At 47.2% G+C, this 144,179-nt stretch overlaps 2 protein-coding genes across 2 annotated transcripts; both read right to left on the reverse strand.

Moving 5' to 3' along the window:
• Positions 1-24,307: 24,307 nt before the first annotated feature.
• Positions 24,308-83,414, reverse strand: LOC115082203. Its single transcript, XM_029586453.1, has 5 exons — positions 82,751-83,414; positions 71,407-71,571; positions 66,121-66,246; positions 37,765-37,848; positions 24,308-26,421 (listed from the first exon to the last, which is right to left on the reverse strand). The coding sequence occupies exons 1-5, from the start codon at positions 83,097-83,099 to the stop codon at positions 26,231-26,233; spliced, it is 915 nt and encodes a 304-aa protein (XP_029442313.1). The 5' UTR covers positions 83,100-83,414; the 3' UTR covers positions 24,308-26,230.
• Positions 83,415-99,079: 15,665 nt separating this feature from the next.
• Positions 99,080-133,161, reverse strand: LOC115082204 (myosin tail region-interacting protein MTI1-like; the record flags this gene model as incomplete). The annotated part of the gene is made up of 3 exons (XM_029586454.1): positions 99,080-101,979; positions 127,922-128,035; positions 133,035-133,161. Coding segments are annotated over 3 exons (1,260 nt in total), but the record flags the coding sequence as incomplete, so codon positions are not given.
• Between the last annotated feature and the right edge of the window lie 11,018 nt (positions 133,162-144,179).

The raw sequence follows: 144,179 nt of genomic DNA on the forward strand, positions 1-144,179 counted from the left end.
TTTTATCTCCCTGCGCCTCAGTACTGCCATCAGCTCCGTCTATCACAGATTCTATGGGACCTTGTGATAAATCTTTTTATCTCCCTGCGCCTCAGTACTGCCATCAGCTCCGTCTATCACAGATTCTATGGGACCTTGTGATAAATCTTTTTATCTCCCTGCGCCTCAGTACTGCCATCAGCTCCGTCTATCACAGATTCTATGGGACCTTGTGATAAATCTTTTTATCTCCCTGCGCCTCAGTACTGCCATCAGCTCCGTCTATCACAGATTCTATGGGACCTTGTGATAAATCTTTTTATCTCCCTGCGCCTCAGTACTGCCATCAGCTCCGTCTATCACAGATTCTATGGGACCTTGTGATAAATCTTTTTATCTCCCTGCGCCTCAGTACTGCCATCAGCTCCGTCTATCACAGATTCTATGGGACCTTGTGATAAATCTTTTTATCTCCCTGCGCCTCAGTACTGCCATCAGCTCCGTCTATCACAGATTCTATGGGACCTTGTGATAAATCTTTTTATCTCCCTGCGCCTCAGTACTGCCATCAGCTCCGTCTATCACAGATTCTATGGGACCTTGTGATAAATCTTTTTATCTCCCTGCACCTCAGTACTGCCATCAGCTCCGTCTATCACAGATTCTATGGGACCTTGTGATAAATCTTTTTATCTCCCTGCGCCTCAGTACTGCCATCAGCTCCGTCTATCACAGATTCTATGGGACCTTGTGATAAATCTTTTTATCTCCCTGCACCTCAGTACTGCCATCAGCTCCGTCTATCACAGATTCTATGGGACCTTGTGATAAATCTTTTTATCTCCCTGCGCCTCAGTACTGCCATCAGCTCCATCTATCACAGATTCTATGGGACCGTGTGATAAATCTTTTTATCTCCCTGCGCCTCAGTACTGCCATCAGCTCCATCTATCACAGATTCTATGGGACCTTGTGATAAATCTTTTTATCTCCCTGCACCTCAGTACTGCCATCAGCTCCGTCTATCACAGATTCTATGGGACCTTGTGATAAATCTTTTTATCTCCCTGCGCCTCAGTACTGCCATCAGCTCCGTCTATCACAGATTCTATGGGACCTTGTGATAAATCTTTTTATCTCCCTGCGCCTCAGTACTGCCATCAGCTCCGTCTATCACAGATTCTATGGGACCTTGTGATAAATCTTTTTATCTCCCTGCGCCTCAGTACTGCCATCAGCTCCGTCTATCACAGATTCTATGGGACCTTGTGATAAATCTTTTTATCTCCCTGCGCCTCAGTACTGCCATCAGCTCCGTCTATCACAGATTCTATGGGACCTTGTGATAAATCTTTTTATCTCCCTGCGCCTCAGTACTGCCATCAGCTCCGTCTATCACAGATTCTATGGGACCTTGTGATAAATCTTTTTATCTCCCTGCGCCTCAGTACTGCCATCAGCTCCGTCTATCACAGATTCTATGGGACCTTGTGATAAATCTTTTTATCTCCCTGCGCCTCAGTACTGCCATCAGCTCCGTCTATCACAGATTCTATGGGACCTTGTGATAAATCTTTTTATCTCCCTGCGCCTCAGTACTGCCATCAGCTCCGTCTATCACAGATTCTATGGGACCTTGTGATAAATCTTTTTATCTCCCTGTGCCTCAGTACTGCCATCAGCTCCATCTATCACAGATTCTATGGGACCTTGTGATAAATCTTTTTATCTCCCTGCGCCTCAGTACTGCCATCAGCTCCGTCTATCACAGATTCTATGGGACCTTGTGATAAATCTTTTTATCTCCCTGCGCCTCAGTACTGCCATCAGCTCCGTCTATCACAGATTCTATGGGACCTTGTGATAAATCTTTTTATCTCCCTGCGCCTCAGTACTGCCATCAGCTCCGTCTATCACAGATTCTATGGGACCTTGTGATAAATCTTTTTATCTCCCTGCACCTCAGTACTGCCATCAGCTCCGTCTATCACAGATTCTATGGGACCTTGTGATAAATCTTTTTATCTCCCTGCGCCTCAGTACTGCCATCAGCTCCGTCTATCACAGATTCTATGGGACCTTGTGATAAATCTTTTTATCTCCCTGTGCCTCAGTACTGCCATCAGCTCCGTCTATCACAGATTCTATGGGACCTTGTGATAAATCTTTTTATCTCCCTGCACCTCAGTACTGCCATCAGCTCCGTCTATCACAGATTCTATGGGACCTTGTGATAAATCTTTTTATCTCCCTGCGCCTCAGTACTGCCATCAGCTCCGTCTATCACAGATTCTATGGGACCTTGTGATAAATCTTTTTATCTCCCTGCACCTCAGTACTGCCATCAGCTCCGTCTATCACAGATTCTATGGGACCTTGTGATAAATCTTTTTATCTCCCTGTGCCTCAGTATTTCCATATTCAAAATTACTTTTTAAGTACTTTCTTGACTCGAAAGAGCTGTCCAAAAGGAGTTCACAATAGTAAACATACATAATTGTCACATGGGGCTGGTGCAAGCTTATTTGGTCCTCTAAGTGAAAGTTACAGGCACTGCATTAAGCATTAAAAGTAGTTCAAGAGAATTCTGAAGACTCGTAAATCTGGGACTGAGTTCCAATTAAATACTGGAGTTGAGCTAAAGGAATTCAGTGTAAATAAAGAGCAGACTTTGCTATGGTACTGAGTCCCAAGTTTATTAAATCTTTCTGCTGCCTTATTTATTTGAATCAAGAAGAGAACTGAAGTGTAAATGGCATTCCATCTTCTAATCAACTCTCAGCAGAGAAGTTGGAAACCATCATACTTCCCAGTGGAGAAGGGCTGATCTTGCAAAGAGCAGGGTATACGAACTCTTGTTCATCCCCATCCTAGAATCTTGGGACTCAGACTAGAGCTAACTGGTGAGATGAAGAAGTGACAGATACAGAGAGAGCAGGGTGTGTAGAAACATAAGAACATAAGAAATTGCCATACTCGGTCAGACCAAGGGTCCATCAAGCCCAGCATCCTGCTTCCAACAGAGGCCAAACCAGGCCACAAGAACCTGGCAATTACCCAAACACTAAGAAGATCCCATGCTACTGATGCCAGTAGTGGCAGAGGCCATTCAGAGTCAACTTGATTAATAGTAGTTAATGGACTTCTTCTCCAAGAACTTATCCAAACCTTTTTTAAATCCAGCTACACTAACTACATCCTCCATCAACAAATTCCAGAGCTTAATTGTGCGTTGAGTGAAAAAGAATTTTCTCCGATTAGTTTTAAATGTGCTACTTGCTAACTTCATGGAGTGCCCCCTAGTCCTTCTATTATCCAAAAGTGTAAATAACCGATTTACATCTACCCATTCTTGTCTGCATATTCCTATTTCTAATTTGTGAGCTCTATTCTGTATACGGTGAGGGTTTGTCTGTCTTCTGTATATGCGATGGAGGTGAAGTATTTCTGCTAGCATGTAGATTCTGTGTAGGGATATGTATTATCCAGCTTGTTCTGTTTTCCCACTAGAAGGTGTATTGGTGTTTTAGGCCCAGGTGGAATATTTGCCTTTTCATGCAGGGTTGTTGCTGTTTGAGTTCTCAGAGTTAATGCTGTTCTGGAATATCAGGTTTGCTATACAAGTTCAGAAAAGGGGTCTGTCCCACCCAGAGGTCATATACACACACACACATATATACATATACACACACATCCAATATACCAGACAGTACAATCCAATAGAAGTGCTTGATCAATACAAATATTACCAACCCAGTCAACTTTCAATGAATTTTTTATTGAATATTTCAGTGCAGAAATTAAAACCACATGTAGAGAGCTAGTCATATACAATACATAAGCCCTCTACCATTTATCAAAATATTCCTAAATGCTGATACATAGAAATTTAAATACATACAGTGAAAAAAAACCCAATGCCTACCACACCATATGTAAAGCAACCTTAAATGCCAGCAAAAAACCATATATAACCCATGTTTACAATCATACTACCAAATAATCAGCACAGTTTTATTTGCATATATAGAAGATAGACAATGGAAAATGAAATACAAACAGAATTGCAGACACAGGGGACTGTATACAGCTGCAGGAATATACATGAAATAATATAACACGGTGTAGCTTAATTTATTCACTCAAGTAGACCCCTACAAGGATCCTGTTTCGCCACTTGGCTTCTTCAGGGGGGAGTCTCTCGCAAACAACTAACTTCAAAGCTCCCAGCTGGTGAAGTCCTCCTGTCGCGCCATGCTGTCATGGATTTTGAAGAGAGAATTCAAAGGCTAAGATTGCAGCCTGTTTCCAGCCTTCTGATTACTAGCAAGCCATATCCTCAGGACTACTTCCAATGACTAACACATCGTTCAGACGTCTTCCTCCCACAAGCGTTTGCAGAGAGCTGCGCTCATTGTGTATCCCGCGGAACTCTCCGGAAAATATTCAGGTCCTAACCGTTTGTTCAGAAAGGCCTAATAATTCCTTTCCATTCTGAGATCCAGCAGATAGGTGCCGCTACGGAAAGAGCCTCTCTCACCACAGGACCCTCGTCATCTCCTTAAAAGATGGCTCGTTTGTAAATGTCATTGGTCCCGGCCCCACCGAGGCATGACGATTCAAGACGAGAATCTTACATTGCCTTCACACTTTAATTGGGAGTTAATGTAATGCATATGTAACCCTTTTTGGGAGATATGTCTGATTCCAAAGGGCCGTACAAGAGTTTCTTTAACGGGGCTAGCCCCTCTGTCATTTCCCCAACTCTTCTGTCTCCAAGGAGTGCAAGGCTAACCTTCTGGGCCCAGCCACTGGAAACCTACTCTGTGTGCATGTTACCATAGCTCTTTGGGACAGGTACCTTAACAGAACAGCCTGAACTTTCTGCATGGGTTTTCAAATTACAGTTTAATGTGCTCCATGCACTTCAGTCTTTCACCCATCACATACAGCGCTTTTGTATTACTACACACCCCAGATGCATAACTGCATTTCTTGGCATTGAATCCCAGCTGCCAAATATTCAACCACTCTTCAAGCTTTCTTAAATCACTTTTCATTCTCTGTAATCCTCCAGGCATGTCCATTCTGTGGCAGATGTTAGTATCATCCGCAAATAGACAAACTATCTTCCGTTCCTTCCGCAGTGTTGCTCGCAAAGATATTGAACTGAACTGGTCCCAATCCCGATCCCTGTGGCACTCCACTTAACACCACTCTCTCTTCAGAGCAGGTCCCATTCAGCATTACGCGCCGTCTCCTGAAAATCAACCAGTTTGTAATCCACTCCACCACCTTGGCGCCCACTCCCGAGCTTCTCATTTTATTCACAAGCCTCCTATACAGGACCGTATCAAAGCTTTGTTGAAATCCAAGTAAATCACATTGAGCACTCTTAGACATTAACATCTAAGCAACCCGGAAAAGTGTACAGAAAAGCAGAAAATACTGCTTTTCTGTACACCCTCTGACTTAATATCCTAGCGATATTAAGTAGGAGGAAACAAAAATTTAAAAAAAAAAATAAATCTGCCCGCCCTTCAGCGGGTAAGATAAGGAGACGCTCAATTTTGCCGGCGTCTGTTTTCCTAACCCATGGCTGTCAGCGGATTCGAAAACAGACGCCGGTAAAATTGAGCGTGGGTTGTTGGACCCGCTGACAGCCATCCCTACCGCTAATGAGGCGCTAGAGATGCGCTATTGTCCCCAGCACCTCCTTATTAGCGCGACACCTAATTTACATAGAGAATCGCGCGCCCAGGAGAGGTGCCTGGGCGCACGTCGGGAGAGCGGGCGCTCAACACGGAGCGCCGGCTCTCCCCGCACTTCTTACAGAATCGGCCTGAAAGTAAGCCAGCACTTGTGTTTGGTGCGTGCTTTTTTGATTAAAGGTCTCTTGTGAATTTAGACGCCGCCAAGTCATTTTATCTCCCTGTGCCTCAGTTTTCAGGGCTGTAAGTGGGTTGTTTCCTCCTCTTTCACTGCTTTGGAAGCTTGCAGTGTCTGGCAGACCACAGAGGTGGCTGCATGGATCAATCTGAAGCGCTATGGCACCCTGTAAGAACGAAAAGTGCAGGTTTTAGGAACTATTAAGCCCCTGAAGTTATATTTCTGACTTCAGTATTAATCCCTGGTGGCCGGGGCAGTGTTAATGCTCCATCTGCAGGGCTCTGAGGCTGGTTCATGACCCACACATACCGTGCATTTCCAGGGGATTGCTGTCCTGCCAAATCCCAGCACGGACAACCCCAGGGAGCCTTTTCTGAGTTTCACAGGCCTGGGCTCAGCCTGATTTCCTGGAAATGCAGGAGATTTCCTTTCAGGAGGTGACACTGCACATTCACTCTGCTCCCCTTTCGGTTTCACTTTCCCGGCAGCCAGCCTGGGTTCCAGGAAACCGAGAGCACAGCTCTGCAGGGGGATTCAGCTGCCTGTTCACCCACCCGTTACATCCTCAGATGCCTGCACAGAGCAGCAAAAGCTGGCCGAGGGGCATCTGCTCAGCATTGCACACAATTAATCACGCACTTCTGTTAGAGAGACGGCCCCCAAGTTAGCTAATGGTTTACATCTTTACTATCACAGCTGTCTTCACTTCCTACTTGTACTTAACATTTCTATAGCACCACACAAGATACAAACATACAAAAACCCGACAGCCCCTGGGGTCCCGCGACGATCCCTAATCTCTGCTGTCTTATGCACTATTTTCCTGCTTCCGGTTGTCATTTGTTAACAGGGGGTTCCTCACACTTTTCAAGTCTGGGGTAAACCTGAATTGATAGAAACGTAGTGGCACAGCATCCTCCAGGGTTCAGGCAGCGCTGATAGGGAGAGAACTTAGATGGCCAAAGGAAAGGCCAGGGAAGCACTAACATCTCCCCCAGTCTCCCTTCCAAATGTTAAAACAAAGGGAGCGATGGGGCAGAGATCCCCAAACTCCTCACAAGACTGCCAGAGCTCCTCCAGTGCCGCTGCTCCCACCACTCAGGCAGGGCCAGGCAGTCATCTGGGCAACGAGAAGCTTTGTGCTGGACTGCAGAGCACATTTTTACCACCCAGATTACAAACAAACAAACAAATTTAACGCCCAAGGCAGCAAGCTCATACTATGCAAATGCATTGGGAGTTTAAAAAAAAAAAAAGAAGTGTGTTGATTGTAAAACATGTGATCATCACATGCCAAATGCACATTTTAACTCTGGGTTCCCATCAGCTACCAGCACACCCACTGATCCGGAGAAGTGGCACTGGTAAACCCAATAAGTCCAGGCCTTTTTTCTTTTTTAAACTTTTTGTCCATTTTAAAGAGTTTTAAGCAGCACTGGAAAACACCATCTCTGAGCCTGGGGTTAAGGGTCCAGGGCTTTGAAAGAGCACCGTTTAATGCCCTCAGTTGCATGGGATTGCATCAGCAGTAAGGGTCATGCTCCCAAAAGGGGGCCTCACTGGAATGTGGGTAAAGCTGTGCGTTGCTGGCACGAACGCGCCTTTCTGTTTCAGCTTTGGAATGAGTCAGATCCAGGGCTCAGTGCACAAACCCCCCTCTCTTACTCAGTCTGGGGATAGGACAAAGGCTCAAGGCCTCAGGAGGGCGGAGGTCCCTGTGTGCAATGAGCGAGCTGCACACAGTGGGACGCAGCTATCCATGCGTGCCTGCTGCCCATTAATTTACCACACTCGGGGACTCGCCCAGTGGCAAGCAATGCGAGGCGCACTTAACTACCCCTGTGCTCAGAAAGGAGTTCCTATACCATCGCTGGTATCCCTTGTTGCTATGAGGGATGGAGGACAGATCCAGGGTACGTATCTGGCTTTGAGTGACTCTTTCATGGCACACCGGTGCTGGTCGGTCTTCTCTGCCGGTGCCTCAGGCAGATGGTATCATGGAGAGCAGAATCCACACTGAACAACTGGGCCATCTCAGAGCCATTCAGCAATGTGATCTCACAAATGGTTGCACTTCAAAGCAGAGACAGCTAGAAGGTCTCATTGCACTAGCAATCCCCCAGGCAGATGATTATCCAGAGGAGTCTCTAGCATTATAGGTCGTTTGCTCCTCTGAGGGGTAAGCTCTGTGTGGCAGGTGACGGGCATTGCTCTTTCAGGCAGAAACTTCAAAGCTGCTTGGATGCATATAACACACCGACGAAGCCCATTCATTTGGAAAAGACTCTCCCTTCCCCAAAAGGTTCCCCAGTTCCTTACAAAACTGAATCCCTCTTCCTTGCACCATCGTCTCATCCACGCATTGAGACTCCGGAGCTCTGCCCGTCTCTGGGGACCTGCGCGTGGAACAGGGAGCATTTCAGACAATGCCACCCTGGAGGTTCTGGATTTCAGCTTCCAGAACCTCCCTCCCACATTTTCCTATATCATTGGTGCCCACATGTACCATGACAGCCAGCGCCTCCCCAGCACTGTCTAAAATCCTAACTAGGTGACGACGCGTGAGGTCCGCCACCTTCACACCAGGTAGGCATGTTACCAGGCGAACCTCACGCCCACCAGTCACCCAGCTATCTACATTCCTAAAAACTAAAACGGTGAAGGAGCTATTCTTCTCAGAACATCTATTTATTTATTTGTCGGTATTTATATACCCTTGTTTGGAACAGGCTTTCGCAACGGTTTACAGAAATAACTGATTACATAAAACATAGCAAAACTGATTAAACTGATTACACTATGACTGATTAAATAAACTGATTACATTATGACAAAAACATGATAGCTGTGGTTAGCAATGTCACTAAGACTTCTGACAAGTCCATACCTATGATGAAACATGTTATTTCTATAAGCACAAGTAAGCATGCAGGTATATGTGCTTAGGCTGCATGTTCAGCTAGGCACCCAATACACCAAGGCGACTAAGCAGGATGCATAAATGGTGTGCAGGTGCACACAGAGCGGAACCACAGCACAAAAATGCACAAAAGCATCTCGCAACCCACCACAACACAAAAAGGGAGAAACCCGAGTCCGGGGCGCTGCTCAACCTGCTGTGCCTTAACTGGCCCTCACCTCACAGAATGCTCCAGAGACTGGAGCAGGATAGCCGACCTTTTTAAATAAGAAAAATGTTCACCTGAGCTCAGCCCTCCGTGGCTGAGTGTGGGAACGGGTCCTGGCTCTTGGAGAGAGAGCTAAGCCTTCACCGCCGAGCCTCTTCCGGCCTGCAACCCCCAAACGCACTGTAGGTCCAGGCCATTCAAGGCCACTGGACTGAAGTACTCCATTGAAAGAGGGACCACAAGGTGCTATATAGATGATTCTTCCCAAAAAGGACATCAAAGTGACAGGAGCACACTGACAGATCGAAGGCGAAAAAGGCATGAAATCACCTTGCAACCTCTTACGCACCAAAGGGGAGAAGGCTGGAAGTGGGGCCTAGCCAAACGGCTGCTCAGCCTGCCGGGCCTGCAGTACCTTCTCACCTCACTGAACTCCACAAAGACATTTTTTTATTTTATTTATTTATTTAGAGTTTTTATATACCGACCTTCTCGATATACATAATCGAGACATGAGCGGGACAGGCGAACACCGAAGTAACAGACTCCCTCGTTGCTGTACTTTTTTCTTCTTTATAAAAGCAAAAGCCTTTTACCTGAGCTGTACTTTTTTCTTCTTTATAAAAGCTGTACTTTTTTCTTCTTTATAAAAGCAAAAGCCTTTTACCTGAGCTCAGCCCTCCCCGGCTGAGAGCAGAAATGTGTCCCGGCTATGGGGGAGAGAGGGCTAAAGCCTTCACTGCTGAGCCTCCCTTGGCTGCAACCACTATTGGAGTTTCTGGCCCATGGCAGTCAAGGCTGCCACAGACAATCCCCTGAAGGGAAATGCATGTCCACCATGTGTTGGAGATGGAAAATACTGGCGGGCTTTGTCAGGGCAGGACTATATGACTGTGTTGTCAGCTTTTGCTCTGTCTCCTTCTGCTGGCAGAAGTGCATAACCCACTCATTGTGGCAGACCTACCAGAATGCTGAGGAAAGGCAACTGCAAGCAGTGCAAACAATTAACAAACCAAAACAACAAATATAAAAATAAACACAGTTATCAAGCAGAGCAGCTGGCAAAAAGAACACATATTAAATAAGCAATGACCTTAGTGGTGGAAAATCCAGCAATATAGAACACCAGTGTGACTAGACCCCACTCTCCGTCACTGTAAGCCCTAGTTCCATTTCCATTACTAAAGCAACTTTAGAGCTGTCCATCCCCTGTTGCCCTCCTCCCACATAGGAGAGCCGGGATTGGTTGCTCATGCCATATTTAACTAGCCATTTTGTGATAATTGGTGTGGCTAGAATCTTGCAGAGCAGACACCAAACAGGCAGGATGTAGATTTTTTTCCTTCCTTGGTGAGGATTCTGTGCCTCCCCAGTCTCCCTTTTTGGAAGAGGGGTTGCTGAACACAACCTGCCAGTGGACTCTAGGTATTTAGTTGCAGTAAAGAACTATTTTTGGCCTGAATCCTTTGAAACTTGCACTGCTTGACTGAAGACCAATGAGGCCATTCACACCCTGTATTTTGCGAGCACCTGTAACAGGCTTGGCTGTGTGAGGTGCGTAAAGGCTGGAAGAACTCTACCACCGAAGGGTAGACTGTATTTCACTCTGTTCCTTTGATGGACATCCTCGCTAGCAGAGGCTGAAGACCAGTGAGCTCATTCTCCCCATGAAGGTTTTGTAGAAGAAAAGTTTAACTAGTTGTGAGCATGCTTTTTGGCCACTCCTCACTGGGAGCCTGGCTGGGTCAGCTGGTTCCTACCCTCAGACTTTTCAACCCGAGAAGTAACCTTTCAGAAGATCTAAAGGAATCAAATAAGATCAAGGAGACCTCATCCAGATCTCCAGCGATATGGGATCAGGATACAAGGCTAGGTGTTCAAGAAGATGCTGGACTGTAAGAAAGGATTTTTGTCATGCTCGAAGGGGACCCCTGACATAAGAATCTCAGTTAAGCTGCTAGAAGAGCTTTGAGAGCACAATTTACATCACCATGGGAAGCTCAACCAGTTTGCATTATAATTTAACATCCAGTACCTGGTCCTGCTTGTTTATTCAGAGCATCTCCCTACTGGGGATGCCACATCAACAAACACAGGATCACATACCACTGTCTGGGCCATAGATGAGTCTCCCCCCCTAGAAAATATCTCCCCCAGGGATCAGGAGTCGAGCTTGGGATGAAGCCAGCGAGCTGGAGCAGCCCCAAAGGTTATAAATTAGATGTGCTGTGCTTTACGGATTCCCAGGGCAGCTTGGAGTATGGGTGGAAGGCAGCTCGGCTGGGCGGTTGGCCCGCTTTTCTGAGGCAGGAATCTGGATAGCAGTGATCAGTGGGTCCTCATTTTCATTGGAGACGGCTATGTCATTGAATTTTCTTGGGAGGTCTGTGGGGCCTACATAAGCCCTCCATGTGCTGCCCCGCCAAGTTAGAGGTGGTTCGCTCAACTACCTGGAGGAATGGAGTAGAGGACGGTATTCCATCTAATTTGAGGCCCGAAGGCAGAAGACTCTTTCTGTGTCTGAGGAGGTGCAGGTGGCGGTGTGAGTGCCACATTTCCAGATGGAATCTCTCTGATTGGTTGTTGCAGCCGTCTACAAAGGAGAGCGTTTCTGGCTATTCTGGTTCTCACAGAAGCATATATACCTTTTCCCTTCAGGAAAATGCATCAGAGATTGCTTTGCTTCGCTGTGAAAGCATGTTCAGTTTCTCGTGCTCCTATTTGGGTTAGGCCAGCACCGTAGACATTCACCAAGGTGAAGGGAATCCTGACCACAGCGCAATGAAAGGAAGGCCTTTTAATGCATCCTTATATGGACACTTGACTAATTCAGGCGATGTCAAAGGTACTAGGTCAGCAGGCTGTTCCTCTTGTCATGTTGGGATTATGGACCCTGGCTTGTGGAGAAAATCTGGTATGAGCAACTAGACTCCGGCCCAGTTGCTGGTGTGCCTAGCAGCCCACTTTGATGCAAGGCTAGCCAAAGTGTTTCTCAGAAATTAGAGGACCTCTGTTGGGAGTTGGTTCAGAAAGTACTGATACGGTTGATGGCTCTGGGCTGGGTGGTGCATCGAGCGAGGAGCCATCTCGTTTCCTCTCAGATACTGGAATTTCTGGGAGCTCAGTTCAACATGCTGGAGGGGAGAGTATTTCTCTTGGAAGTGAAGCTGCTGAAGTGGCAAGGACAAGTTTTACACCCGTTAACTTTTTTTTAATACCTAAGGTCTGGGACTACTTATGTCCTAGGTTTGATGGCATAGACATTGGAGCAAGTGCATTAGGCATTCACGCATATAGGGCCTCTTCAGAGATCTCATCTCTCCCGCTGGAGTCCGTTTTCATAGGAATTCCATCTCTCCCTTCCTCACGAGGGGGAAAGACAGCAACCGTCATTCGTGATGGCTTATTCAGACCAATCTGGATCGTGGTAGGGAATTGGAAGTTCCGGATTGGGTGACACTCCCCACGATGCCAATTTTTCCATTTGAGGAGCAGCATGTCAGAATCAGTCAGCCACAAGGTCATTGGTCAAAGCAAGAGGCTTTGCGGTCTATCAATTGGTTAGAGACTAGAGTGGTGCATGATACTTTGCTTGCCTCTCTGCCTTGGTTATGCGGCTATCCCATGTGGTTCCCTATCGGATAATGAAAAGGACAATGGCCTATATCAACAGGAAGGGAGAAACAAAAAAAAGAGTCAGGCGGTGGTTCAAGAGGCCCAGGAGTTGATTCTTTGGGCAGAAAAACACTTGGAGTAGATAACTGCATCTCACATCACCGGGATGGAAAATGCTTAGCTGGATTTTCTCAGTCAAAGAAAATTAGACCCCAGGGGGAGCTGTCAGTGGTGGCAATGCATCTCATCCACAGAACATGGGATAGACTTGATGGCATCCAGGCAGAACGCCAAGGCATCTCATTTTTACGCCATCGCAGAAGACATGGGGCAGAAGGCCTCGATGCTCTAGTTCTGCCATGACCTTGAGACATTCTTCTGTATAAATAAGTATCCAGGCAACATGATTTGGTGGCTCCGAAGTGGCCGTATTGTCCAAGGTTCGCAGATCTGATCAGCATGGTCATAGATGTAACTGCTGGGTAGCCCATATGTCGAATCTTGTTCAGGGCTCAATATTTTTGGATCAGGTGGCTTACTTCTGTTTTGCACCCTGGCTTTTGAGAGGACATGACTGCAGTGGGATATTCTGAAGCAGTTATCACTTTATTGCAGGCCAGACAACCTTCCATGTCCTTGGTGTAAATGAAGATTTGGGGGAGTCTTCAAGGCCTGCTGTGCAGTCAATGGAGTACAGCCTACTTTGGCTATGGTGTTGTATATTTCGGATTTTCTGCAGGAGAGTTTGGTTAAGGGTCTGGGCTATAACTCGTTGAGAGTCCAGGTACCAGCCTTGGGCTGTCTCCGGGATAAGGTACAGGGATATCCTCTGCCCGCACATCCAGATGTTATGATTTCTTGGGGGGGGGGCTACAAATTTGTGTTCCCCAGTGCAAAAGATGTCCATCTTGGAATCTTAATCTGGTGTTTACAGGGATGTGTGTGGCTCCGTTTGAACCACTAATGGGAGCAACTTTGAAGGACTTGACTTTCAAAGTTGTTTTTCTAGTGGCAGTTTATTCAGTCAGGAGAATTTCAAAGCTCCAGGCTATCATACCAAGATCTCTTTTTTTGCAGATTTCGCATTTAGGGGTGTTATTATACATGGTACCTTCCTTTCTACCAGAGGTGGTTTTGTTGTTATATCTTAGTCAGACTGTGGCGCTTCCAACCTTTCCGCATTTGGATACCTCCACACCTCACGCAAGAGAATTTAATCTCTTGGTTGTAAGGCATGCTTTCTTGGTGTATCTGAAAATCACTAAATGATTGTTGTAGAACCAATCACCTTTTTGTTCTATGGAGTGGTCCAAAGAAGGACCACTCCACTGTGTACGATGCTTAAGGAGAATATGCGGTTGATTTATATATTTCAGGGTTATCCTATGCCTGAGGGCTTAAGGGCTCACTCAATGCATTCTCAGGTGATCTCTTGGGCCCGAACAACAACTGGTTTCTCTGCAGGAGATTTGCACAGTGGCTCCTTGGAAGTCACTATACACTTTACAGGCATTATTTCTTGGATGTCAGGGCTCTAGCTTCCATGTGCTTTGGGAAGAGCTCTTGCAAGCAGATGCTCCAGGTCCCATCCAGTTTAGGGGAGCTTGGATACATCCCAGGAAAATTGGTTCTTACCACAGATTAATACAGAGCCCCATCTGAGGGAGGAGTCCACTTATATGTAACACAATGCAGAGTTGTTGGGGGCTTTCAAAACTGTTTCTCTACATGGTTTCTGAGTTTCCATTAGGCTGCAGCTTCACCTTCATTCTCCACCCCCCCACCCCCCCTCAGTTTGCATTTAGGATTTTTAGTGTTAAGGTCATCTTGACTTGGGTACAGGTCAATACTGAAGGACTGCAAGTAGCACATTGGGTTATATAGTGTCAGTGAAACTTTCTCTGTCTCCATCTGCTGGCAGGGATGCAAAACCCAGGAGTGTGGACTGATCTATGGTACTACAGGAATGAAAATTAGCGGTAAGAACCAATCTTTCTTTTTGTGAGTACCATAGAGTTGCATTAGTCCACTTTTAGTGAATCTCAGGATAACTGAGCAATTGCCAATTTCAGATGATTAAATGCCCCAGAAATGTATTTTCCATCTTATGATACAATTCAATGACATCCTGAACTGATGGTGCAACATTTACCTTCTTGCTGGAGGGATGCAAAGTATCATGTTAAATGTGTATAAGCAAAGAAGACCGGTGCATTTAACTAGCATATTTACCGTGTTGCATTTAGATCTTGTAAAGGCATAGAGTGCAGTGAAGCTGGTAAGGAAGGAACACCGAAGGTCTAAGAAAGTCAGGGTGGTGCAGATTGCAAAAATGGCATCCCAAACCTGAGGCTTAGGATGTGAAATTAAATACCTCCTGCATTAGTGACTTTTGGTGCAAATGTGGCAGGTTAAAATGTAAGAGGGCCAGAGGGTCTGTTGCCGTAATATTCGCAGTGTAAAGAAGGTGGTTTACAGAGTCCACGCGAACTGGAAGAACTCTAAATGTCAGTGTGTGAAAGAGTTAAATGTGTCAGGTCTAAAGGTTAGAAAGGTGAATGAAGAAAAATGTTAGGAGCTGCCATACTCATGATTTTTTTTCTGTTCCTTACTGAGCACTGCTTTGCAGCCTCTTGGGAAAGGTGGCAGATAGAAAACCAAAGCACTTGATTTTTATATTTAATTCTTTAGTTATACAAATTTAAATTTACAAGTCAAGGAAAAATTTCTTGACATAAAACAAAAACAAACAGAAAGAAAAAGCTTTATGAAATTTAAATAACATTAGACCCCCAAAGTTGGGGGGGACTCTTACAAAAATTAAACAGAAATGAACTCAACAATTACATTTTACCAACGCTATACACATAGACTTAGAGCTTAACAGCTGGTGGCAATACTTTAAGAGGAAACCTTCTATCCCAATGGGATCAAAGAACACGTATTTGTTGCCTTTCCATTTAACTTGGCACTTACAAGGAAATCACAGAGCAAAAACAGCACCAGAGCTAACATTCTCTGTCACAAATTAAAGAACATTTTGCATCTGAGTCAAGTGGCCCTGGCAACATCAAGAAAAATGGATATTTTAGATACTTGAAAAAGGCACAATTTAGCACAAAAATACATTTTTTTTTAAAGTCCATTCTTTGTTTGACTCTAAGATGAAAACTAAGAGTTGTACAAGTTTTAACCTCCAGCTGAGAGTTCTGTATGTAGAGTGGTAGTTAAATCTATTATCAGCTCCTTTGTCTTCAATTTTATCTGGAAGATAAAATACCCTAGAAACAGGAGGAAAAGATTCAACAAGTATTTAAAACATATCCAAATAAAATATTTAACATTTCAAGAGAAGACATCAAATCCACTTCATGAAATCTGAGGAATCTTAAGTTAAATCTCCTTCAATGACTCTCCAAATTTTCAAACTGATGACAAGACCATTCCTTGTCCCTAATCAGAGACACTCGACACTGCTGCACTTCCTCATATTGGTCAGACAGAAGCTTAAGTTACTCATCGTGGTCCTTAAATTTTTTTTTCCTGAATTACAAATTGATTACAGTATAGAGAGCATCAAACTTGGATAATATGGAGTCTATTTTCTCTGTGAACGAGCTGCCCGTTCCCATAATTGTGGACCACAGTGAGTCCATGGCAATTGTCATAGCCTTCATGAGATTAAGGTCAGAACACATGGCCGTAGACAAAGGTGTAGAAGTGGAAATTCTACCAAAATTGCCCGGCCCAGTGTGACCAAACCCAGGATCTTTTTTATCATTGGGAGTACAGGTAAGAACCTCTTCAGGTAACAAACTCCCTCTCCCAACCTGGGAGATGGGAGTCTTTAGTAGCAGTGGCATCAGAAGTGCCAAACTAAGAAGCCACAAATTATTGTACATTCTTTGGAATCAAAAATTTAGAGACGGCTGGATGGGATGCTGAGGGAGGAATACTAGCCCCAGATGGGAACGGCCTAAGAGTTCCTTTTCTCTTTCTTTCCCATAAATGGCCACCAAGGAAATCAAACGAAGAGAGAGGAACTTACTCACTGGGAGAGCGATCAAGCAAACAACACAAAAACAATTTCACAATGGGAATGCCCCTTTAGTGCACAACTTCAGCGATTTGCTCTAGGACCAGACATTTTATGGACTGGTCAGGTGCAGCTCTCTGACGGCACCAGAAGCAGCTCAGGAGGAAGGAAAGGAACAAAACTCCTCTCAAGGTACATATTCATAGCCATTATAGTGATCCATCTAAAATGGCTTACCTAGCTATATTTAGCCCCTTACCTGGCTAAATTATAGCCAGATAACTAGTAATTCAGGAACTGGTTACCCAGCTAGAATTTAACCGGATAAGGAGGCGTTCCGTGGTCAGGCAAGAGGTGTGCCAACGAGGAGTGGAGATAGCCGCGTAAGTTAAGCAGCTAACTTGTGCGGCCAACTCTGGTCTGGCCATAAGGCTGTCAAAGTTAGCTGGTTAGACATAATCAGCTAACTTTAAGATAGTCGCAACTGCGCCACTGAACGTACCCTGCTAGGTAGCCAGATATACTTATCCGGCTAACTGCGACTGAAAATGGACCCCAATATGTCTGTCTCCTGGGTTTTCTTTCTAGAATTATTCTTGTTCTTGAGATGCTTGTTGTGGCTACAAAGCTTAGGTGCATGCAAGAATGCAATTGAAAATCTCGACCTGTGAGTTATACTGTGTATTGGTCAAGTTATATTGTGTATTGGTCAACCAATTTGGCAGTGCAATAATAATGGGAGATTTCAATTACCCCATTATTGACTGGGTAAATGTAACATCAGGACTTGCTAGAGATATAAAGTTCCTGGATGTAATAAATAATTGTTTCATGGAGCAATTGGTTCAGGAACCAACAAGAGAGGGAGCTATTTTAGATTTAATTCTTAGTGGAACACAGGATTTGGTGAGAGAGGTAACGGTGGTGGGGCCACTTGGCAACAGTGATCATAACATGATCAAATTTAAACTAATAACTGGAAGGGAGACAATAAGTAAATCTGCAGCTCTAACACTAAACTTTCAAAAGGGAAACTTTGATAAATTGAGGAAAATAGAAAAAAACTGAAAGGTGCAGCTGCAAAGGTTAAAAGTGTTCAACAGGCTTGGACATTGTTTAAAAATACAATCCTAGAGGCACAGTCCATATGTATTCCACGCATTAAGAAAGGTGGAAAGAAGGCAAAACGATTACAGTCATGGTTAAAAGGTGAGGTGAAAGAGGCTATTTTAGCCAAAAAATCATCCTTCAAAAATTGGATCCATAGGATAAAGCATAAGCATTGTCAAGTTAAGTGTAAAACATTGATAAAACAAGCAACGAGAGAATTTGAAAAGAAGTTGGCCATAGAGGCAAAAACTCATAATAAAAGCTTTTTTAAATATATCCAAAGCAAGAAACCTGTGAGGGAGTCGGTTGGACCATTAGATGACAGAGGGGTTTAAAGGGGCTCTTAGGGAAGATAAGGCCATTGCAGAAAGACTAAATGAATTCTTTGCTTCCGTGTTTACTAATGAGGATGTTGGGGAGATACCAGTTCTGGAATTGGTTTTCAGGGGTGATGAGTCAGACGAAATGAATGAAATCACTCTCAACCTGGAAGATGTAGTAGGCCAGATTGACAAACTAAAGAGTAGCAAGTCACCTGGACCGGATGGCATGCATCCTAGGGTACTAAAGGAACTCAAAAATGAAATTTCTGACCTATTAGTTAAAATTTGTAACCTATCATTAAAATCATCCATTGTACCTGAAGACTGGAGGGTGGCCAATGTAGCCCCAATATTTAAAAAAGGCTCCAGGGGTGATCCGGGTAACTATAGACCAGTGAGCCTAACTTCAGTGCTGGGAAAAATAGTGGAAACTATCATCAAGATCAAAATTGTAGAGCATATAGAAAGACATAATTTAATGGAACACAGTCAACATGGATTTACCCAAGGGAAGTCTTGCCTAACAAACCTGCTTCATTTTTTGAAGGGGTTAATAAACATGTGGATAAAGGTGAACCGGTAGATGTAGTATATTTGGATTTTCAGAAGGCGTTTGACAAAGTCCCTCATGAGAGGCTTCTACGAAAACTAAAAAGTAATGGGATAGGAGGCGATGTCCTTTCGTGGATTACAAACTGGTTAAAAGACAGGAAACAGAGAGTAGGACTAAATGGTCAATTTTCTCAGTGGAAAAGGGTAAACCGTGGAGTGCCTCAGGGATCTGTACTTGGACCGGTGCTTTTCAATATATATATCAATGATCTGGAAAGGAATACGACGAGTGACGTTATCAAATTTGCGGATACAAAATTATTCAGAGTAGTTAAATCACAAGCAGACTGTGATACATTACAGGAGGACCTTGCAAGACTGGAAGATTGGGCATCCAAATGGCAGATGAAATTTAATGTGGACAAGTACAAGGTGTTGCATATAGGGAAAAATAACCCTTGCTGTAGTTACACGCTGTTAGGTTCCATATTAGGAGCTACCACCCAAGAAAGAGATCTAGGCATCATAGTAGATAATACATTGAAATTGTCGGCTCAGTGTGCTGCACTGAGTCAAAAAAGCAAATAGAATGTTAGGAATTATTAGGAAGGGAATGGTTAATAAAACGGAAAATGTCATAATGCCTCTATAATCGCTTCATGGTGAGACCATACCTTGAATACTGTGTACAATTCTGGTCGCCGTATCTCAAAAAAGATATAGTTGCAATGGAGAAGGTACAGAGAAGGGCAACCAAAATGATAAAGGGGATGGAACAGCTCCCCTATGAGGAAAGGCTGAAGAGGTTAGGGCTTTTCAGCTTGGAGAAGAGACGGCTGAGGGGGGATATAATAGAGGTCTTGAACGAGTAGATGTGACTCGATTATTTACACTTTCGAATAATAGAAGGACTAGGGGGCATTCCATGAAGTTAGCAAGTAGCACATTTAAGACATGGGAGAAATTCTTTTTCACTCAACGCACAATAAAGCTCTGGAATTTGTTGCCAGAGGATGTGGTTAGTGCAGTTAGTGTAGCTGGGTTCAAAAAAGGCTTGGATAAGTTCTTGGAAGAGAAGTCCATTAACTGCTATTAATCAAGTTTACTTAGGGAATAGCCACTGTTATTAATTGCATCAGTAGCATGGGATCTTCTAGGTATTTGGGTAATTGCCAGGTTCTTGTGGCCTGGTTTGGCCTCTGTTGGAAACAGGATGCTGGGCTTGATGGACCCTTGGTCTGACCCACCATGGCAATTTCTTATGTTCTTATTATACAGACCTGACCACTTAAGACTGAAAAGAGATCTCGGATGAACTGGAAGCACTATACTGCATGTGGGGGAATCAGACACAGGGCAAGAAAGAGGTCTGAATGATGTATAAGGGGGAGGGGGGATAGTAAGCATGCCAAAAAAAAGAAGCCTTAATTAAGGAAGAATAAATCATCACAGCCATAGTGCAGAAAACATTTCTTACATGTTTTGAAGCATGAAAAATTATGGAGAGGGCTATAACAGGATAAAATGCTGAGTGGGGATGTTAAAGTATTTCAATTAACTGACCTTCATGTTTCCAAGTATGCAATATACTCTAGGTAAAATCTATAACTTACAAAGAATGACAAGGTACAAGCAGTAAGGGAGGAGAAATAGCCTAGTGGTTAGAGCAGTGGACTATGACCCAGGAGACCAAGGTTAGAGTCCTGCTGTCATTCCTTGTGACCTTGGGCAAGTCACAAGATAGACAGATTCTAAAAGCTTTTCTTTCTAGACAGGAGCTCCTGGACTCATGGAGGGTTGGAAATCCTACCTCAAAGAGCTACACCTTCTATTCCCAGGCACACCAATCCTACTTTAGAATTGATTTACTATTCGTAGACAAGGGATGTATAAATTCTGTAGCTGACCCCATCATAGAACCTATTACATGGTCAGCCCATGCGCCCATTGGTATCACTTTAAAAATCTCGCAATATGACTAGGGACAGCAATTTTGGAGATTAAATGAAAGTCTACTTGAGGATGAAGAATTTCATTCTAAATTTAGGCAAGATATCACAGATTACCTAATAATCAATGATACAGGGGAGGTCACACCCATGATTTTATGGGATTGCATGAAAGCCGTTCTTCGTGGCAAATTAATTGCCAGAGCAGTTCATGTGAAAGAAAAAGAGGGAGGGGGATAGAAAAGAACTGATTGAACAGATCAGGAGACTGGGAGACTTACATCAACATACAGGCTCCAGGAAAGTCCTTATACAATTAGATCAATGCAGGAAGAAATTGGAGGAGATTGAATCCGCCCTGATTGCCCATAGATTAGAGCTCTTAAGACAAACTCATTATGATGGAGGCAACAAGGCAGGGAAACTATTGGCGCACAAATTGAAAGCTAAGCAAACCCATAATAATATAGTTAAAATTAAGGATGAATCCGGACGGATATTGATAACTAAAATGGAAATCAAAAATCGCTTTTTGCGTTTCTATTCAGAGTTATACAGGTTGGAGACCAATATTGACATGGAGAAGATAGAAGCGTATACACAAAGTGCTCATTTACCTCAGATAACCAGTTCCCAACAAGACACTTTAGATAAAGAAATTAGTGGAGCAGAGATCTTATGGGCCATTAAAAACTTAAAAACTGGCAAATCGCCTGGTCTGGATGGATTTTCAGCTAGCTTTTCTAAAAAAAAAAAAAAATAAGAACAACTAATCCCAATATTGGTAAAACTAACTCATTGAGGGATGCGGGCACATTATCTTCACTAGCAAATATGGCTGGCATAATAATATTGGCAAAACCGGGCAGGGACCTTACGGTCTGTGGCTCATATCGGCCAATATCTTTAATTAACATTGATATGAAGCTAATGGCGAAAATACTGGCTAACAGATTGAACAGCGTTCTCCAAGAGCTGATACACCCGATCAGTTGGGCTTCATACCTGGGCGAATGGCGTCAAAGTCCGCAAAACAGCAGACTCAATCTGGTGGTCTCGTGTTCAAAAGTTTTCTTTTCTGCTCGAGGTAGATGCGGAAAAAGCGATCAATTATGTACACTGGCCTTTCTTGTTTCAAACATTGCAAGCTATGCACTTTGGGAAAGATTTTATTCTCTGGATAGAGAAATTGTACCAGGCCCCGTCAGCTTGTCTGAAGGTGAATGGGGTTTATTCCAAAACATTTCCAGTGGGTAGAGGAACACGGCAGGACTGCCCATTATCACCCTTACTGTTCGCATTGGGGTAGATTTTATAAATGTACGCGCGAGCGAACAAAAGTACGCTGGATTTTATAAGATACGCACATAGCCGCGCGTATCTTATAAAATCTGGGGTCGGCATGCACGCAAGGGGGTGCACATTTGTGCAACCTGCGCGCACCGAGCCAGGCGCGCGCTGCCTGTTCCCTCCAAGGCCGCTCCGAAATCAGAGCGGCCTCGGAGGGAACTTTCCTTCCACCTCCCCTCACCTTCCCCTCCCTAACCGACCCCCCCTCCTGGCCCTATCTAAACCCCACCCCTACCTTTGTTGGCAGATTTATGCCTGCCGAAAGCAGGCGTAAATCTGCGTGCGCCAGCGGGCTTGCTGGCGTGCCATCACCCAACTCGGGGGCTAGTCCGGAGGTCTCGACCACGCCCCCGGGCCGGCACCACGCCCCGGGTCTCGCCCCGAACCGCCCCTTTTATGAAGCCCCGGGACTATATGCATGCCGGCGGCCTATGCAAAATAGGCACACGAGTGCCCTGCTCGTGTAAATCCGGCTGGATTTACGTGCGCAGGGCTTTTAAAATCTGGCCCATTATTTTTAGAGCCCTTCACACATAAAATCAGAGGTAATGATACAATACAGGGGATCAAGGTGAGTGATTTCTCCTCCAAACTTTCACTTTTCGTGGATGAAGGTTTATTTACCATAACAAATCCAGTCACCTCCATTCCAGCCATTAGTTCAGAGATATCAGCTTTTAGTCAAGTTTCCGGATTCAAAATAAACTGAGAAAAGTCTGAACTGTTGAATATCACAGTTCCTGAGGAAATGGTGGAGCAGAGGGTTCATCCTTTTAAATGGGCCAAAATCAAGATTAAGTATTTGGGGATATATATAGGAAATCACAATGATATATTCCAGTTAAACTACCCTCCCATTGATGGCAAGGATTTATAAAGATTTAGAGGAATGGGACCGGTACCATATTTCATGGGTAGGCTGTATGGCAGTTATAAAAATGAATATTTTGCCTCGGATTTTATATCTCCTCCAAACTATTCCTATAGAGATTCCTTCGAAAACTCTTGAAAAATGGCAACAGCCATTTAAAATTCATTTGGAGAGGGAAACATCCTTGGGTGGCAAAAAATATATTGTTTTTATCAAAGCCCAGAGGGGGGATGGGAGTACCAACAGCTGCCCAGTTAAAAGCAGTTATTGAACGGCATGGACAGAGGACACAGAAACCATGGGTGGCATTAGAACAGGCCATCTTTGGTCCTATGCCCTTAAAATGCCTTGACATGGCAACCAAAACACACATGGGACAGGATAATAAACACGCCTGAGACAGTTCAGCATTCTCTCGATACCTGGACACGTTGGAAAAGATTGTTAGTGGGTCAGAGGGTTTACTATTGCAGTTCCCATCTATTTTATAATAAGCTGTTTAAACCATGTGAACACAAATTGATGTTTCAGAATTGGAACGATAAAGGTATTTTAAAAATGGAACATGTGGGGGAACCTAGCGGTAGGATCTCCTTTGCCACTTTACAAGCCAGATACCATTTTCAGGAAATGGAGATGTTTGCTTACCAGCAAATTCGTCACTTTCTGGAACGACATGCGGTCCTTGCTGAATTTGGAGAGGGAAACATCCTTGGGTGGCAAAAATATATTGTTTTTAAACAGCGCCCCTAAACTACAACATACACATATTAAAGTGTGAGAGCGAGGCTTGAGGGGGGAAATGAACGAAGCTATATGGCGACGTATCTATATATCCAAAGGGAAAGGGTTAATTTCTGCAGGACATATAGAGAATGGGTATAAAATGTTATACAGATGGTACATGACCCCAGAGAAATTGCACCATATGTTCCCTACAATGTCCAATACTTGTTGGAAATTATGTGGGGGGGTTGGGAACTTTTCTCCATCTATGGTGGGAATGTCCTAAAATACAAGTATGGTCACGGGTCTCAGAATGGATCAGTACTATTATACAGGTTCAAATTTACCTGTCTGCAACACAGGCACTGCTGAATGTAGATGTTGTGGGGGGTCAATAAAACTCATAATAAATTCATTCAGTATGTGGTTATCGCAACCAGGGGCGCCATAGCTGGCTACGGGAAGGACACTTGTTCCGAATCTGTCTGCCATACAGTCTCAGGCACATAGCATGTATACATTGGGGAAAATTACAGCATACAAACGCAAAACCATGATACATTTTCATGACTTGGTCCGGGTATGTAAACTGGATGTCCACTGCGATATCGTGAAATATAACAATAGGGGCTTAATGAGAGGTAGTCCCATGGGTAGAGGTTGACCCCATTTATCATTGCACTCTTTAATAGCAGAGGGGAGGGGTGGGGGGAGGTTTTGGGCCATGGAGAAACCATGCAAAATAAAATTATTGGAGAGTTAACGGAGTCACATCCAGATGCTGTAAAGTTGTAACTATTAGTTTATTATTGACCATGTAAAATTAGAAAGTTTACAGTGACAAGTCAACTTTATGTTTAGCTTTAAAATTATATAATTTGTATTCCTGTATAAGGACTGATTACATCATGTACATGGAATTTTTGCATATTGTTCTGGAACTTGGTGTCTATTTCCAATAAAACTATAAAATTAAAAAAAAAAAAATCAGCTGGAATGGGATGGCCTCCACCATCACCCTGACAAATCCTGCGAAGGTTAAGTCCTCAGGTGAGGACTTCCTCTGCTCCTCTGGAGAAGGGTCTGATGGGAGACCATCTGAATCCTCGGAGGACTCCGCCTGATCATCCCCCCAGGGCTCATAGGGATTCTCAACCTCACTGTTATCCACAGGGGACGGGGCCCTAGGTTCTCAGCGAATGTCTAGAGAGGCAGGCACCAATGGAACTGGACAGGAGACCACTGGCCTTGATGTCGCCGCTGGCCTCGACAGAGCTTCCTCCTTGGAGGAGGAACAGACGACAAGCACCATATTGGTTGAGGGAGGCCTTGATGCCATCCCAGGAACCGATGCCAGATGGGTCGGTAAGACACCTATGAGCACATTGAGCTTCTCCAGAAGCAGTACACGCACAGGCAGCATCAGCTCCGGTGCCGTGGGACTGATGCCCTGTAGCACTTGCTCCACTGCTAGCTGAACTTGACACTAGCTCCTCCTCAAATGTTGCCGATGCAAACACCAACTGGGAGGCAGGAGGGGTGGCTAGATCTTCCTCAGACACACAAGGTGGATCGGCGACTTGCACCAGGACCGGTGGAGACCAGCGTGGACCCCAGGCATAGATGGGGGCTTGGCATTCTTGGCCATGGGGCTGCTTTGGAGGCATCAGGGCAAAAGCCAGTATGTCCCCTTGCCCTACACCCATGCATCGACTGTCTATGCTGGTTATCCTTCCCATGATGCTCAGCCCAGTCTCTCCCAGGTGCCAAGGTCGAGGACAATGAACCCGATGTCCTCAGCTCAGAGAAGATAGACAAAGATGGTCTTCGGCGCTCCTATCCACTGACAACTTTGACGGAACCGATAGCGTGATGTCCATCGGTGCGGCTTAGAGGTCCTCCGATGGCGATGGCCTGGACGACTTCAACCCAAAGAGTTTGTCCATCTTGTCGAGTCGAAGTAGATGCCCCTTTGAGATCATCTTGGCGCACAAGCAGCAACCCCGGACATCATGCGATGCCCTCAGGCAGAGGATAGACGACATGCGGATCGTGATCGCATGGTCCTCAGCCACTGGGGGCATCGGCAAAAGCCGGACGTGGCCATGATGGGGCAAAACAACTGGGAGAAATGATACATGGAGGCAGCTGCAACCGGGGGTAGGGGGATGACAGTGAAAGAAAAGTTACCCAAAAATGCCGAAAACCCTGACTTGGAACACTACGGGGAGGAATCAAGGGGGACCCAGCAAGGGCTAAAGAGAGACAATGAAAAAACCCACAAAAAAAACAGTTTTCCAAGGCAAAAAGCCCAAGTTTTTAAGAGCTCAATCTGACTGTGAGGCTGATAGTTCCTTGGGGAAAAAAAATACTGAAGAAGGACCCCGTGTGGACGCATGGTGAGCATGTTCAGTGTGTCCAGGCAAAGTTTCTAGAAATTGACAAAAGTTTTCCATGTCTGGCTCCATTTGATGAGGTCACCCATATTTGAGGACTACCATCCTGCTTGTCCTTGGAGAACGTACACTCTCAGGAGAAGCTCGTGCAGCATCTCTCCCACCTGCACTGGGTTTTCAGATATGAGGTACGAATGGGAGAAGGGATTGCATTATTCTTGTTCATGCTATTGAGAGCATTTTTTGCAGGATCTATCCATCTGCAGCAGGTTGTTGGAGGTGAGGTGTAAATGGGAAAAGTGTTTGCTAAATGTGTCGATTCAAATTGTTCGTGCTGTGTGCTATCAAGATCATATTCTGCGTTTCTTCCATATTCTGCAGCGTTTTTTCCATATTCAGCAGTCTGCTGGAGATAGACTGCAGTTGAGAGATGTTTGCTGTGGTGAAGCGCTCCATGGTTTGCTGCATGCTCTGCAGAACAGACAGCACAGACTCACCTGAAAAAGTCACATGGGAGAGTGTTACGTAGAAACCTGAACTCTGCAGTTACAAAAACTGTAACACAATTGGCTGGTCAGAGGGATTATTCATGTTGGAAAATCTGATATGAAATGAGAGCTTTTAATTATAAAGAACTAACCTGCCTCAACAAAGGTAAATATGGGAAATCTTACTCAAATAATCACAGAAACAGACAGACAACACACAAAACCAAGAAAACCACATCTAGTAATATCATACAAGTAAAAAAGACCAACACCACCGCAAACACTATTCCAAGTAATTTAGTAATGATAACCTTCCTTTTAGTCAATGCACAATGTATCACTAAAAAATTCCCAATAATCTCAGACTTACTTTACAACACAAAACCAAGCTTCAAGCGATTACAGAATCATGGCTAAAGAAATCAGACATTGTATTAAAGAACCAAATAGCACACACAAACTATGATGTCTTCTCAATCCCCAGAATAAACAAAAGAGGGGGTGGATTACTCCTAATAATTGAAAAAAGTTTAAATGTAAACTAATCCCGATAACACCCCCTAGAAACCACGAAATTGCACTATTTGAAACCATTAACCTACAAATCTGCTTATTATACTGCCCCCCAAGCCTTCTAGAATTAAACATCTCCCCACTAATTGAATTCCTAACAACACATTTAAAAACATCAAAACCCACCATCGTACTAGGCGATTTCAACCTACATATGGACTCTAATCCATTATCAAATAACTGCCAAACACTATTAGACATTATGACAGCACTAGGTTTCACACCAACTACTAATGAGCCAACCCACGAAGCCGGACACTCACTTAACTTATTTATTAACCAAAGCTACTTAGAACACATTAAAACAGACTACACACAGATCCCATGGTCAGATCACTTTCTCATATAATCCACCGTCAAATTCACAGAACAAGCAGCAACAATAAAAAGAGAACCCTATGAATTCAAATATCGCCCACCTTTTAACATAGAAGCCCTGAAAGACAAATTAGAAGTAGAACTAACTAAAATGGATTACACCAACTGCCACTCCGCAATTACATCATGGATGCAAACCACTAAGAAACTAGCTGATGAGATAAACCCAATAAAAAACATCAAAATAGAAGAACCCAAAAAAACAAAACAATGGCATAATGAAAAGATAAATAATCCTCAACGAAAAAATACAATACTACAGTACTAAAATAGAAAAATTTGCAAATAACCCAAGAACACTTTTCAGCATTGTAACAAATCTCACCAATGATAAAACTAATACTCCCCAAAACTTACCAGAAAATAGATATAATGAAATAGCCACATCTTCAATGAAATATTTATGAACCTAAAAAACAAGATTCCTAACACAACCAAACAAAATATTAAAATGCAAAAAAGAGATGTTAATCAATGGACAGAATTCAATGAAATTTCAGAAATAGAAGTCGAAACCATGCTAAAAAGAATAAACCCCGCCCCACATGCAGAAGACACTATACCAACCATGGACATAAAAAAAGTAGCCAACACAGTATCCCCGATACTAACAAAGATTATCAACCTATCCTTAACAGAAGGAACCATGCCAGACTCACTAAAAGGAGCAATTGTTAAACCAATTTTAAAGAAAAAAAACAGTGATCCGAGCATTCTGAACAATTATAGGCCAGTATCTAACTTACCACTAATCGCAAAGTTAATAGAAAAATCCATACAAAAACAGCTTGCTGAACACTTAGAGAATAATATCCTATATCCATCACAACATGGCTTTCGTAAAAACTATAGTACAGAAACACTACTACTTGCCCTTACAGATAACATCATGAGAGGCTTTGACAGCAGTAAGCGGTACATCCTAATGATGCTTGACCTATCAGCAGCATTTGATACTGTAAATCATAGCATCCTACTAAACAGATTAGAAGAAATAGGATTAAGTAACAAAACAATCAAATGGTTCCAATCATACCTAGACAACAGATACTACCAAGTCCAGATAAAAGACGTTATGTCAAATAAAATAAACCTTCAAAAACAGGAGTCCCTCAGGGGTCAGCCTTATCGGCCACCCTATTTAACATATACTTACTACCATTATGTCACCTACTAGCTGGTCTAAGCATCTCACACTACATTTATGCTGATGATATTCAAATAATCCTACCCATTGAAGACACAATTGAAAAGCCACTGAACATAGCAAACATGTATCTGGATATCAAACAATTACTAAACCAGATGGAATTAGTGATTAACATAGAAAAAACAGAATTCCTACTCTTGGAACGCAAAAGCATTGAAAACATCCAAAACCCTATCATACTCAAAAACAAACAAAAATTTGAGCTTACAGAGAAAGTAAGAAACCTCGGAGTGATTATTGACACAGAACTTAACCTAAAACAACACATATCGCTAAAAGTAAGGGAAGGATACGCCAAACTCATGACCCTCAGAAGACTAAAACCTCTACTGCCAACAAATAACTTCCGTTCAGTATTACAAGCTCTAATTTTCGCTAGTACTGATTACTGTAATGCACTCCTACTTGGATTACCATACACAACGATTAGACCACTCCAAATAATGCAGAACACGGCTGCTAGATTCCTGACTGGTAAAAGTAAAAGAGACCACATCACTGAAACCCTAATGGAATTACACTGGTTACCCATCGAGCAAAGAATACACTATAAAAAGCTATGTACCATACATAAATTAATACATAATGAAAAAGCTGAATGGCTGAATACAGCCCTCCGCGTACACGTCCCTAACAGAAACCTGAGATCAGTAAATAAGGCTTTACTGACCATCCCCTCAATTAAAGCAGCTAAACTAACCCAAGTAAGGGAAAGAGCACTTTCCTTAGCAGGTCCTATGCTATGGAACTCCATGCCTACAGAGATCTGCTTACAAACAGACATCAAAACCTTCAGAAAACATTTAAAAACATGGTTATTCAAACAAGCATACAACAAAGAGAAAGGAGAGTAGAACACAGGGAAAAAGAAAACGCAATCTGCAGAACACCCTAGCACACTACCCCAATCTACACGGGTATATATTCTATTTTTATTCTTAAATATTTTTGATCACCAAAGATTAAGCTATCTATTTTAAACCTGTTACAAAAATGGACATGATATAACACAACCATTTAGGAATAATTATAACGATCCATGTTACCGTAATATTTTGGCACATGTTTAGTGATAGAATTTATTATCTGTTTCCAATATTGATATTTGTGCCTTAGTGTAAACCGTTATGATGGTACCTAACTTAATGACGGTATGGAAAATTTTTTTAAATAAATAAATAAATAAAAATAACCAATATTAACCAACTAGCATATTAACCAATGTTAGAAATATTTTCTGACATGGGTTCTGAGATGTCCTCCCTGGAGTTTCATTTCATGACCCTTAATTCTATTGATTTCTTTCCAATAGAAAAGATTTGATGTTTGTACATCATTAAAACTTTTCAGGAATATGATACAGACCTTCGGATACCTGAAAGGTCTTAACTGGGTGCGGTTCTGGTCGCCCCATGTCAGAAAAGACAGAGCAGACCTAGAGGAGATACAGACAAGAGCGTCTTTTGGTGAAAGGCTAAACAGATTAGGGCTCTTTAGATTGGAGAAGAGACGCTAGAGGGGTTATGATTGAGGTTTCTAAAATCATGAATGGGGTGGAAATGGTACATAGGGAATGGTTATTTAGGGGGACACTCCATGAAACTAGCAACTGGCAGATGGAAAAAAAATTGTAGGAAGAACACTATCAAGCTATGGAAACTGTTGCCAAGGCAACCAACCTAGTGGGGTTCAAAAGAGGATTGGGCAAGCTCCTGAAGGAAAAGTCCATAAACAGTTATTAGCCAATTAAGAGTCTGGAAAGCCAGCGCTATCCCTGGGAGTGAGATACAAGAAACAGATCAATGTTGGGGGATCTGCCAGGTACTTGCAACCTGGAATGGCATTGTCTGAGGCCTTGGTCTCATCCACCATGGCACTTATGTTCTCTCCTTGTGTGACCCAAGGTTTTGCCACTCGCTCTGCTCCTTCCAACTTCCAAAGTTACTCCAGGTAAGTCACTATCACTCTGTGCTCAAACTCTGTCAGAGCTCTGTTTTTATGGGCTTTGTCAAAGACATACAATGGGTAACTTTTTTTTTTTTTTTTTTAAAGACAAGGACTTTTACATTTTAATCTCTTTGGAGTTGGACCTAGCATCCTTCATGTGCAAAACAGCACTTTTTTAATAATCTCTGCTCTTGTTGATGGAGCTTTATAAATAAAAATTACTTTGGTTGTACAGCATTGTGAAAACTGCTGGAACCGTATAAATCACTGCGCTGTGACCATAAATTGTTATGTACATCGATGAGCTTTATAAATACATTTTACTGTTTCCTGACAGTGAGGGCTGTGCACACCGACACTGATTTACAAATAACTGCTCTGTAACTGTACAGGATTATGTATGTTGATTGAGCTTTACTATCTTCCTATGTACACCAAGGAGAAATTCTTACCTCTAATTTTCTTCCAGAAATCCTGCTATACCAGCCAAGTCCAAATAAGTGGGTTATGCTCCCCTACCAGCAGATGGAGACAGAGCACAAAGATTTTCTCCATGACCTCACCACAATGTATAGGTCATGGAGTACAGAGAAACCTCGGTATACCCCTGACAAAGCAAAGAAACTGCGAGCCTGATATTCAAAATGACTCTTAGCCACTAGGTGGTGGTGCTGAATATCTGGCTACAGTCAGCGGGCACCACTTAGCCAGATAAGTGGCTTAGCCAGCTAAGTTTTCAGCCTGCTAAGACAGGGTGGGGAATGGGAGGAGGCGAGTTGGCCAGAAAAACTATCCAGCCAACTCATTCAGAGTTAGCCAGCTGATTTAACTGGCTAACTGGTCGGGCCAAAGGGCTGTCCTAAAGTTAGCCGGTTATACATAAACAGCTAACTTTAAGTTATAGCCAGTGCAGCTGCACCACTGAACATACAACACTAGTTAGCCAATTAAATATAACCAGCTAACTAGCAGAGCCATGCAGTGGCTCAATATTGAGCTCTGCATTAATAAAACTCGATATAAAAATACTACAACCTTCAACATTCACCATCCTATTCAAGAACTGCAGAAGAAAAAAAAACAGAATGGAAGAACAATAGGTAAGAGGAAGACCTGCTCATCAGCAATAAATACACACAGAAAAAGCAATTATGGACTTAACTCAAACATGCCCAACTTCCCAGGAGGGTCCTGGACTGCTAAAGCAAGATTCATGGAAAGAAAATTAACAGGTAAGAAAATCTCGCCTTCCATTTCATCCTTCTACACCAGTCTAGCACGGTCCAAATAGGTGGGAAGTAAGCAAGCCCCATTAAAGGAGGTGGGGGTGGGAGGGGCGCTTTGAGAATACCAGCTCTTTGGGTTGGGTAAATCTTGGATCTTTAATTGTGAGCTTGCTGCATGATTTGTAACTTTGTAATTTTGAGTATATGTTTCCTAGGAGATTAGGGATATTTACCTATACATGTTACTATTTGGAAGTCTTTTCTTCTTCTTATATTGAAAATGTTACAAAATACATGTATTTCCTTTCAAATTAATACTGTTTTCTTCAAGGACTCAGAGTTCAAGGAATTATTCTCCAGCACTGGCATGTGTTAACTTTGCATGAGTGTTTACATCATAGACCCCTTTTTGCGCGTTCTAGAGGTTGGAATTTACGAGATTTGCTGGTACATTCAGATGTGCAGGAAAATCGTGTTGAAGGTATGCATGGACAGTATACATGCAAGGGTTGCTCTGTGTGTAAACATGTGTTGGTCCCACAGATATTCCAACATCCGACATTGCCTTGTAAACAGATTTTAAAAGGGCACTTTGATTGTAGTACAGCTAGGGTTATCTACGTTATAATGTGTCCCTATTCTAAATTATATATGTCACACTAAGTTGCCTATACGAACCCGGATAATATAGCATAGGAGCTGTATACATACTGGAAAGGTAGACTCTCCGTTGGTCAAACACTGGCAAGATCAAGGACACACAGTTGATCAATTAAGATTTTGTATTATCCAACAGCTTCAAAATCGAAGGGGAGGATCCATCTCTCAGAGTTTGCGCCAAACTGAACAAAGATTCATTTATTTTTGGCAGACATTAATCCCTAATGGTTTAAATACAATGATCAAATGGGAAGCATTCATGTAAACCAGCATGGTTACTGTGAGTAGATAAGGAGTTGTGTGGGACGTGAGGTAAAAGTATGGAGTTTTTTTTTTAGACACCTGCGAATTAAGCCATACTGAATGGTGAGGGGAAGTAAGTATCCTGGGTATTGTGGATACAGTGAGATAGTGATAAAGGAGTGGTTCACTATGGAGTAAATCTAGGTAATGTGTGATTGGGTGTTTAATAGGAGACAGCTTGTGATTGGATGTTGGTGAAGTGAGGGGAGCTGTATAAACATGGAAGTCTTTACGGAGAAAGCCTTGTTGTGAACAAAACCTTTTGAGACCGGTAAACGCCGAGAAGGTGGCGGTAGGGGTAAGTTTTAATTTTCATGAAGGAAGTCCTGTGATTTACAAGAGGACAAGGGAGAGCTAGTCCCCCTATTTTTCTTTGCTGAGAGTTCATATAAAGGTGGTGATGGTCGATTTTTAATTTATTATAGTATGTATGAAAGAACAAGCATCTTGATGGTCGACCAGGATCACTGATGGAAAGAGTATGAGTCGAAAATACTAAGCCTTAGTTGACCGGGATGGCTGATGAACAGAGTGTTAGTTGCAAACATTAAGCCTTGGTACTTTTCAATTGTTTGGAATTTCTTTTGCCCAGCACTGAGGTATGTAAACGGTTATTGAAGAAATCAAAGGGTGAGGTTCTTTAGAGGTAGGTAGGAATAAATATTTTGTGTTTGAGGCTCATGGTATAATATCTTTACAGGTTATCTTCAAACTTATTGTCCATGCGTGGTCTACAGCTCAGTTGGAAAATTCTTGTGGTATTAGGAGTTTTTATTGGTAATTCAACACAGCTAAAGAGTGGTCATGTCAGTAAGTAGTAATAAGGGTAGAGTTCAATTAGTCGGTAGCTGCATTGAAGTGTTTTTTGTGATAGTTGATTTAAATAGTAGTAATGAAGGTGGTTGGTTATAGAGGGATGATGAGATCTTCCTTATAATTAATTTTCTAGGTCAACACATGGGTTCGGGAAATGTGCTTATAATAGAAGTAGAAGGATTTAGCCGTGAGGCAACATTGAACCCTGTGATTTTTCTGACTCACTCCTTGATGACAAGGTAGGAGAGAGTTCAGGTAAATATATATACATATTTTTCCATGATTGAAAGTTCATAGTGAGATATTTGATAGTGCTTAAAATGAATTTTATAGCAAAGATTAGATCTTTTAATTTAATAAAAGATATCTTTATGTGAACTTAGAATGGGGTATTTTATTGTTATAGAGAAAGATAATGAAGTTCTGAGTAAACATATTGATAAAGAAGAGTAAATGATACATCAAATTTTTTTTTCTTTTGATTAATTTTAACTTTATTTATTATTAGAATCGAGTGGTTGTAATTTACTCACTGTTGATCGTTCCACTTTGAAATATTCCCCTGAAGAAGCCGGGAAGGTGAAACAAGGGCCTTTTTGGCAAAGGATATAATGTAATCAGGAGCACTACAGATAGATGTGTTACATTTCAAATATTCACATGCTATATTATAGATTATAAAATGAGGGTTAAAATGTAAAAAAACTTTTTTCAATGAATGTTGAATAGGCAGAGTTTTTCCATAGCCCTTGCCACCCGAAGGGTCGCCTCAGGAGATTCCCATTCCCAGGTTACAAGCTGCATGAGCATCGGGTGAAAGGGAAAGGTTTTGGGAGGGGCTCGCAGCCCCGAAAGGACTGGATCCCCCCCCTTGCTTGGCACCGCACTAGGCTGCAGGATCTCAATGTCCAGTTCAGCCAGGGCATGAGGGATCAAAGGATCCAGCTCCTCCCGCTTAAATAAGCGGAAAACACAGGGATCATCCCCTTCTACCGGGGTGGACTCATCAACATTCCTGCCCGGATTTGGGAGGAGCGGGTTCAGGAAAGAACCCAAGGGACCAAGATCTGGAACCACCACAGGGGTCGAAGGGGCATCCGGAGCTGCAGCACGTTTAGCCACCTCAGTATCCTGCAGCTGGGCCTCCGCCTCCAAAAAGGCTTTGTGCATTAATATAAATTTTGAAGAAAAAGGCACATGTTCCTTTAAGAGCTCTGCCGGGGGGGGGGGGGGGGGGGGGGAATAGAGTTTGAAGGGGAGGCAGGCCTCGGACCGCAAGGCAGAACCAGGCTCAAGCTGGGTGGAGAAAGCGGAGAAGAAGGGAACTCCCCTCCCCCTGCAGGAGAGCATGGGACTGACAAAATGGCCACCGTTCGCGCTAGCCGGGAACAGGGCCACCCACGATCAGGATCCTTGGCTGGACCCCCGTGCCAAAATTGCCCCTGTACCCTCCCCTGACGGGCCTTCCCCTTTCGGGGAGGCAGCGGGTGCACACACCATCGCGCGAAAAACGCTGCCCCGATTCCCCACCTGCTGAGCATGAAAATCCCGGCAGCGTCAACAAGTAAGAGATAAATAAATAAATAAAATTTGAAGTATTTAAAATCTTTTCTATACCATCGTTAAGCGGGTGCCATCACAACGGTTCACAATAGGGCACATAACTATATGTTGTATAGTGTGTCTAGAATTCTAACAATTAAATAGGTGCCATCAAAATACTGTAACAGTTTCATAATTATTATTTGGTGGGTGTTATAGTCATGTGACTATAACACATGATTATAACATCATATATATATATATATATATATATATATATCCCCATGACGTCACTAACATCGGACAGTTAAGACAGCCTCAACACCAGGCATCGCGCGCCTTTGGCGCGCAACAAAGGGGCTCTCCCCTTTATGCACCCCTTCTTGCAAACCTTTGTGTATATGTAAAAATTTATTTTTATGTTTCCTTTGTTAACTAAGCTGTTTCATTGTACTCGACTAAGGAATTTTTTCCTGCTTTTTCTGTTTCACTGTAAACCGGCATGATTTGCATTTAATGCAAGAATGTCGGTATATAAAAGTTAAAAATAAATAAATAAATGTCCAGTTTTCTCTGTCTCAGCTACAAGATAAAGTACTATTTAACTAATTCTTTGTTGTTTAAAAATAGAAAGAGAATTAGAATATAAAAATGAGAAACACACGCACAGGACGTGGCACCCGAGGAATGCAACATCTCGGGGTGCAGGGGGGGAGGGACCAGCCTGCTGGTTACTCTCCCACTCACCAGAGTGGGCCGTGCCTCCGGGGATTAGGCTATCGGGGCATCCAGCCCCAGGCAAACCTCTACCAAGGCTGCAGCCACCTTGGGAGGAATAACACTGATCTCACCACTTCCTGACTAAAAGTAAAAAAACGTTTTGTTTAAACAAACTTGATGTAGCCAAAGTTGTTTATAAAAAGAGAAGAGAGTTTAACAACTCTGGGAACTACCAGAGAAGAAATAATGTGATAGGATCAGGACCGCAGGTTCTGCCGACCTCCTCTGCTGGAGTCAGAGAAATACTCCAAGGTACACCAAGTTAAGAGGGGGTGCCTTCTCCGACTCCATCTGCTGGAAGGGAGACACAACCCAGCAGTCTGTACTGATCCTGGTACATACAAGGAAACACTAAAGCTGAGTCAGAAGTATTAAGTCTTGTTTCATACAGAACACTGAATAGTAACTGACATTGCAGTCACTCTCAGACCAGAATCTGAGTTTAATACTTGTGCTGTAGAACTTCAAAAGCCCATTAACTCTCAGAGTCTATCAATTTATGCATCAAAAGTTCACAGTGTGGTCAGTCTGAAAAGTTTATTTACACTTTTCAGTTAACAAATAAAAAGAATATTAACACAATGTGTTTATCCACCTCAGTTTCTCATACTCGGTAAATTTCTCACTACAACAGTAACTGAAATAAGCCAATAAAAATCTCTGGGTCTTGGCTGCAATTATAAGTAACTGACTGTTACTATTCTTACCTGGGTAGCTCTAATATGAACAACATTTTTACTTCCTTTCAGACACACACACTCTACTTTGTGAGTATTAACAACAATTCCCTCTGGATTTCAACCTTTCAGAACACCGCAAGGGGCCTTATAAAAGGAGCAAAAGCAGAAGCAGTCGGCACTTTTCTCTCCGTGTCCCCTCTCTCCACATCGTGGGGGCTGGTCATTAGCATATCTCTCAGCAAGGAGTTCCCATAAGCCTTTGCTTTGGCAGGACTGACCCGGCGAGCTGACCATCGGAATCTTCAGTCTTGCTCTTCCTGCCGAGGTCATTTTACTTCAGTCCCACCCACCCCTTGTAACCTCTCCAGATCGTGGGGGCTGGTCATTAGCATATCTCTCAGCATGGAGTTCCCATAAGCCTTTGCTTTGGCAGGACTGACCCGGCGAGCTGACCATCGGAATCTTCAGTCTTGCTCTTCCTGCAGAGGTCATTTTACTTCAGTCCCACCCACCTCTTGTAAAGGGACATGAAGGCAGGAAAAAAACAAAACCTCACAACTGATTCTCCCCAGCTTCCTCGGAGGCTTCTAAGTCACCGGAGGTGTCATTTTCCTGCCAGCACTGATAACAAAATGACATGTTTGTTTTGTTATTCCCTGAAGCCTGTCTCTTAGAGAATCTTGTCACACAGCTTCAGGTTCTTCACTTTGAGCCACAGCAGCACCCCTCCCCCCAGGGAAAAAACCCCAAATGTATTTACCCTCTTATGGTATTTTAAACCCCTGGTTACAACATGAAATCCCCCCCCCTCCCCCAAGTGTTCTACCAGGGAACCTCAGCACTGGGCTTGCTCTCTTAGATGAACAAGGGGCTTGGCCTGGCCCTCGGCGATGTCAGTGCTGTCTGGAAATCCTGCAGCACCACCAGTGAATCCATCTGCTGGAGACAGAGTATACTGGAGTTGCTCTGTGCTGTGCCACCTATACCTAGTGGCAATGATGTCATGGAGAGTCTTTGTTCTCTTCCTCCACCTGTGGGTAGCAGGATATAATACACCTGTTTGGACTGGATTGGTACAGGAAGATGAAACAGAACAGTTTTATATAATTATTTTGGCCATACACTGCTGTGTACAGTGATGAGTTTTATAATAGTAATTACTCTTTCATGGCAGTGCAGTGCTGTGTACACTAACAGCACTCTGTAGTTAAGCCTGTGCCAGTGGAAGGTGGTTTACCTTGCAGGTCTGCAGCTGCGGCCTGGTCCTCCAGCATGTTTCCGGCTTCTGCTGCAGGCGAGGCTCCAAGCTCCGGTGGTGCTTCTGCAACATGGTACAGGAAAAGCAACTGTTAGCATGGTAAGCAAACTCAGAATGTGTAGCAGACGAAGTAGCAACGTCCCCCAAGCAGGTAGTGAGCAGGGGGAGAGTGATGGCTGGCTTTGTAGGGGGCTCATCAATGTCGGTGTCCTGATACTAAAACTGATCTCCCATGTAAACAACACTGGACGGAGTACAAATATAAAAGATAAATACACACACCCACACACACAATCAAAACAAATCATGTGTTCAACAATACAAAATGTAATGTGGGTACAAAATCACAACAAATAGTGATGTTATGCTTAAACTAAATTAAAAAGTAAAGATAAATATCAAAACACAAATTCCTTGTATGTACCAGGATCAGTCCAGACTGCTGGGTTATGCCTCCCTTCCAGCAGATGGAGTCAGAGAAAAGCTGAAAAGCACCCCCTAGATAACCCGTGTGCCACCTGCGATCCTTCAGTATTTCTCGGACTCCAGCAGATGAAGGATAGCATAACCTGCGGTCCTGATCCTTGTCAAATTTCCTGATTGATTATTAACTTTGGAAAGGTTTGGTATTTGGGAGGAATTAGACCTTTGACTAGATCAACCTATAGTTTAAAAAAAAAAAAAAAAGAAGTGACCCTACAGGTCTGACAGAAAGGGCAAAGTGTACTGACAGCTTTCCTAAAGGGCAGGCAAGGCAGTGCCCTAAGGCTGTTATACCCGGAGACTTGTACCATAACCTGGTGAGCTGGGGGGAGTATTTACCGGTGGGCCGGTCCCTCTCCCCCCTTCAATACAAGACCAGAGACGACGAAATTCCTCTGGTGGGTGCTAGCATTCATTAAGTACTCAGGGACGGTACTTCCCCTGCTTGGTGGCTAATTAAAAAAAAAAAAGGGCATATTTAAATTGCAGTCAAACCTTTTTGTCAGCCCTCGGAAGGGGTGGATTGTTTCACCCAGCTGCTTTTGCCTTCTTTTCGCGCCTTTCCATGATGCGTGGGTCGAATTCTGAGGCTTGTGGAGAGCTGGCAGCACGGCTCTCCAGTGAAGGCCTCTGCTCCCGTTGTATCCCCGGGGTGAGGGGCCTTCGCAGCTGCCAATTTCGGGACGGAGTCTGTCCTGCCGCGACTGCGCGGTTCGAGGGGCGATCAGGCAGCTCGGAGGCAGAGGCCTGCCCCGTCCCCGCTTGCTGCGGGAACGGCGGCCATCTTGCCTGCTTCAGGTCCCGATGCTGCACAAGGCTCAGAGGCAGGAGATCTCTCTCTCCGCTTTCCCCATCATTGAGCCCTCAACGACCCTGTGATTTGCAGCCAGGCTCAGCTCCTCCCTCGGCCTTGCCTCTGGGTGGTCTCTTAAAGAGGTAGCACCCATTTTCCTCGCAGTTTGTCTTACTGCTCCATAAAGCATATATAGAAGCTGAGGCTGACTGGGAAACGCAGTCTCCTACTCCAGTTCCGGACAAGGGGTTTCTAATACCCTCCACACCTTCGGATCCAATGCCTCAGGACCCCTCCACACTAGATGTGAGCGATAATGTGGACAGTGCCGCTCCGGTGGAGGGGGGATGATCCGCAGGTGCTCCAGTTGTTCCGCAAGGAGGAACTAGATCCGTTAATTCCACATGTGCTACAGGAACTGGAGATTCCAGCTCCGCAAACAGTGACGGATTCTTCTCCTGGAGATTCGGTTTTATCGGGGCTTCGAGCTCCCCTCAAACTTTTCCTTTTCACCCGAAGCTTTTCCAGATTGTGTCCTGGGAATGGGACGCACCTGAAGCCTCCTTGCGGGTTAGCAGAGCTATGGAAAAGCTTTACCCGCTGCCGAGTGAGTCCTTGGACCTTCTTAAGGTTCCTAAGGTGGGCTCGGCCGTCACGGCCATAGCTAAACACACGATTCCAGTGACGGGAGGGGCAGCTCTCAAGGATCTTCAGGATAGAAAGCTGGAAATTTTCGATCCGCGCTGGGAGTGAGTGCCGCCGTCTGTAGCAGCCTGATGCAGAGAGCTACCCTTCGCTGGGTTCAGCAGTTGCTCACATCCCAGGAGCTTCCTCCAGGGGAGGCTGAACAGGCGGATCGCATGGAATTGGCAGTTGCCTATACGGCGGATGCGTTATACGATCTTCTCCGTGCTTCTGTGGCTCCGTAACTGGTTGGCTGATGCCTCTTCTTAACTGGGTTCTTTTCCTTTCAAGGGAAAGCTGCTGTTTGGAGACGAGCTGGAATATCTTATTAAAGCCTTGGGAGACAACAAGGTTTACAAGCTCCCTGATGACAAGCCCAGACCGTCTCGCCCCTTCTGCGCGTTCCGGGGTCGTTTTCGGGGTCAGCGCCGTTTCCGTTCAGGTAGAGGCTCTTCCTTTGCTCCTCGGCAAACATCGGCAAGGTCGCAGGCGGCCTCAGCACACCAGAACCTCTCACAGTTTCGCCTCCAAAGCTCTACAATGAAGGTGCGCCGGCCCATTCCTCCGTTCCGGAGATCAGGGGGGGGGGGGGGGCTCTCCCTGTTTCGCGAGGAATGGGTCAAGGTCAATCAGACCAGTGGGTTCTAAATATTACAAATCGTAGTTACGCTTTGGATTTTGCTCGCCTGCTTTGGGATCTGTTTCTAGTGTCTCCCTGTGTGTCTCAAGCAAAGCAACAAATGATTCTTCAAACTCTGTCTCGGTTAAAGGCCCTGGGAGCGATTGTCTCGGTTCCACCACCCGAGCATCGGACTGGTTGTTACTCCATTTACTTCAAAGTCCCCAAGAAGGAGTGCTCCTTCCAGCCGATCTTGGATTTGAAGAAGGTCAACAAAGCGTTGCGAGTCCCTTGGTTTCGGATGGAGATGTTGAGATCCATCATTGCGGCCGTCCACAAAGGCGAGTTTTTGGCCTCTTTGGATCTGATGGAAGCTTTACCTTCACATAGGAATCCAAGAACACCATCAGAGGTTCCTGCGGTTCATGGTTTTGGGAGAGCATTACCAGTTTCGTGCCCTACCATTTGGGCTGGCGACGGCTCCACGAATCTTCACCAAGGTGATGGTGATAGTGGCAGCGTGCCTTCAGCGAGAAGGGATATTAGTTCATCCCTACCTGGGCGACTGGCTCATTCGAGCGAAATCAGAAGAGCTTTGCAAGATGGCGGTGCAGTCTGTTTTGCACCGTCTGCATTCACTAGGATGGGTCGTCAATTACGCCAAGAGCAGCTGGTTCCATCCCAGGTGTTTGAATTCCTGGGGGCACGTTTCGACACAAGTGTGAGCAAGGTTTCCCTGCCTTTGGTGAGGATGGACAAGTTAATTTCTCAGGTTTGACGTCTGTTGGCCCTTCCTTTGCCCAAGGTGTGGGACTATTTACAAGTTCTTGGTTCTATGGCATCTACCCTGGAGTTGGTCCCTTGGGCCTTTGCTCATATGAAACCTTTGTAGAGGGCGTTGCTTTCCCGTTGGTACCCCAAGTCGGAGGAGTTCCACTTGCCCTTGTCGTTGCTGGAACTGCCCAGGGCCAGCCTAGATTGGTGGTTGATCCCGGATCACTTGCTTCAGGGCATGGATCTAGAAAATCCACGATGGATAATCGTGACGACGGATGCCAGCCTGACCAGTTGGGGGGCAGTCTGTCAGTCACGATCAGCACAGGGTCAATGGACACCTCAGCAAGCCAAATGGTCTATAAATTGGTTAGAAACCAGGGCAGTTCTCCTAGCACTGCGCCAATTTCTTCCGCTTGTCCGACACCGGGCGGTAAGGATCCTATCCGACAATGCGACCACCGTGGCTTACATAAACCATCAATGAGGTACAAAGAGTCGGCCAGTAGCCTCCGAGGCGGACAAGTTGATGGCCTGGGCGGAACGCAATCTGACCAGCATAGCGGCATCTCATATAGCCGGAGTGGACAATGTTCAGGCGGATTTTTTCAGCAGACAACGGCTGGAACCCAGCGAATGGGAATTATCCGAGGAGGCAATGCGGCTAGTGACGCACCGGTGGGGGATCCCCGGCTTGACTTGATGGCGACTTGGCTGAACGCAAAGGCGGCTCGTTTCTTCAGTCACACAAGGGAGCACAGATCAAAAGGGGTGGATGCCCTGGTCCTTCCATGGCCTCCCGGCATTCTCCTCTATGTGTTTCCTCCTTGGACGTTGGTGGGAAAGGTTTTAAAGCGAATAGAATCCCACCGGGGGCTGGTTGTTCTCGTGGCTCTGGAGTGGCCGAGAAGGCCATGGTTCGCAGATCTGATCAACCTAGCGGTAGAAAGCCCCTTGCGCCTGGGTCATCTACCGAATCTACTATGACAGGGTCTAGTATTTTTCGATCAGGTGGCTCAATTTGTCTAGCACCTTGGCTTATGAGAGGAGACAATTAATAAAGAAAGGCTATCCGGAGGCAGTGATTACCACTCTTCTATGCGCACGAAAGACATCTACTTCTCTCACCTATGTCCAGGTGTGGAAAGTGTTTGATTCCTGGTGCAGTGGGTTGAAGGTGTCCCGACGGCAGGCCACTATAGTACACATTCTTGCAGGAAGGCCTAAAGAAAGGATTGGCATATAGCTCGCTCAGGGTAGCGGCGTTAGGCTGCTTAAGAGGTAAGGTTGATGGTACCTCCATTGAGGGGCATTCGGATGTAGCACGTTTTTTTGAGGGGAGTCAAACACCTACACCCGCCGGTGCGGGCGGTTTGTCCTTCATGGAGTTTGAATCCAGCATAGCCCTCTGCTTCAACGGCAGGGGAGCAAGTCTGATATTTCACTTTCAATGCATAGCCAGCATGGCTCTCTGCTTCAACGGCAGGGGGGAATGAAGAAAGGTGGATCTATATTCAGGTAACAATCAACAAGGACTGAATTACATAGTCTGAATAAGATGAGTTGAGAGATTGTGAAGACCTGAATGTTTGCAGAGAAAGCATGTGAGAGCCTCTGTGTGTGAGAGAGACAGCGAGAGCCTGTGCTTGAGCAAGACAGCATGTGGGAGAGAGAGAGAGCCTGTGTGTGTGAGAGTCAGACAGCATGTGCCAGTGAGAGACTGTGTGTATGAATGATTATATGAGAGAGAGCGAGCCTGTGTGTGTGTGTGCGCGAGAGAGAGAAAGCGTGTGAGAATGAGAACCTGTGTGTTTGAGGGAAGAAGACAGATGGAATGAAAAGAAATAGAAAAAAAGATAATATAAAAGGAACTGGCAAAAAAAATAAGAAACGGAAGGTAGAAAAAAAAAGCCTGTGACCAACCGATTAGAAAACTAAGATCAGAGAGCAAATGTAAAAAAAAATAATAAATTACTTTTTACCGATTGACACGTAATCTTTGGGAATGTGCAAGAGTAGCACTTTCTCTATGCGGATCTCACAATGTATGAGATCAGCATGGAGGAACTGGAAGCCCAAGGGGCCTGCACAGAGGAGGCAGCAGAATGGGCTTCAGTGCCAGTAGCAGCAATCAGCACCTCCCCATTAACCAAGCGGCAGCATTGACAGTGACAGCAGAGGAATGAGAGAGGCTCTGAGGATGCTGGCAAAAGAAAGAGAGGGGATCTCTGCCTTTAGTGTGTGCATGTGTATGAATGGGAGTCTGCCTGGGGGTGTATGTGTGTGAATGCATGGGTGCCTGCCTGAGAGTCTGTGTGTGAGAGAGAATGAATGGGTGTCTTCCTGGGGTTTGTATGTGTGAGAATAGGTGCCTGCCTGTGTGTGGTGTATGTGTTTGTGAGACTAAATTGGTGCCTGCCTAGGGGTCTGTGTGTGTGAGAATGAATGTGTGCATGCCTGGGGGATGGGGAGGGGGTGTGAAAATGAATGGGAGCCTGCCTGGGGGTCAGTGTGAGAATGACTGGGAGCTTGGTTTGGTGCTCACAGCCAGGGGAGGTCATGAGAGGGAAGGCATCAGGTGGAGGAGAGAGACGTCACCCTAAATAAATAAATAAATAAGTTTGGAAAACAAGGGAAACAAGCCCGGTGCTCCCACTCATTCTGAACCTATGGTGAGTTGAGTCACATTCACATTATAAATGTCATAATTAAATGATAAGTATGCACTAACATCCAACCCCCTCTATAACCCTGCCCCCATATGACCAAAGCCCCGCCCCTGCCCCACCGGGCCATGGAAAAATGGACTTGCTTGAAGCCGGTCCTTGGTGCAAAAAAGGTTGGGGACCACTGTCCTAGATGAAGGAAAGCATGGCTTACCCTTGAATCACTCGCTCCTGGGAATGTCCCCCGAGAATTCCATGTATAACGGCAGCCGTGGGTGGGATGCTGAGTCCATCTGTCCACACTAAGGAAAATGAAATTATCAGGTAAGTAATTTCTCCATTTCCTGGCGTGTAGCAGATGGACTCAGGACCAATGGGATGTATAAAAGCTACTCCCGAACTGGGCGGGAGGCTGCCCGTGACCCACTTAGTATTGTCCTTGCAAATGTTGTGTCCTCCCGAGCCTGAACATCCAAGCGGTAAAACCTGGAGAAGGTGTGGATGGAGAACCATATCGCCACCCTGCAGATCATGGTGGGTAATAGGATCTTGGTTTCCGCCCAGGAAACTGCCTGGGCTCTAGTAGAATGGGCCTTGACTTGTAGAGGCGGCGGCGACTTGCCTGCTTCTACGTAGGCCGCCTTGATGACTTCTTTGATCCAGCAGGCTATGGTTGCTTGCGAGGCCGCTTCCCCTTGCCTCTTCCCGCTGTGAAGGACGAATAGATGGTCCGTTTTTCTTACGGGTTCCGACATTTCCAGGTATCTGGATAGAAGTCTGCCGACGTTGAGGTGGCGTAGACTTCAAGCCTCTTCCGAATTCTTATGCTCATCTGGCGATGGTAGCGAGATGGTTTGGTTGAGATGGAAGTGAGACACCACCTTGGGGAGGAACGAGGGAACCGTACGTAACTGGATGGTTCCCGGGGTGAGCCTGAGAAATGGCTCACGGCAGGACAGTGCTTGTAGCTCGGATATGACGGGCTGAACAAACTGAAGACAGCCTTCCTGCTGGCAATGTTAATAATCAGAGAGACAGGCCGCGGAGAGGTCTGAAGGAGGCTCCTTCTAAGAAATCTAGGACTAGATTGAGGTTCCAAAGAGATATCGGCCACTTTAGGGGTAGTCTGATGTGCTTGACTCCTTTCAGGAAGCGGGAAACATCCGGATGAGAGGCTATGCTGTCGCTCTCTCTCGGTTCCGTAGCATGACAATGCGGCCGCCTGTACCTTGATGGAGATGAGGGAAAATCCCTTTTGTAGGCCGTTCTGTAGGAATTCCAAGATCGCAGGAATTTTGACTGAGCATGGTATGTCGTCGTGGTCCTCGCACCAGGCTTCGAATACTCTCCAAATCCTTATGTATGTTAGAGATGTGGAGAACTTGCATGCTCGGAGTAGGGTATCAATTACAGCCCCCGAGTATCCACTCTTCCTCAGATGAACCCTCTCAATGGCCAAACCGTAAGAGAGAATCGAGCTGGATCCTCATTGAGGATCGGCCCTTGTTGGAGCAGGTCTCTGTGTGGAGGTAGTGGCAGGGGGATCCGTCAGTAGTCTTCACATGTCTGCGTACCACGGTCTTCTTGGCCAGTCCAGGGCCATAAGACGTACTGGTACCCTGTGTTGGGTACTTGCCAGGTTCTTATGGCCTGGATTGGCCACTGTTGGAAACAGGATGCTGGGCTTGATGGACCCTTGGTCTGACCCAGTATGGAATTTTCTTATGTTCTTATCTTGTGAATGATTGCTCCCAATAGGGGCCATGGCGGGAAGGCGTATAACAGTCTCCTGTGGCCAGGTCTGTACCAGGGTATCGATTCCCTGGGACTGAGGTTCCCGTCTGCGGCTGAAGAAACTGGGCACTTGGGCGTTGGACTGGTTTGCTAGAAGGTCCACGATTGGTGTTCCCCAATGGTTCACTATTAGTTGGAACGCTGCGGTAGACAGCTGCCATTCCCCTGGGTCTAGACTTTCTCTGCTGATGTAATCCGCCGTGATGTTGTCTTTCCCGGCAATGTGGACGGCCGAGATCTCCTGGAGATTCACTTCCACCCACGACATTAGGGGGTCTATTTCCAGAGACACCTGTTGGCTTCTGGTTCCTCCCTGACGGTTGATGTAGGCCACTGTTGTGGCGTTGTCCGACATTACCCTGACCGCTTTGTCTCGGAGTCTGTGACCGAACCGTGGGCAGGCTAGTCTGACTGCCCAGGCTTCTAGGCTATTGATGTTCCACCCCGACTCTTCTGCGTTCCACTGCACTTGGGCGGTTAGCTCTTCGCAGTGTGCTCCCCATCCTCGTAGGCTGGCGTCCGTGGTGAGCAGGATCCAGGTCGGTGAGGATAGTCTCTTTCCCTGGCTCAGGTGGCCATCTTGTAGCCACCACCTTAGTTGGTTTCAAACTTTGCCCGGTATCGGTAGACGTACGGTATTGTTCTGAGACAGTGGGCTCCATCGCGATAGGAGTGAGCGCTGTAGGGGCTCATATGAGCTCGTGCCCATGGTACTACTTCCAGTGTGGATGCCATGAGACCAAGGACTTGTAGGTAATCCCATGCTGTGGGGCGAGGTTCGCTCAGCAGGGTTCGCAACTGGTTCATCAGTTTTAATCTCCTCGTCTGTGTCAGGATGACCTTGTCTTCCTTGGTGTCAAATCGGACTCCTAAGTATTCTAGAGTCTGTGAGGGCTGCAGACAGCTCTTGTTTGTGTTGACCACCCAGCCGAGGCTCTCCAGTTGAGTCTGGACTCTGCTGGTTGCTGGCGACTTTCCTCTGGGGATTTCGCCCTGATCAACCAATCGTCTAGGTAAGGGTGTACGAGGATTCCTTCCTTCCTCAGTGTTATCGCCACCACCACTATGATTCTTGGTGAATGTCCGGGCTGCTGTGGCTAACCCGAAGGGTAATGCCCGGAACTGGTAGTGACAGTCCAGGATTTTGAAGCGAAGGAAGCGCTGATGTTCTTGATGGATCGGAATGTGTAGGTAGGCTTCCAACAGATCTGGGGATTTGAGGAACTCTCCTGGTTGTATCACCCTTATTACAGACCGTAGGGTTTCCATGCGGAAGCGGGGGGGTCCTCAGGTGGCGGTTGACAGACTTGAGGTCCAGGATGGGCCTGAAATTTCCCTCTTTCTTGGGGACGATAAAATAAATGGAATAATGCCCAGTATTTATTTGTTGTGGAGGCACTGGGGTTATGGCCTCTAGGGCCAGTAATCTGGTCAGAGTAGCCTCCACTGCCACCCTCTTGGAGGGGCTGTGGCAGGGGAATTCCACGAACTTGTCCTGAGGTGTTCGGAGGAATTCCAGGTAGTATCCCTCTCGAATGATGGTTAGGAGCCACTTGTCCGAAGTTCTCTCGACCCATCTTTGGTAGAATAGGGCAAGTCTGCCCCCTATGGATTCTTCCTTTGGACGGGTCAGCCGAATCTCATTGTGGGGTGCAGTTGGGGCCGGGGCCCGAGCTGGTTCCCCTTTTGTTGTGCTTGTTCCTAAAGGACTGGTTCCTGCCTGCAGGACGAGGTGCTTGATAAGTGTTTCTGTATGGGTTGAAACGCTGTGAACTTCTGCCCCTGGAATATCGGGGGAAGGGTCACTGGTTTTTCTTATTCCTGTCCTCCAGTAGTTGCGGCAATGGGGACTTGCCAACTTCTCTAGTTCGCTACCGAACAGGAGGGATCCTTTGAAGGGCATCCTTGTGAGTCTCGTTTTGGAAGATGCATTGGCCGACCAGCTTCGGAGCCAGAGTTGCCGCCTGGCTGCCACAGCTGATGACACTCCTCTGGCCACTGTGCGCACCAGATTGGAAGCAGCATCCGCAAGGAATGATACTGCTGGTTCCATGGCTTCCCCAGGGGTGTTGCTCCTGGTCTGTGATAGGCAGGCACGTGTCACCATGGTGCAGCAGGCCACTATTTGTAGGGACATAGCAGTGACGTCAAAGGACTGATCTCTTTCTTGGGTAGTAGCACCTAATATGGAACCTAACATTGTGTAACTATAGCATGGGTTATTTTTCCCTATATGCATCACCTTGCACTTATCCACATTAAATTTCATCTGCCATTTTGATGCCCAATTTTCCAGTCTCACAAGGTCTTCCTGCAATTTATCACAATCTGCTTGAGATTTAACTACTCTGAACAATTTTGTATCATCTGCAAATTTGATTACCTCACTCGTCGTATTTCTTTCCAGATCACTTATAAATGTATTGAAAAGTACGGGTCCCAATACAGATCTTTTACTTATTAATAAGAAAATAATTAACTTAACCAGAGTGGAACAAGGCTGCTGGCGCTAACCTTTAAAAAGGAGAGAGAGTAGTTTTTAAACTAGAACAAAGAGGAAAGCCGACAGTCGCTCAGCAGCGCATGGTTCAGAGAGAGGTATCTTCAAAGGATACTAATGATGCATTAGAATTAGGGCATCCCGACAGTGAGGTTCCAATAACAAGAAAAGTAGTCCAAGTGCCTGTAACTAAAAACTCATCTGAGCTAAAAGATTCCAATTTATCCCTATCAATTAAAAAGCAGATTGAAAATACAAACAAAAAACAAACTTTGAAATGTTTGTATGCTAATGCCAGAAGTCTAAGAAGTAAGATGGGAGAATTAGAATGTATAGCAGTGAATGAAGACAGAGACTTAACTGGCATCTCAGAGACATGGTGGAAAGAGGATAAGCAATGGGACAGTGCTATACCAGGGTATAAATTATATCGCAATGACAGAGAGGAGCACCCGGGAGGCGGTGTGGCGCTTTATGTCTGAGATGGCATCGAGTCCGACAGGATAAACATCCTGCATGAGACTAAATGCACAATTGAATCTTTATGGGTAGAAATCCCTTGTGAGTCAGGGAAGACTATAGTGATAGGAGTATACTACCGTCCACCTGGTCAAGCTGGTGAGATGGACAGTGAAATGCTAAGAGAAATTAGGGAAGCTAACCAAATTAGTAGAGCGGTAATAATGGGAGATTTCAATTACCGCCAATATTGACTGGGTAAATGTAACATCAGGACATGCTAGAGAGATAAAGTTCCTGGAGGAATAAATGACAGTTTTATGGAGCAATTGGTTCAGGAACCGATGAGAGAGGGAGCAATTTTAGATCTAATTCTCAGTGGAGCATAGGATTTGGAGAGAGAAGTCATGGTGGTGGGACCATATGGCAATAGTGTGTTGATCGTGACATGATCAACTGTATGGAGATTTTTCTCCTCAGTGAGTGGTCACAGTCATTGTAAGTTATGTATTCAAATGTGGCAGCTCGGTTAGTTCTGAGTCTAACAAGACTCCAAGGCTTTTGACTTTTTTGTTTTTTGAGTTCTAAAAGGGATGTTCATCTGTTCTTTTTTGTGCATGTTTTGTATTCAGAGTCTCTATTTTGTTGGGATTCAGATAAGAGTTTATTGCTTTTAGTCCATTTTTAGATGGCTGAGAGATACATATTTAGCTTATTGATAATTGATGGGTCTGGATCCATTGGCAGTATAACAGAGACATCTGCGTAGGTATAAGCTTTTATTTTGAAGGTTTGGATTAGTTGTGCTAGTGGTCTGAGGTATATAGTGAAAAATACAGGTGATAGTATGGAGCCTTGGGGGACCCCACAGCTCGAAATCCAGGATGCTGCCTGTCCGCCAAAAAGGAGTTGAACTAGCTAAAGGCCTTGCCGCCTAGGCCGGCCTCTGCCAACCATGATCTCATGATACTGTGATTTACAGTATCAAAGGCTGCTGAGAAATCCAAACGCATTAGAACTGCTGCCTGGGGAGATCTAATAGAGTGACAAGATCTGTATCTCTTCTGTGGCTATTTCTGAACCCTGACTGATGCATGTCATGATGTGCCTACGAATGTCGGTATAGAAAAGCCAATAAATAAATAAACCAATAAATAAATAAATAAACCAATAAATAAACCAATAAACAAACAAATAAACAAATATGTCCAGGCAATTTCTTTCTGCCAGGCATTTAGTTGAATTCATATTGTTTTCTCTACTAGTTTCGCTAAAAATGGGATATTCAACACTAGGCAGTAGCTTTCCAGTTCATCTGGGTCTAGGTAAGCTCTCTTTTTTGTAAGTAGTGGCTGCACTATGGCTTTTACCTTTTTTTCTTTACATCCGTATGTAGCAGGCTCTCAGAGGGAGGAATTTAAGTTTTGGACGTCCAGGTTACGAGGCCTCCGCTTGCTAGCTTCACTAAATTGGACAGGCATGGGTGAAACGTGCAGGTTATTGGACCAGGGCAGCCAGAGTCCTTCCAGACCCTCTTTGTTAATGGGGGTAAAGATTCCCATACCTTTGCCAAATTTGGCAGAGATGAGCTCAACTTGGGTCTCCATATGGGAGATTTCTTGATGGTAGCAGTGGAGGTGCTTGATTTTGTTCTTGAAGGAAGCAAATTCGTTTGTTGTTTGATGGATTTATACCTCTAAATCTAAACTAAGTGGGAGTTGTAGCAGGTCATTTACTATTTTAAAATAGTTTCCTGGTTGGGTTTGGAGCTTATTAAATACAATGGGAAAAATATATTACACTGATTCTCTGGTGGAAGAAGCCATCGTAACCAAAGAAGAGAGAAGCCACCAAACCCACGTGAAATGCCACCATTACCCAACCCACAAGGGGATCACACAAAAAAAAGTTTGATTTCATCTTTTTAGGATGCTAAATTTTGGCTACCTCTGGTCTCCAGTGCCTCCCCCCCCCCCTCTAGGTTTCTCAGTATTGATGATGGGCGAGTGCATGTGTGCCGTACAAGTATAGGCAACCTATATCTGTGTGAGAGTGAATGTGAGCATGACAGGGAGGCAGGGCACGGATGGTGGTCTCATTTCTCACCTGACAGGACTCGGGTTAAAATTACATTTTGAATAAGGTCATGGTGGGGCTTCCTCCTCCCACCAAGAAGGGGAAGAGGAGGCTCTCGCTTGCTTCCACTGGACTCTCCTCCCCTCTATCGACTGCATTAACTTTTGAAGCCCTTTGGGATTATTAGGAAATGTGGCTTGAAGTGCCATATATAAGAAAATTATTACTTACCTGCTAATTTTCGTTCCTGTAGTACCATGGATCAGTCCAGACAGTGGGTTATGTCCCCAATCCAGCAGATGGAGTCAGCACAAGCTTTGAGGGGGCGTATCCATATATACTACTACCCCCTCTGCAGGAGTTCAGTATCGAGTATATCAAAGCCAGAGTAGAAACCCCCGAAGGATCAAGTTTGTGGAAACAGATAATGAAAACAATTGTAACCGCAACAAGTAACTGCAAACATCCTACCAACTTGTAGGGAGCTGTGAAAAACAGCGAAAAGAAACGACTGTGAAGACACAGAACACTGCGAGCAAGAAGTAGCGCAGAGCTGAGCAGGATCAAGAACCCAAACGCGGTGGGCGTCTGGACTGATCCATGGTACTACAGGAACGAAAATTAGCAGGTAAGTAATAATTTTCTTTTCCCTGTACGTACCTGGATCAGTCCAGACAGTGGGATGTACCCAAGCTTCCCTAAATCGGGTGGGGTCCTGCGAGGCCTGCTCGGAGAACCTGCTCGCCAAAGTGTCCAGAGACCGAAGAGGCGAGGTGCAGACGATAGTGCCTCGAGAACGTGTGTAACGATTTCCAGGTGGCTGCCCTACAAATTCCCTGCGAGGATACCGAGCGAACCTCCGCCCAGGAAGCCGCCTGAGAACGTGTAGAATGCGCTATGATTCCGGGTGGGGGAGTCCGACCCGACCCAATGTAGGAAGCAGCAATGCCGGCCTTCAGCTATCTGGCAATGGTAGTCTTCGAGGCCTGAGACCCCTTCTTAGGACCGGCCCAGAGTACGAAGAGATGGTCAGAGGTCCGGAACTCATTTGTAGCCTCCAGATAGAGGCGCAGAGTGCGCTTGACATTCAAGAGATGGAGAGACTTCGGCTCTGAGGAAGAGAAGGACGGCAACTCCACCATCTGGTTCACATGGAATGCAGAAACCACCTTCGGAAGGAACGGTGCGAAGCGAAACTCCAGAGTCGGAGAAACGGAGATAGGGCTCTCTACACGACAGAGCCTGCAGCTCCGAGATGCGTCGAGCGGAACAGATGGCCACAAGAAATACAGTCTTGAGAGTGAGATCCTTTATCGTTGCGCTGTGCAGCGGCTCGAACGGTGGTCCTGACAGGGAGCGAAGCACAAGGTTAAGACTCCAGGAGGGACAAGGGTCCCGTAACGAAGGACGCATATGCTTGACACCCTTGAGAAAACGAGCAATGTCAGGATACTGTAGAAGAGAGCCCCCATCGCTCAACAGCGAACCAAGGGCGGCCACCTGAACCCGTAGTGAATTATAGGCGAGCCCTTTTTCCACCCCCGCCTGTAGAAACTGAAGGATCTGAGGTACAGAAGCCTTAGCGGGTCTCGTGGCCTGGCTGGTACACCACAGCTCGAACACATTCCAGACTCGAACATAGGCCGCCGACGTCGATGTCTTTCGTGCCCGCAATAGCATGGATACTACCGCCTCCGGGTAGCCCCGACGCCGGAGGCGGCGCCTCACAAAAGCCAGGCCGCAAGACAGAAGAGTTCTGCCTGCTCGAAAAATACCGGGCCCTGATGTAGGAGCTGGGGGAGGTGCCCCAGCCTGATTGGCCCGTCGATCACCAGCTGTAGCAGGTCCGCAAACCAGGGTCGCCTGGGTCATTCCGGGGCGACGAAAACCACGGTCCCCTGATGGCTTTCTATTCTGCGGAGCATCCTGCCCTCCAGGGGCCATGGTGGAAAAGCGTAGAGCAGAAGATGTGGCGGCCACGGGAGGACCAGGGCATCCACTCCCTCCGCGCCGCGCTCTCTCCGGCGACTGAAGAAGCGTGGAGCCTTGGCGTTGAGAGCGGACGCCATCAGATCCAAGTGGGGGGCCCCCCACCGATGGACGAGAAGTTGCATCGCTTTGTCGGAGAGAGACCACTCTCCGGGGTCCAGCAGTTGACGACTGAGGAAGTCCGCCTGGATGTTGTCCACACCGGCGATGTGCGAGGCCGCTAGCCGGACGAGATGACGCTCCGCCCATTGCATCAGCAGCGCCGCCTCGAGCGCGACCTGCGGGCTGCGCGTGCCTCCTTGTCGGTTGATGTAGGCCACGGTGGTAGCGTTGTCCGATAGGATTCTGACTTCCCGGTTCCGAAGAAGCGGGAGGAAATGTCGCAGAGCTAGCCGGACCGCTCTGGTTTCCAGACGGTTGATTGACCACTTTGCCTCCACCGTGGACCACGTCCCCTGCGTGGCGCTTCGATCGCAGACTGCACCCCAGCCTGCTAGACTGGCATCGGTGGTCACCACCACCCAATTTGGCAGATCGAGGGACACGCCACGGGCCAGGTTCGGCGGATCCAACCACCAGCCCAGACTGTCCCTGGCATTCTGCGGGAGCGGGAGAATCATCTGGTAGTCCTGCGATACTGGTTTCCAACGGGAGAGGAGCTCCCACTGTAAGGTCCTGATGTGCGCGAAAGCCCAAGGTACAAGGTCGATGGTGGACCCCATCACTCCCAGGAGTTGCAGGTAGTCCCAGGAGGTGGGCTCTGGTAACGCAGAGAACCGTCGTGTGTGATCCCGCAAGGATTGAGCTTTGTCCTGGCGCAGAAAAACTTTGCCCAGTAGGGTGTCGAAGGTCGCCCCCAAAAAAACCCAAGCGTTGTGAGGGCATGAGGGAGCTCTTGGAGAAGTTCACTACCCATCCCAGGGAATGTAGAAACCGTACTACTCGAGTCACCGCTGAGCGTCCATGATCGAATGACTTCGCCCGGAGGAGCCAATCGTCCAGATAAGGATGAACCAGGATGCCCTCCTTCCGGAGAGCTGCCACCACAAGTACCATGATCTTGGTGAAGGTGCGCGGCGCCGTCGCCAATCCGAACGGGAGAGCCGTGAACTGAAAATGCTGGTCCAGAATTTTGAAACGAAGGAAACGGTGGTGGTCCGGGCAGATGGGAATGTGCAGGTAGGCCTCCGTTAAGTCCAGGGAGGAGAGGAACTCCCCCCGATGCACCGCCGCATCACTGACCGGAGCGTTTCCATGCGGAACCGAATGACTCGAAGGGATTTGTTGACTTCCTTGAGGTCTAGGATAGGCCGGAAGGAACCGTCCTTCTTTGGTACGACGAAATAGATGGAATAGTGGCCCGAGCCCACCTCTCCGAAGGGCACAGGCGCAATAGCGCCTATCTCTCGGAGTCTGTCCAGAGTCAGCAGCACCGCTCCTCTCTTGAGGTCCGAGCCACAGGAGGAAAAGATGAACCTTCCCTGCGGGGGGCGGACAAATTCCAATGCGTAGCCGTGTTTTATGGTATCCAGGACCCACTGGTCCGAGGTGATCCGTGCCCACTCCGCGTAGAAATACGTTAGTCGGTCCCCAATCCTGGGGACAGGGGAGTGGGCGAGACTGGCATCATTGTGAAGACTTGGTATAGGGGTTCCCGGTTCCGGGAGTAGTGCGTGTGGGCCGACGCCCGCGAAAGGAGCGCGACCAGGGCTGAGACCTGGGGGCGGATGACCGGGAGCCCGCCTGTCTGTATCCCCTGTAGCGCCGTTGCGCTCTGGCTCTGGTCCGAGAAGAAGAAAATGCTCTGGATGGTCGAAACCTATCCTCCGGCAGCCGATGAACAGCGTTCTCCCCCAGGGACTTGATGATCTGGTCCAAATCCTCCCCGAAGAGGAACTTGCCCCTGAAGGGAAGAGAGCCCAGACTCGACTTAGAGGACGTATCAGCCGCCCAATTGCGTAGCCACAGTAGTCGTCGTGCTGCCACTACCGAAACCATGGATCTTGCGAGGACCCGAAAAAGGTCGTACGAGGCGTCCGCCCCATACGCCACTGCGGCTTCTAGCCGATCTGCCTGGGCAGCCTCATCGGACGGCAGGTTCTGAGACGTGAGGAGTGAGACCTCGAAAACCCGCTTAAGGAAAACTTCCAACTTACGATCCTGTGTGTCCCGCAACGCCACACCTCCCGTCACTGGGATAGTCGTCCTCTTCGTGACCGCCGACACTGCGGAGTCCACCTTTGGGACCTTGATGAGGTCCAGAAATCTTCGGGGAGCGGGTACAGCTTTTCCATAGCTCGGCTGCTCTTCAGGGAGGCCTCCGGGGTGTCCCATTCCCTGGTGAGAAGTTGTAAAAACGAGTCATGAATGGGAAAAGCCCGAGCCCTCGGCCGGAGTGCCGCCAGGACAGGATCTCCCTTCCTTGAAGAAGTGACGACAGCGGGAGCTACTGGGGCAGGCGGGTCTGGTGGCGGGTCCAAATCTAATTCTTGGATGATCTGCGGGATGAGGTCGTCCAGCTCTTCCCTCTGGAAGAGGCGTAGGGTACGCGGATCATCCCCCTCCTGCGTGCCGTCCCCTTGTCCCCCGTCCGGGAGGTCAAGTCCATGTCCCGCTGGGTCTGGCACCGCCCCCACTGCCGCGGGCGTGGATCGGACCCGGGTAGGAAGGCAGGAGGCCCCCACTCCCGGAGGGTCGGGGGGGGCCCCACAGGTGCTTCCAGCCCCTGCAGATAAGCGGTATGCATGAGCAGGATAAACTCCGGAGAGAACCCCGGCCTGCTCGGGTGCGCTTCGGGGGCGGCGTGGTTCCTGCTCCCTGGCTCTGGGTGCTTGGTTCCTGCACCAAAATCGGGGGAACATCCCCGCTGGTAGAGTCCTCCAGGGATCCGTTCTCCCTCGTGGCCTCCAGGGATCCGTTCCCCCTCGTGGCCTGCGCCTCAGGGTGCTCAGAATGTAAAATGGCCGCCGTTCCCGCCAAAAATGGCAGAGTGGCCGGCCCGCGCCACCCGGGCAAAAAAGAGAAATCAGTCAGGGACTGTGAGGTACCTTCCCCCCCGGGAAGGCATCGTGCACAGATGCCCTCCCGGGAAATCCGGGACCCCAGGTCTCCGCAGGCCGCACAGCAGGACGGCCGCGGCATCGGGATCGCTGTAGGAGAAAAGAAAAAGCCACGGGGGGGGGCCACGCGCACAAAAGCGCCGCTGCGGGGGGGCCCGGTCGGCCCGCACTGCCCGCTGTCCGAAAATAGAGGAGGGTGCCGCAGGGGGGCCTTCCCGGCCACACGACCCGCCCCAGACATCTTTCCCTAAATGGCTCAGCAGCCCATGAGGAGCTGTAAAATGGCCGCGGGTGAGGGAGTAAAGAGCGAAGAGGCCGGCTCCACCGGCTTTCGCGGGCACCGGGGGCTGAGCTGTGAAGGAAAAAAACTACAAAGGAAAAACAAACTTACCCCTGGCTGCAACGAGAAATAAACAGCAAGGCCGCAGAGAAGAGACAAGGAAGAGAAGCCACTCCCCAGAAGTTGAAAGAACTCTGCCTTACTTTTTTTTTTTTTTTTTTAACTTAATACAAACTTGATACAAACTTGATCCACAGAAAAAGACAACAACAAGCCATAATCAAGCAAGAAAGTGAAGAAAAAGGAAAAGGAGGGGAAGCCTGATTCCCCTACTCACATCTGCTGGAGTCAGAAGATACTGGACTCTTGCAGAGGGGGTAGTAGTATATATGGATACGCTCCCTCAAAGCTTGTGCTGACTCCATCTGCTGGATTGGGGACATAACCCACTGTCTGGACTGATCCAGGTACGTACAGGGAACTGCTGATATCATCTAGCTGCAGTCAGTCATCGCTAGGACTAAATCCTGCTGAATCCATAAGTAATATCAATGCTTGCTCGAATGATATCAAATCAGTGGGCAACAGAAAACAGTCGAGATTGAACCTGGCTAAGTTTGAAGCATTCTTTGTTGTGGAAGGGCATTCTTATGTAAAGATAGGACTGATACTCCTGGAAATCACCATTTTATTTCCCTCTGAGGTATGAAATTTAACAGCTTATTTGCATGGGAATCTCAACTTGTGCTCACACACTGCCAGAGTGGTAAATGCATTGTTTTGGCACCTTAGAACCATTAAAAAGAAAAAAAAAATTAAAAAGCTGAAGCCATTCGTCATGCAACACCTTAGCATTATCCCTAACAACCACTCAGGGTTAACCCCATGGACACTCGGGGAGGGGGGGGGGGGGGATCCCAGCTACGCAATGCACAGTCCCACCTGCAGCTGTGCATGCGCTCTTACACTGGCCACCTTCCCCCTGACAACTGGGTTCCCGTTTTGGGACATTACCCCCCCCTCAAGCAAAACTATTCCCTGGTGGTTTTAGGGACTAAGGACCCAGATCCCACAAAACGTAAGGCTCATAGTTCCTACAAATGCACCCGGACCAAAATATAGAACATACTGGAATCATGAATCAGTCTCAGAATACAGCTAACAAATTGAAAAAATTTTTGGAAAAAAGATCCTCCTTATGTCTTGGCCAAAAGATATGGGTATACCCTGATGTTGCTAGGGAAACTCAGCTGAGAAGGAAAACATTTTTGGTACTAGCTAACCAGGCGAGAACATTTGGAATTAACATTGCTGTTAGATTTCCATGTAAAATAGTAATGTATGTTGAGGGTAAGAAATACATATATTGTGAGCCAGAACATCTTGAGAAATTCTTAGAAGAATATCGTAGTCATAGGAGGGAAGATCAACCCTAATCCAAGACACAAATTGGGTATATATGTTAATCCTGCAATTACCCTTATATTTAGTTTTAGGGAAGTGCTTTTTCTTTTTTATATACTTGCTTATTATCTCTCCCCAAATATCTTGTTTAGTACTCTGGAAATAAGAAAGAAATGTAAAGGATCTAATAAGATGTATGTAACAATGTATCTTATTTTCGTTTGAAGTTCAATTGTATTATTGAATTATGTAATTTGAAATTCAGAAATAAATTAAAAAAAAAAAAAAAAAGAAAAGTTAAACAAAAAGTAGGAACAGTGACAGAAAATTCAATTTGCAAGTAGAAATAGGTAAAACGAACAATTAAAGTTAGCCCGACATTTTCCAGTGTACTTAGCAGTGCCTGGAGAGGTCAGGAAAAGGGCTGTGCACGGGAGCTGGAAGAGGCCCTCAGCATGGATCTCGTCTCTGTTCTCACAGCCAAGACTAGAGAATTCCAGTAACTTCACAGCTAGTTCTCTGAGAGCTGTGTCTGAAGGGCTAATCAGGGCACAAAATATTAGCAATAACTTTCTGACCAATGGCACTGCAGTATGTTAGTCTGGATACTAGGGGATTATGCTATTCAAGCCTCACCCTCAGTAAAGAAAGCATCCCAAGCTCCAGTTTCAACTCCAGTGTGGTAAAGATCAACAATCACCTGCAGGCCAGATCAGAGGAAATGAGCTCTTTCTGGGTAAAGTACAAGTCTCAGGGCAAAACCAGGAATCAGAGCACGCATAAAACCCTTTTCACCACGTCTTTATTCAAGACATCAGGAGCAGCTACACGCTGAACACGCTCGTGTTTTTTCACTTCTGGACTACTGCAACAGCCTCCTGGTTAGGCTTCTGACCAGGATGAGAAGAGCATTGCAGTAAGTGCAAAATGTTGCAGCCACAGTGCTGCTGGGGTGTGGATTGAGAGATCATCTCGCTCTACCTCGACCATTTACTTTGGCTCCCTCTTGCTAGTTAAAACAAACTTAAGATTTTATGTCAGGTTTTGAAGGCGCTGAAGAGAGTAGGGCCAAACTATTTAAAAGGAAAATTAGGTTCTTACCTTTGCTAATTTTCATTCCTGTAGTACCAAGGATCAGTCCAGACAGCTGGGTTATGCCTCCCCTCCAGCAGATGGAGTCAGAGAGAAAACTGAAGACACCCCCTAGATATACCGGTGTGCCACCTGCGATCCTTCAGTATATGTGATATCAAAGCAGAAATAACGACAGGACCACTGTAGCCACTGTCAAATTTATCAAAATATTTTAGTACTCATTGACCAGAACAAGCAAAAACTTCCTTGAGGAACAACAAGGAACAAGCATGACCACAACATGACAACCTAAACTGTGTAGGACAACACAAACCAATGACAACTTACCGTGGAAACTTGGCAACGAGCTGTAAAAAGAATCTGCCATCGAGAAATCTGAAATACGAGCGGACTCCCAGAAAACTTGGGCGGGCGTCTGGACTGATCCTTTGTACTACAGGAACGAAAATTAGCAAAGGTAAGAACCTAATTTTCCTTTCCCTGTACGTACCAGGATCAGTCCAGACAGCTGGGATGTACCCAAGCCGCATTAACTGGGGTGGGACCCCGAGAGTCCCGCTCGAATGACGCTGCTTCCAAAAGAGTCCGCAGGCGGACCATGAACGTCCAAGCGATAATGTCTGGCAAACGTATGCCAAGATTTCCAAGTGGCTGCCCTGCATATCTCTTGGCAAGACACCAACTGATTCTCTGCCCACGAAGCCGCCTGAGAACGCAACGAATGAGCCTTAAGACCTTCTGGAACAGGCTTACCACAGCCAATATTCGCTGATTCAATCGCTCCCTTCAACCAGCGAGCGATAGTAGTTTTTGAAGCCTGAAGCCCCTTCTTGGGACCATTCCACAACACAAAGAGATGATCTGACCTGCGAAACTCGTTAGTAATCTCCAAGTACCGCAGGAGAACCCGACTGATGTCCAAACGCCTCAATTCTCGACCTTGAGAAGACCGCAGCTCCTCCTCCGAAAAGGAAGGCAATTCCACAGTTTGATTAACATGAAATGCCGAAACCACCTTTGGCAAGAAGGACGGAACGGTGCGTAAGGAGACACCCGACGCCGAAATCCGCAAGAACGGCTCCCTGCACGAAAGAGCCTGCAGCTCCGAAACACGACGAGCTGACGAAATGGCCACCAGAAAAACCGTCTTTAAAGTTAGGTCCTTCAGCGAAGCCGTCTTAATAGGCTCAAAAGGAGCCGAACACAGACCACGGAGAACCAGGTTCAAGTTCCAGGTAGGACAGGGAGCCCTCACCGGAGGACGCAAGTTCCGAACGCCGCGTAAGAAACGAGCAACATCTGGATGACATGCAAGGGAGAACCCCTCGACCTTACCTCTCAAGCACCCCAGTGCTGCCACCTGAACCCGAAGCGAATTGTATGCCAAACCTTTCTTCAGACCGTCCTGAAGGAACGTAAGGATATGCCCCACGGAGGTACGTCGGGGCGCAATACCTAGAGCACCACACCAGGTGTGAAAAACTTTCCAAACCCTAGCGTAAGCAAGCGTAGTAGAAGATCTGCGTGCCCGCAGAAGAGTGGAAACCACCGCGTCCGGATAACCTTTCTTCCTTAGCTGCCTCCGCTCATAAGCCAAGCCACCAGACAAAAGCGATCCGCCAGATCGAAAAATACCGGACCCTGACGGAGAAGATTTGGAAGGTATCCCAGACGCAGCGGACCGTCCACTGCTAGATTGACGAGATCCGCAAACCACGGGCGACGCGGCCACTCCGGAGCCACTAGAATAACCAGACCCTGATGGGACTCTATGCGCCTTAACACCTTCCCCACTAGGGGCCACGGAGGAAACACATAAAGGAGTATACGACGAGGCCACGGAAGAGCTAAGGCATCTACGCCCTCCGATCTGTGGTCCCGTCTGCGACTGAAGAAACGCGCCGCTTTCGTATTTAGCCGAGTCGCCATCAAGTCCAATCGCGGAACCCCCCAACGCTGAACAATGAGGTTCATTGCTTCCGCCGACAGCTCCCACTCGCCTGGATCGAGACGCTGCCGACTGAAGTAGTCTGCCTGAACGTTGTCTACCCCCTGCGATGTGGGTGGCCGTGATGCGTGACAAATGACGTTCCGCCCAGGCCATCAACAACGCCGCCTCTATCGCCACTGCCCGACTTTTTGTGCCACCTTGTCGATTTATGTACGCCACCATGGTCGCGTTGTCTGACAGAATGCGCACTGCTTGACCGCGCACCATCGGGAGGAGGAGACGCAAGGCCAGACGTACCGCCCTGGTCTCCAAGCGATTGATGGACCAGGTGGACTGGAGCGCAGACCATGTCCCCTGAACCGCTCGGGACTGGCACACTGCCCCCCAGCCATACAGGCTGGCATCCGTTGTCACTATCCTCCAAGACGGGGGCTCCAAGTCCACTCCTTGTAGAAGATGGTCCGGGGTTAGCCACCAATAGAGACTGGCACGGGCCGGTTCCGGCAAAGGTAACTCCAGCCCGTAATCCCCGGATCCCAGCGAGAGAGGAGAGCCCTTTGTAACGGCCGCATATGCGCAAAAGCCCACGGTACCATCTCCAGAGTAGACACCATATGACCAATGACCTGTAAATAATCCCATGCCATAGGAATCTTCCGCCGGTCCATCAGGTTCCGCACTTGTGTCATTAGATTGACCATGCGTTGATGAGACAGAAACACCCTGCCTAACAAGGTATCGAATCGGGCGCCCAAGAACTCCAACTGTTGGGTCAGGTCCAGTCGGCTCTTCGCAAAATTGACTACCCAACCCAACGCCTGGAGCTGCTGCACCACCAAGCAGATCGCCTGTTTGCACGCTGCTTCCGACTTCGCCCGAATGAGCCAGTCGTCGAGATAGGGATGCACCAGGATGCCTTGACGACGCAGGGACGCCACCACCACTACGAGAACCTTGGTAAACACCCGTGGAGCAGTCGCCAATCCGAACGGAAGGGCACAAAACTGGTAATGGTCCCCCATTACCATGAACCTCAAGTATTTCTGATGACCTTCCCGGATGCCAATGTGAAGATATGCCTCGGTTAGATCCAAAGAAGCCAAAAACTCTCCCTTGTGGACGGCCGCAATGACAGACCTGAGCGTCTCCATACGAAATCGAGGTACGCGGAGAGCCTTGTTCACTTCCTTGAGATCCAAGATCGGCCGAAACGTGCCCTCCTTTTTCGGGACCAGGAAGTAGATGGAATACCGTCCCGTCCCTTGCTGGGCCGGTGGGACCGGCACCACCGCCCCCAGAGTCTGCAAACGGTCCAGCATTTGAGCGATTGCCAGCCGCTTTTCCCGGGGACCACATGGCGATATCATAAAGAGATCCCGGAGGGGACGTACAAAATCCAACTCGTAACCGTGGCGCATCACGTCGAGGACCCATTGATCCGAAGTTATTTTGACCCACTCCTCCCAAAACCGGGACAACCGACCCCCGATAAACTGAACCGAGGAGTTGGCCTGCGCGCCTTCATTGAGCTGGCTTGTTGGACGCGAAAGTCTGCGAGGCCCCCCCCACGGGGAGGCAGCCTGCCACGAAAGGAAGAAGACCAAGACTGGGACCTTGCCGGTTGCTTCTGGGAAAAAGAGCCACCTCTCCCCATTCGGAACCGGCGCTGACCCCGAAAACGAGCTCTGGCATTTCCAAAAGACTGAGACTGACGCGGTTTGTCCTCTGGCAACTTGTAAACCTTATTATCACCCAGGTCCTTAATGAGTTGATCCAACTCGTCACCAAACAATAGCTTACCCTTAAAAGGAAAAGAACCTAGGCGTGCCTTGGAAGAAGCGTCCGCCGACCAACGACGGAGCCATAGTAATCGCCTCGCGGAAACTGCGGAGGACATAATACGAGCTGAGGTCCGCAACAAATCATATAAAGCATCCGCTGTATAGGCAACCGCAGCCTCCACGCAGTTGGCTTGCTCCACCTCGTCGGGTGGGAGCTCTTGTGAAGTAAGCAGCTGCTGAACCCAGCGCAGGTTGGCCCTCTGCACCAGGCTGCTGCATGCCACTGCCCGGACACCTAGGGCCGCCACGTCAAAAATGCGCTTTAGCAAAACCTCCAGCTTACGATCCTGAAGATCTTTGAGAGCTATTCCCCCCTGTGACGGGGATGGTGGTATGTTTGACCACAGCCGTCACCGCCGAATCCACCGAGGGAGTCTTCAGGAGATCCAGGGAGTCCGCCGGTAGGGGATACAACTTTTCCATGGCCCTGCTCACTCGCAGTGAAGCCTCTGGAACCTCCCACTCCTTGGAAACAAGTTGTAATACCTTATGATGAAAAGGAAACGTTTGAGGGGGAGCCTTCAAGCCCGCCATAGCCACGTCCCCCGTTGAAGTGTCCGCGTCCTGATGCGGGGCCGGAAGCTCCAACTCCTTCAGTACATGAAGGATTAAAAATCCTAACTCCTCTTTGCCGAACAAGCGGCGCACCTGGGGGTCGTCCCCCTCAACCAATCCCGGATCGTCCCCTACGAACGAATCCAGGTCCCCCTGAGGATCTGGCAAGAAACTGTGGTCTTCATAGGCTGTGGCCCCCCCCCCCCAAGGGTTGGGGGTTCCCAACCCCCGCGTTTCCTGTAGCCGGCGGGTGGGGGTCCTGAGCCCCCTGGTCCCTGTGATCTCGTGGAAGAGGGTCAGTAGCCCCCACGCTCCCCTGATCCCCCCCCGAGCCTGGGAAGTTTGGGAGGGGGGGGCCCCATCAGCTTCCCATCCTGCCTCTGCCTGCAAGAAGGCTTTGTGCATTAAAAGCACAAAATCTGCCGAAAAAGGCACCGACCTCTTTAAAGCTGTCTTACCTGCACCAGGAGGGGGAGGGGCTGCATCCTCCTCCAAAACGGGCGGTGATTCCGACGTTAGATCGGGTGGAGAGGGAGAAATCCTCCTCCGACGCTGATAACTCCGACTGCCGCGTGGCCAAGATGGCCGCCGCCCTCCTCCCCGAGGGGGGAGGGGCCGAAGATCGGGAGCCCGGTGGCTTGCTCTGCCGCAAAGAGGAAGGAGGATAAAGGCAGCTGCGGGCAGTGCTCGGCCCCCTCGCCCCCGGGAAGACATCGGGTGCAGAGACCCTTGCGGGAGAGTCGCGCCCCCGCCCCCCCGCAGGCCGTGCAGGCCGAAGATCGCAGCATCCCGGGCCGAAAACGCAGCAGTCAGCCAAAAACGCGCCAAAAACAGGAGAGAGCAAACGTGGCTTGCGAAAACGCGCCGGGTGACACAGCCACCCCCTCCGGAGTCCACAGAGGCACGGCAGGCCAGGGCTATAAGGAAGAGCTCACTGCCTGTCCCCAACAGGTCTTAAGTGGCTCGAAGGCAGGAAAAGAAACTTTAAAACTTTTTTTTTTTTTTTTTTTACAAAACCCCCTTCAGGGTAAGGGACCCTGGGACATAGGGGGGAGAGATTACCGGCCCACCGGTAATCTCTCCCCCAACCTACTGGGACACACCAATCCGGGAATTCCAGGAGGGCAATGCCCTCTGTGCCTGCCCTGCCACTTAGCGCTGCGCTGTCACTCTGCGCTGTCGCTGCGCCAAATACAACCGACAAACCTGACTGACCACACTGAACAACAAATACCCGAAGGTAAGCAACCACTTGTTCCAGCCAAAAGAGCAATGCCCAGCACAAATAACCTGACCAGGTTATTTGTGCTGGGCATTGCTCTTTTGGACCGCAGGTTATGCCTCTCAATCTGCTGGAGTCAGAGAAAATACTGAAGGATCGCAGGTGGCACCCCAGTATATCTAGGGGGTGTCTTCAGTTTTCTCTCTGACTCCATCTGCTGGAGGGGAGGCATAACCAGCTGTCTGGACTGATCCTGGTACGTACAGGGAAAGAGCAGTTATTCTGACAAGTGCCAGTAAGTACATTAAATTCACAGGATGAACATTTGTTGATAAGTCATCTAACATAGCAATGACAACAGAAAAGGACCAAATGGTCCACCCAGTCTGCCCAGCAAGCTTCGGTTCAGTGTAAAGTACACGAACAAAATGTAAAAAATTCCCAGCAGGGTCCATTTTATCCAAAAGAAAAAACCCCCAAATAATCCCACTCTTCACCAAAACTAATCACTGAAGAAGTACATGCTTCATAGCTGCCAAAATGAGATGCACATTTGTTGTAGAATATCTACCCCTAACAAAACCTACCAAAGCACAAAGCACAGTAAGACAGCAATATAGTAATGATGGCAGAGAAGCATCACATGGTGGTGTCCGTCACGCCATGCAGGTTACCCATGTTTCTCCTAAGGGTACCACCCGCCACTCCATGCACTTATTTGAGGAAACTTCTTGAAAATTCACACAGTGCTGTGGTTTGCTTATGGAGTGGGCCGTTTTGGTGGTCATCTGAATCCAATTCCTCTTCCATCACTCCCCCCCCCCCCCCCCGGTCAAAGTGGAGAGCGATGTTGCAGTTGCATCAAAAGCATCGAGGCTTATTGGTTAAGGGTAATAATCCCTTGCCTTCTGTTAGGGGTAGTAACTGCTGCTCCATGCAGGTTACCCCCATTCTTAACTGTACCCTAGACCACAGAAGTCAGCGCCCTCCATTAGCTCCCTGAATCCAACGCCCCTTTTCCTCATGGCGTTGAAGCAGAGCGCGATGTTGAGGTTGCATCAAAAGCATCAAGGCTTCTTGGTTAAGGGTAGTAATCGCCACACCAGCAAGTTACCCCCATGCACTCTTTTCTTCATTCCCATCCTTCAGCATTTAGGGATCCACAGTATTTATTCTATGCCCCTTTGAATTCCTTCTCTGTTTTCATCTTCACCACCTCCTCCGGAAGGTCATTCCAGGCATCCACCACCCTCTCCGTGAAGAAATATTTCCTGACATTGGTTCTGAACAGTCCTCCCTGGAGTTTCTTTCAGGACCCTTAAGTTCTACTGTTTCCTTTCCAAAGGAAAAACTTCAAAATTTGTGCATCAATCAAACCTTTCAGGTATCTGAAGGTCTGTATCCTATCCCCCCTGCACCTCCTCTCCTCCAGGGTGTACATATTCAGATCCTTCAAGCTACACCCCATCGTAGAGCATGCCTTTGCCTTGAACCACCTCTCTGGAATAGATCACCAAGTGAGTTTTGTCTGATGAAAGAGGATAAGTTGTCTACAGTCTGCATATGGCATTTCGTTGCCTTGCATCGTCTCTCTGGAATAGTTTACCAAGTGAGTTTAGTCAGATGGAAGAGCTAATATCCTTTTGAAAAGGGCTGAAGACCTGGCTTTTCCAGCAAGTTTAACCTCTGATGCAATTCTTATTTTAGGGCTATCCTGACACCAAGCTAATGGAAAATGGGGTTACAGTTACTTTTAATGAAACACATTACAAGATGGAACAATTTTACAGTGATAAGGAGATTTTATTATATTCTTATACTTAAATCGTTTACCGTTGTATAAGATTGGAATTTTTTTTAAAAAGTTTGTTAGGAGAGGAATTTGGATACTTTTTTTTTGGTTATTGAACCGTTTTGTTAATTTTTGCTTTTGTATTGGCTTACTCGCCTAGGGTGCTTTCAATAACAAGGTGAGAAAATTAAATCGTTTAAATAAATACAATTTTGCTAATGGTAAACCTGACTGCACACACCCACGCTTATCCAATTAATGCCACTATCCAGGTCTCCTTCCAAGCTGCATTTACTCACCTTCTGCCTCACCGATATGTGACCAAGCTTGCGGATTTTCTGCACTGTTCGGTCTCCCATTCTCTTCCCTTGAAGAGTATGGCCAGTATATCTGTCTCTCTACTCGGCCCTCTATGTTCCTGACATCTGGAAACAAAAAGGTAAACCAATGATGAATCAAACAGCCTCTCAAAATGGAAAGGTTTCTGAGAAAAGCAGCTAGGGAACATTCTGGGAGCAAATCAGAAAGGACGAAAAGATAGATCTGTTTTCGTACGGGTTACGACATTTCCAGGTATCTGGATAGGAGTCTGCCGATGTTGAGGTGGCGTAGACTACGGGCTTCTTCCGAATTCTTCAAGCCATGCATCGTTGGTAGTGAGATGGTTTGGTTAAGGTGGAAGTGTGAGACCACTTTGGGGAGGAAGGAGGGCACCGTGCATAGTTGGATGGACCCGGGGTGAGTCTGCTCACGGCAGGACAGTGCTTGTAGCTCCGAGATGCGGCGGGCAGAACACACGGCCAGCAAGAAAACCATCTTTAAAAGGTTAATAGACGAAGGGACAGGCCTCGGAGGGGTCTGAAGGCGGTTCCCGCTAGGAACTCCAAGACGAGGTTGAGGTTCCACAGAGGTACCGGCTACTTTAGTGGTGGATGAATGCGTTTGACTCCTTTCAGGAAGCGTGATACGTCTGGGTGAGAGGCTATGCTGTCGCCCTCGCTCCTGGAGCCGTAGCATGACAATGTGGCCACCTGTACCTTGATGGAGTTGAGGGACAGAACTTTCTATAGTCCATTCTGTAAGAATTCCAGGATCACGGGAACTTTAGAGGAGCGTGGCTTAATGCTGTGATCTTCGCACCAGGCCTCAAATACTCTCCAGATCCTTATGTACGTTAGCGATGTGGAGAACTTGCGTGCTCGGAGGAGAGTGTCTATTACTGCCCCCCGAGTATCCGCTCTCTCTCAGGCGGGCCCTCTCAATGGCCAGACCGTAAGAGAGAATTGAGCTAGGTCCTCGTGGAGGATCGGACCTTGTTGTAGCAGGTCTGTGTGGAGGCAGGGGTAGTGGGTTCCCTGCCAGTAGTCTTCTCATGTCTGCATACCAGGGTCTTCTTGGCCAATCCGGAGCCACCAGAAGAACTAGTCCCCTGTGTCGCTGTATCTTGTGAATGATTGCACCCAATAAGGACCATGGCGGGAAGGCGTATAGCAGGGTCCCCGGTGGCCAGGTCTGTACCAGGGCATCGATCCCTTGGGACTGCGGTTCCCGTTTGCGGCTGAAGTATCTGGATACTTAAGCGTTGGATCTGTTTGCCAGAAGGTCTATGTCTGGGGTCCCCCACAGATTCACTATCATCTTGAAGGCTGTGGATGACCGCTTCCATTCTCCTGGGTCTAGACTTTCCCTGCTGAGGAAGTCTGCCGTGATGTTGTCTTTCCCGCGATGTGGACGGCGGAGATCTCCTGGAGGTTTGCTTCTGCCCACGCCATCAGGAGGTCTATTTTTAGGGACACCTGTTGGCTTCTGGTTCCCCCCTGTCGGTTGATGTAGGCCACTGTCATGGCGTTGTCAGACATTACTCTGACCGCTTTGTCTCGAAGTCTGTAAGCTAACTGCAGACAGGCTAGTCTGACTGCCCGCGCTTCTAGGCGGTTACACAAGAACATAAGAAATTGCCATGCTGGGTCAGACAAAGGGTCCATCAAGCCCAGCATCCTGTTTCCAACAGAGGCCAAAACCAGGCCACAAGAACCTGGCAATTACCCAAACACTAAGAAGAACCCATGCTACTGATGCAATTAATAGCAGTAGCTATTCCCTAAGTATAATTGATTAATAGCCATTAATGGACTTCTCCTCCAAGAACTTATCCAAACTTTTTTTGAACCCAGCTACACTAACTGCACTAACCACATCCTCTGGCAACAAATTCCAGAGCTTTATTGTGCGTTGAGTGAAAAAGAATTTTCTCCAATTAGTCTTAAATGTGCTACTTGCTAACTTCATGGAATGCCCCCTAGTCCTTCTATTATTCGAAAGTGTAAATAACCGAGTCACATCTACTCGTTCAAGACCTCTCATGATCTTAAAGACCTCTATCATATTCCCCCTCAGCCGTCTCTTCTCCAAGCTGAACAGCCCTAACCTCTTCAGCCTTTCCTCATAGGGGAGCTGTTCCATCCCCTTTATCATTTTGGTTGCCCTTCACTGTACCTTCTCCATCGCAACTACATCTTTCTTGAGATGCAGCGACCAGAACTGCACACAGTACTCAAGGTGCGGTCTCACCATGGAGCGATACAGAGGCACTATGACATTTTCCATTCTATTAACCATTCCCTTCCTAATAATGCCTAACATTCTATTTGCTTTTTTTGACTGCTGCAGCACACTGCACACTGCAGCAGGTTGATGTTTCATCCCGCCTCTTCTGTGTTCCACTGCCCTTGGGCGGTTAACTTCTCGCAGTGTGCTCCCCCATCCGCGTAGACTGGCATCTGTGGTGAGCAGGGTCCAGGTTGGGGAGGATAGTCTTGATCCCCGGCTCATGTGGCTGGTCTGCAGCCACCACCGTAGCTGGGTCCGGACTCTGCCCAGGAGTGGTAGACGTACGATGTAGTTCTGAGACTGTGGGCTCCCGTGCTAGAAGTGAGCGCTGTAGGGGCCTTATGTGGGCTCGCGCCCATGGCACAACTTCCAGTGTGGATGCCATCAGCCCGAGGACTTGCAGGTAATCCCATGCTGTGGGACGAGGATTGTTCAGCAAGGTCTGCAACCGGTTCCACAGTTTTGATCTCCTTGTGGGGGTCAGGCTGACCTTGTCTTCCTTGGTGTCGAATCGGACTCCTAGGTATTCCAGTGACTGTGAGGGCTGTAGGGAGCTTTGGTTTGTGTTGACCACCCATCCTAGGCTTTCCAGTAGCGTTATGACTCTGGCACTCCACTTAACACTGTTCTTTCTTCAGAGTAGGTTCCATTTACCATTACACGCTGTCTCCTGTCAGGAAACCGGTTTGCAAACCACGCTACTATGTTGGCACCCACTCCCAAACTTCTCATTTTGTTCCCGAGTCTATGTGGGACCCTATCAAAAGCTTTATTAAAATCCAAATAAATCACATTGGGCTCTCTTCCTTGATCCAATTCTCTAGTCATCCAATCAAAAAAAATAAAAATTTATCATACAGGACCTTCCCCTGTTGGATCCATGCTGCCTCGGGGCGAGCAACCCACTGGATTGTAGATAGTTCATTATCCTTTCCTTCAGCAGAGTCTCCATTAATTTTCCTACCACCGAGGTAAGGCTAACTGGCCTGTAATTTCCAGTCTCGTCTCTGCTTCCACTTTTGTGAATCGGGTCCACCATCGCTCTACTCCAATCTTGTGGAACTAAGCCTGTTTTTTTCTCAGCCTTTAAATATTGTTCCCCTTCACCTCAGAGTCTCACAATGCCACTTTTGTACTTCCTTCTATCACTAACAAATCTAAATATTCTTGTGTCCCCCCCCCCCCCCCCCCCCCGTCTTGCTATATTTTTTCGTCCATTTGAATTTTTGCATTTCTGATTACTTTCCCAGTTTATCTTAACTTTTCCAGATGTTGTTGCCTGTCTTACTCTATCTGCGATCTCTTGTAGTTTATGAATGCTAACCTTTTCTCCCTTACCTTTTCAGCTACATCTTTAGAAAATTAGAGGCCTCTTTTTTGTCTTTCCTTTATTTTCCTAACAAAAATATTAGTTGCCTTTATAATATTTCTTTTTAGTTTTGCTCACTGTTCTTCTATTTCTCCTAAATGTTCCCAACCACTTCATTTCTTGAGATATTCCCCTATTGATAGAATAGGACTAGGGAATCATTTTTTAATAAATCAATGAAAAATTAAGCTGTGGAAGGTCAAGGTCAATAGTCAAGGGTGGAAAATTATTTAGAAAACTTAAGTGCCAGTCAGTGTGGCAAGTAAGCTGGTAGGGTCAGGTACACAGTACTTAGTAACATAGTAAATGACAGCAGAAAAAGACCAAAATGGCCCATCCAGTCTGCCCAGCAAGTTTAGGGTTGCAATTGCCTCTCCGTGCAGATTATTCCCCTGTGCTTTTCTTGGAAACACAATGTTTCATTTCAATGTTTTAGGTTGAACCTTGCAGGTTATTCAAATGTTTTGTTTCCACCTCTGTCAATAAGGGATCCTCTGTGTTTATCACAGGCTTTTTTTTTTTTATTGTTACCAGCCCTCTCTCCACCACTTCCTCCACAGTAGCATTTCATAACCATCCCCGTCTCCACCACCACTTCCTCCAGAGTAGCATTTCATATCTGTAAGACATTTCCTGCTGACATGCTGGTAAGACACAGTTAGGCTGCCAGAACACCCTCACAGGAGCTGAGAAGTGGGGGCGATGCCCATGAGGCCAATGCCTTATTCTCTACCGGCCAGTGCCCAGAATATCCAACAGCAGAAAACAGCTCCACCTCTCTTTTCCCAGGCAGCTGCAGGAAACAGGAGGAGAGGGAAGACTCAAAGCAAAGCTAAAAAGGTCTTCTGCTCCCTAATCCAGCCTCTTGTTTTGTGTAGGGAACAGAAAGGGAGGCAGGCGCGTCTGGAGCAGAGCAGAACAGAGAAGAGATTTTCTATCCTTTAATAGTAAGGAAGTAAATGTCTGGGCAGTATGAGAGGGGGCGAATGTTGGGAGAAATGAGGAACAGTGGTTAAATAAATGGGGTGAATGCTGGGAAGGTGAAGAAGGGGGATTTAAAGCTGGGAGAGAATGTGAATTCCATCTCCTCTCCCAGCTCCTTGAAGACAGCAATGCAAACCTGGCCTGCCTGGCGTAAAGAAGAGAGTCGGGCACATGGGCATAGGTGTGAGAGAGCCAGAAAGAGTGACCGGGGGGGGGGGGGAACAACAGCCAGGGAGTACACTGGAGGGAAGGAGAAGGCTTGAGAGAAGATATTGGGGAGGGAATGGAAGAACATGAGATAGGGGGTGTGCTAAAGCAAGCGTTCCAATAATGCACCTGTAAGACCTTCTTTATGAAAACCTTGCCTGCGGTTTAAATTTATGTTTGTTTAATGGTTTTTATTTGTATGTTTATTTTATCTATTTTTATGAATGTATGATCTGCAAATCGCTTAGGCCTACTTTACATTAAGCGATTAATACATTTTAATAAATGAAATGGGTGGGAGGCGTGAGGGAGAAGATAAACCTGATCGATAGACCAGTCTTACCCAGTTGATGTCCATCACTTTACCAGCATGCATGCTCCTTCCAGTTCACTATCTGTGGCTGCATTCACTCACCTTGTACCCCACTGGTAGACGGCTGCTGGTCCTCCAAGGAAGCTCTCTCATTTTCTGGCCTGTTCTGTCTCCCACCTTCTTCCTCCCCCTCCTGGGAGGAAAGCACATAGGTTATATTGGGTCTGGCTTCTTGCCGCTCCATTCGTACTGTGCTGTTCCTGACGCCTAGAACCAGAAATGTAAATTGATGACAATTCAAAGAGCTCCTCGAATGAGGTTTCTGTATCAGGCAGCTGGATACGTGGTATTCTGCCTTTTCACAATGTCGGTCTCAAGGCATTTTACAATAAATTTAAATGAACAGAGGCCTTCGATGAGGGGGAGACGAAGTAGTGGGATATGGAGAAGTAGTGGGTGACAGAAATGGAGAAAGAGGTATGAAATCTAGCTACAAGCGGAGAGAGGTACAGAAGAGAGAGATGAAGGAGGAGACAGGAGACAGAAATGAACAATGGAAAGGAGTTAGGAGAAAAAGGACAAGAAGTTAATTTGAAATTTCCATTCCACTTTTCCCAAACAGATCCTTGTTCAAAATGGATTAGAAACAAAATTAAAGTAAAGTAACCAATAATGCCCCAACTCTCCCCAAGCCATGACAGACAAATGCACATTACAGAATAAAAAGTAGAGTGGAGGAGGGGCCTAAATGGTCACAGCAGTGGGCCCCTAAGCCAGGGTTCAAATCCTGCTGCCACTCTGTGACCTTGGGCATTTCACCCTCCTTTGCCTCAGGTACAAAATTAGATTCCCTGTCCCCAGAGGACACAAATTCCAACACTACCTGAATGTAAGCTACTTTGAAATCTCCGAAAGGTGGAATGTAACAGCAAATAAAATGCAACATCTACTTCTAGAAACAAAAAAATATCTTCTTGGTAGTATGAACAGAGGGAAAATCCCATCATGCACTGAATTGATGACCGGGGCCCTACACATCTAACAGAGGTCACAACTGGAGTACTGTGTTCAGTTCTCGAGGCTGTACCTCAAAAAAAATGATAGAAAGGCAACCAAAATGCTATTTGGTCTGCAAATAACTTACAACAGGAGACTGGAGCACCTAAATATGTAGGCCCGAGAGGAGAGGAGAGATGGAATGTGCATGACACAGCGTTAATGCACAAGAAACTGGGGAACCTTTTGGGGAAGGGGGGAGTCTCTTCCGAAGGGATGGGCTCCACCTTAACCAGGGTAGAAGCAGACTGCTGGCGCTAAGATTGAGAGAACCTTGCACAAATATCACCTTGGAGTGAGTTTCCTCACGCCGAAGGTCATCAAATCTTCACAAGAGACCACTGTTCTGTTCATATGTCTCACTTTGAATGTCAAAGTGGCCCCTAACCGCCTACACTAATACCTAAACATCCTGATAGAGCAGCTTTTAAACTAGAACAAAGGGGAAAGCCGACAGTCGCTCAGCAGCGCATGGTTCGGAGAGAGGTATCTTTAAAGGATACTAATGATGCATTAGAATTAGGGCATCCCGACAGTGAGGATCCAATAATAAGAAAAGTAGTCCAAGTGCTTGTAACTAAAAGTTCACCTGAGCTAAAAAATTCTAACTTATCCCTACCAATTAAAAAGCAGAATGAAAATACAAACAAAAAACAAACTTTGAAATGTTTGTATTCTAATGCCAGAAGTCTAAGAAGTAAGATGGGAGAATTAGAATGTATAGCAGTGAATGATGACAGACTTAATTGGCATCTCAGAGACATGGTGGAAGGAGGATAACCAATGGGACAGTGCTATACCGGGGTACAAATTATATCGCAATGACAGAGAAGAGCACTCGGGAGGAGGTGTGGCACTTTATGTCCGGGATGGCATAGAATCCAACAGGATAAACACCCTGCATGAGACTAAATACAAAATTGAATCTTTATGGGTAGAAATCCCTTGTGTGTCAGGGAAGACTATAGTGATAGGGGTATACTACCGTCCACCTGGTCAAGATGGTGAGATGGACAGTGAAATGCTAAGAGAAATTAGGAAGCTAACCAAATTGGTAGTGCAGTAATAATGGGAGACTTCAATTACCCCAATATAGACTGGGTAAATGTATCATCGGGTCACGATAGAGAGATAACGTTCCTGGATGGAATAAATGATAGCTTTATGGAGCAATTGGTTCAGGAACCGACGAGAGAGGGAGCAATTTTAGATCTAATTCTCAGTGGAGCACAGGACTTGGTGAGAGAGGTAACGGTGGTGGGGCCGCTTAGCAATAGTGATCATAATATGATCGAATTTGATTTAATGACTGGAAAAGGAACAGTGTGCAAATCCAAGGCTCTCGTGCTAAACTTTCAAAAGGGAAACTTTGATAAAATGAGAAAAATTGTTAGAAAAAAACTGAAAGGAGTAGCTACAAAAGTAAAAAATGTCCAAGAGGCGTGGTCATTGTTAAAAAATACCATTCTAGAAGCACAGTCCAGATGTATTCCACACATTAAGAAAGGTGGAAAGGCGGCAAAACGATTACCGGCATGGTTAAAAAAAATGATTTAAACTGCTAAAAATTTGCGGCAGTATGTTCATCATGGTTTCAAACAAAATACAGATTACCCTATGATTGCATTTGGAAACGGGCAGCCAAATTGGCGACTGTACATAAAAGTAAAAGACGCCGGTAGGCGGAAGTGTGCATTAGCCCTGGTATGAGGGTATTCCTTAATTTTAAAACCATGAGAGTAATGTGACCTGCATTTTTAATAATATAATAAATAAGTATGCACTAAAATCCAACCCCATCCATAACCCCGCCCCCATATGACCAAAGCCCCACCCTCACCGCAACATGAGGAACTGTATTTCGGGGTCACGGCATTAGAAAGGTTGAGAACCACTGACTTAGAGAATAGCCACTGCCATTAGAAATGGTAACATGGAATAGACTTAGTTTTTGGGTACTTGCCAGGTTCTTATGGCCTGGATTGGCCACTGTTGGAAACAGGATGCTGGGCTTGATGGACCCTTGGTCTGACCCAGTATGGCATTTTCTTATGCTCTCCGCTTACCTTGCTACTCTGCCTCCTCTGACTTTACCAGGGGTACCCGCTCCTTGGGGGCCTCGCTCTCTCTCAGGTCGCAGTCTGGAACCGGTACTCGCTCCTCGAGGGCCCACGTTCCTGGACCTGCTACTGAATATAACTTCTGCCAGGAAGTCACCGCTGTCTACAAAACCAGTGAGTTACCATCTCTCTCTCAGAGCTTTCCCTGGAACCAGGTACTCACTCCTCGAGGGCCTATTTCATTCCAGCTCCTGGGCTGTTCCAAGAGACTGTTGTGTGAGTGTGTTATCATCAAGGTTCTGTTCCTGAACTCTGCATACTCTCCCTAGTTAAGTCTGTCTAGACTTAACTAGGGAGATAAGCATCATGGAAAGGCAGCATAAAGCTATGGGGAGTGGGAAGATCCTCCGTGATTTGGATAAAAAACGGAGTGAACTATGTACCATTTTAGATGGGGAAATTCTTGATAAGTTGGACAAGTCTAGAAGTACCTATTTTGTGGAGGGCAATAAGCCAGGTAAATTGTTAGCTCGACAGTTAAAACAGCAGATTTCCCAGAGCACTATATTAAAAATCAAAGATCACAATGGCATTTATGTTTTTGATAATAAGAACATTAGACAACGATTTGTGAATTTTTATTCGGAACTATATACCAATGAACACCCAATTTCAGATGGTGATATCGGCACATACTTAGCTGAAGTGTCGTTGCTCTCCTTGATTGAAGAACAGTCGAAAGCTTTAGATGGGCCAATAACCCAGGGGGAGATATATCAAGCAATTTCCACTATTAAACCTCAAAAAGCCCCAGGCCTTGATGGCTTTACCGGACTTTTCTATAAAAAGTTCCGAGATTTGCTGGTTACTTATTTACAAACCGTATATAATGACCTCTTGAATAATCCTGTTTTGCCTCCGTCCATGAATTTAGCGGTATTACCATCTTGCCAAAAGCCGGCAAGGATAGGTCAACTTTGTGGTTCGTATAGACCAATTTCCCTGTTAAATGTAGATTTAAAAATCCTTGCAAAAATATTAGTAGACTAAATACTGTGTTGCCTTCCATGATTCACTCTGATCAATCGGGGTTTATACCCGGCATACAAGCAGGGGAGAACATGCGTAAAATTAATCTCATGTGGCAAGCTAGGAGGTGGCATATCCCTTCTGTATTAATGACTGTGGACGCAGAAAAAGCCTTTGATAGAGTTCATTGGGGGGTTTTATTTCGTGTCCCTCAGAAGATGGGTTTGGGGACTAATTTTAGACCATGGATTTCGGCTATGTATTCCTCTCCAAAGGTCTGTATCAAGGTAAGCGGCTCTTACTCTCCTATTTTTGAATTGGGCAGAGGAATCAGGCAAGATTGCTCCTTGTCCCCACTTGTGTTTGCTCTTTTTATGGAGCCTCTGGCCACGACTATTAGACAAACTGCTGACATCAAGGGGATAGCTATAGGAGAGAGACAATATAAAGTTTCGCTATCTGCGGATGATATCCTCTTTTCTATTGCTCATCCCCAACTTACCCTGCCCATTTTGGTACAGGAAATGGATAGATTTAGTCTAATATCGGGTTTTAAGGTTAACATGACAAAACCCAAAATTTTGAATGTTTCCCTCACCAAAGAGCAGGCTTCGAACATACAGGCTCACTTCCCTTTTAAGTGGACTTCTCAGAGCATTACATGCCTGGGCATTCATTTGGGTGCAGAGTGGAAGCAATTATTTGCTTTAAACTATACCCCCCTGATGGCGAAAACGATTAGGGATCGTGAAATTTGGGGACCGTATATGCTTTCCTGGCTGGGGAGAGCGGCAGTAATAAAGATGAATGTCTTGCCATGGTAATTACACCTATTTCAGACGCTTCCAATAGAACTCCCAACTAAGTTTCTGAAAGCCCTACATACTAAAGTCTTTCACGTTATTTGGCGTAAAAGGCCTCCCCGCAATGCGAGACATGTACTTCAATGCCCTAAATGTAAAAGGGGGGTTGGCTGTTCCGAACTTTTTAAAATACTAATCAGGCAGCCCAACTACCAGTGGTACCGGAATGGACTGCACATAGAGATCAAAAACAATGGGCCATTATTGAACACGCACTGATAGAGTAACCACACTTTATCAGCGTCTATGGGGCCTACCCATGAGGGAACGGGACGAGAAGGTCTGCAATCCTTTTACTAAGGTGACTTTAAATGTAGATCTGTACTGATGGGTCATCAGCACATTTCACCATTGTTGCCTCTGGGTATCTATAAGGGTGGATATCTAATAGCGAATTTAGGTGACTTCATACATAGATGGCGTAAATGGGGCTTGTGGTGTTGTGGACAATTGATACATTTATTTTATTTATTTATTTAGAGGTTTTTATATACCGATGAACGTTGGTAACATCTCATCGGTTCACATAAAACATAATTCAGCAACAAGCGCTTTTCATTATAACATGACTCGACTATTATATCATTTGGTGATTTACAGCAAAAGTATGGGCTGCCGGATACTGAATATTATCAGTGCCTTCAGTTGCATCATAGCCTTCAGGATCCATCTATTAAAGCACAAGTTATTCGGCCAAGAACTGATTTTGAGGATCTATGCTTTAAATCTCAAATGTCTAAAGGAGTTATATCTAATATTTATGCTTGGCTGGGACAGCATTCTATAACTCGTGCTTGTCATCAATCTACATGGGTACAGGACTTGGGCCTCCAATGGACTGATAAACAATGGGGGCGATGCTTCAAGAATATCATTAAATGTTCAATTTCAGCTAAGTGTCGAAACCAATTACAAGCTGCTATGCCGTTGGTACCTCACTCCTCTTAAATTGAATAAAATGTATGCGAGCCACGACCCTCAATGTTGGAGATATTGTAAAATGGAGGGGGTCTTTCCTACACCTTTGGTGGGATTGTCCCAAAGTGGTTCCATATTGGCGATGGATTGATATGCTCCTTCAAATGCTGGGTATCAAAATACCCTACACAGCAGCGATTTATCTGTTATCGGCATTTCCTTCGTCCTGGCCATCACTTACAAGACTTCTAATCAATCAAGTCTTATGTGCTGCACGGCAGGAATTGGCAACTCACTGGCACCAGGTTTTGCCATCTACAGCCCAATCGGTCACTAAAAGACTATGGAATGTTCACTACTGGGATTACCTACAGGCAATACAGAATGATAGGGTGCCACATCATGCTAAAATATGGAAACCAAGGAGAGCGTAAGGACAAGAGTGGTTGGAGAATCCCTTTCTGTAAGAGCCAACTGAGGGATTCTGGGGTTCGTGGTAGCTTGCTTTCCCCGATTCCGACGGCGCCCGACAGCTGAGACCCCGCTGACGTCACGAGGCGGGACCAGAAAGCAGAAGCAGGAAGCCCTACAAAATCGGGCAGAGAGCGGCGTGCTGCAGATGCCGGCACGCCGCCTAAGCCGCGCATGCTAGGCTTTGCCTGGCTTAGCCTGGATTCGCATGGTTTCGCCGGAAGAACTGGACTAAGCGAAGTTCCCTAGGTAAACATTTTTCTTTTTTCTCCCTCAGCTCACTCCTACGGGTAAACTTTGCGGAAATTTGGCTATACAGTTAGACTCTGACTGATTTCTTTGTGGGACAATCTGTTTGAGCTATGCCTCCTAAAAGGAAGGGGAAGGTGAGGGTTTTTCCCTTCCTCCCATTACCATCACCTATACAAGCTGAAATCAGTCGGTTTATGATCTCGCCTGCGTTTAATAAGGCAGGGTATGAGGAATCTGGTGTGCCAATCAGTCAGGGAGGACTGATTGTGCCTGCAGAGGAGACCTCCCTCAGTCCTAATACAGGACTTCCACCGGCACGGAGAGAAGGAAATGGGATGATTGGAGAAGCTGAGGTGGAGATTAGTTTGTCCAGTCCAGAAGCGGGGAAGGACGGATATCCCAATCAGCTGAGGGTGTTGATGGAGCAGAAGGAGGAATAGAATTGTTGCCTCCCCCTATGGGGTTAGAGGCACAACTGACCAGCAGGACACCCCCTATCTCATTTCCTCATCCAGCAGTGGTTACACTGGACAATCTATGGGAGATGATGGCTGGGATGTTAGAAAATATTAAAGGTTTGGAAAATAAAGTGGACTTACTAAGTATGGGACATCAACAGGAAATTTTTCAAATTCAGAAACAAATTAGAGAATCTTCTGATAAAATTAAAGTACTTGAATTTAATGATAAGAAACATCAAGACTTTCATATAGCTGTGGTCAAGGACAGAGAAAATATTGCTTAAAGAATTGAGGCCATCAAAAACAATTCCAAGCGTTTAAATTTAAGAGTTTTAAACTTCCCCAGGATAATTGGGGAAGCCCCTTTAATTTCCTTAAAAAAGTTTCTAATTGAGAACCTTGGATTTGTTGCTGATGAGTCTCCTACCATATCTAACTTATTTTCTACCTAAACCTAAAAATATAGTAACACAAGAAACTAATCAAATGTTTCAAGGAAATTTGACAAACTTCCTGGAAGATTCTCAAGCACAAGTGATAGATAGGGGGACGTTGTTGGCAATTTTTTCCTCAATTAACGACGTAAACACACTTATGAAAAGGTATTTTGCCAAATACCCCATCAATCACTTTGGCCAATCTATTAAACTTTTCCCAGACTTAGCTGCTTCTACGCAGATAAGACGGAAAGCCTTTTTAGGCTACCGACAGGAGGTAATTGCTTTGGGATTCTCTTTTAATTTGAGATTTCCATGTAAATGTCTAATAGCAAAGCAAGATGAAGTTTTTATCTTTTCCAGACCTGAACATTTAAAGAATTTCTTAGAACAACGGAAAACAACTTCATCCCCCGTGTCCAATGTTAATTAAATATATGGAAATGCAGGTTTCTGTAATAGCCCTGGTATTGTTGGATAATATGAGTAGTATAATGGGTACACTCTTTTTGCCTTAACCTCTACTTTTGACCTTCAACTCTGCTCTGCCGTTCCTACTCACCAGCATGGCTGCTTCCTTAACACACAAGTTTGACCTTCATCTCTGCTCTTTTGCCTCCATTGATCAGCTACACTCTTTCTGCCTTAAGCACTACTTTTGACCTTCAACTCTGCTCTGCCGCTCCTACGCACCAGCATGGCTGTTTCTATAATATATAAATTTGAACCTTCCGCTATTCAACAGCATAGAAACTGCCTTGACCTAGTCCTTTAACTGCTGTCTCTGAGTTCTTCATCTCAGTTCTTTCCTTTTATGGTAATCATCTGATAACTTTCACACTTAAATACCCTTCCCCACAGCCTCATCCAATCACCACCACCACCCTGCTCATAGCTGGGTAATGGAGACTGACCCCGTGCAAAACGCTCCTTCATCAAGTTCTGAGCGTTTTTTGGAAGCCAGCAAAGAAGGTTTAATTTGTGAAAAGTATAAAATATAATGTAATTCAGTGATAAAGTATTTGATTTTAAATTAAATGTATTCAAATTGTTGATATATCTTAATACCAGATGCATTACACCCCCATTTTTGTAAGGGCTTGTAGTTAAAGCTAATTGTATAGATACATTTCTTGGGCTATTTTAAATTTAGAGATTCAGAACTACAAATTATTCATAGTTTCATTCATTCCTGTTACATTTTTTATTTCAAATACTGACATATATTTTGGATTTTGATACCCAAAATATAGAATTCCTAGACTGTCTTTTGGTCTGGTTTCAAAGTGGAGATTATTCTCAAATTGTCTTTATAGATGTTACTTTTTGCAAATCACATTTAATTATTACAATTATTTTTATTTTTTCTGTTTTTGTGCTTTTTCACTGATGACAGACGGGCAACAAAGAGCTAAAAATAATTTATTTTTGTATCTCATTTTTCCTTAAAATTGAGAATGTTTTTGAAAGAAAATGAGACTGGCTTTTGAAGGTGTTTTCTGAGAAAACAGACTAAAGGATAATTATAGTAATAAAATCAGATTGTGTAGATAAACTCACTGTATTAATTATAATTACTACTCCAGTCTAATAAACTTTTAAAATAAGAATCATAAAATGTATACATGTGTACAAACAATACATACTGAAGAAAAAAACTAAGGGGTAGATTTTTAAAAAGAACATGCGTGCGTCCATGTGCTCGCACTATTCGTCACGCGCACATGGACGTGCAATTTTATAACATGCGCAAACATGAGCACGGGATTTTATAATCCACTCATGCATGTGCGGGCGGCGTCCGGGGGGCTATTTTATAAGATTACGCGCGGCGATGCAATTGGGCCTCCCCGAGTTCTCTCGCAGTCTGCTCCAATTAAGGAGTGAATTTGGAGGGAACTTCCTACCCTCCTATCCATACTCTCTCTCTCTTCCCCTCTCCTCCCCACCCCCTAAACCCTTTCTCCTACATTTCGTTATTTTTGTTTTGTTGCTTACTGCTCCATCGGAGCAGTAAGCAACTTGCGCACACCGGCCAACTGCCGGCACGTACTTCCCCAGCACAGCGGCAAATGGCTACGGTAATTTATGCATGTTTGCCTTTGGTCTAGTATCTGAGTACCCAGATTTTTTACATTGGGAAATATCAGGGGATTTCATGAAGAAGAACGGACCTAACCTCATTACTTGTCAATCGGACATATTGCGCAGGATTGGACATATATCTGCTGCCTCAGGGTAAGGGAGGGGGATGTAAAGGGGGAGATATAGACAGGCAATCTATGTATACTGTAGGGGGCTGTTGTCATTTCACTTTCAGACTGATACAGTACAGTGCGCTCCGGAGCGCACTGTTAGCCTGCTATTGGACGCGCGTTTTCCCTTACCCCTTATTCAGTAAGGGGCGGAAAACGCGCGTCCAACCCGCGGCACCTAATGGCGCCCTCAACATGCAAATGCATGTTGATGGCCCTATTAGGTATGCCCGCGGGATACAGTAAGTAAAATGTGCAGCCAAGCCGCACATTTTACTTTAAGAAATTAGCGCCTACCCAAAGGTAGGCGCTAGTTTCTGCCGGCACCGGGAAAGTGCATAGAAAAGCAGTAAAAACTGCTTTTCTGTGCACCCTCCGACTTAATATCATAGCGATATTAAGTCGGAGGTCCCGAAGGGTGTAAAAAGCAAAGAAAAAATTTTTTAAATTGGGCCGGCGGCTGTCGGGCCGAAAACGGGACGCTCAATTTTGCCGGCTTCCGAGCCTGTGGCTGTCAGCGGGCTCGAGAACCGACGCCGGCAAAATTGAGCATCAGCTGTCAAACCCGCTGACAGCCGCCGCTCTGGGCCAAAAGGAGGCGCTGTGGACATGCCAGTGTCCCTAGCGCCTCCTTTTCCCTGTTTCTACCGCACCATCTAATTTGAATACTGAATCGCACGCACTGGCAAGTGGCCGATGCACACGCCGGGAGAGCAGGCATTCGTCCGCTCTCCCGCGGACTTTACTGACTCGGCCTGTTTGTTACTGGCATTGTTAATATATAACGGCTTAAGTTTGTTTCTTTTTTGCCGATATTTGTTCATACAGTTTGGAAGCGTACAGCTTACTAAGCCATCTGAATTTTGGTAGAAAACAGATGGGAGCGAGGGAGGGATGGGATGGCTGTTAGCCGCTTTTTCATGTTTTTGGCATTGTTATTATATCTTGCCTGTTCAGGTGTTGTAACTTCTTAAAATCTAATAAAATGTTAATTGAAAAAAAATTTAAAAGATTCAAACCAGGAAAATGTTATGTAAAAAAACTAGTTCATTGGTGTGTATCATCTGTCTCTGAGACTGCTTTTGAATCGCCTTGTCAGTAATCTTGCACTCTCCTGAAATATTCCATACCTTATCTAAATATTTTTCTTTAAGCTGGAGGTGTCAAGCGTTTATTTATAGCTCACAACGCACTAATGTCACACCACCTATATAACTCAAAAAATTGGCTCCCTGTCCGTTTCTGCATGCAGGTCAAGCTCCTGTTACTCACCTACAAGTAGCTCCCCCCCCCTCCCTCCCTCCCTCCCTCCCTCCCTCATGAACTTCATTTATCTATCAAGTCAGTCACTCTTACCCGTCAACCTTGTAGCATAAGCTTGGAATGAACTTCCTGAGTCGAAGCCTCATGCTCCCTCTCTGACACCTCATGCTCCCTCTCTGACAGTACTCAAACACGGTCTGAAGTCCACCCGAGACTGCTTCAGAAACACTGAAACGAGACCACCAGGGCCCAGCTCGTCTACCCCCGATTATCCCGCTTAGGGGTATTACCATTGCGCTAATAAACGAAACGCTCGTGGTGCCTGCCTCTCCCGCGTGCTCGCAGGGGGCTGGGCAGGTGGAGCAGCCGCCGATCCCTTACCTGAGAGCCGCCGCTCCGGGAAGGGGGGCCGCCCGGCCCGCTCCCACAGCTTCCTGAGCATCTTGTAGTACTCCGGGCGGCAGCGGCCCTGCGGCGTCTCCTCGTCGCCCGCCTCCAGCCGGGCCTCCCACTCCTCGCGGAAACGCTGCTTCAGAATCCGCCACTTGGCCCGGCACTGGGCCACGCTGCGCTCGTAGCCCAGCACGGCCAGCATGCCGCGGATTTTCTGCCAGAAGACCTCGTTGGGCCTGGTGCTGGAGGTCATGAGCTGCTCCAGCGCAGGGGACTGGCGGACCTCGCCGAGCAGGAGGCGCACCTCCTTGGCGAGCCAGAGCTGGCCGGCGGGCATCCTGGCTGCTGCTGCTGCTCTTCGCTCCGCCGAGCAGCGGCGCCCCCGGCCCGGCACGGGAGGCGGGTCCCGAAGCGGCAGGGCCGGATGGACAAGCGCCGCATGATGCTGATGCTCTCTGCTGGTGATGAAGCCGCCGGCAAAGGCGCGCGCTACTTCCGCAGGCCTCGCGCTCGCCTGTCCTCCCGGCTCCTCTCGCCCCCAAACTGAACCTTTGCAGCCGCTGACGTCGCACGCGCACGGCCCGCTTACCCCCTCCCCCAGGCATGCTGGGAGCTGTAGTCTCAATATCCGCTCGTTGAGCTCCGTCTCAAGTGATCATGCGCCGCGCTTGATTTTTTTTTTTTAACGTTGCGCGTGCGCTGGGAGTTTATCGTGGAGCCCTTTTTGTCCAACTGCGCGTGTGGCAATTTACGCCTTGACTCCCTTTGTACCAGGTCGATACTGTAACGTGCTGGGAGCGCACAATTCGGACGCGTAAGGCGATTCAGCGATACAGGCTCCAGTTTCACGCGTCCTTAGCGCTTCTTAAAACAGACGCATAACCCTTTCCGCACCCAGCATGTATATGATATGTAAATAAACGAATTAGCTCTATAATGAAGGAATTAGCTATTCCCCTCCGATACTGTGACGCGCGCTCAGATTATCTCCTTTGTAACCCGCTATTTTGCCGCGTCCTTAACCTGTTAGTTTACCGCTACCCTCTACTTGGTGTTAGTGTGGTGTTCGAAAATTAAAACGGGAATAAAGTGTAAAAAATGGTGTAAAAAAAAGTGTAAAAACATTGCTTACCTGCCCTGGCCCCGTCCTGTCCCCTCCCGAAGCAAAAAAAAAAAAAAACCGAAAAAGTAGCAAGGCTCGGGCCTGCTACGGTAGTCCCTTCTCCTCTCCTCCCGATTTCGGCGCTCAAGGCGGCCGGGTGGGCGTGCATTCATCCAGGCAGAGGGAGCCGGCGGCGAAAGCGGCCTCCGGCTCCCTCTGCCTGGATGAATGCACGGCCCCCGCCGGCAGTGAATGAATGCCCGTGCGATTTCGGGGCTCATGCCTTGAGTGCCGAAATCGCACGGGCATTCATTGGCTGCCGGCGGGGGCCATGCATTCATCCAGGCAGAGGGAGCCGGCCTCCGGCATTCATCCAGCGGCCCCCGCCGGCAGTGAATGAATGCCCGTGCGATTTCGGCACTCAAGGCATGAGCCCCGAACTCGCACGGGCATTCATTCACTGCCGGCGGGGGCCGCTGGATGAATGCCGGAGGCCGGCTCCCTCTGCCTGGATGAATGCATGGCCCCCGCCGGCAGCCAATGAATGCCCGTGCGATTTCGGCGCTCATCGCACGGGCATTCATTCGCTGCTGGCGGGGGCCGTACATTCATCCAGGCAGAGGGAGCCGGAGGCCGCTTTCGCCGCCGGCTCCCTCTGCCTGGATGAATGCACGCCCACCCGGCCGCCTTGAGCACCGAAATCGGGAGGAGAGAAGGGACTATCGTAGCAGGCCCGAGCCTTGCTACTTTTTCAGTTTTGTTTTTTTTAAGAACATAAGAACATAAGAAAATGCCATACTGGGTCAGACCAAGGGTCCATCAAGCCCAGCATCCTGTTTCCAACAGTGGCCAATCCAGGCCATAAGAACCTGGCAAGTACCCAAAAACTAAGTCTATTCCATGTAACCATTGCTAATGGCAGTGGCTATTCTCTAAGTGAACTTAATAGCAGGTAATGGACTTCTCCTCCAAGAATTTATCCAATCCTTTTTTAAACACAGCTATACTAACTGCACGAACCACATTCTCTGGCAACAAATTCCAGAGTTTAATTGTGCGTTGAGTAAAAAAGAACTTTCTCCGATTAGTTTTAAATGTGCCCCATGCTAACTTCATGGAGTGCCCCCTAGTCTTTCTACTATCCGAAAGAGTAAATAACCGATTCACATCTACCCGTTCTAGACCTCTCATGATTTTAAACACCTCTATCATATCCCCCCTCAGTCGTCTCTTCTCCAAGCTGAAAAGTCCTAACCTCTTTAGTCTTTCCTCATAGGGGAGTTGTTCCATTCCCCTTATCATTTTGGTAGCCCTTCTCTGTACCTTCTCCATCGCAATTATATCTTTTTTGAGATGCGGCGACCAGAATTGTACACAGTATTCAAGGTGCGGTCTCACCATGGAGCGATACTGAGGCATTATGACATTTTCCGTTTTATTCATCATTCCTTTTCTAATAATTCCCAACATTCTGTTTGCTTTTTTGACTGCCGCAGCACACTGAACCGACGATTTCAATGTGTTATCCACTATGACACCTAGATCTCTTTCTTGGGTTGTAGCACCTAATATGGAACCCAACATCGTGTAATTATAGCATGGGTTATTTTTCCCTATATGCATCACCTTGCACTTATCCACATTAAATTTCATCTGCCATTTGGATGCCCAATTTTCCAGTCTCACAAGGTCTTCCTGCAATTTATCACAATCTGCTTGTGATTTAACTACTCTGCACAATTTTGTGTCATCTGCAAATTTGATTATCTCACTCGTCGTATTTCTTTCCAGATCATTTATAAATATATTGAACAGTAGGGGTCCCAATACAGATCCCTGAGGCACTCCACTGTCCACTCCCTTCCACTGAGAAAATTGCCCATTTAATCCTACTCTCTGTTTCCTGTCTTTTAGCCAGTTTGCAATCCACGAAAGGACATCGCCACCTATCCCATGACTTTTTACTTTTCCTAGAAGCCTCTCATGAGGAACTTTGTCAAACGCCTTCTGAAAATCCAAGTATACTACATCTACCGGTTCACCTTTATCCACATGTTTATTAACTCCTTCAAAAAAGTGAAGCAGATTTGTGAGGCAAGACTTGCCCTGGGTAAAGCCATGCTGACTTTGTTCCATTAAACCATGTCTTTCTATATGTTCTGTGATTTTGATGTTTACAACACTTTCCACTATTTTTCCTGGCACTGAAGTCAGGCTAACCGGTCTGTAGTTTCCCGGATCGCCCCTGGAGCCCTTTTTAAATATTGGGGTTACATTTGCTATCCTCCAGTCTTCGGGAGGAGGAGACAGGACTGGGGCTGCACCGGAGACCGGACGGGGCCAGGGCAGGTGAGCGGGGGCTGGGGGATAGTTTGCCGAGCATCGGGGAACATAACTGTCCACTTCCTGGTACCTGTCATTTCAAATGTCATTTGAAATGACATTTGAAACGACAGATACCAGCGCGGCCGTGAAGCGTTAGGCCCGCGAACCCAGGATACTGTATAGGCGCTCTATACAGTAAAATGGGTTGCGCGGGCCTAACGCCTAAGGCTTCGCAGCCGCGGCATGCATTTGCATGCAATTAGAAGAGAGTATAGAGCGGTAGGTGAAGAGAACTGTGCGTGCGGGGAACGAGGGTGCGCCTGAGACTGCCGCACTGTTTCTACCGCGGCCTTAGAGTATCGACCCGTATGCTGTATGCTGAAAAATATAGTCTTGAAAGGGTGAGCAGGGGACGTAATTAGGATTGACCCCAGTCCCGATTCTTTTTGTTCCTGGACTCTACAAATTTTCGGGATATTGTGCACAAAAAACATGGCGGGCTAAAATATTCTGAAAGGTCCCGACTTTATCCCTCCAGCTGCAGGTTTGCATCTGATCCTCCTGTAGGAGTGCCAGCTTTTCCATAGACCAGGACTGGAAGAGGACGCTGGTGGGTTGAAAAAAGCCTCCCCTTTCATAAATTTGTTCCCACGTCCCTTGAACCTAATCCAGCATCCATACTGAGGACCCTCTAGTGCCTGCAGTTTTTTTTTAGAACTTGCTTTTTACTTGAGCAAGTGCTGCCTTGTCCCTAGAAGCTACTACTAGAATTTGTCCCAGGCCCCAAGTGACATGAGCACTGGAAGAAGAAGCTGCAGCACTGGTAGGCCTGGCCATGCCACACAAGCCATGGGAGTAGAAGAGGCAGGTGTGGTGGCAGGCAGCAAAAACGCAAGTTAGAAGCAGCAGTGATGGCCAGCAGCAAATGGGCCCCCATAACACCATATGCATGGATATTAGATATACTAGGCAAACCTTACAGCCTTTCTTCCAGGCGATCCCCGGACCCGACGGACACGCAGATGGTCGAGGAGCGAGGCGGGAGTCTGGGCCTGCGCAGTCGGCGCTGAAAGCCCATCGGGGTGTCCAAATCTGCACTTACCTCCGATGGGCTCCCCTGCCGACCACGAGGCAACTCTTCTTCTTTGCTCGCCGATCCTCCGGGTCACGCGCCCCTCCTCTCTTCTAACTCACCAACCCAGGGCGCTCTGGTGACCTCATCAGCCGGCAACTACCTGGGATTTAAATCCCAACCTTCCTCCTGGCGTCACGCACCAAAGGGGCCTGCCCCTTAGTGCGCCCCTTCGTGCAGCCATTCGTGCAGCTCCTTTGGAATGGACTCAGATTGCTGCTGGACTTGGGCCCTCATCTAGTTTCCGGCCCTCTCAATTCAGGCCTGTATCTTCCATTTCCCCTCCTAATTGGTCTCATCCAGATTCCTCTCCCCCTCAACCTTCAAATTACTTAAATTTCTAAGGATGCGTACCTTCTCCATACCCATCATCAGTAACCACTTCAGAAACCATTCTAAAACCTCTTCCTTTCCCACCATCCAACAAAAAAGACTGATTCCTATCATGATCTCTCCGTTCACACAACTTCTGGGTCTCTCGCTTTTCTCTTTAACTCTTTTTAATGCACAATCTCTCACAAAAAAACCCCACATCATTAATGATTACCTATTGGATGCCAAACCCGACATCTGTGCAATCACCGAAAAATGGCTGAAACCAGTTGACACTGCTTTAACCAACCAACTTCCTATACATATATATGATGTATTCTCAATCCCCAGACTGAAAAAAAGAGGCGGCGGTTTACTACTAATCACAAAAAAGAGCTAAGGCTAACCCTCCAACACACAAACTCAACATCAAATCTTGAATTCTCCATCTTCAAATCTACACACCTTCAAATTTGTCTAACTTATGCACCTCCGGGGCTTTTAGAATCAGACCCCTCTCGTCTAATTGAACGCATTGCCAAATATATCAACAACACCGATGCCCCCGCTATAATCTTGGGAGACTTCAACCTTCACGTCAATGCTACTCCCCTATCCCCCAATTGCGAAACGTTTCTGTCCACGCTTAGTTACATGGGATTTAAACAAATCATTAACAGCCCTATGCACAAAGCTGGACACACATTGGACCTAATTTTCTTAAATAAAGGAGTCACTCTTTCCTCCTTGCCTATTTGCTCCTCTGTTCCTCGGTCTGACCACAGGATGATCACTACGTCTTTGGACATCAATGAACCCTCTCCCCAAGCATTCACTAAAACCACAATCCAAATTAGGAAACCATGTTCTACGGACATTCTCAGCTCCCATCTATCCAAAGAACTAGTCCATCTTGATCTTTCAGATGCAGTCGCGGCTACCACCTCATGGTTCAAGATCACGAATAAAGTTGCAGATCAGACTTGCCCCATTACTCCGAAAGTTCTGCACTCTAACCCAGATAACAGAAAACCTTGGTTCACTCCAGAACTGAAAACTCTCAAGCAAGAACTAAGAAGCAAAGAACACAAATGGCAGAAAAACCCTTCCTCAATTACTCAGGCTGCCTATAAATCCCTCATGCACTGTTACAGGATCTCTATCCTCCGAACGAAGAGAGATTTTTTCACTCATAAAATCCATCACTTCATCTTTGACTCTAAAGCCCTGTTTTCTTACATCTCAGCCCTCACCAAACCATCACCTCCAACTATCCTGGATGATCAAGCATTAAGTAAAGCTTCAGAACTCGCCACATACTTCGAGAAAAAAATCACCAACCTGATATCCCCGCTTATCTCTAACAAGGGTCAGTCCCCTCCCTCTTACAACTCTACGATACAATACAACACGAGTCTAGAATCTTTTGAGCCCACATCTTCCTTAGAGATAGAAACCTTGCTCAAGAAACTCAAATCATCCTCTCACCCATCGGATTTGATTCCATCAAATTTACTCATATGCATCCCTAAAACCATTGCTAAGCCTATTGCTAAAATCATAAACTGCTCTCTAGTACAAGGTCTAGTTCCAGATTCTCTAAAGCTCGCCACTCTCAAACCTCTGTTGAAAAAACCAAACTTGTCATCAGCTGATCCTGCCAACTTCCGCCCTATAGCGAACTTACCGTTCATTGCTAAACTCTTGGAAAAAATTGTCAACAAGCAACTTACAGAATACCTTGATGACAAAATCCTAGCCCCTGCTCAATTCGGTTTCCGCAAGGCATTAAATACAGAATCCCTTTTAATTTCACTTTCAGACACCATCCTCCTGAGCATGGAGAAAAGACAACCTTATCTCCTCGCTCTACTAGATATTTCTGCTGCCTTCGACACTGTGAACCACTCAATACTCGTAGATCATCTAGTCGACATAGGCATCACTGGGACTGCACTCTCTTGGTTCAAGTCATTCCTCAACAACAGGTCTTATAAGGTCAAAATCAACAATAAAGAATCCCACCCAGTCAGCTCCACCCTGGGAGTCCCTCAAGGTTCATCTCTCTCCCCAACTCTTTTCAACATTTACCTTCTCCCGCTCTGCCATTTACTTGCAAATCTGAAGTTAACTCACTATATATACGCTGATGACGTGCAAATTCTCATCCCAATTACGGAATCACTCCCCAAAACCCTCGGATTCTGGAATAACTGCCTTCAGTCAATCAACCATCTTCTCACCAGCCTCAACTTAGTCCTTAACACTAATAAGACAGAACTCCTCTTCATTTCACGGGATGATAACATTGGAGTAATCAACAATCCTCCCACTGCTCAATCAAATTTCTCCTCCCATGTAAGAGACCTTGGAGTCATCCTGGAAAACCATCTAAACCTAAAAAAAAAATTGTCAATAATACCACAAAGGATTGCTTCTTCAAATTACAAGTCCTAAAAAGGCTGAGTCCACTCCTCCACTTTCAAGACTACCGCACAGTTCTGCAATCTATCATCTTTTCTAAAATCGACTACTGCAACTCGCTTCTTCTCGGACTCCCTGAAAACACAATCAAACCCCTGCAGATGTTGCAGAACGCCACCGCAAAGATTCTGACCAATACCAACAAAAGAGAGCACATTACACCCATACTCCGGAACCTTCATTGGCTACTCATTAAATTTAGAATTCTCTACAAAGTCCTCACAATTATTCACAAAGCCATCCACAGTCTCACTCTGCTGGATCTAAATATCCCGCTTCGTCTCCACAAGCCTCTTAGACCAGTTAGATCTGCCTACAGAGGCATTCTTTGTGCCCCTCCAGCCAAATCCTCTTTAAGGAAATGCGCACTATCAACAGCCGGTCCTCCACAATGGAATGCTCTCCCCCGGATCTCAGGCAAGAACCATGCCCTTTGTCTTTAAAAAAAAAGCTCAAAACTTGGCTATTCGAGCAAGCATTTCCCTAATCAGATGATTCGTCTCCCTCGATCATGACTGATCTAGCCTAGCAACTCAAACTATCTGTTCTCCCTAACTAACGAACGTTCTCTTTTACGCCTTCTTGCAGGTCAGGACTGGACTCAGGATTGAACTCTGATCTAGGTTTAACCCCTTTTTTGCAAAATATGCTTGTTTTATATTACATGTTATCATATTCATCTTCGATTCATCATTATCCGGTCTAATTGTCTCGGTTCAATTGTTGGGTTTAATTACTCACCCTTTCCCTCACCCTTTTTTAAGTATCTATTTGATTCTTTATATCCAGTTAAATGTTGTTGATAGTTTTTGGCATCATATGCTAGCATCTTGTTTTTATATCTCCTGTATTTATTTTACAGGATCCAAGTTCTTTGTAAAGCTGTTATGCCATATACTTTTCACTGTAAACCGACGTGATATGTAATTGTGTACATGAACGCCGAGATATAAAAGTTCAAAATAAAAAAAATAATAAATTGAGCCCTCCATCACACAGGCCTCTCCATACACAATTGAAAATTTGCATGTTGAGGATCTGAAGGTAGACCCTTAGTCCGAGGTAGAGTTGGCACTACCTGAGAGAGTAAACCCTCTTAGGTCCCTACTGTTGGAAGGCGAGGCCAGATAAAGCAGGAGCCAACTAGTACTTCACCACTGGAAGCCCGCGATCCTCCTGGGTGGAGCCCGTAGGGACCCGGGCCTCTTGGACTTAGGTGGGTCCCTGAGGACCGGAGAAAGGTCTTGGACGCAGGCGCCTCCTGCAGGTCATGGAATCCAGACAGCTGGCGCCTCCAGCAGGTCGTAAGCCAATCCAGGGGTCGAAGCCAGAAGAATGGTCAGAAGCCGGTCCACGGGTCGAAGCCAGAAGAATCCGTACCACAAGGAAGGAAGCAGAAGCTGGAACCAGAAGAACGGACATCGGAACACAGGAACTTCAGATCACAGGAACTACTCTGGACTAGGAGCCAAGAACCCAAGGCAAGGTCTGGGAGGCAGACTTCAGTCTTCAGCTGTGCTCGAGGCTCTAGGAAGGCCCAGCAGGGGAGGAGTCAAGCAAGCAGGAAGGAGAGACTGTGACAGCCAAGAAGGGGGTGCCCTATAGAGGCTCCGACCTGAAGCTGCTGGCAAAGTGACATCTGGCAGGCCATGAGTGGAGCCCATTCCCCTTGCAGCTGAAGACATGGAAGAGAGAACCCGGCTAGCCACAAGCGGAGTCCACCCCCCCCCCTGCAGTTGAAGAGAGAGAGGCCCAGAATGACTGTATGTGAGCCTCTGTGAGTAAGAGAGGGGTGTGTGTGTGTGTGTGTTACGGTTGCCAACCTTCAGTCATGAAAATTTCGAACACTGGGATATGCAGAGTAAACTTTTCGCCAATGGCGTCCTTCTACTTCCACACATGATTATTATTTTCTCCCCATGCCCCATTTTGGAAAACATGCATTTATTTAAAGGGGATTAAAAAATATTAGTCATTTATCAGGTCACACATATTTTATAACTCAATGTAAACATAGCAATTTAAAAAAATATTCTTTGGATGGGTGTTCTCTCTTTATTGAACTTCCAAACTGTGTGCAAATAATACATCTTCTGAAGAAAATAGTGTTTTACAAAATGTATTTGTAAAAGTCTGAACAGCCTTGTGTATATTTCCCATTCTACTTTCTAAAAGAAAACCTCAAAGTATTTGAATATCCTTTGTGGCATTGTTAGGTTCACCATTATTTCTTTATTTATTTAAAATCTTTTCTATACCGTCGCTAAGTTATATACCATCGCAACGGTTTACATGTAGGCACAAATTTAATGTAAGTAAAAGTGTACTATAGTACATTCTAACAGGTGCCGTCAAAGGTTCGGTTACAATATATCATTAGACAAAATAATTTTTAGAGAAGTGTGTCATGACCTAGTGTACTGAAAGTACTTTTACGGGTAATTTATCATACATAGTGTTATCAATATGCTAGTTGTGATGTGGGGTTCATAGACTACTCTACTATATTGTCCTAAGTACTGTGTGTCGGTGCTTATCTGCTTATTCCTGAATAATTTCTATTCTCCCGTCTCCTTGTAAAATGCCTGTTTAAAAAGCCATGTTTTTAAACTTTTCTTAAATGCCTTGAGATCACTTTGTAATCTGATCTCTGGAGGCATTGTGTTCCAAATTGTGGGTCCTGCTAATGATAAGTAGGGATGTGAATCGTTTTTTGACGATTTAAAACAATCGTCAGATATATTTTAAATCATCAAAAATCGTTAGAGCCGCGATACAATAACAATCCCCCCGATTTATCGTCAAAAATCGTAAATCGGGGGGGGGGGGGGGGGGAGGGCAGGAAAACCGGCACACCAAAACAACCCTAAAATCCACCCCGACCCTTTAAAAGAAATCTCCCACCCTCCCGAACCCCCCCAAAATGTTTTAAATTACCTGGGGTCCAGTGGGGGGGTCCCGGCGCGATCTCCCACTCTTGGGCCACGGCTGCATTAAGAGAAATGGCACCAGTGGCCCTTTGCCCTTACCATATGACAGGGCAAAGGTAGCGCCGGCGCCATTTTGGTTCCTGTGACCCGACATCACGAGGGAAACTTTGATAAAATGAGAAAAATAGTTTTAAAAAAAACAAAACTGAAAGGAGCAGCTACAAAGATAAAAAGTGTGCAAGAGATGTGGACATTGTTAAAAAAAAATACCATCTTAGAAGCACAGTCCAGATGTATTCCACACATTAAGAAAGTTGGAAGGAAGGCAAAACGATAACTAGCATGGTTAAAAAGATGAGGTGAAAGCGGTTATTTTAGCCAAAAGATCTTCATTCAAAAATTGGAAGAGGATCCAAAAGAAGAAAATAGGATAATGATTAAATGTTGGCAAGTTAAATGTAAGACATTGATAAGACAGGCTAAGAGAGAATTTGAAAAGAAGTTGGCCGTAGAGGCAAAAACTCACAGTAAAAACTTTTTAAAATATATCCGAAGCAGAAAGCCTGTGAGGGAGTCAGTTGAACCGTTAGATGATCGAGGGGTTAAAGGGGCACTTAGAGAAGATAAGGCCATTGCAGAAAGATTAAATGATTTCTTTGCTTTGGTGTTTACTGAAGAGGATGTTGGGGAGGTACCCGTTCCTTAGAAGGTTTTCATGGGTAATGATTCAGATGGACTGAATCAAATCACGGTGAACCTAGAAGATGTGGTAGGTCTGATTGACAAATTGAAGAGTAGTAAATCACCTGGACTAGATATACACCCTAGGGTTCTGAAGGAACTAAAAATTAAATTTCAGATTTATTAGTTAAAAACATGTAACCTATCATTAAAATCATCCATTGTACCTAAAGACTGGAGGGGTAGCTAATGTAACTCCAATATTTAAAAAGGGCTCCAGGGGCGATCCGGGAAACTACTGTTATGGCTTTGAGGTGTTGGAGTGGATTCTTGAGTACTGCAGCGATGGCCACTCCCACAGGGAGGAGCCCCGTGAGGAACCGCAGTACTAGGCTAGACTCGAGACACGCAAACACAGAAGGTCTGTCTTTATTATACAGCTTGAGGTATACCACCAGAGGTGGCAGTAGTGAGATGATCCAGTAGTAGCAGCCCAGGGGCCCTCGGCAGAGGAGACTCGTCCCACAATGGTAGATGATAGTTCCAGGTGCAGGTTCCCAGTGCAGAGCTGTAGATGAGACAGACTTACAATGCTTAGATTACTCACTAAGTTGGTAGCTGTATAGATGGAGATCCCAGCAGGCAGAAGTAGTTGGTAGGCAGGCACCAGGCAGGGAGAGCAGGCCCTCGAGGAGCAAGTACCTGATCCCAGATAGGCACTTGAAAGAAGCACAAGGTCCCCGAGGAGCGGGTACCCAGGTTACGAGAAATACCCCGAAGGGCAGAGAGAGCTTCCAATGGCAGCACGGAAGCGGCAGAGTAGCTCAGACCGGAGGAGTAAATCCTGATCCAATCTTTGCTAATTCAAATAGCAATGAAGGGAAGGCTAAATATCTGGATGGCGTGACGTCACTCGGAGGAGGCACCTCCGAGGTTCCCACCGTGACATGGATAAAGACGTGGGTGGCGTGTGCGCACGCGCGCACCCTAGAAGGCCCTTAGGAGAAACATGGCGGATAGCCTTCCATAGCCATTCCGGGGACGCTGGAGAGAGCGGCATGCAGACGCGGTGGTTGCCATCTTCCCAAGGCTAGCTCCATAATTCCACTTCCCTTTTATCTACAAAGTAAGCCCTGATTAAAACAACACTTATCTGGCCAGTATTTTCCTCAAATCAAAGCTTTAAGATAAACATGGTAGCTGTAATGAAATCAAGTCCCATCTTTCTCTGATTGTTCTTTAGAGACCACACTGAAATACACAAGCCTGATCCATCAGCTTATGGCTGATGGCAGAAATATTAAACGAATACTTCAGTTCTGTGTTCACTAAAGAAGACTCTGGAGAAGGACCATCGCTAGTTAACAAGAAAATAGAGTGGAATGGAGTAGATGTAACTCCATTTACAGTAGAGAATGTATGGGAAGAGCTGGGGAAACAAAGTGGACAAAGCCATGGGGCCTGATGAGGTTCATCCCAGGATACTGAGGGAGATCAGAGATGTGCTGGCGGCTCCACTGTGTGACCTGTTCAATAGATCCCTAGAAACGGGAGTGGAGAAGAGTGATTGGAGAAGAGCGGAAACAGAGAAGAAGCTGGTAACTACAGACCGGTTAACCTCACCTCGGTGGTGGGAAAAGTAATGGAGTCGCTGTTAAAAGAAGGAATAGTGAACTATCTACAGTCAAAAGAATTGCTGGATCAGAGGCAGCATGGATTCACCAGAGGAAAATCCTGTCAGACAAATCTGATAGACTTTTTTGACTGGGTAACCAAGGAATTGGATCAAGGAAGAGCACTCAATGTCATCTACTTGGATTTCAGCAAAGCTTTTGATACGGTTCCGCACAGGAAACTGGTGAATAAAATAAGAAGCTTAGGAGTGAGTGCCAAGGTGGTGGCCTGGATTGCAATGGTTGATGGACAGAAGACAATGTGTGATGGTAAATTGAACTTACTCTGAAGAGAGAGCAGTGTTGAGCGGAATGCCACAGGGGTCGGTGTTGGGACCGGTCCTGTTCAGTATCTTTGTGAGCGACATTGCGGACGGGATAGAAGGTAAGGTTTGTCTTTTTGCGGATGACACTAAGATCTGCAACAGAGTGGACATGCCGGAAGGAGTGGAGAGAATGAGATGGAATTTAAGGAAACTGGAAGAGTGGTCGAATATATGGCAGCTGAGATTCAATGCCAAGAAGTGCAGAGTCATGCATATGGGGTGTGGAAATCCGAATGAACTGTATTCGATGGGGGGAGAAGGGTTGATGTGCACGGGGCAGGAGAGAAACCTTGGGGTGATAGTGTCTAATGTCTGGTGGGGGGGGGGGGGGGGGGTTAGATGAATGTTTTTTTTTTAATTTATATTCCCACTTTTTCAGGCCCTTCAAAGCAGATTATATTCCGGTACTGTAGGCAGTTTTAAACAGTTCAGTCATGATTACGTTTTGAACACATACTTTTTAACCATCACGCGAGTTGTAATATTCATAATAACAGATCATTTTTATTCTTTTTCATGAAAAAAAATGTGTATATCTTATATTTGTTTCATTATTCAGATACAGAGGTTACCAATTGCAAAATATGCAGTATTTGCCTCTTCTTTCTGAACACAGTGGACCCTCCGGTTACAACTGGCTTGACATACGAACAACTTGGGTTACAACTAAAATTTTAGTTTTGAGTTACAACCTGCATGCCGGCCAAGGCCATGCTTTTCAATATATATATATAAATGATCTGGAAAGGAATATGACGAGTGAGGTTATCAAATTTGCGGATGATACAAAATTATTCAGAGTAGTTAAATCACAAGCGGATTGTGATACATTACAGGAGGACCTTGCAAGACTGGAAGATTGGGCATCCAAATGGCAGATTAAATTTAATGTGGACAAGTGCAAGGTGTTGCACATAGGGAAAAATAACCCATGCTGTAGTTACACGATGTTAGGGTCCATATTAGGAGCTACCACCCAGGAAAAAGATCTAGGCATCATAGTGGATAATACTTTAAAATCGTCGGCTTAGTGTGCTGCAGCAGTCAAAAAAGCAAATAGAATGTTAGGAATTATTAGGAAGGGAATGGTTAATAGAATGGAAAATGTCATAATGCCTCTGTATCGCTCCATGGTGAGACCGCACCTTGAATACTGTGTACAATTCTGGTCGCCGCATCTCAAAAAAGATATAATTGAGATGGAGAAGGTACAGAGAAGGGCAACCAAAATGATAAAGGGGATGGAACAGCTCCCCTATGAGGAAAGGCTGAAGAGGTTAGAGCTGTTCAGCTTGGAGAAGAGACGGCTGAGGGGGGATATGATAAAGGTCTTTAAGATCATGAGAGGTCTTGAACGAGTAGATGTGACTCGGTTATTTACACTTTCGAATAATAGAAGGACTAGGGGGCATTCCATGAAGTTAGCAAGTAACACATTTAAGACTAATCGGAGAAAATTCTTTTTCACTCAACGCACAATAAAGCTTTGGAATTTGTTGCCAGAGGATGTGGTTAGTGCAGTTAGTGTAGCTGGGTTCAAAAAAGGTTTGGATAAGTTCTTGGAGGAGAAGTCCATTAATGGTTATTAATCAATTATACTTAGGGAATAGCCACTGCTATTAATTGCATCAGTAGCATGGGTTCTTCTTAGTGTTTGGGTAATTGCCAGGTTCTTGTGGCCTGGTTTTGTCCTCTGTTGGAAACAGGATGCTGGGCTTGATGGACCCTTGCTCTGACCCAGCATGGCAATTTCTTATGTTCTTATCTGCTCATGCGTGCGGTTGCTTCTAATTGGGCGTTTTTTCCTGTCAATCGTGTTTTTTTGGGCTTGGTGGGTGGGACTTCTGCTCTGCTGTTGCAGTGATTGGCTGCTGCGGCCTGTCCATCTCAGGCGCACCCAGAGCTACAAATGTTCACAGGAGCACGTCGGCAGACCCGGCACGGCATTACAGCAAGCAACAGCATCACTGGTGACCAAGGAAGCTTCTATGAGGCAGCAGAAAGGGAGTACAGCACTCAGCTGGCTTCAGCAAGGTATCAGGAGGGGAGGGATGAGTATGCTGGGAGGAGGAAATAAGTGTTAGGGGGCCAGAGATGTGCTCTGAGGGGGAGGGGAGGGGGGAATCCTCCCCCTCTTCCCTTCCTGCAAGCCAAAGATGTCAGCTTGAATGGTGAGTACAGTATGAAATTGTTGTTTTCTGGTAGGCTAGGCACATTTTATAACTTTTTGGTGAGTACACTAGGAAAATTATAGGTGTTTCTGGTGATTATGCACATTATACAACCCTTTTTTATTATGAAAATGTTAGGTAAGGGGTGCTTTGGGAGGTTTGGAACACATTATGGGCATTTCCATTATTTCCTATGGAAAAATTAGTCTTGACTTACAACCAACTTGAGTTACAACCAGCCCTCTGGAACCAATTGAGTTCCTAAGTCAAGGGTCCACTGTACTATGTCGTCCTCTGCAGTGGAGGAGTAGCATAGTGGTTACAGCAGCGAGCTACAAACCAGGGGTTCAGATCCCACTGTTGCTCCTTATGACCTTGGACTCTATACCTGGGTAACATCAAGCTAGGTTGAGAGAACATTGTACAAATCTCATCATTGTGTGAGTTTCCTCACTCCGAAGGACAGCAAATCTTCACAAGAGTGCACTGTTCTGTTCGTACGTCGCACTCTGAATGTCAAAGTGGCCCCTAACCCCTACACTACTACCTAAACCTCAGCTCCAGTTACTAGGTGGGCCTCCTTTAGAGATATAAATACTTAACTACTATAAGGGCCTTACAGCGAGCCTCGCTCTCTCTCCCTCAGTGGTTGTAGGTAGGAATTGCAACAATTGTGGCACTTACCGCAAAGTGGGAAAAAGTTATCGCACTCTGCAGTAATACCTATGCGAAGCGCAAAGTGCACTATTACCATAAAACATGCCCCTCTTCCAATCGCATGCGATAGTTTGATGAATCCTGGCCTTAGATTCAGGCCCATACAGTAAACTGAGCGGGAGAGCCGGCGCTCCGAGGTGAGCGCCCGCTCTCCCAACCTGCGTCCAGGCACCTCTCCTGGGCGCGCAATTTAGTATTTAAATTAGGGCCCACGCTAATAAGGAGGCGGTGGCTGTCAGCAGTTCTGACAGCTGACGCTTAATTTTACCAGCGTCGGTTGTCGAACCCGCTGACAGCCACGGAATTGGAACACGGACGCCGGCAAAATTGAGCATCTGCTTTCCAACCCACGGGCAGTTTTTGGTTTGTTTTTTTTAAAGAAGATTTTTATATTTTTTAATTTTGGGGCCTCCGACTTAGTATTGCTATATATTAAGTTGGAGGGTGTACAGAAAAGCAGGAATCCTAAACTTGCTCAAAATTTTATCTGATTTATATTCTGTTTTTTGGCACTTTAAAGTGGATTACATTCAGGTACTGCAGGTATTTCCCTGTCCCCAGATGGCTCACAATCTAAGTAATTATACTAAGTCCATTTTCTCCCCCACTTTGCCAATTGCTGGCACAGAGTCTAATCAATCCCCCTTGAGTGCTGAAGGTTTTCCGAAAGGAAGCTCTGGCTCATCCCCAGGGAGTTCGTCCATGGTGCTGGTATAGCTGTGTGCCTGGAGCAACCACCAATTCTTTTCCTCCTCCTCTCCCTCTTTTTTAGGATAACCCCCATTTATAGTATTGATAGTCTATGGTTGTGAAACCGCTGACTCAAGCCTCTCCTGCTGATTCTCTCTTCACAGCTAGCTCCCAGGGGAAGATGGAACATGTAGTCCCAGAGGTGGCCATTTTTTATTTTTTGTCCCTTTTCTTCTTCTCAAAAGCTCCTGCCCTCTGGCTCTCGTGTCTTTCTTCCCCACAGGGACTAATAGTGCTCCTACTAAATCATTACGCTAGAAAACCTACAAACAGAAATACAGTCTCTAGCTGGAATAGTCCTGCAAAATCAATAAGCATTAGATATACTCTTAGCTGAAAAGGGAGGAGTCTGCACATTTGTTAACACTTCCCATTGTGCCTTCATTGGTAAATCTGGAGAAGCACAAAAGTTTTCCTCCACCTTTTATGACAATTCCCACCAAGCCCACATTCCCCCACAGGACTCCTGGGACTGGTATTTTCTAGGTATTGGGGCCTGATTAGGGGGGCTTGAGACAGATATATATAATTGTTCTTATTACAGTTATGCTATTTTCCTTATTGTTTTAAGCCTTGGTTATAAGCTTCTGTCATACTATAGCCTCTCTTGCTATAGTATCTTCACATCCTGCTACTGCTGCTCCTTCTGCATTCACTGCAGACAGGAAACTCAGCTCTTATTAACCATCCTCCATCCGAGGAAGAAGAATTCCAGCTATTATGGATTGGCCTCAATTAAACTGAGGCCCACCCGAATGCCACCACCCCTATGATGAGTAAGAGTTCTGGCCTAAACTCGTAGCTCCATGGGTCAGGCCTGGGGACCAACCTCAGACATGGGATGGAAAGCAGTGGTATTGAAGCATATTATTATCATACTATATATGATAAAAGGGGGAAATGTTAAAGTGCTTTGAGGGGTTTCTGTAAAACAGACAAGCTTGTGGTGGTTAAGAGGCACTAGACTTGTAAGTAGGCTAAGGGTCAGTGCCTGTATTCCATTTGTGCTCCAAGGCTCATCTTACAAGAATGCAGTACATTAGCATATTAAGATAATTAAGATAATGTAAGAAAACTAACCAGTTGAAAACTGCTATGCTAACAAACAAACTAACCCATTTGTGTGTAAGTTTAGGGGAGTGATGTATTTGATCGCAACAGCTAAGCAACTCTGAATTGCGAGCTTGCTTCACAATGCGTGGTAAGCTACTGGCCTGAGTGTCTCATAATGAAGGATTTTTCTCTAATTGCCTGTTGGTATTTATTCTTTGCTAGCTCTGCCTTCACATCAGCAGACCAGGGCAGTCAGCGAGAGAACCTATGGCCTATTCAAAACATGTTTACTTTACCTGGACAGATCTAGGGGATGCCCTCTCTACCACCCACTAAAGACTGTGAGATCTTTTTAGCCTGCTGCTTGCTTCATACCTGGCCAGAACCAGAGGCCTGCCTCCTGCAGAGGGACTAGACGATCATCTGTATTAAGAGGAGTAGGAGGTGGCATACAACCTGAGTTAGGAGGAACATCCTGATACAAAGCCCTTTCAGAAGGCTAAGGTGCATATATTTACGTGAGTACTCAATGTGATGGATAGTCAATGCTTCCTTGGCTGCCCTCTTTTTCTTGAAGGAAGCTGCGCTGCCTTTACTTGTCCCAACCATGTGCTTCTCCGCATTGGTGTCCGATCCCAGCTGATACTGTCCTTGGAGGGTCTGGAAATTGAGGACAGTGGCACAGGCTGATAGCTGTTGGAGGGGCCTGGAGGGCTGTGATGCTCCATCGAGGGGATGGGAGGCTGCAGAGGAGATGACCTGGGAGCAGTGGTGCACCTCTCCTCTTCAGCTCTGGCACTAAGTGAGGCCATTCCCATGACAGCAGAGGGTAAAGCTCCCACCTGTGCCCTCAAGGAAGGGGAGGCCAGTCGCTGTAGATGTGACAGATTTGCTGGAGGTACCATCGCTGCGGGTGGTGTTGGCACATGAGGAGGTGGAAACATCTTGAGCAGTTGGGGAGCACAAGCAGGAGCTGGCAACAGGGCAGGTAGAACTCCGGCCTGTGGAACCACCTTCCAGGGTGGTTGTACAGCAAAGGCTGGTGGGGGTTGCATCCAGGATGGCATCTGATACCACAGAGTGTTCCATGCTGTGGCAGCGGGTTGCATCCTCTGCAGCATCTCCTTCAACACTGCAGTCTGGACCTGATTTCTTTCCCGCATAACACTGGCCAGGTCCTGGATTTCATGCCTTAGGCTTGATATCTCCTCCACTACTCTAGTATTTAGTTGGCGCATGGACCTCTTATCTGGAGTGGACTGCACTTCCTCTTCACTGCTGAAGACATGGTTTTCCTCTGCTGGGCTGCTCTCCCCCTCGCCAACTGCATTCTGCGAGGTTTCAGCTGTGTGGGACTGGGTATGAGAAGACTGTGTCTCCTCTGCCTTCTCTGCTTCCTCCATGACAGGGTGGCAATGCTCATGAAATGGGTGCTCGTCGGCTGCTCTCTCCTCCTCATCACTGTCCTCTTCAGAGCTTATGGACAGCATCACTGAATACCGCCTTGCTGGCTGGAGGCCACTGGGTCCAGCAGCATCAAAGTCTTCGCTTGTCTCCTTCCCTGCAAAAAAAGGGAAAGTAAACATTTTCAATAAACATACGATGTGGGCTTTTCTCTTCAAAGTCACAGGACCTTCCTTTTTAGCTAACGGAGCTGCTCCATGGGCCCTTCTCTAGCACCTCCTGCTACTCCACTAACAGTTTATTAGGCCTTCCCATGGCTGAGAAAGGTACCATGAAGCACTTGGAAAGCACCAGCAGCAGTGGCATAGCCAGAAATGAACTTTTGAGGGGGCCCAAGGTGGGACAGTTGACATATAGGTCCAGGCCCTATTAATTGTACTCATTTTATTAAATAATGCCTTAGAGTAATCCTGACAATGGATTTCTAAATAGTTTCATCATGAGTGATGCTTAAAATATTTTAATTCTATAATTTCAAGCACTTACCAGCATTAAATATATCTTATTAATCTGTACTAATTTATTTTATATTTATTGCAGTTTAGAGATACACAATATCATGTAAAAAGTAAAAGAACACTTAACAGAAACATCAGATCCTTTTTCCAAAAATGCATACAATAAAACAGCAATAATCATAATAATCATCAAAAGATTTGCAAAAATTGCAGAACAGAACTAGGACATGCAAAAAAAAAAAAAAAAAGCAGAGTTGCTTACCTGTAACAGGTGTTCTAGGACAGGAGGATGTTAGTCCTCACATGTGGGTGACATCATCAGATAGAGCCCAGCATGGAAAACTAAGCATGCCCAGCAGGCTGCTAACCACGCGTGGTCCCCCTTCAGTCTTGTAAGATAGCAAAATAAGAGCGAAAAACTAAAAAACAAAATGAAGGTGAACCCAAACATCGTGGGGAGGCGGGCAGGATTCCTGAGGACTAACATCCTGCTGTTTTAGGAGAACACCTGTTACAGGTAAGCAACTCTGCTTTCTCCTAGGACAAGAAGATGGTAGTCCTCACATGTGGGTGATTACAGAGCTCCAGACTGCCTCCTGGGAACAGAGGGACCCACAGTAGCCAAACAAAGTGCCAATGGGCACAACACAACTGCAGCGTTGTGGGAAGCAGGGGCAGTCTGGCCCCACAGAGAGCACGATAAGAACAGTTGGGTTCAGGACTGGAATAGGTTGTGGAGGACAGACTGGCCAAAAGCGCTGTCCTAGTAACTATCCCTGTCGAGACAGTAGTGAGCCGCAAAGGTACGACGTGAACTCCAGGTCGCAGCTCTGCAGATTTCGGCGATAGGGACTGCCCACAGGTGGGCCTCTGATGCCACCATAGCCTGCACAGAGTGAGCCTTCACCCTGCCGGCCAGCTGGACGCCTGCCTGCTCGTAGCAGAAGGCACTGCAATCCGCTAGCCAGTTGGAAAGGGTTTGTTTTCCCACTGCTGCTTCCAGCCTCTTGGTGTCAAAGGACACAAAGAGCTGGGTGGACTGTCTGTGCCTCGCTGTACGATCCACGTAGAAAGCGAGCGCCCGTTTGCAATCCAGGGTGGGAATGAGGCCGTGGGAAGGATAATTGGCTGGTTGAAGTGGAACAGTTCGGCAGGAACTTTGGATGCGTGTGCAGCGCTACACGGATCATGGAAGAATTTTGTGTAGGGAGCCGTCCCCAGCAGAACCGGTGCGCTCACGGACTGGTCCTGGAGGAGAGGGAAACACACCTGCCTTGGCCAGGAGGGTGGCACCAGGATCATGGGCCCCCCGTCTTCCTGCAGCTTCATCAGAATCCTCGAGACAAGCAGGATTGGGCGGTATGCATACATGAGACCTTGTCCCCAGTAGAGGGAGAATGCATTGCAGGCCGGACAGTCCTTCCCCGGAATTCGGGAGCAGAAAATGCTCACCTTATGATTGTGGGGAGAGGCGAACAGGCCCATGTCTGGCGTGCCCCAGCGATGGAATAGGCTGGCTGCTACTGCCGGGTTCAAGGACCACTCTTGTGGTTGGAAAGGCTGAGGCGGTCTGCCAATGTGTTTTGGTGGCCCGGCAGGTGTGTGGCCTGCAGGTACATCCCTTTGGAGAGGGCGCAATTCCAGACCTGTAGTGCCTCCTGGCTGAAAGAGAAAGAGCCCATGCCTCCCTGCTTGTTGATGTACCACATCGCCACCTGGTTGTCCATTCTGATGAGGGCAACCTTGGAGGACAGCCTGTCCTGGAAGGCCCACAGGGCGTACTAGATCGCCTGCAATTCCAGAAAGTTTATCTGGCAGTGAGATTCGGCCGCAGTCCAAAGGCCCTGGGTATGCAGGCTGTCCGTGTGGGCCCCCCACCCCTGAGGTGAGGTGTCTGTGGTGAGAGTCACATGGGGTAGAGCAGGCTGGAATGGGAATCCTATTTCCAGATTGGTTAGGGCTTCCCACCAGGTTAGGGAGAGACGGAGAGGGTCTGTGACAGTCACCGGCGCTTCCAGATCCTGGGATGCCTGTCGCCATTAACATCGCAAGGCCCACTGCATATCCCTTATGCGGAGGAGGGCTAAGGGGGTCACGTGGACTGAGGCCACCAAATGGCCCAGCAGGCGGAGCAGCAGACGGGCTGGTACCTTTGCCTTGTTGCGGATAAGGGTAACCAGCAAAGAGAGGGCCACCACTCGATCCCTGGGCAGAAAGGCTTTCGCCTTCGCCATATCCAACCTGGCCCTGATAAAGTCCAGCCGTGGAGATGGATTGAGATGTGACCTGGGATAGTTGATAACGAATCCCAGAGTCTGTAAGGTGTTGACCATCAAGTCAGAGTTTGTGGTTCTGGAGTGTGAGTCGCTCTGGATCAGCCAGTCATCCAGGTATGGAAAGACGTGGACTGAGCAACACCTGAGGTAGGCAGCCACCACCGCCAAACATTTTGTGAAGATGCATGGGGCTGATACCAGCCTAAAGGCAACACTTTGTACTGAAAATGTGCCATCCCACCTGGAAGAGGAAGTACTTCCTGTGGCTGGGGACAGTTGCAATGTGGGCATAAGCCTCTATCAAGTCAAGGAAGCAGAGCCAGTCTCCTCTTCGGAGGAGCGGAATCAGCGGCCCAGAGAGACCATATTGAATTTTTCTCTTACGAGAAAGCGGTTCAACGCTCTGAGGTTGAGAATGGAATGCAAGCCACTGTTCCTTTTTGGAATGAGGAAGTAACTTGAATAGAAGCAGGCTGTCACTCCCATACACAGAGGCTCCCAATCTCATGCGCTCTCTCACACATATGCTCCCTCACACACACACACAGGGTCTCACTCCCACATGCTCTTTCAAACACACATGCTCTCGCTTTCTCTTACACACAGGCTCTCACACTCACACACACAGCTTCTCCACTCCCACGTTCTCTCTCATACACACACTCCCCCAGGCAGGCTCTCATTCACACCTCCTCTGCCAGGAAGCCTCCCATTCACACCCCCACCCCATCCCAGGACAGGCTCCCATTTACACACACACACACACACCCAAGCAAGTTCCTATTTACACCAACACCCCCCTCTCCTGGCAGCCTCCCATTCAAAGCCCCAACCCACCCCACAGTGGACTTCCATTCACACACCAGGCAGGCTTCCATTCATTCACAAACACAAAACCCAGGCAGTCTCCCCATCGGAAGAAGAGGGAGCCCGTTCTGCTGCTGCTTCTCATGTGCTGTCCTTTGCACTATACAAAACTCTTGAGGCTAGTGAGATCAACATAGAGCACCTGCTACTGCAAACGTTTTGAATTCCCTAGGGCTGGCACACGTAGCGAAGCGAGCGAACGGGCTCTGTTTCAGCAGTGTTCTCTTCTCAGCTGTTGTTGGAATGGGGTCCTCCAGCAGCCTGTTGGGCCTCTTTTTTCGACTGCCATTGGGACTGGGTCCGCTGGTGAATTCCCAGGCCTCATTCTCTTCGTGTCACTGGTGGGATGGGAGCCACCAGCAGCCTTGTGGGCCTCTCTCTCTTCGGTTGCCGGTGGGACAGGGTCCACCGGCAGTCTCCCGGGCTGCCTCCCCTCTTCTTCTGCTACTCCGCTGAATGTGCACACCTGGCAGCGCCAGACCTGAACATGGGGCCCTGTGACAGGGCCTCTCTTCTCAGGCCACCGAGCAATGCTAAGTGGGTGGGCCTGAGCTCAAAGTGAGTGGGCCATGGCCCTCCCACACCCACCCATGGCTTCTCCACTGACCAGCAGGCATAGGCAGAGACCAAGGACTCACAAAATTGGCATTGCTCTTCCCTGCTTGCCGTATAAGTTTTGTACACATTTTCATATTTAAATAAATTACATATCTATATGTCAGGGGGTGGCCTTTTTCTGACCCACGGGAGATGTCACAGCCTCTTACAAACATGCTGTATGTGGCTTCAGTGGGTCTGAGTGCTCTTAGTATGACAGAGAAGTCTCAAGCCCTAGCCTGTCTGACATTAGCACTGTGTCAGTGTGCAATGGAGAAGCAGGTGGGTTCTTCACTGAGTGGCAGCATAAGCTCAGAGGAAAGTTGAGGAGAAGGGTTCTAGTTTAGGAGTACTGGGAAATGCAGAAGAGCGAAGGGAGAAAGAGGGTCCCCCCCTTTTCAGGGAGGTACAAGAGGGAATAGTCATCAGATTCTCAGTCTGATTCTGCCACAAGCAATTCTAGACTGTAAAGAGAGAGAGAAAAGGTCCTAGGAGGAAAATATTTCTGCGAACTTGCATCTATAGGGGGGTGGGCCAAGGTGGAAGTGTATCTGTCCCAAAGATCTGGCCTGTTTTGGGATCCAGAAGTGAAAAGAAACAAACTGAGTCTTTTAGGATAGAGATACTGTAGGAGCACTATACAGAATTGTTTGTTTGGACATTCTTTTCCCAGCCATAAGTCAGTAAAGAATTGTGTTTTCTACATCAGCACAGGTGTGGAGCATTTCTTTTTGGAGAAATTGACTAGTGAGCAGGAATAGTATCTGAGAGTAAAAATGCATCACCGCCATGAAAATACCCTGTCTTCCACCCCTGTGCAGGAACTCTGGGAGGTCATGAGGCCTTGCATGGTCCATGGCCCTCCCTGTGTTTACAAATACCTTACTGGATGGGGGCTAATTATATAACGGTGTGATAGTTTGCATGCAAGCACTTTATATTTATTTTTTTAAACTTTATACAGCGCTTAGACAGTTCAAAGTGGTTCACAATAAAAGTACATACACATAAGACCCCAGGGCCAGATGATTATAGTGCTGAGTTCTATAAGATCTTGGTGGAAAAAGTAGCTTCCTCCATGCTCATGTATTATGAGGCTCTCAGTGATAAAGGAAGGCTCCCTATGGCACCTAATCTGGCCTTGATTAAGGTGATTCATAAACTGGGGAAAGATCAGACCTCTGCCTGACTCCTATTGCTCAATCTCATTGTTGAATGTAGATATCAAGTGGATAGCAAACATGCTAGCTGACAGACCTGCACTATACCTTCTGGAGATGATTTCTGAGAGTCAGGATAGATAGAGATCTATGTAAAAAATATAAGATGTCTCCAGGTTCCTTTCTACACGTCTTTTGGAGTTGTCCTCAAAACACAAATTTACTCGAGTAAGGTGGCTAGTTTTCTTGGGCATATAATAGGTCAGACAGTACCATGTATTCATGTAGTTCTGTCTGATTCTTCATCTTGTTTGCACTTTAATGATAAAGGAGATAAGACATTTGTACAAAAGGCTTTTCTTTTGGGTAAAAAGTCTATTCTATCTGTTTGGATGGATTCGGAAGGCCCCCTTTTTTTTGGAATTGGTGTAATCTGCTGCATACCTTGATGCAGATGGCCAGTCATTCTAATTTTTTAAGACAGAAATCTTTTTTGGCTTTTTGGCATAAATACGTCAAAAGGATACCTTTTACATCTAGAAGTTGGGTGCTTAATATTTAGGAATGGATGTAATGGCTTCTAAGGATTGGTGTGGTCCTAATTATGGATTGTGGAGGGAAGGTGGGTAAATGTGGCAGTTACTCAGGGGCACATATTTAGTTGCTGAATGGGTATGTAAGTTAGTGGGATACACTTAACCCGCTAACTTAAGTGAGATATTCAGTGGTGCGGCTATGTTAAAGTTAGCCATGTACATCCAGCTAACTTTAGACCAGCCCTATGCCTCCGACTTAGCTGGATAAGCCATCTACCCTTCAGTATTTAGTGTTTCCTGGGAGGGACATAAGAAATGTACCCTTTGTATGCTATTATTGAATGTATAATTGATTGGCATCAGAAGGAGGAGGGTGAGTACTACAAAAAATGAAAACTGTTGAAAAGGGAGGATCTGCTGATATTTACTTCTTTTGATTGTACAACTTGAACTGACAAGGATTCAATATTACTGTTTGTACATTTCATTATTTTTTAATAAAAAAGTGTAAACATAAAACCATGGGAAAATAAATAATTAAATAAAATTCAAGTGTGATCAAAAACAAATAACAGCACATCATTCTTGAGATGCCTACTGGGCCGCCTAATTCTTTCATAAAAAGCGAGTTTGTGATTCAGCAAATAGGTAAACTATCTCAGCAAGCACTGCTTTGTCTGCGAAAGATTTTCTCGAAGTCCGCTTGGGCCGGACACTCTGATCAGCCCACGTCATGAGTAGTGAGCGTTTAGGGGTGCCCTCAACGCAAATCAGCTGCAGAGACCAGGATTATGCAGGGAGGCAGTCGGGAAATAACTGATTCAGCTGCTGCCAGCTACGCCATCATGGGCTTCTCCAACTCCTAAACTTTAAACTTGTGGCTGAATCAGTATCTTGCAGCCCTCAGACATGAACGACAGAGGCTTGCTGACAGCAGGAACTGTTTCTAGAATCATGACCTCAGTCTTAGAGATGTTATTATGCATTCAACCAGGTCTTAATTGTGGAAAGACAAAGTAACACATTGAAATGTAGAAGCCCAGGAAGATAACACAGGGAAGAAACATTGCATATTGTCTGCCTAAAGCCTATAATTCACATCCTAAGAGGCTAAAACACGACAAACAGGCCAATACTGTAAACACCACGTGGAAAACGGACGCTCAGTGTTGCGTGCCTGTTTTTGTAACGAGCACCCAGCCACCTCTCCTGGGCACGCGATACCAAATGAGGGGTCACGCTAAAAAGGAGGCACTAGGGACAATAGCACATCCCTAGAGCCTGCTTAGCAGTAGAAGCCCAGGAGAGGTGGCTGTCAGCTAGTTTAGAAAAAACGGACGTTCAATTTTACAAGCTTCTGTTTTCCCTACTTGACCCGCCGGCATATTTAAAAAAAACAAACAATTTTTTTTAACCTTTTGGTTCTTCTGACTTAATATTGCCACGATATTAAGTAGGAGAACATACTGAGATAATAAAATTTATGAGAGGCATCTTGTCAACGGAAAAGTACCAGAGCGAGAGTCCCAGGAGGCATTGCTGGGTTCTGGAAACTGTCTCATTTTAAGATAACAAATGTATCTCTTTATAGCACAGGAAGAGCTGTAGAAATGCACGTCTTCAAGGTTGGGTCAGAGTTCCCAGGCCAACAAAAAAGTTAGTGTTAGCAAATGTTTTCACCTTGTAATCTTAAATCAAAGAAGTGCCTATAGTAACATCCTGGAAGAAAGTGTATTTAGGTGGAGTCAATTGGATTTTATTTTATTTATTTATTTATTTAAGGTTTTTATATACCGGCATTCATGATAAAATCACATCATGCTGGTTTACATTAAAACAGTGGTGCACAGAAAGAAAAAACAAACTGGAACTGTAGTGCGGAAGAAAGCAGTTACAAAAAACAGGGATGCTTAAACTGGGAGAGGAAGGAAAAAGAAAAGGTTAATAGCATTTTAAATAACTGATAAACTGATAACTGATTAAGTCGGATTCTGCAACTTTGAGAGCCGACTTCCTCATGGTCATAGAATAAAAACTTTTAATTCTGAGAACTTACAGTCTCTGTTGTTGTTGTGTCCTTGGTATAACTTTTTACATTTTACATTTACAGAAAAGCAAAAAATATTGCTTTTCTGTACACTTTTTCAGGCTGCTCAAAAATTAACGCCTGGGTGCGAGTGTCTGCTTGCATATATATATATATATATATATATATATATATATATATATATATGTGTATGTGTGTGGGCAGGCGCTAATTTCTGAATGTAAAATGCACGGATTGGGCGCACATTCTTTTTCTGTATCCTGGGTGAATAGCTAATAGCCTCATCAACATGCATTTGCAGGTGATGAGCGCTATTAGTTTTTTTTTTTTGGGGGGGGGGGGGGGGGGGTTTGGATGTGCGTTTTGGATGCGCTAATCCCCTTATTCTATAAGGGGTAGTAGACATGCATTCAATACGTACGTCCAACAGAGGGTAAAAGTGCGCTCAGCTGAATGCACTTTATTGTATTGGCCTGAAAGAGAGGCCAAATAATTATTAAACAGAGTCACTGAGAGGGGAGAGCCCTGTGGGATCCAAGTCTCGATTGCGTGGCAAGAGGAGGCGCTGGATTCAATAAGTATCTGCTGCTGACAGTTTGAGGATACAAACCAGACTGAAACATTACCATCCATGGGCAGCAGAGTGCCTTTTTGATTGGGGAGGCCAACCAAGCTCCGCCCCCATTCTGTACCAGGCTCCGCCCATTCATAATAGTAAAGCCATATTAATAAAAGGAACAAATATTTCAGAACAGCCAATGAACAGAGCATCCAATAATTAAAAACTCACATAACTATTTTAATATTTCCTCAAAACCCAATAAAATATTTCAAAACTGCCGGCATCAAATAGCACCCAAAAATGAAAACCATGGAAGAGTAAAACATCTTCTGCCCTCCATACGCGAGATCTTTTGATGGCCAATCAGCCTGAGAATGTTGTGGAATGGGGGGAGGGTGACCACATAAACTCTCTCACACATGTACATTCTCTCAAACATTTCCCACATGCTCTTGCGCAAACACATAGGCAGGCACTCTCTCTCTCTCACACACACACACACACACACACACACACAAACATATATATATATATGCAGACAGGCACTCACACACACAGGCAAGAAGGCACTATATCACACACTCGCAGGCCGGCAGGCAGTGTCACATACACATATGCAGGCAGGCACACACACACATACACAAGCAGGCAATGTCTCACACACACACACACACACAGAGGCAGGCTGGCATTCACTCATACCGGTAGGCACACTCTCATACATACATATAGGCACTCTCTCTTAAACACACACACATAGGCACGCAGGCAGGAAGGTACTCATTTTCAGCTGTGGTGGCCGCCGTGGGATGGGCTCCGCGGAAGCCCGACCTTCGTCTTCTGCCGCCTCAGGACAGGCTCTATGGAGGCCCAACCGGACCTGTTTTTGGAGGATCATGGCCTTGCCACATGGGCTGCTTCCTCCTCTTCGGCTGTCGGCGTCTGATGACGTTATTAAGGCGCCGGCAACCGAGAAGCAGCCTGAGGCATTGCGAGGCCGCGACCTTCCAGGAGCAGGGAGAGTACATGAGGGGATCACGGCAGTGCTGTGGGGGGGGGGGGGGGGGCAGCAGCAGTGGAAAGGACATAATGAGCCATCCCACCTGCCACCAAAGAGGCTTCCAGTGGAAGTTTGTGTGTGTGTGTGTGTGGGGGGGGTGCGCACGGTCCCTGCGGTCCCCTCCCCCATTCCTTTTAAATAACACTAAAACAGGGGAAACCTCCATGAAACTAACAACCTGCAGTTTCAAAACTGATGGTAGAAAGTACTTTTTCATTGAGTGCACAATCAAGCTGTGGAATCTATTGCCAGAGGATGTGCTTAAGGCAACTAACATAGCGGGGTTTAAAAGAGATTTGTACAAGTTCCTGAAGGAACAGTCCATAACACCTGATTAGCCAGGTAGACTAAAAGAAAATTATTCCTTACCTGCTAATTTTCGTTCCTGTAGTACCATGGATCAGTCCAGACGGTGGGTTATGTCCCCCGTCCAGCAGATGGAGTCAGATCAGAGCTCGAGAGTGTCACCTCATCTACCAGCGCACCCTCTGCTGGAGCTCAGTATCATGAATAACAAAGCCCAAAAACGAGCAAGAAAAACAAAACAATTTGGATCAAACAAACTGGCGTAAGCAAACACCAAGAACAAGAACAGGGACGACCCAGAACTAGGTCGCAACAGTCAAACTTGTGAGGAGCTGTACCAACCCCCATAGCAAGAATATAGAAAAAGACAGCTACAGATACAAAGCCGAGCAGAGGCTCCCAGTCCCAAAGCGGTGGGCGTCTGGACTGATGCGTGGTACTACAGGAACGAAAATTAGCAGGTAAGGAATAATTTTCTTTTCCCTGTACGTACCAGGATCAGTCCAGACGGTGGGATGTACCAAAGCTTCCCTAAACCGGGTGGGCCCCTGAGAGCCCTGCTCGGATAACCTGATCGCCAAAGTGCTCAGAAGCCGAAGGCGGCAGGTGTAGCCGATAATGCCTAGCGAAGGTATGCAGTGACTTCCACGTCGCCGCCCGGCAGATCTCCTGTGGAGAGACCGCACGAGACTCTGCCCAAGACGCAGCTTGAGAGCGTGTAGAATGAGCTCTGACGCCCCTAGGCGGATCCCGACCGGACCCAATGTAAGACGCTGAAATGGCATCCTTGATCCAGCGGGCGATGGTCGTCTTCGACGCGGCGGAGCCCTTTTTAGGTCCCGACCAGAGCACAAACAGGTGATCGGAAACACGGAAGTCATTGGTAACCTCTAGGTAGTGGAGGAGCACCCGCTTGACGTCCAAATGACGAAGAGACTTCGAATCCCCAGGAGAGAACGCCGGGAGCTCCACCGTCTGATTCATGTGGAAGGAAGAAACCACCTTCGGAAGGAAAGATGGTACCGTACGAAGCGAGATCCCCGCTTCCGAAATGCGTAGGTAAGGTTCCCTGTAGGAGAGAGCCTGCAGTTCTGAAATGCGGCGGGCAGAGCAGATCGCTACCAGAAAAACGGTCTTCATAGTGAGGTCCTTCAGCGAAGCGCCATGTAGAGGCTCGAAAGGCGCGCCCGCCAGGACCCGAAGAACCAGGTTGAGACTCCACGACGGACAGGGATCCCTGACCGGTGGCCGTAAATGCCGGACCCCCTTCAGGAAACGTGCGATATCCGGTTGGAGAGGCAGGGAGACTGTTGTCTGTACCAGGACATTCAGAGCCGCGACTTGCACTCGGAGAGAATTATATGCCAGTCCCTTATCCAGCCCGTCCTGCAAGAATTGAAGGATCAGTGGAACCGTCGCCTCCGTGGGCCGGGCTCCATGGTCGACACACCAAGACTCGAAAACCTTCCATACGCGAACGTAGGCCACGGAAGTGGAAGGCTTGCGTACCCTGAGCATCGTGGAGATTACCGCCTCTGGATAGCCTCTGCGGCGGAGGCGGCGCCGTTCAAAAGCCAGGCCGCAAGACAAAAGAGTGCCGCCTGCTCGAAAAATACCGGTCCCTGTTGCAGGAGCCGGGGAAGATGACTCAGACGGATCGGCCCGTCCACCGACATGTGCAGCAGATCTGCAAACCACGGCCGACGCGGCCACTCCGGCGCTACGAGAATCACGGGACCGCTGTGATTCTCTATTCTGCGAAGTATTTTCCCCACCAAGGGCCAGGGAGGAAAAACATAGAGCAGCTGACCTTCTGGCCACGGCAGAGCGAGAGCATCCACCCCCTCTGCCCCCCGCTCCCTTCTGCGACTGAAGAAGCACGGAGCCTTGGCGTTGAGCGCGGTCGCCATCAAGTCCAGTCGAGGGGTTCCCCAGCGACGAACCAGGAGAGCCATCGCCTCGTCGGAGAGAGACCATTCGCCGGGGTCCAGCCTTTGCCGACTCAGGTAATCTGCCTGGATGTTGTCCACGCCGGCAATGTGAGAGGCCGCGAGCTGAACCAGATGAAGTTCCGCCCATGCCATCAGGAGCGTGGTTTCGGCTGAAACCTGAGCGCTCCTCGTTCCTCCTTGACGATTGATGTAAGCCACAGTAGTCGCGTTGTCCGAGAGAATCCGTACCTCCCTGTTCCGAAGCAGGGGGAGGAAACGCTGCAGCGCGAGGCGCACTGCCCTGGTCTCCAGACGATTGATCGGCCACCTCGCCTCCACCGGAGACCATGTCCCCTGTATGGCGCTGCGCTCGCAGACGGCGCCCCACCCCACGAGGCTGGCGTCGGTGGTCACCACCACCCAAGATGGAACTTCTAGAGAGACGCCGCGAGCCAGGTGAGCCGGGACCAGCCACCACTCTAGACTGTCGCGAGCCAACTGAGGAAGAGGCAGAATCACCTGATACTCCTGTGACACCGGTTTCCAACGAGAGAGCAGGGACGCCTGCAGTGGGCGTAGGTGTGCAAATGCCCAGGGAACCATGTCTATGGTGGATGCCATCACTCCCAGAAGCTGTAGATAATTCCAAGCGGTGGGTTCCGTCAAAGACGCGAAGTGCCTGATGTGCTCCCTCAAGGAGAGAGCCTTGTCCGCTCGTAGGAAGACCATGCCCTGCTGAGTGTCGAAGGTCGCTCCCAGAAAATCCAATCGCTGAGAGGGAACTAGGGAACTCTTGGTCAGATTCACCACCCAGCCTAGAGAGCGAAGCATCTCCAAAACCCTGGCCACCGAAGCCTGTCCATGCGAGAAGGACTTTGCCCGCACCAGCCAGTCATCCAGGTAGGGATGTACTAAGATCCCCTCCCGTCGAAGGGCCGCCGCCACCACCACCATTATCTTGGTGAAAGTTCGTGGGGCTGTCGCGAGTCCGAAAGGCAGGGCCCGGAACTGAAAATGCTGATCCAGAACTTTGAAGCGGAGATAACGTCTGTGGTCCGGACGTATGGGGATGTGTAGGTACGCCTCTGTCAGATCCAGAGAAGCCAGGAACTCCCCCTGGTGGATTGCTGCAATAACCGACCGCAACGTCTCCATGCGGAACCGACTGACCCGCAGCGAGCGGTTTACTTCCTTTAAGTCCAGTATGGGTCTGAACGAATCGTCCTTTTTGGGAACTACGAAGTAGATGGAATAATGGCCCGAGCCCACCTCGGCGGAGGGAACAGGAACAATAGCCTCGATGTCCTGGAGCCGGTCCAACGTCTGTTGAACCGCCATCCGCTTGAGATCGGAACCGCAAGGGGAGAAGACGAACCTGTCTCTTGGCGGACGGACAAACTCCAAGGCGTAACCGTGTTGTATGGTGTCCAGCACCCACTGGTCTGAGGTTATCCTTACCCACTCCTCGAAGAATGCCGTGAGTCTGCCCCCGATGGGCGGACTGGAGGAGTGGGTCGCTCTGGCATCATTGGGAAGGCTTGGTGGAGGTATTTCCCTGTCCCGAGGCCTCTCTCGCGGGACGCCGCCCGCGAAAGGAACGGGACCAAGGCTGCGATCTACTGGGAGCTGCGCGAGAACCAGGCTGTCGGTACGACCTGTAACGCCGCTGTGCTCTAGCCCTGGTTCTAGTGGAAGCAAACGCTCGGTAAGGGCGCTGTCTGTCTTCCGGCAGGCGATGTACCGAGTTCTCCCCCAGCGACTTGATGATTTCATCGAGATCATTGCCAAAGAGGAACTTCCCCCGAAAAGGAAGGGATCCCAGGCTCGATTTGGACGAGGCGTCCGCAGACCAATTACGCAGCCAGAGGAGCCTCCGAGCCGCCACCACCGAAACCATGGACCGAGCCAGTACCCGGAACAGATCATACAGGGCATCCGCCCCGTAAGCAATAGCAGACTCCAGGCTGTCGGCCTGGGCGGCTTCCTCCGGAGGTAACTGCTGGGACGTCAAGAGCCGTTGGACCCAGAGAAGGCTGGCCCTCTGAGTCAAAGAAGTACACATGACGGCCCGCATTCCCAAGGCCGAAACTTCAAACACCCTCTTGAGAAACGTCTCCAGCTTGCGGTCCTGCGTGTCCCGTAGGGCCGTTCCGCCCGTGACGGGAATTGTCGTCCTTTTCGTCACCGCTGAGACTGCTGAGTCCACTTTCGGAAACCAAATGAAATCCAAGAAATCCTCCGGCAAGGGATATAATTTTTCCATGGCCCGGGAAACCTTCAACGACGCCTCCGGGACGTCCCATTCCCCAGTGAGGAGCTGCAGGAAAGACTCATGTACTGGGAAATCCTTTGCCCGAGGTCTGAGAGCGGCCAGCACCGGGTCCCCCTTCTTTGATGACGTCGCGATCGCCGGAGCCACCGGTGCCGGGGGGTCCGGTGGGGGATCCAGATTCAGCTCCTGCAGGGTCTGCCGAAGAAGATCCTCTAGCTCTTCTTTGTGAAAAATTCGCAAGGCGCGAGGATCGTCACCCTCCGCCTGTCCCTCCGGGGGTGAAGGGTCCGAGGGATCCGAGGGATCAAACCCCGATGGGGAAGCCGCTCCTACCAGCCGTGGCTGAGATGGCAAGGCCGAGGTCCCGGGAACTGCCCCAGCCGGAGGCAGGGACCCTGGAGGGGCGAGCGCAAGCTTAGGAACCTTGGGCGCCGTAGGGCCAGCTGAAGCACCTCCCGGATCTGCCAAGCCCTGCAAATATGCAGTGTGCATCTTTAAAATAAAATCCGGAGAAAAAAAATGGTAGACCGGGAGGCGCAGCAGCAGCAGCCGGGTCCCCCTGATGCAGATGAGCAGGCCGTCCTTCTTCGGGGCATCGGTGTAGGCGAGGGGGCCCCTTAACTGCGTCTTCCTCCTCAGGCGAAATTGCAGCGCACAAATCCTCCTCTAAAATGGCCGCCCTTCCCGCCCTCGGCGAGGAGGTGGCCGGCCCACGCTTCCCGGGCTGTGGCGAAGATGGCGTCGGAAACGCACCCGAAGTGTGCGCCTCACCTTCCCCATCGGGAAGGCATCGAGGGCAGAGTCCCTCCCGCGAAAAACGGGACCCCGGGTCTCCGCAAGACTCACAACGGGAGAATCGCGGCATAGCCGTGCCGGCGAAGAAACAATGCCTCGGGGGGGGGGCCAAAAAGTAAAACCGCACCACGGGGGGGCCGAAAGGCCTCTCACTACCCGTCAACGAGTCCTCCTGCGCCGGCGGGAGACCCCCTGCCGGCGTGCCCAGGCCCGCGAGAAATTTCGCCGGGCCGCGGGACCGAAGTGCACAGTGGCCGGCAGAGCCGACCGAAAAAGAAAACAGCTGAAAAGAAAAAAATTGTACAAGAAATACCACACTTACCCCGAAGGTAAAGAGAGGAAAGCGCAGAAGGAGGCAGAACAGAGGAAAGCACGCCTCCTCAGAAATTAAACTAACTTTCAACTTTTTTTTTTTTTTTTTTTTTTTTAAACTTGATCCAAATTGTTAGAGAAACAACAAAATGACAGGAAGAACTGTATGATAGAGAGAAACTAAACCAAAACCTGTCACACTGGGGAAGCACTGAATTCCCCAACTCGCATCTGCTGGAGTCAGAAAGATACTGAGCTCCAGCAGAGGGTGCGCTGGTAGATGAGGTGACACTCTCGAGCTCTGATATGACTCCATCTGCTGGACGGGGGACATAACCCACCGTCTGGACTGATCCTGGTATGTACAGGGAAAGAAAGCTATTGCTATCCCTGGAATGAGTAGCAGGAATTAGATCTGCTTTTTGGGATCTGCTAGTGACCTAGATCAGCCTCCCTCAGAGACAGGATGTCGGGCTTGATGGACCTCGGTCTGACCCAGTATGGAACTTATGTTCTTATGACACAACTCAGACAGCAGCGTTCTCTCATCTGACATCCTCGACGCTCCTATACCTTCAGGTATGGCGGTACAATAGTGAGTGGGAAAGATAGGGGAGGAGGGTCGCTGCATTTTATTCATCTGAAATATCAACGATTCTTTTCTCTCCATTCTACTTTCCAACTGTGCAATGCAATAAATAATAATTTTGTTGTCAGCAGACAGCTTCAGGACCTGTTAGTAAAATAAGTAGACAAATCTTTGATATGTGAGAATGAGCCTAAAATTTCTGGAAAGATCTAGAGAGACAACGTATAACATTGCCTTTAATTTATTTAGCGATCAATAAAATAGAAAATATAGCCCAAATAATAGCTATACAACGCAAGGTTCCACATTAGGAGTCACCATTCAGGAAAAGGATCTAGACATCATCATTACCTCTTTGAGCCAACGCCCAATTGTAGTTTTTGAAGCTCAACACCCCTTCTTTGGACAATTCAACAAAACAAAAAAGTGATTTGATCTATGAAACTCATTAGTGACTTTAAGATACCTTAATAATGCACACCTCATGTCCAAGAGTCTAAGTTCTCTTACATGAGGCGCAGCAGGATCCAAATCTGGAAATGCCAGAAATTCCACAGTCTGATTAACATGGAACCCTGAAACCAGTTTTGGAAGAAAAGAGAGCACTGTGCATAACGATATCCCTGACACTGAAATCTGCAGAAATGAATTTCAGCACAACAAAGCCTGGAGCTTGAAAATCCTTCTGGCCGAACAAATAGCCACCAGGAAGATCATTTTAAGAGTCAAGTCCTTTAAGGTTGCCCCCCTCAGTGGTGTGAACAGAGCCTCATACAATCCTCTAAGATTCAGATTAAGATTCCAAGATGGACAAGCCTTCCTTACTGGAGGATACAAATTCTTTGCTCCCTGAAGAAAACGTATGGCATTCGGATGCATGGACAATGGATATCCCTCCACCTTACCCCAGAGACAGCCCAAAGTTGCTATTTGTACTCTCAAATAATTAAAGGACAGATCCTTGACCAAACCCTCCTGTAGAAAGGTCAAAATATGCAATGCAGTAGTGTGAACAGGCTGCACCTCATTACAATACACCAGGACTGGAAAACCCTCCAAATCCTCACATACACCAAGGATATGGAAGGCCGCCTTGTCTGCAATAATGTGGTAATAACTGCTTCAGGATATCCCCTTCATCTCAGCCAATTCCTTTCAAGAGCCAGGCTGCGAGATATAAGTGAACTACCTGATCCAAAAATATTGGGCCCTGGCAGAGGAAATTCGACATAAGGCCAAACCTCAGCGGATCAACTATGGCCATGTTGACGAGATCTGCAAACCATAGATAATGCGGCCACTCAGGAAGCTCCAGAATCACGTTGTCCAGATGTTTCTCTATTCGCCATATCAACTTGCCCACCAGTGCCATGGAGGAAAGACAAAGAAGAACATCTCGAGACCATGGTAGAATCAGAGCATTTATTCCTTCTGCCCTGTGTTCTCTCTTTGACGGCTGTAAAAATGAGATGCCTTGGCATTCAGTCTGGTTGCCATTAAGTCCATACGAAGATGTCCCCATCTTTGGTGAATGAGATGCATTGCTGTCTCCAACAGTTCCTACTCCCCGGGGTCTAGCTTTCTCCGACTGAGAAAATCTACGTGAACTTTGTCCACCCCAGCGATGTGGGATGCCGCTATCCGCTCTATGTGCTACTCCACCCAAAAAATCAAATCCTGGGCCTCCCGAGCCCCCGCCCGACTCTTGGTTCTTCCCTGTTGGATGATGGAGACCACCATTGTTGCATTATCTGATTGGTTCTGCACCAGACAACTGCGTAACTGTAGCAGAAAAGCAAGCAAAGCGTAACGCACTGCCCTCGTCTCTAATCAATTGATTAATAGACCATGAAGCCTCTTTCTTTGAACACTGGCCCTGCACCACCTGATCCTGATACACTGCTCCCCAGCCCGAAAGGCTGGCATCGGTGGTAAGTATCACCCAGTCCGGAACATCTAATTCCACACCATGCTCCAGACTGGCACAATAAGCCACCAAGAAAGACTTTCCATGACTTACCCCTCAAGGGGAAGGGGAAGATGAAATTTCTCCGATAACGGATTCCACCTGGAGAGAAGAGCCCTCTGAAGAGGCCACATATGCATGAACGCCCAAGACACCAGCTCCAATGTCAATACCATAGAGCCCAGGACTTGTAAATAGTCCCAGACCTTGGGCATTGAAACCTCCAACAGGTGTCAAATCTGACCCTGCAACTTCAGTATCCTCTCTTCCATGAGAAACATTCTCCCCCGCCAGCATGTCAAACCCAGCCCCAGATACTCCAGGGTCTGAGAAGGAACAAGATGGTTCTTCGCTAGATTCCCCACCCAGCCCAGTGACTTCAAACATATCAGACCTTTCTGTACTGGCTATCGACAGAGGTCCTCTGACTTTGCTTGAATGAACCAGTCGTCCAGATGTGAAAGCACTAGCACACTCATAAGACCGATGCCACTACCACCATCACACCTTGGTAAACATATGCAAAGCATTTGCCAGTCCAAATGGAAGGGCCCAAAATTGAAAATATTCTCCTAGGATCATGAACCTCAGAAACTGCTGGTGTTCCGGTCTGATGGCTATATGCAAATAAGCCTCTTTCAAGTCCAGAGACGTCAAAAACTCCTCTTTGTGTATTCGCCGCAATGTCTGACCTCAGGATCTCCATATGAAAATGAGGAACCTTGAGAGCTGCATTCAGCTTCTTTAAATCTAAAATCTGGCGAAACGGTCCTTACATTTTCGCCAGTATGAAATAAATGGAGTACCTTCCTGTTCATCTTTCCTTTCGAGGAACCTCCACAATAGCTCCCAGATGCCGCAAATGGTCCACCATCCCCTGAACAGCTACCCGTTTGGCATGATGAGCGCAAGGGGAAATGATGTAAGCGTCTCGTATTGGACAAGCAAATTCTAATGCTTAGCCGTCTTTTATCACACTTAGGACTCACTGGTCTGTGATAATTTTGGCCCACTCCTCATAAAAGAGCACAAAGCGCCTCCCAATGGCCGGAACCAAAGAGTGGGCCATCCTTGCTCATTGCAAGGACTTCGCACATTCTGCAACTGTACCAAGGTTGTCCCGGGATGTCTTCCGCCCCTCCCCCCCCTCAAAAGGACTGACCCCCCCAGGACTAGTTCTGGCTGCGGATTGCTTCTTAAGCCCCGAAGAACCTTTAGTTTCATGAAATCTCTTATTGTTCCAATACTGTGCCTAAGCAGGAAAAAACCATATGCCTTTTGGTTTGTCTTCCGGTAACTTATGAACTTTGCACTCTCCCAAAAGCTTCATTATCTGCTCCAAATCATCTCTGAACAAAAGCTTGCCCTTTAATGGCAGAGCACCCAGCCGAGACTTGGACGAAACATCCGCTGACCAGTTCTGTAACCATAGTAATCTTCTGACCAACACTGCAGACATCATGATCCCGGAAGATTTCCTGATCAGATTGTACAAGGCATCCGCCCCAAATGCCACAGCCACTTCTAAACAATCAACCTGCTGTGCTGCCACCCCTGATGTAGCCTGTGTCTCCTGCAACTGCTGGACCCAATGCATAAAACCGCTGCAAATGCATAAAACCGCTGCAATGCATAAAATGCATAAAACCGCTGCAATGCATAAAACCGCTGGACCCAATGCATAAAACCGCTGCAAATCGCAACTGTTATACCCAGGGCCAAAATCTCAAAGATTCTCTTGAGGTGAACCTCCAACTTGCAATCTTGCACATCTCTTAAAGCAGCAGAGCCCACTATAGGAATAGTGGTCTTCTTGGTGACCACCGACACCGAAGCATCAACCTTAGAGAGAGCTAAAAGCTCCAACATCTCCTCCATCAACGAATATAGCTTCATCATAGCTCTACCAACCCTTAAGCCGGAATCAGGAGGGTCCCACTCCCGAACTACTAACTTTTTCACCGACTTATGAAATGGAAAAGCTTTTGCTGGCCTACGTAAAACATCCAACACGGGATCCGCTCCCTCCGAGTCAGACTCTTCCTGTGGAATATGGATTCTCAGCTCTGAAGCACATGCGGAATCAAAGGCCAGAGTTCATCTCTGTGAAAAAGGCGCACCACCTCGGGATCATTCCCTTTGGCCACTGGAACCTCCTCTGGGGCCCCGTCTGGGTTTGCCATATCAGGCATTGTCCTGGCCCCCTGTGGAATCCCCCGCTGCAGAATCAGGATCCTCAAGAGTCATTGATACCCCCCTCAGTACCACCTGGCTGAGAGGAAAGACCCAAAACCAAACACTTACAAAATGCTTTCTTTTGGCAGGCATGGCTCCCTTTACCGACTGTGCAGTGTGACCTTATAGTGACCCCCTGCTGATTTCCTTGCTAAATAAGCCTTGTGCATAAGCAAAACGAACCAGAAAAATCCTGGGGCTCCTCAGAATCCCGATCCAGGGAAAAATCATCCAGATCAGAGCTGCCCTGATCAAGGGGGAAATTCTCCAAATTCTGAGCCTCCCTGTCCATCCCAGGTGCCGGCCATGGCAGGTGAGAGTTGTGGTGGGGATCCCTCGGCCTCTCCTGCCTACGCTGCCAGCCCTGACAGAGAAGTTAACATGGCTACCATTCCCACACCGATGGGGAAACCTCTGTGGCAGGCCCGGACACCCGCAAAGCAGAAGTAGGCTTGGAATGAGCAGCGGGCACTCCCGAAGTGCCTTCGTCAACTGACAGACAGCCGGCGCACAAGTTCGAGCGATTTAGCCATGACCGCGATCCTCCAAAAGCACGGCAGGCCTTGTCACTCGCCATCATCATGTGGCCCGAGACATGCTGCCATACTGCACTACCAGGTTGACCTCGAAAAGTACTGCTGGTACCAGCCCTGCACCCCTGATCGCTAAAGGAAAACTGCTGCTGAGAAAAAAATAAAGCGAGGCAAAAAAAAAAAAATGCTTTCTTCTTTTTTTTCCCCCCCAAACTAAACTTTAGGGACTCAGCCCAGGATAAACGGTACAAAAGGGATACTTTCCTGCTCCACTGGGCTTGCAAAGCAGAAATGCAAGCAGGTTCCAGCACTGTCTGGCAGGAGATGGGGGATGAGGGATCTGGACCAAACAGATGTCCACCCCACAGATCTCCGGATCGAGTTACCAGAAGGGTCAGCCACTGGCACCTTGTCCACCTCAAACCAGAGAGAATGGCCCCACCAGGACATCACAACTCCCTGAGAGCATCCAGAAATTTTCCTTGTCGTCTAAATCTTTTTTTTTTCCTTCTCCAGACTGCAGGTTTCACACTATATTCTACCAACTGCTGGAGACAGAGAAATACTAAGGAAAGGAAAATTAGGTTCTTACCTTTGCTAATTTTCGTTCCTGTAGTACCATGGATCAGTCCAGACAGCTGGTTATGCCTCCCCTCCAGCAGATGGAGTCAGAGAGAAAACTGAAAGCACCCCCTAGATATACTGGTGTGCCACCTGCGATCCTTCAGTATATGAGATATCAAAGCAGAACAAAGAATCCAACCAACCCTAAATGCCACCCCCAAAATTTCCAAACTCAACTGAGAGTAGCGCATCGTAGAGGTCAGATCAAACAGTAACCTTCAGAAGAAAACAGACAAACAAACATAACAACAAGTGGTATAGGCAACAAACCACAAAACAAAGGTAGAGCGAAGAAACGCTGCAACCGCATCGTAGAGACCTGAAAGAAGAGAATAATAGCCGAGCGGACTCCCAGAAAGAAACGGGCGGGCGTCTGGACTGATCCATGGTACTACAGGAACGAAAATTAGCAAAGGTAAGAACCTAATTTTCCTTTCCCTGTACGTACCAGGATCAGTCCAGACAGCTGGGATGTACCCAAGCCGCCTTAACTGGGGTGGGACCCTAAGAGTCCCGCTCGAAGCACGCTGCTACCAAACGACTGTAAGGACGGACCCCTGACATCCAGGCGATAATGCCTGGCAAAGGTATGCCAAGATTTCCAAGTGGCCGCCCTACATATCTCTTGGGAAGAGACCAATCGATTCTCCGCCCACGAAGTCGCCTGAGCACGCAACGAATGAGCCTTGAGCCCATCCGGAACAGATTTACCGCAGCCAATGTATGTGTACGCAATGGCCCCCTTCAACCACCGCGCAATCGTAGCCTTAGACGCCGGCAGCCCCTTCTTGGGCCCATTCCACAACACGAAGAGATGATCCGACTTTCGAAATTCGTTGGTAACCTCCAAATATCGCAGGAGAACTCGTCGGACGTCCAGACGTCGCAAGTCCTTACCTGGAGGAGACCGCAAGTCCTCCGCCGAGAAGGAGGGTAGCTCAACCGTCTGGTTGACATGAAACGCCGAGACCACCTTAGGTAAAAAGGACGGCACGGTTCGCAAGGAAACACCCGAATCAGAAATACGCAAAAACGGTTCCCTGCAAGAAAGAGCCTGGAGCTCCGACACTCTCCGAGCCGAGGAAATAGCCACAAGAAAAACCGTCTTGAGGGTCAGATCCTTCAACGAAGCCGAGTGTAGAGGCTCAAACGGAGCCACACACAAACCACGGAGTACCAAATTCAAGTTCCAGGAAGGACAGGGAAGCCGAAGAGGAGGACGCAAGTTCCTAACCCCTCGCAAGAACCGAGCTACATCTGGATGACACGCAAGGGAAGACCCGTCCAACTGACCTCTTAAGCATCCCAGAGCCGCCACCTGGACACGAAGCGAATTATAGGCCAACCCTTTCGTCAGGCCCTCCTGCAAGAACATGAGGATCTGAGGGACCGTCGAACGCTTAGGCGTGATACCCAATCCGGCGCACCAAGCATGGAAGACCTTCCAAACCCTAGCGTAAGCAAGAGTAGTAGAAGACCGACGCGCTCGAAGCAGGGTAGACACCACCGCGTCCGAGTAACCACGTTTCCTCAACTGTTTCCGCTCATAAGCCAGGCCGCCAGACAAAATCGATCCGCCAGCTCGAAAACCACTGGACCCTGACTCAGAAGGTTGGGAAGATGACCTAACCGTAGAGGGCCGTCCACCGCCAGGTTGACTAGATCCGCGAACCATGGACGACGTGGCCATTCCGGAGCCACGAGAATCACCGGACCTTGATGGGACTCTATGCGGCGTAACACCTTCCCCACCAGGGGCCACGGTGGAAACACGTACAGAAGGATGTTACGGGGCCACGGCAGTACCAGCGCATCCACTCCTTCCGACGCGTGCTCTCTTCTTCGACTGAAAAACCGCGCCGCCTTCGCATTCGCCCGAGTCGCCATGAGATCGAGGTGCGGAAGCCCCCACCGCTGAACGATGAGCATCATCGCCTCCGGCGAAAGCTCCCATTCGCCGGGATCCAGATGTTGTCGACTGAGGTAGTCCGCCTGCACGTTGTCTACGCCGGCAATGTGGGAGGCCGCTAGACGCGATAGGTGGCGCTCCGCCCAAGTCATCAGCAGCGCGGCCTCTATCGCTACCGCACGACTTTTCGTGCCTCCCTGCCGATCTATGTACGCCACTGTAGTCGCGTTGTCTGACAGAATTCGGACCGCCCGGCCGCTTACCAGTGGAAGGAGGCGACGCAAGGCTAGACGCACCGCCCTGGTTTCCAGGCGGTTGATGGACCACGTGGACTGGCGTGCTGTCCAGGTGCCCTGAACAGCTCGGGACTGGCAGACCGCCCCCCCAACCCGACAGACTGGCATCCGTAGTCACCACCAGCCAAGATGGGGGTTCTAGGGTCACTCCTTGGAGCAGGTTGTTCGGATTGAGCCACCAGGCGAAACTGGAGCGGGCCTCCTCCAGTAGAGGGAGTTCCAGACCGTAATCCTCCGATCTGGGATCCCATCGAGAAAGCAGAGATCTCTGTAAAGGCCGCATATGCGCGAAGGCCCATGGTACCATCTCCATAGTAGATACCATATGACCAATAAGCTGTACATGATCCCACACCGTGGGAGATGGGAGATCCAGCAAACGTCGGACCAGGGCCATGAGATTGAACATGCGCTGCTGAGGAAGAAAAACCTTGCCCACCGAGGTATCGAAGCGCGCACCCAAAAACTCCAGTTGTTGCGTCGGTTCGAGTCTGCTTTTCGCGAAGTTGACTACCCAACCCAACGACTGAAGTTGACTCACTACCAGGGAAACTGCCCGCTTGCAAGCCGCGTGCGACTTTGCTCTGATGAGCCAATCGTCGAGGTAAGGGTGCACAAGTACCCCCTGCCGACGAAGAGAAGCCGCGACCACGACGAGCACCTTGGTGAACACGCGCGGCGCGGTGGCCAGACCGAAAGGGAGGGCACAGAACTGGTAATGGGACCCTAGCACCATGAAGCGTAGAAACCGCTGATGACGCTCTCGGATACCGATATGGAGATAAGCCTCCGTCAAGTCCAAAGAAGCCAAATATTCTCCCTTGTGGACGGCCGCAATAACAGACCGTAGAGTCTCCATCCGAAAGCGAGGCACTCGCAGGGCCTTGTTTACCCCTTTGAGATCCAGGATGGGTCGGAAAGTACCCTCCTTTTTGGGAACCAGAAAATAAATGGAATACCGACCTGTTCGCAACTGGTCCGGTGGAACCGGAGTCACCGCCCCCAGAGCCTGTAAGTGATCGAGCGTCTGAGCTATAGCCAGCCTCTTTTCCATCGGACCGCACGGCGATACCAGAAAGAGATCCCGGAGGGGACGTACAAAATCCAACTCGTAACCGTACCGGACGACGTCGAGGACCCATTGATCCGAAGTTATCTTGACCCATTCCTCCCAAAACCGGGACAGCCGTCCTCCGATAACGGGAACGGAGGAATGGGCCTGCGCACCTTCATTGCGCGGGCTTAATGGCAGGAAAGCTTTGTGAGGAGCCTCCACGTTGAGGCCTCCTGCCCCGAAAGGAAGGGGTCCAAGACTGGTTCCTCGTAGCCTGTTGTCTCTGGGAAAAGGCACCTCCTCGTCCCGCACGAAAACGCCGTTGACCCCGAAAACGAGTCCTAGCATTCCCAAACGGCCGTGATGGACGCGGCTTATCCTCCGGCAACTTATACACCTTGTTGTCGCCCAGGTCCTTAATAAGCTGATCCAACTCCTCCCCAAAAAGCAACTTGCCCTTAAAAGGAAAGGAGCCTAATCTCGCCTTTGAGGTGGCATCCGCCGCCCAACGACGGAGCCACAGCAACCTCCGAGCCGAAACAGCCGAGGACATGATGCGGGCCGAAGTACGCAGTAGATCATATAATGCATCCGCGGTATAAGCGACCGCAGCCTCCACACAATTGGCCTGCTCAGCCACAAACTAACCAGACCAGGACCGCAGGTTATGCCTCTCAATCTGCTGGAGTCAGAGAATATACTGGAGGATCGCAGGTGGCACACCAGTATATCTAGGGGGTGCTTTCAGTTTTCTCTCTGACTCCATCTGCTGGAGGGGAGGCATAACCAGCTGTCTGGACTGATCCTGGTACGTACAGGGAACTGTAGGTGGCACTGGGGTTTATGAGGCAGTGTCAGAGAAACTCTCTCTGTCTCCATCTGCTGGCAGGGAGGCATAAACCCAGGAGTCTGGACTGATCTGGAGCAAGAACAGGAACATCCACTTCTGAAAATACTTACATGCGAAAGTACTTGGGTTCAACAGTGCGCAGACACCTCCACCAGTTGACCCAGACCCTCCAGTACCTTCGCTCTGATCCCCCACCAGTTCACCAGGAAATCCACCCCAAAGCTGCAGAGAAGAGACAGCGTGATTTCTGAGAGTCAAGTAGCAGGTGGAAAGATGCACAGACAAGTTCGGTACTGAATGCCCGTAGAGCGCTTGAAAGCAGCACCTGAGTGTGTACTTCTGAACCCCCAATCACCCCTTATCTTACCTGCTCACATTTATATGCAGCACTGCGAGTACATGCGACTCTGGAGCATCACAAAATTGCACACAAGCGTACATGCTACTTACACACCAACCAGTGCGTAACTCTCTGAAAATTACCTCCATAAAACAAAGTTTTATGCACATAAATTGCTATTATACATTTGTCAGGGGGCTCGAGCATATAAAAGTATGGATTCTGTGCATAAAAAATAGATATTCTGGGGATAGATCCTATTATGTAAATCACACACCCTGCGGCTTTGGGTATGTGAATATAAATACAAGACACAGACACAACCAATGCCTGCCACAGAAACCCTGTGAGTGATTACAGGGATCTGCAGAGGAGCTTGTGAGAGGGTCTCTGCACTTTCCAGCTGCTCCTCCCACTCCTCAGCTCAGCAGTTTTACCCCGGTCCCTCCTATGTCTGCACTCACCTGAGCAGCTGCTTTTCCCAGTTCCTCCTTCCTCTGATCCCGACACATCCCTGATGTACGGCTCTTCCCCTCGTTCAATGTGGGATATAATCTCAGGGGTGACGGAGGGAGAGCCTGTTTCTGGGCAAGAACGCTGCATTAGGTTTCCCAGAGTCACTCCGCATAATATCATTGGTTAGTTTACGAAGAGAACATGTACTGAATGGAAATAATACAGAGATGGAAGGAGGGAGACTCGGAGGAAACATTTCTTGACTGAGAGGGCGGTGAAGGCCTGGGAAAGCCGACCAGAGGTGGGAGAAACCAGCTCAGTGACAGAAATGGAGCAGGTTAGGGGCAGATACCAGAGGCACAGATAAGGGAGACCAGAGACAGGTAGGATCAGGAGGGACACAACAGGTAGTGTGGAGGGTGAGGGCTACAGAAAGACCAGGAGTCCAAAACTGCCAGAAAGCCTCTGTGTAACTATTACAAGAACAGTTACCCCCTCACAACATGTATGAATACCGTACATTGTACATGCATGAACTAAGCGTGACCTGATGCAGATTTGATTCTGTTAGGCTAAGGATACCCTGTGCTCACACCTGAAGAAGGAACTGCGGGGTCTCAAAAGCTCACGCACCAACTTCATCTGTGGATGACTCTTATGCCAGTCTAACAAGAGAGACCACTGCCCGCAGAGGGTCCAGCTTCCTCCAGGATGATAAGGGTTACAGAGCTCTGTTAGTCAAGTTTACTACGCACTCTAGAGATAAATCAAAGTCTCAGACTCTTCTCCCAATGTCAGGAGTCTGTCTGTTTGTCCTTCCACTGTCTGCAACTCTTCACTCCCTCTCTTCCCTTATTTATCTCCCCATCCTCCTCCCTTCTCTTCCTCACTACAATTACTAAGAAATATTTTCCCTTTCCATCCTGTTACACTCCCCTCCCACTCCCTCCCACCTCCTCTCCCTCATTTATCCCCATCCCCTCCTCTTCCTCACTACAACTACTAAAAAATACTTTCCCTTTCTATCCTGTTACACTCCCCTCCCACCGCCATTAGCACCCTCTCTCCCCTCCTCCAGCAGTTGCAACTCCACATCATCTTAGACTAAACCTCATCCAGTCCCACTCCCTCACACCCTCCCCCCCTGCTCGCCACTCCCCCCTACACACTAGCGCTCTCCTAAGCCTTATAGCCGCTCTCCTCCCAGCCTTGTCCAAATGGCTTCTTTCCCCATACGCAAACTTAGATACAATCACCACAGACACACATCTCTCTGCCGCCCACACTCACACCCACAACCAAGTTCACTCCTCCCAGTCATGCTCACCCCACTCACACAATTCCTTAGCATCACAACCCTTACCATGCTCCTGATCAACTCACAACCCCTAACCAAAAAAACCCTCATTCTAAATGACCTGCTCCTTGAAGAAAAACCTGATATCTGCGTCATAACAGAGACATGGTTAAAGGAAACTGATACTGTCCTCCTCAACCAACTTCCCATCATAGAATATGATATCTACTCCATCCCCAGACCAAAAAAAAAAAAAGAGGTGGGGGCCTCCTCCTGGCTTCTAAGAAATATCTCAAGCTAAAGCAATTCCCAGTCAACCTCCCACCCATATATGAAGTGGGTCTCTTCAAATCTCCGCATCTCCAAATATGCCTAATATATACCCCCCCCCCCCGGTACCTTAGATTCCAACATTTCCCCAATCATAGAATGCATCGCAGCAAACATTTCCAGAGACACACCCACCATCGTGCTTGGAGACTTCAACCTCCACATTGACTCTCTTCCCCTCTCTCACAGCTGTGAGTTGCTCCTTGCTTCCCTCAATGCCATGGACTTCCAACAAATCATAACCAACCCTACCCACAGAGCAGGCCACTCCCTCGACCTTATTTTCATGAACTCCTTTCTCCGCCCAAACCCACCCACTTACACACCTGTACCCTGGTCCGACCACTTTCTCATTAAAACTACCTGCACAATAAAAAATATCCCTAAACCCTCTAATACAAAAACCACTATACAATTCAGGAAATCATGCCCCATAGATGACCTCATAGACACCCTTACTGACAACCTCCAACAACTAGACCTCTCTGACCCCCAATCCACCATCACCTCTTGGAACCTCATCACTAACGATGCAGCCAACAAACTCTGTCCATTAATAACAAAAGAAATCTGGACATCTATAAAATCAAAACAACCATGGTACACCTCTGAACTAAAACGTTTAAAACACCAACTCAGAACTCAAGAAAAAAAATGGCGCAAAGATCCTTCACGCATACAGATCAAACACTCTCAAAACCAAATGAGATCACTACGCCATCAGAATACACAATTTTCAATTCAATCCCAAAGCCCTTTTCTCGCTCATCTCTGACCTAACTAGAACATCACCAAAGATTACACACTGCGAAGAAACCAAAACCAAATGTGACAAGCTTGCTCAATTTTTCCATAATAAAATAACCAACCTTACCACGCGCTTTCCCATCTCATCCACACCCAAACTTCCCCCACTATCCTCGGACGCTAAAATGAACACATTCGAGACCACATCTGCCTCGGAAATCATTTCAACACTAAAGATAATGAGACCTGCCTCCCACCCAAAGTTCTTTTATCTATCCCAGACTGCATTGCCCAACCGCTAGCCGACATCATTAACACTTCCATGACCACTGGAAATGTACCCAACCAGCTTAAACTAGCCATGGTAAAGCCTATCCTAAAGAAACCAAAACTCAACCCAACTGACTTATCAAACTACCGCCCCATTTCCAATCTACCCTTCCTTGCCAAAATTCTTGAAAAAACTGTCAACACACAGCTATCTAACTACCTAGATCAGCACCAGATACTCTTTCCATCACAACACGGTTTTCGAAAACACTTTAGTACCGAAACCCTCTTGACCTCCCTCTCTGACTACATCATTAGGGGCCTAGACAAGGGTCACACCTACATTTTAGCACTATTAGACATCTCCGCAGCCTTCGACACTATTAATCACTCCATACTACTCGACAGGCTGTCTGAAATTGGCATATCAGGGATCCCCCTCCACTGGTTCAAATCATACATAAGTGACAGACACTTCAAAGTAAAAATCGAAAATCACGAATCCAAACCCATGAGCATAACAAGGGGCATACCCAAGGCTCCTCCCTATCCTCTACACTCTTTAACATATACCTCCTTCCTCTCTGCCACCTACTTTTGAGTCTTGGCCTCCCACATTTTATCTATGCAGACGATGTGAAAATTCTCATACCCATCACTGACACCTTATCCAATGCCCTAATAAAATGGGAAAGTGCCCTCTCCTCCATTAACAGCCAACTCAACCTAGCCCTTAATACTAACAAAACCGAACTTATGATTATTGCACCCCAACACCTCAACCCGCTACACACCGCCACAAACTCACCCATTGCCCTCCCAGTCTTCTCACAAAACCTAAGGGACTTAGGAGTTACCCTTGACACACAATTCAACCTACAGAAATTTATCTCCTCCATCCTCAAAGAATGCTGCCATAAGCTACACATTCTAAAAAAACTTAAGTCTATTCTACATCCTAGTGACTTTAGAACAGTCCTACAGGCCCCTCATGCTATCTAAACTAGACTACTCTAATGCACTTCTCCTAGGTCTTCCTAAAAACACCACATCTCCATTGCAGCTGCTACAAAATGCAACTGCAAGCATACTGACAGGTACATGCAGAAAGGAACACATTACACCCATCCTCAAACAACTCCACTGGCTCCCCATTACCTCAAGAATCCAATTCAAGACCCTTACTCTCATACACAAAGCCATCCACAATCCAAATATGCTTTGGTTCACTGACACTCTCCATCTCTGCTCTACTACTGGACCCATTAGAACGCCCCATCTTGCAACCATCCACACTCCCTCTCCCAAACTCTCACTACTCACATCCACCAAACAACAATCAATCTCCTTAGCCGGCCCCTCCCTATGGAACTCAATGCCTATCAATTTACGCCTTAAGATTTGCCCGAAGAAATTCAGACAGAAACTTAAGACATGGCTGTTCACACGTGCCTACACATGGTACCTATCCCACTTGATACCTAACCTACCCCTTATCTCCGCTATCCCCTTCGTCTTCTCTCTTAATACCTCTTCCCTGTCACCCCTCCCCCTCCATCTACCCTCCAACCCCCCTACTCCATCTCTCCACCCTTGATACATATACATAATGCTTCATACTTCTCTCCTCCTTTAATCTTTCCCCCTGCCTCTCTTTGCCCCCTCTTTTTTGCCTTTACGCAGCACTTCCAACCCCTTCATCTCTCCCTCCTACATATTGCGTATACACAATTTTGTATCCTTCCTGTATACCGATTGTACATAATGTTGATTGTACATACTTTTGATTGTACATAATTTGCTCCGCATTTAATGACAAGTACTGTTCATAATATCCCACTGTTTCCCCCTCTCCCCCCCCCCTCCCCAGACTATCAGTTACAATGTAAAGCCCCGTTGGCTGATTTCTCGTTTTATGGAAACCAATGTGATGTTTTCTTAACGAATGTCAGTATATAAAAAACATTAAATAAAATAAAGAAATACTTTCCCTGTCTATCCTGTTACACTCCCCTCCCACCTCCTCTCCCTCATTTATCCCCATTCCCTTCCTCCACCCTCACTACAATTATTAAGAAATACTTTCTCTTTCTTTACTTTTTGTGACCTGGAAGTTTTCTCCTTCATTTTTGTACTTGCAGTTCAATATGAACTTGGGTTAGGACTGGTGCCGAGAGTCTTCATTCCCAAATACCTGGTAATTTCTCTCACCCCCCCCCCAGTTTATAACCCTCCCAAAATATTAGCCAGCTCATTGCAGTGAGGGTCCAGATCTGGAGAGGAAGGGGTTGGGATCATACATCAGAGCTCCTTCTGAGACCCTGCAAACATGGACCCTGAATGTAGCCACCAGCAGTCACCCCTGAGCTATGACCACGACTCTCTCTCCCTACAAGAGCTATGAAGATCCAGTTTCACTCAATTAAATATTCTGTGCTCCCCCTCCTAAAGACAGGAATTTTTAAAGTGCTCCTTACCCAGTGAGAAGAGGGTCTGATAATTCTCCTTCATCACCTCCTTGTAAAGCTCCTTCTGCCATTCCTGTAAAGACTCCCACTCCTCCTGGGAGAAAGAGACAGCGACGTCCTCAAAGGTTACTGAGACCTGAAACGCAAACCAGAAACCCTCAGCACCTTCTGCAGGACTCGGCAGCGCGAGGGTGTAAATAATTCACAGTCACATAACATCCAGTGCCAGGGCAGGACTGTATTTCAGGGGACCTCGAAGTGCTGGGGCGCAGAGGGCAGAGTTTTTGCGTGTAAGTAAGTCACTGTCAGAAAACCCAGACTCAGTGTGGGACGACCGTGACTGGAAACTAATTGCACACAAAACCCGAGGCACCAACGTTTGAGCGATTCCTGATCTCTCTCCCGACACTCAGGAGGGGCTCTAAAGTGCCTTTTCCCTGCCCCGGGTCCACTTGGGGTCCTATTAAAGTCAGTGCTGACTCCTCAGTGTCCCGGGTTAAAAAGCTGCAGCAGTGTTTGTATCGACGGGGCAGGATTGCAGTGGTTATTGATTAAATTATGCTTTCCTTTGAATACTACTAGACTTGTCCATTACAATGGAGATATTGCTCTTCCACAACTTCATGAAGACAGAGGAGGCACCACTTTTATGAACTCACTGTTGGTTAAAAAGGGGGAACGGTCCTGGCCCAATGCCAGTAGCCTACTGTCCAAGTGACATGAGTGTTAGAAATCTCCCCTACCACTTCTTGCTTTTCTGTTCTTTTGGGTTTTTTTTTCCAATACCTACTCTCAGGTACTAAGAACCGCTCAGACCGAAATCAAGAGGTAAGCCAAGAGCAAAGACAGAGAGAGGCTGGAGAGGAAGGCCACAGCCAGGCAACCCCTCTCATGCTGCCAATAGGTCCAAGGACTCTTCTTGCCCTTGGTCTTCTTGGCAGGATGTGGACTGGTCTAGTAACACTCAAGCAAAGCAAATTATCAGGTAAACATACTTTAACCTACCTTTTCGACTGCTAGACCAGCCTATTATGATGGGGGTTGTACAAAAACAACCCCCTAAGTAAGGCTGGAGGAAGCCAGGGCTGTCTTACCAATCCTTGCTTCAAAAGCACCGACTGCTGATGCGTCCAACCCGTAAAGATGAATTTTAAAAGCCTGGTACACGCCCAAACCGGGAGACATGTGCACAAGTTGGGCCAGCGCACACCAAGCGGATTTTAAAAGCCACCCGGATACTTGCGAACTTCCTGCTACGCACAGAAATGAAAAGTTCAAAAAAGGGGGCAGGGTGTGCGCGTGGTCTGAGTGGGGCATGGACGTCCCTGGATTTTAATACTTATGCGCACAAGCACCTACCAGGGTTCCCCGCTGTGTATCTTTACTTCTGCTACGGATGACGTGCAGATTATAAAATAACGATAGACAGATCGGCAGGGTTTTAAGGGTTGGGATTAACAGGGAGAAGGGAGGCTATTAAACTGAGGGGGGGGGAGGGTTGCAAGTCCTATTCCTTACTGGGTGAACTGGAAACAAACTGGGAAAATAGGTAATGGCAACTGCGCGCATCTTTTAATATTCCCCCCCCCCCCCCCCACACTTATGCGGTAGAAACGGCATTTGCATGCATAGGCACGTGTCCACTTAAAATTGCACACAAATGTGCGTGCCTTCAGGCCATTTTATAATACGCACGCGTACACATGTGTATATCATAAAACGGCCACGTCCCTGGGTGCGGGCCGATGAATGCACACGTGGGCCCGCGCCAGTTTCAAAGTTCCCGTCATGCTGTTCACCAGGTAAGGTGCAAACATGACGAAGCTGCTACCTTGCAAATTCCTTATATAGAAACATAGAAATGACGGCAGAAGAAGACCAAACGGCCCATCCAGTCTGCCCAGCAAGCTTCACACATTTTTTCTCTCATACTTATCTGTTTCTCTTAGCTCTTGGTTCTATTTCCCTTCCACCCCCACCATTAATGTAGAGGCAGCCCAGCCTTCTGGCCAGGCTGGGCTGCCTCTGCCCAGAATGAGGCTTGGGCCCCGGTAGAGTGAGCTATCGGCGGCTGCCAGCCTGGCAATGGGCAGGCCAATGATATTGCCTAGATCTCTCTGGTTCTGGTGGCCTTATTGGTTGCCACCCTGTACTCTGCAGCTTGCCTGTTCTCACAAACTTTAGTTACTTCAAGTATGTGTGACAGAATAGTCTTGAATCAATTTGAGCATCACTGGTTACGATGTATTTTCTAAACCTCGAGTTAATCGGAAGGGTCAGGGGGGTTTAATAGCAGCTAGAACCTTTTTGCATCTAACTCTTGTGCAAACTGCCTGTATAATTACCTTTGTTCTCCTCGTCTTTAAATTGGAGCATTTGCTGGTATATGCTCCACCAAACTGTTTAGTCAATAATTTATCAATGTTTATTGACTCCCTTCTTTTTGTTAAAGTAGATTTCAAAAATGCTATTGTCCTTGGTGACTAACATTCATGTAGAGCGCATCCCTCTTTCTTCCATTGGCTCATGATTTTCTATCTGCAATGCAAGCTCAAGGACTATCTAAGCTTATTCATGGGCCAACTCACACACAGGGCCGTACACGATATCTGGTGTTCCCTGGTCTGATCATTATTTCACATAACTTACCCACTGCAACACTTTCAGGGAGAAGTTCATCCCCAGATTATTACATAAAGACCATCGACAGGCAATGATCGCCTTTGCATCCTCCAGTTAGCAGAGGTAGGGGTACCGGATGACAATGAAGATGCTGAAAGTTTGCTGGAAAAATGGAAGCGTTCCCCTTCACGGAACATTAGACAAAGTCACCCCCCCACACACTCTTCTGTTGTGAAATGTATGCAATGTGCCCCAAGCTTCTCTTCTGTCCTGTGTAACCTTAAGTCTGATTTACACAGATCAGAGCACTGCTGGCACAAGTCTAAATCAGTAGAGAACCTTGCAACATATAGGTCAGAACTGAAGGCCTATAAAGATGCCATTGATCAGGCGAAGGAGGACTAAAATTCCACTCGTTTACTGGCCGCTACGTCTAGCCCAAATGAACTTTTTGGAATTGTCCACTCTCTTGCATTTAAGCCTTCAGCAGCCTCACTGTATGGGGACAGCATCACTTGTAATCAGTCTGCTTCTTTTTTTTCATGTAAAAACTTCCCAGGTTTTAGAATATCTCAAGTCTCCAGCCACTGTTGCTACTATCTGCACTCAGTCATATGCCTCAAAGACACAATCTGCTGCTTCTGTTTGATCTGAATTTTCATCTACCTCGGCTTCTGAACTAAGTTCCATTTTAAATGGGATGAAAGATATCTATTGTCCTCCTAATACTTGCTCTTTGGTGCTGATAAAAGTCCTAAGATCTGATGTTAGATGCTTCATTTCTAAGCTAGTGAATGCTTCACTTTCTGAAGGAACCCTTCTAGGCATGCTAAAATCCACTGTCATCTGGCTCTTATTAAAAAAGCCTGACGCTGACCCATTAGATCCTAAGAACTGCAGACCTATTCAATCCAGCCCCTGCTATCTAGAATTTTGGAAAACGTAGTGCTGGTCCAACTCCAAGATCATATCGACACTAATCACCTCAACAAAGCTCAGTTTGGATTTTGGACCTCTTGTAACACTGAAACTTTACTTCTGATAGTTTTGACATCACTCATCAGGGTTTTGAAAAGAGCAGACAATATTTGCTAATTTTACTCAACATAAGGTCAGCCTCGGATACCATTAATCATTCCATCCTTCTAGCTTGTCTAGAATCTATGGGGTTTTCTGCAACCATTCTCTCTTGGTTCACCTCTTATTTCTTTATTTAGACATTTTATATACCGTCATTCCATGTATAGATCACAATGGTTTAGAAAGAGAAATTCATAGTTATAACTCAACAAACAAACAAATAATGATTGCTTACAGAGGTGGTATTCATTGTCAGGTATTATCAAGTGAAATTTTCTAGCGTATTTTAATTGATCTCGTGCGTAAGGCTAAGGGTATAGGTAATTGACTTGAAATGATCATTTTCATTACTTAGTGAGTTTTGACAGACATGCATTCTCTCATTTTATTCTTCATAATTTGATTGTTTGTCCTTCTTATTTTTGTAGTTCTGTCTATTCTGATGTTGTAAGTTAAACTATAAGCGTTTTTGAATAACCAGTTTTTAATTCACGTTTAAATTTCTTTCTGTCTGGTAAAATACCTAACGCCTCAGGCAAAGAGTTCCAGAGCTTTGGCCCTGCAATTGAAAACACTCGATCTCTTGTTTGCATCAGACGTGTGGTTGTGCTGGTGGACCCTTGGACCAAGGGGGAGTTGACGCTATCTATCTGTGGGGAGGAGCCCAACAAGACCCCACTATTGGTAGGCGAGGCTGGAGAGGAGCAAAGACCTCACTGGAGCTTCACAACTAACAGCCCACGTTCCCCTTAGGTTGAGCCCTCGGTGCCGGGGCCGGCTGGACTTACATGGGGTCTCTGCGAGTCCAAAAGAATAGTAGAACAGGCTGATGTTGGAATAGGAGCCGAAGCCAGAGATAAGGTCCACGCAAGGTCCACCACAGGGGGCGGGTTCAAGGTCAAAGTCCAGGTAAGGGTCTTGGCAGGTGGCATATCTTGTAGTCGGAGACCAGACAAAGGTCGTGGCGGGTGGCGTATCTCGTAGTCGGTGTCCATGCAATAGTCGTGGCAGGCAGCGTATCTTGTAGTTGGCATCCAGGCAAGGGTCGTGGCAGGCGGCGTGTCTTGTGGTCAGTATCCAAGCTAAGGTCAAAGCCAAATCAGTTCGAGGAACGAAGGAAGGAGACAAGGGCTCAGGAACTCAGGAAGGCAATCCACATCACAGGAGCCCTATTGCCAAGGCAAGACCTGCATGGCAGAGCATGCCTTATATAGGTCTTAATGGATGATATAATCAGCAAGGCCACAGGTGATTTTCTGCCATAGGCCCTTTAAATATCGAAGAGGGGTGCGCGCCTAAGGAGACGCTAGTGAGGAGGCGGTGGCGGCTGGTGCACTGGCCGAATGGTGTGGAGAGCAAGGAGTCTTGCTCCGTCAGAGGTGGAGAGAGAAGGCAGGGTCATGGTCAGCGGCGGCTCCTGGCTGCGACCAGAGAACCCGGGGCCATCTTCACCACTGTGATGTGGCGTCAGGTGAGTGAGGCCGGCCAGCGTAACATGTGTGCACCTTATTGTGGGAATGGACAGCAGACCTTTATTTTGGGATCTTAGTGTTCTCTGAGGATTGTACAGTTGTAGTGTCACTCCTAATAAGCCAGTGTTATTTGGAGTGAATGATACAGGAAAATTAGTATCCTTACCTGATCATTTTCGTTCCTTTAGTACCACCTGTAGTACCACGGATCAGTCCAGACTCCTGGGTTTGGTCCCCCCTCTAGCAGATGGAGACATAAGTTTACTAAACAAACTCTGCCTCATATAGGCTGGTGTCACCTACAGTCTGGCAGTATTATTTAATGTCAAAGCAGAACGGATTCTGGACTCTGGACTAATCCATGGTACTACAGAAACGAAAATTATCAGGTAAGGATACTAATTTTCCTTTCTCTGTACGTACCTGGATCAGTCCAGACTCCTGGAATGTACCAGAGCGTTATCTACTTGGGATGGGATCCGGAGAGGCCCGCACGCTGTAACCCAGATCCAAAAGTCCCTGTCCCAGGCGCCTAAACATCCAAACGGTAATGTCTAGCAAAGGTGTGAAGCGACTTCCACGTAGCTGCCTCTACAGATTTCCTCTGGTGACACCTGATGACTTTCCGCCCAGGAAGCAGCCTGAGATCGAGTAGAGTGCGCCCGAAGGCCCACCGGCAATGGTCGACCACTTAACAGATAAGCCGAATTAATGGTTTCCTTTAACCAACGAGCTATCGTGGTCTTGGAAGCCATATTACCCTGACGAGGTCCCACTCCAGAGCACAAATAAATGATCAGATACCCTGAATTCATTTGTAAGTTCCAGGTAACGGAGCAAAGCTCGACGAACATCCAACTTCTTTAACTCCTTAAACGTAGGGTCCGACCTGTCTTGTTCAGAGAAAGCTGGCAGTTCCACTGACTGATTCAAATGGAAAGAAGACACCACCTTGGGTAGAAAGGATGGAACAGTACGCAAGGAAACGCCCGAATCAGAAATCCTCAAAAAGGGCTCCCTACACGACAACACTTGAAGCTCAGTCGGTGAGCGGAGGCGATAGCCACCAAAAATACAACCTTCAAGGTGAGATCTTTCAACGTCACCCGACGCACAGGCTCAAAGGGTGCTGAACATAAAGCTTTGAGGACCAAATCTAAATTCCAAGATGGACACGGATCCCGTACAGGTGGTCTCAAATGCTTTACCCCGTGTAAAAAACGGGAGACATCCGGGTGCGCCGCCAGGCTTAGTCCACGTATGTTACCACGCAGGGAACCAATCGCAGCCACCTGCACTCGTAACGAACTCCAGGACAATCCTTTGGATAAACCCTCTTGAAGGAAGCTCAACACCTCCAAGACTCCGGCCTCGGTAGACTGAACTCCTCTGGCGAGACACCAAGTATCGAAAACCTTCCAGACCCTGACATAAGATAAGGAAGTGGAAACCTTACGGGACTGTAACATGGTAGAGATCATCGCAATTCGAATACCCCTGGGATGTCAAACGTTTCCTCTCAAAAGCCATGCCGCTAGACAAAAGCATTCGACCTGATCGAATAATCAGGACCCTGGGTGGGGTAGGTCCGGCAGGTCTGGGAACCTCAGGGGACTGTCGATGGCCAGATTGATCAGATCCGCGAAACCATGGATGCCTTGGACATCGGGAGCGATGAGAATGACCTCCGACAGACGCACTTCTATCCTGCGAAAAGTTCGTCCGATGATGAGGCCAAGGAGGAGGAACACATCCAGTAGTATTTCCTGTGGCCAGGGGAGAACCAACGCGTCTACGCCCTCCGCACCGAGCAAAGAATCGCTGTGCCTTGGTGTTCCGAAACGTCGCCATTAGGGTCCATCCAAGGTGTTCCCCAACGGGTATAATGCGACGAAAGGCTTCGTCTGCGAGTTCCCCATTCTCCGGGATCTAGGTAATGTCATAGAAACATAGAAGTGACGGCAGAAGAAGACCAAATGGCCCATCCAGTCTGCCCAGCAAGCTTTTACACTTTTTTTTTCTCATACTTATCTGTTACTCTTGGCTCTTAGTAACCTTTTAGTTCTATTTCCCTTCCACCCCCCACCATTAATACAGAGAGCAGTGTTGGCGCTGCATCTATGTGAAATATTTAACTTAATTAGATAGGGGTGGTAACCGCCGCAATAAAGCAAGCTACAGCCATGCTTATTTGTTTTCCCAGACTATGTAATTCAGTCCTTTTTGGTTGTTGGAGACGGCAGCCTCCATCCTTCCGCTCCGTGAAGGTGGAACAACAACCACTGGCATCCCGCTCCGTGAATGCCTCTGTGGCTACTGCCGCTCCGTGCAGTGTTTCTGCTGCCTCCTCCCACCCCTGGCCATGCGGATCCCGGTTATTGCTTATGCCAGGCCTTCATTGGGCCTATGCTAGATATGCGTAAAGTATCAGGTCTTTCTCCCCTGCCGTTGAAGCAGAGAGCTATGCTGGATATGCATTGAAAGTGAAGTATCAGGCTTATTTGGTTTGGGGTTGGTAACCGCCGTAACAAGCAAGCTACTCCCTGCTTTTTTGTGAATGCAAATCCTTTTTTCACATTCATTCACGTCCTCTAGATTTATGGATCCACAGTGTTTATCCCACACCCCCTTTGAAGTCCTTCACAGTTCTGGTCTTCACCACTTCCTCCGGAAGGGCATTCCAAGCATCCACCACCCTCTCTGTGAAAAAATACTTCCTGACATTGGTTCTTAGTCTTCCTCCCTGGAGCTTCAAATCGTGACCCCTGGTTCTGCTGATTTTTTTCCCGACGGAAAAGGTTTGTCGTTGTCTTTGGGTCATTAAAACCTTTCAAGTATCTGAAAGTCTGTATCATATCACCTCTGCTCCTCCTTTCCTCCAGGGTGTACATATTTAGATTCTTTAATCTTTCCTCATATGTCATTTGATGAAGACCTTCCACCTTTTTGGTCACCCTTCTCTGGACGCCTCCATCTTGTATCTGTCTTTTCGGAGATACGGTCTCCAGAACTGAACACAATACTCCAGGTGAGGCCTCACCAAGGACCTGTACAAGGGGATAATCACTTCCCTTTTCCTACTCGATATTCCTCTCTCTATGCAGCCCAGCATTCTTCTGATGTCGACTGAGGTAGTCTGCTCGAACGTTGTCGATCCCGGCAATGTGAGAGGCCGCTGTGCTGAACAGATTGCGTTCCACCCAAGTAACCAAGCTTCCAATGCTACTGATTGACTTCTGGTTCCCCCCTGACGGTTGATGTATGCCACCGTGGTCGCATTGTTGGACAGAATGCGCACCGACTTGCCGCGGAGAATCGGCAGGAATGCCTGTAGTGCCAACCACACCGCTCTGGTCTCTAGCCAATTGATAGACCACCGAGCCTCCTGTGCGGACCACCTGCCCTGCACGGACATCCTCTGACAGACCGCTTCCCAACCATAAAGGCTGGAATCCATGATGACCACCATCCAGTCCGGAATGACCAGCGGTACGCCCCGCTGTAAGTTATCCGGGCTGAGCCACCAGGTCAGGCTGGAATGAACCCGTCAGAGGCAACCCAATATGCAACTGTTCTGAGACAGATTTCCAGTGGGAGAGTAAAGATGACTGTAAAGGTCGCATATGAGCGAAGGCCCAAGGAACCAACTCCAGAGTCTAAGTCAAGGAACCCAGTACCTGTAAGTAATCCCAAACAATCGGAGAGGGATTGGCTAGCAGAGCCCGTACTTGCTGCTGAAGTTTGACCCAGCGTTCCTCCGTGAGGGACACCGTACCCTGCCGGGTATCGAACAGAGCTCCCAAAACCTCCAATGATTAGGAGGGGACCACGTGATTCTTGGCTGGGTTGATTACCCAACCCAGCGACTTTAGCAACTGTAGTACACGAGTGATTGCCTCCTGGCAACGCAATTCTGACTTTGCCCTGATCAACCAATCGTCCAAATACGGATGTACTTGCGGAGCTGCACCGCCACCACTACCATGACCTTGGTGAAAGTCCTGGGTGCCGTGGCGAGGCCAAATGGCAGAGCGCGAAATTGATAGTGGGCCCCAATACGAAGCACCTTAATAATGTTGATGATCTGCGCGGATGGCGATGTGCAGGTAGGCTTCGGTGAGATCCAGCGAGGCTAGAAATTCCTCCCATCGCACCGACGCAATGACGGACTGTAAAGTTTCCATTCGGAATCGAGGAATCCGTAGGCATCTGTTGAGGCTTGAGATCGAGAATAGGATGAAAGGTTCCTTCCTTCTTGGGTACCACAAAGTAAATGGAGTACTGGCCCGTCCGGACCTCCCCCGATGGCACCGGCATGATGGCTCCGAGGGCGAGAAGCCACTGAAGTGTCTCTTGTATCACTGCGCGTTTTGGTTCTTGACCGCAGGGAGAAACGCGTAACCGTGTTTATCACTGAAAGGACCCACTGTCTGACGTTATTTTGGCCCACTCCTCGAAGCACAGAGTCAATCTGCCTCCCACCACTGGGACCGAGGACTTAGCCGGCCGCCCTTCATTGCGAAGTCTTTCAAATCAGTACACTCTGTCTGGAGCCAGGTCTACCGAAACGCCGCCCACGAAAGGACGGAGTGTAGAATTGCTGGCTGCTGGCATTGTGACGAAAGGAAGAACCCGATCCCCGAGAAGTCCGGGGTTTCCTTCCTCCGCGAAACAGAGGCTTGGAAGAAAAGGTTCTCCTCGACTTTGGTTTATCTTCCGGCAGCCAACGTACTTTATTCTCACCCAAGGACTGAATCAGATCCTCTAGCTCCTTACCAAAGAGAAGCTTACCCTTAAAAGGCACAGAGCCCAGGCGAGCCTTGGAAGAAACATCCGCCGCCCAGTGGCGTAACCACAACAGACGTCAGGCGGACACAGCCGACACCATAGACCTGGTCGAGGTGCGCAGCAAATCATAAAAAGCATCCGCGCTGTAGGCAATGACCGCCTCAGGGCGACCCGCCTGAAGAGCTTCCTCCTGTGACAACGAGTCATTGGCCAGTACCTGTTGTACCCAGCGTAGACCTGCCCACAATGAAAAGTTGCTACACATCGCTGCCCGGATCCCCAGGGCAGAAAGTTCAAAAATCTTTTTAAGCTGAACTTCCAGTTTACAATCCTGCAGGTCCTTAAGGGCCGTGCCCCCCGTAAGCGGGATGGTGGTCTTCTTCGTGACCGCTGCCACTGCTGCATCTACCCGTAGGAACCCGCAAAAGTTCCAAAGCCTCCTCAGGCAAGGGGTATAACTTGTCCCTCGCCTTCGCCACCTTCAGCCCCAAATCCGGAGTGTACCACTCCTTAAACAGCAAATCTGTGACTGAAAAATGAAACGGGAAAGACGAAGGCGACCCCCGGAGACCAGGACCACAGGATCCTTGCCCCTAGGCGTGACTCCACCTGAGGCAGCTGAATCCCTAGCTCCCCCAAAATAGCCAGAATGAGAGGCCCTAACTCCTCCCTGCGAAACAGGCGGACCACCTTTGGATCATCCCCGTCCGCCCCATGAATCCCTCAGAGCCCGCCCTGTTGCATCTCGGCCTCTCCTCCACCCTCCGAGGGGGCTGAGAAGGTAACTCCCATTCGTCCGGGTCCTCCGATTCCTCTGAATCTGAGGAAGGCTCAGGGTCAGGCACCGTGGTCCTTAGGGGCTTTGGTCTCTGGTCAGCCGAGGTCCCTGCATTAGGAGGGCCCCGAGGCCGTTTTGTAGGAAGGGGCTGGGATTCCAGGGGAGGGGATTTTCTCTTATGCGCCCTCCGAGCCTTAAAGGCCTTATGCATTAGAAGGACGAAATCCAAAGAAAAAGAGAACTCGGAAGACATATCATCCGTGTCCTGTGCCGCTGGAGCATCCACAGTCACTCTGTCACTAGGCGCAGGTCTTACCGCTTGCCGAAAAGGACGCATATCCCTTTCCACCTGACGCATGTATATATCTTAATGATCGGATTAGCTATTCCCCCCGATACAGTAACGCGTGCCCA

The sequence above is a fragment of the Rhinatrema bivittatum genome, unplaced genomic scaffold (genome assembly GCF_901001135.1).
Source record: "Rhinatrema bivittatum unplaced genomic scaffold, aRhiBiv1.1, whole genome shotgun sequence".
In the NCBI taxonomy this organism is placed as follows: Eukaryota; Metazoa; Chordata; class Amphibia; order Gymnophiona; family Rhinatrematidae; genus Rhinatrema; species Rhinatrema bivittatum.

What these genes read in the sequence shown, in the direction of transcription:
- LOC115082203 (XM_029586453.1), bottom strand. Translation starts at nt 83,099, where the DNA reads ATGCCCGCCGGCCAGCTCTGGCTCGCCAAGGAGGTGCGCCTCCTGCTC. An exon ending in GTCTACCAGTGGGGTACAAG is followed by an intron (nt 66,247 to 71,406) that starts GTGAGTGAATGC and finishes TTTTGTTTCCAG; the next exon opens with ATGTCAGGAACATAGAGGGC. An exon ending in ACATATCGGTGAGGCAGAAG is followed by an intron (nt 37,849 to 66,120) that starts GTGAGTAAATGC and finishes ACCATGTTGCAG; the next exon opens with AAGCACCACCGGAGCTTGGA.